General features: G+C 46.3%; 1 long non-coding RNA gene across 1 annotated transcript; it reads left to right on the forward strand.

Moving 5' to 3' along the window:
- Positions 1–9,421: 9,421 nt before the first annotated feature.
- On the forward strand, positions 9,422–67,333 carry LOC139003414 (uncharacterized). The gene is made up of 6 exons (XR_011470239.1): positions 9,422–9,480; positions 11,659–11,779; positions 35,632–35,773; positions 60,160–60,286; positions 66,635–66,786; positions 67,258–67,333. It is a non-coding gene; the product is annotated as an uncharacterized lncRNA (long non-coding RNA).
- Positions 67,334–144,179: the final 76,846 nt, after the last annotated feature.

Here is a 144,179-nt window from a genome sequence, read left to right on the forward strand (position 1 = left end):
TCTCAGATGCTGGATGGGGCTTGACCCAAGTGAAGTATGGGATTTCTGCTGACTGAGACCCTTTATGCTAAGGCTTTTCTATGCCTATAGATTGAATACTTGGATTTCTGTAGCTCATAAAAATGGTCTAATAACCCTAGCCTGTTTGGCTCGGTGGATAGAGCATCAGCCTGCGGACTGAAGGGTCTCAGGTTTGATTCTGGTCAAGGGCATGTACCTCAGTTACGGGCTCAATCCCTGGCCCTGGTCGGGGTGTGTGTGGGAGGCAACCAATCGATGTCTTTCTTACATTAATGTTTCTCTCTGTGTGTCTCTCCCTCTCCTTTCCACTCTCTCTAAAAATCAATGGAAAAATAGCCCTGGGTGAGGATTTAAAAAAACAAAAAAAGGTCTAATAATTATATCTATGTAATTCCAAGCCCTTTGAACAGAAGTTCACTCTGGGACCTTAGATAAGTCAGTTCATCTCTCTGGGCCTCAGTTTCATTAGTTATAAATTGAGGCTTTCAAACAGGATCTGGGATGGCAAATACATGTGGGCGTGTCCCTAGTTTGCACATCCAGGACAGACTTCCCTACTAAATGCCTTCGGCTGAATTCAAACAAGGCCTCACACAGACTCCTCATAATGCTCCACACGCTCACTGTCAGGTAAAACCCTTGTTTTCCCTGATTTCCGATACTACTTTTGGGTCTAACATTTTGTTTTAAGAAAGGTAGACAAATATTTAGGGCATGTAGTTTGTAGGTGAACAAAGAAAAGTCAAATCATCATGGCATGCTGAAGTAAGAATGATTTACTCTTTTGTGCATTCAGCAAAGAACGGTAGATAATTATCTATTTGTTTGCTTGAAATTGTGTTGTGCAACGGTGGGACATTCAGATACTGCTGGCCTCCCCAATGTGTGTCCAGTGTTTCTTGAGAGTATCACGTTTTTGAAATCCAGATGTTGCTTGCCACTTAAAGGAAGTCATGGTGATTCTATTTGTAAATAGAGAACTCATCTGTATTTCAGGTAAGGACCCTGGGATATTTCTGTCATGTTTTGAGGTCTGTTGTTTCATAAGTGGAGCATATTGAATCTTAGCTGAATTGAGTGGGTTCCCCACTGAGAACAGGAAATCTGTTGGTTTTCATCTTTTTTGTTTTTTAAAAAATGACCTTTAAAAAGGCTTATACTCCCAAAAGGTCAGCCTTTGGTAATGATGTGGGAGGCATGGCAAACTGGCCTTTGTGTCTGAGGGTTCAAAATTGCCCTTCTCCATGGAGGTTGAGTGGCTTCTGATCCTTCGCAGGAATCCAAGCCCAGAGCATTCTCCCAGCCGTGGCACCTTGCCTGGCCAGGAAGAGTGGATTGGAACAGCCCTCACAGGAAACACCTGGCCTGACGGAGCTTGAAATTACACACTGAATTTTTCTTCAAGAATGACTTCCAGGTTTTAGGAAGAACCCCAAAGGTGAGGAAAATCTGCAAAAGGAAAAAAAGAAAAAAGAAAAACAAGGAGTTTTTTTTTTCCTTCACCCATTGGCACCATCTTGTTCTTCTGGTATCGACATCTTTCTCTTAGAACCTTGGCTTATTCCAACTCTCACAGGGCAACATGGTCCTGTCTACGGGGAACTTAAAATTCAATCCTATCAGAGGAAACTACCCTCAACATGGATCTATGAAGACCTCCTACATTCTAGGCATAGAGGGAGGCATAGAAGACTGAATCGTGCTTTCTGCTGTAAAGAAGATCAGCCTAAAAGGGCAGATGAGGGAATAAAAGGCTTAGAGTGAGATGGGAGCACAGACGGGGGTGGCAGCTTCAGCAATTAGGGAAAATTTCCTGGGGAGATGCTGCCCATCTGAATTTGATGGGCAAATAGGAATCAGCCGCTGTGGAATACGGACATTAAAATGATTGGTTTGCCTTTAGTTTTAAGAAGCTTGCAGTCTTCTTGCAGGACTAGACTTCATCATTCAGTTCAGATGGGCCAACAGACATTTATGGAGCTCCTGTTATGCACAATCTTTATGTGAAACTGTTAAATGATAACACTACATACTGTCTGATTAGGCACCTGTTCCAGGGGTAACATTCAGGACTAAATGGAGGAAACTGTGTGTGGTTGGACCTTTGCCATACTGAATGTGTAGGCCACCCGTCTGCTCTGAAGATCTAGCCAGAGCCATATGGTCTATTGAGGGGCCAGTCCATGATGGAATTCAAGTCCAGCTGAGGTCGCTGCTTTTAGCACAGCAGGGGGGCTGACTCCCCATCCCGCAGCAAGTTCATCTCTTCTGCCTGTACACATTTCTGTTGTTTCAGGAGTCACAGTGTCTGAACAGTATGTGTTCAGCGTCTGCTTCTCCAGGAGCAGTACGTGCCTCGTTCCTCCTGCACCTAGTGGGAGACCAGGGCAAGTGTATCGAGTAGGGAAGAATGCAGGAAGTGGAAAGGGTTTTACAAACACATGGCAATCCTGTTTTTATACATTGCAAAGCCAAGACTTCCTCCTTGATGAAAACAACAACAATAATCATAAAATCCTATAGCATCGACAACAAAGAACGACAAAGGTAGATCACTCCTAATATTGAATAAGATGAAGTTGAGCTCCTTGAAGAGACTGAGCACCTCTTTGGAAAAGTACATCAGATTGGTTCCTGGATCCCTGCAGTAAGCATCTGGCTTTTGGACCAAACTTGTTGCTAGATATCAACTGGGCCATGAGTATGGAAATAAGGGACACAATGGTAGAAACTCCTGAAGTTCTTAACAGATTTAACAGACACACTTTGTTGTTGTTGTTGTTAATCCTCACCCGAGGACATTTTTCCATTGAGTTTTTAGAGAGAGTGGAGGGGTAGGGGAGAGACACATTGACCTGAGAGAGACACATTGATTGGTTGCCTCCACATGTACCCTGATCAGGGCCGGGGATTGAGCCTGCAACTGAAGTACATGCCCTTGACTGGAATAGAACATGCGACCCTTCAATCTGCTGAGCAATCCAGGGCTACAACATTTACTATGAGCTACAGGATGCTACAGATGAGAGGGTTAAAAGCAGCCTCTGTTTGGGTCTACAAAGAGCTCCCAGGACCTACTCTGTGTCAGACACTCTATGGGATGCATTCTTACATCTGTTTGCTCTTTTAACAATGTTAACAACTTATGTAAGAGAAGCTGGTGATGGAAGGTGAGCTGCTGTGGTATAAGTTAAGGGCAATGGCCTTTACTTTTGGCATTTACTTTCCCCCACCACATGTGCTGGGGCCAAGGAAGTTTCTGGTTGCACCAACAATAGTTGAGTGACTGTAGGTTGAGCTCATAGAATTCCCATTTCAGAGATGAAGATACTGAGCCTGGTGTTATTGGAAGACATGCAGAGCCACGCTGCTTCAAACACTAAACAACACTGGTCTGAGGTCAGTCATTGTTTAGTCCTTGGTCTTTCATCATGACTCTTCTGTCTGGGGAAAGCCAGGCCCTCTGTCTTCACGGCCCCACCTGTTCAGGGTGCAGTGGTGACCACACTAAGAGCTTGGCCCTCTGGGTATCTGCAAACAGCTATATGGCTCATGGAAAGTCACTCAACATTCTGGACATTCTGGCTAGGAGTCACTTCTTTATAAAAGAGGAATGGTAATACCCAGATTTAAGTCTTGATTTGGTCACCTGCTGGCTTTGTTTCCTTGGACTTAGGTTTCCTTGTATGTGAAATGTAGCGAAATCACATTGGATGGGTGAAATGGGCAAAGGTATATGAAAGTGTCTTGTTCAAATCCTGCCACATGGTTGACACTCATTAATGTGCATTTCTCCCCAGTTTTAGGAAACCAGGCTTTCAGAGAATTTACTAGCACTTTCAGGAACTATTTAGACTAAGTGTGTCTCTTTTTTCACTTCCCTCCCATTCTGCCCTTTCTCTCCTGCTCCACTCCACTCGGGATGCCTTTGTTTCTTATCTTCATTGTGGGCCTAAGCATTGATCAGGCAGGGAGAGAGCAAACCATAAAAAAGTCCTTCAGGCATGTTGGGCCCTGGGGAGGAAGGGGGTGGGCAGGCCTTATTCTGTTTGTACAGGTGCATTATAATGCTGCCTGTGGTGTGAACATTTTCCACTTCATTACTCCTGGCTCTGGCCCAGGCCCCTTCTGCTCCCCTGGCCCCTGGCTTGGTTTAATTTCAGTGGTTTCTGGCCTTTGGACGGCAGCAGTAACCGAAAGGAAAACAAATGAGGTCGCCATAAACATTTCTGCACGTTGCCCAATGAGGGCAGATGGGTACACTCATGGAGCAGGAGGCGGGCCAGCTTGGCTGGGTTCACTGGGACCCCCATCAAATCACCTTAGTCCCCAAGGGCTTCTATCTGCTGAGCCCAGTTCTTCTAACTGGAATTGGCTTTGATTTAATGTGGGCCTTAACAGACACCCACAGGTCCTAGGACACTGTGTGTGCAGTCTATAAGAGATGGATAAACTGAATAAATAATAGCTAACAATTTATTGAGCACTTACTATGTGTTAGATGATGTTCTAAGCACGTTAGCTGGATTTTGAGTGAGGCATATCCTTTTATTATTCTCATTTTTGTAGATAAGGAAGCTCATCCATAAATTTCCAAACTATGAGGCAAATTGTATGGTAGTAGCAGAGCCAGATTTTGTGCCTGGCAATCTGACTTCACAATTTATGTGTTTAAGTACTATGCTATTGTGCCTCCTGATATAGCAATTCTATGTGCTTATATTTTGATGATGAATTGTAGAATAATATAACTTGGACTCATTGACTCACAGGGTTGAATTGGACCATAGGTGACAAAGCCTGATGACCATTAGATGCCGGGATTTCCCACAGGCATTATCTAGTCTCTGTTTATGTACCTCCACTGATGGGAAACTCACTACTGAGTGAGGAATCCCATCCCATTACATGACTATTTAACTCAATAGTAGTGCTAATGACTCTGTGTGTGCAAAATAAAGCTTTTTTCCTACTCCTGTAGGTTACTCAATAAATCCTTTCCTTTGCCTTTCACAGATTAAAAAGAAAGCACTTGTTTACTCACCATGCTGTCAGGAAGGTATATTTATAAAATAATATCAAGTTCATGCCTCATTTGAAAGGTGAGAGTTTTATTAGAGCAGGAATATGCAGTTCTCACCTTCTTTCTTTTTACTCCTTCTTCTCGTTACTTTCCTAAGTGATTGGTGAATACACACATGCCAGTCATTTGTTAGCCATGGGGCTGCAGAAAGGAACAGAGCACAGTCCTTGCCCATGGGGAGTTCACTTCTACCATGGGAGCCTGCCTGGTAAATAACCTGCAGTTAGAGACGTGTACACACGTTAGGGAAAGCAGCAGGAGGAGTGGCTAACGCATTGTGCTACCAAGGCAGGCTCTCCAAGAATCATTGGGCAATATTTTTACCACCTCCTGGTAAACTTACTCTATGTAATTGAAAGAAATGTTCACATTTGAAAAGCATTTTAAAATGATCCCCAAATGTATAATGTTATTAATTGGGGGTCATGTTATAGTGGAAGACACATCAGGGATTGAAATCAATCCCATCGCTCTCTTATCCAAGAGCACGACTCCTAGAAAAGCTCCTCTCTCTCCTCCCCATCAATCCATCCCTCTCCAGTAGCCCATCCCATCAGTACACAATCATGCTGTGAAGTCAATCATATTTTAAAAGAAACTCCAAAAAGAAAGAAAGGAAGGAAGGAAGGAAGGAAGGAAGGAAGGAAGGAAGGAAGGAAGGAAGGAACGAACCATCCATTGATCCCCCATTTCCCCTCATTTCTCTGTTACTCTTTCCAGACAAACTCTCCAAAGACTTGAACCTACTTGCAGTCTCCACTTTCTCTCCCCCATTCTCTCTTTAACTCACTTATTCAGGCTTTTGCCCTTACCACTTCACTGTAATCGAGATTGTGAAGGTGGCGAATGACCCCTCTTGGCCAAATCAGAAGGTCAACTCTCAGTCCTCGCCTTAATCTATCACTAATCTGACCCTAAGGGTCACTCCTTTCTTGAAGCTCTTCCTTCACTAACCTGCCAGGGCAGGTGTGCACCCTGACAGGCCCCTCCTGCAGAGCTGATGGCTGGTCCTCTTTATTAGTTCTATTAGAATGTTCAAAGGTTGGCCCTCTCCTCTATCCCCACTCATTCCCTCGGGGGTGTTAATCCATGCCAGTGGCTTTATATAATGTGCTCCAAAGAATGGTAAATGTATATGTCTACCTTGCCTCTCTTCACCTTCTCTGGCTCCTCCTTTTGGAGCTCCAATGTGTACCTCAAATGTACCATATTTAAAACAAAACTCTTTATTATTATCCCCCAGTGTGCTCCTCCCCCAGGTTTCCCATCTCTGGACATGGCAACTTTATGCTTCTAGTTACTCAGTTTAGAGGCCAAGGAGTCATCATTGACTCTTTTTTTTTTTTTCATCATTGACTCTTCTTCAACCATCAGCCATCCTGTTACCTCTTTCTGAGAAATGGATCCAAAATCCACCCCTCATCACCAGCTCCCTGTTACCACTCTCTCTGAGCAACCATTTGTTTCCTGCCTGGACCATTGCAATCGCTGCTGTCCCTGTCCATCCTTGTCATTTTTCAGACTGTGGCCTATGTGGGTACCAAAGGGAATTTTTAGCATGCCAGGTCACATCATGTCATTCCTTTGTCCAAAGCCCTCCAATGGCTTCATTCTCAGTCAGGTTGAAACCCAAAGGTCATTCCACCTCCTAAGAGGCCCTCACACCTTCTTTGGCCTCATCTCCTGCCAGTCTCCCCACCCCTCTCTGCCTAGCTGCACTGGTCTTCTGGCTGTTCCACAAACATGCCAACATGTTCCTACCTTGGGGCCTTGAGCCTCACTCTTCTTCCTGCCAAGAGACTCTCTCACGATGGTATCCACAGAGCCAGCTCCTCAGTTCTTTTGGTCTCCTTGGAAAGAACTCACCAGAAGGCTCTATAGAAAATAGTAGCCTGTACCACTGCTTTCTTTACTCTGCTTATTTTTTCTCCATATTGCTTATTTCTACCTGATAAAATATGTATTTATGTGATTATTAATAGTCATCTTCTCTCCTCTAGAACTTAAGCTCTTTAACAGAAATTTGTTTTGTTCACTGCTTTAACCTCAGTGTCTAGATTCTAGAACAATGTTGGCACCTGGTAGCTGCTCAAGAGATATTTATTAAAATAATAATTTGGGAAATATTTGTTTGAATTCCTTCTCTGCCCCTAATTCCCTTTGTGGCCTGGCAAATCACTTTGCCTTTGTGCCTTAGTACCTTCACTCTAGAGTGAAAAACAATTCTTGCCCTTCCAAATCTAACAGATAGTTATGAAAGTCCAATGAGATATGGGTTGTGCCCTGACCGGTTTGGCTCAGTGGATAGAGCGTTGGCCTGGGGACTAAAGGGTCCCAGGTTCGATTCCGGTCCAGGGCATGTACCTTGGTTGCAGGCACGTGCAGGAGGCAGCTGATCAATGTTTCTCTCTCATTGATGTTTCTAACTCTCTATCCCTCTCCATTCCTCTCTGTAAAAAAATCAATAAAAATATTTTTAAAAAAAAGAGATATGGCTTGTGAAAGCGTGTTGTAATGAAGACAAATGTATAAAATCGATAGAAGTTTAGTTCATTCCCAGTTATGTTCAGACTGGTAAGTTTACCTTAGATGTGAGAAGAATGTTATGAAAGTAGCTGGGCTCTTGTTAATCTTTCAGGGCTATCTTTGGAGTAGCCCAGTATGAAGAAGGAAGGGAAATCAACTTTTATAGTATGTCTGGTCCCCACTGGGGGCTGGGCAGTGGGCGCCTGGTGTGATGCAGCACAGCTCTGCCTGGTAGGTTCTATGAGCTCCCCGAGAACAATAGCCATGTGTTTTTAGCTTTGCAGTAGCCCAGGGTAGATGTCAGTAAGAGTTGACTGAACTGGGAATTGGGCTTGACACCCCCCCCCCCCCCCCCCCCGGAAAGGGCTCCGTGACTGTAAATGACTTGCCCAAGGTCACACGAGTAAGTAGGCAGTGTCACTGTCCCAGGCCACTCCATCTGATGTAAGTCTCTTAAAAGCTGTCCTGGGCAATTTGGTACAGTCTCTGCCCAAACATCTTTCGTTACAGCAGGCATCAGACAGTGTGCAGCCAGCATAATAGCTTGTCTTTAGTGCCCTTTGAAAGGAGCTGGAAAGCTGCTCAGAGAGAGAGCAGAGGGGAAGTCCAGGGGAAAGCCTTCTCCCAATCAGGCCTGGCTTTGCAGCACCTCCCAAGTTTCGATGTGCAGTTTCAAGGTTTCACTATGGCCACTGCAGTTGCTATGGCGATAGAGCAACAAATATTTGGAGGCCAGTAACACCTCCCTCCCCACCCCCATGCCTAGTCAAGAATGTTTGGGACATGGCCCCTGCCCATCAGGCTGCTGTTTGCAGCTGAATGCAGCCTTTGTGACCAGCCTCCTGGCCTGCCACCAGACTCCAGAGAGACGACTCGCCCAGATCTTTCCAAATAGTGTTTGTGTGAGTTGTCCACAAGGAGGGGAAAGAAAGCTCTCCACAACTCTAAGAAAATCATCCAGCCTATGGCTGACCTCAAGACAAAAATAATACGAAGGCTCATTTTGCAAACTGGGGAGAGCCTGCAGGTTCAGTGAGGGAACAATGCAAGTGAGCAGTCACTGAGCATGGGTGTGTGCGGGGGAACTCTGCTCTTACAGAGTCCTCGCAAAGGCCTGGCCAGACGTCTGTGCCGTCACTCCCAGCCTGCACACGCGCAAGTTCATGCTCATGGGAGGGACACAGGTTGCTTCAGGTCATCAAGTTTGTGAGCAGAGATGCCGAGGCTGAAATGACCCATCGTTGTGATTATTACTGACCTCATGTAAAGTTTTCTTACTAGATTTCTGTTGCACAATGCCTGGCAGGTTTTTGGAGCCTCTCACCTTGTGCATTGCTGAATTGATCTTGAAAGAAAATGAATAAAGTGAGAGAGCAATTAGGCCTTCTTTGGGAGTTAACTTTATTTCTTTATGGGAACTTGATATGCTTGCCTATCACTGCAGGCCAGGCATTGGGGGATCTCTCCCGAATGTGCAGGCCCACGGCTTCCCATCTGGCTCCAGTTTTGTTTTGGGGGAAGGAGGTGGTGAAGGAAACTTGACTTAATGGCAGGTGTTACCTTCAGGGCTAGAAAGGTACCATTGTCTCCCCTGCAATAAACTGCCTGGTTTTCACCTGCTGGCAAATCGCAAACTCACTTACCATTAAAATACCGGGTCGTTACTTCATTAATTTAATAAGTCTTTATTAAATGCCTACTGAGGGTCAAGCACTGGGCTGGGTATTGGGGGTAGAGAACTGAATAATATTTGTTTAACAAGTATTTATTAAGTGTCTGCTCTGTGCTAGGTACTATGTCAGGCCCTGGGGATACCACTCATTCCCTCACCTTACGGGAATTGCTTGCAGGTAAGTCAAGTAGAAATGCTTGCCATGGGAAGGGTTATTTCTTCCCTTGTAAGTACAGGTGCCAGGGGAGCACCCAGCAAGGGCACTTACATGAGTCCCGACCCACACTGTCTACCTCAGTAGCCACCAGCCGCCTGTGGTTATTCAACATTTGAAACGTGCCTGGTTTGAATTGGGATGTGTTATGAATATGAAACACACACTGGATTTCAAAGTCTTAGTATGAAGAATAGAATGTCTCATTAGCCATGTCAGTTGAGTAGGTGTTGAATTGATAATATTTTGGATATAATGGGTAAATAAAGCATATTGTCAACATTATTTTCTTATGTTTTCCACAATGTCTGTTAAGCCACCCAGCAATCCTGTGAGGTGGATAAGATTGTTTTGTTTTGTTATTTCCATTTAACTGATAGAGAATGGGCTTCAGTGGTAAAATGACTTGCCCAAGGTCATATGACTTAGGGAGGGTTACTCATTTTCTCAAAATCACACAACTGGACCTTCCCTCAGAGAAAGCCCTTGGTTTAGAAATTGGGTCTTTGACGAGCAGTTAGTTGTTTTCCCTCAGTGTGTATTAATCTCCTCTATAGAGAACCTAAGAGTATGTGAGAAGCATGAGGTGTAATCAGGAGAGCCTTGAAGGCCACACTGACTTTATTCCCTATGTACTAGGGAGCTGTTAAAGATTTTTTTAACATAAGCATGCTATAGTCATAATGTGTGACTATAGCAGGTCACTCAAGTTCTTAGGTTAATAGAGTGTAGCTGGGAGCCCAGTCAAGACAAAAGATGGTAGGATGAATGTTAGGGTGTTAGCCCTGGGAGTGGGGAGGAAGGGATGCCTCTGAGTGACGGCCCACTGGGGACAGTTAGGTGTTGTCCTTCAGATGCTCTTGTGAAAGAGGGGAGTGGACCTAGCATGACGTCTCTGTACTTGCCCCATCTTCACCCTGCATGAGGGAGGGATTTCCCAGGCGATGTGCTGGCCTGAGGGAATCCCTGGCATATCTATTCAACAGGGCAGCTCTGCTTTCTCCTCAGGTCTCAGGTCCACCTCGGTCCATGACTCAGTGTGGGAGGCTGGTGGGTTGGCTTAATGACCTACGGAGAAAGATTAATCGTGTCCGCCCGAGCAGTGGCTCCCCACCCCAGCCAGAGTGGCCTGTGTGGTGGAATCTAGTGGAAAGGTCATCAGAGCAGGTCTGAAGGTGCCTGGCCCAGTCACTGGTTGCCAGGCAACTCTTTGAACTCTGTGCTCTGATTTCTCTCCATCTATAAAACGGGGAAACCTCTTGGGGTCTGCAGGGATAAGATTAGATCATTAATTCTTATAACAGTTCACTCATCCACTGTGGACCTGCTCTGTACTATGTGCTGGGGATAGGCCCTCCCTCAGTGGATTCAAGTATAATGAGGAACCAGGTAAATAAATAGAGAACAGAACTCAACTTTCCAATATAGTTTCACATTTACTAACTCACTGAGTCATCTCATGTGAGATAGAAACAAATTGCACCCCTTTGACAGATGCGGAAACTGAGGGCGGGCTAGGCAAAGTGATTTGACCTTCCTGGTGTTCCCACATTGCCTTGGACATAAGTCCATCAGAGTCCTTAGCACTTCTCTATTTGGGTTGGAGATTGAAATGTTTATCCCCCCAAAACTTTACACTCTCTATGGACTTCTCATTAACTTCTTGGCCACTATCATCTAGCCCAAGCTTGGCATATGATAGTAGAGGACTGGCAGGCAGAGGGAGTGGTGGGGAAATGCAGCTAAAAGTTATGGAGCATTGGCCAAATTCGGGCTTGGCTGGTCACTTTACATATGTCACTGTTTGATCTACTACAAAAACTCAGCTCTGTGGGTATTACTATCTGTTTTATAAGAAATGTGTCAGAGACTATGAGTTATGGTATTTGTGGAAGGTCACATTGAGAGTAATCTGAGAAGCTTCAAACTCAGAAATGGCCCAGGAGAAGGTGTGTGTGTGTGTGTGTGTGTGTGTGTGTGTGTGTGTAGGGGGGCGTGAAGTGGGTGTTGTGGCCAGCAGTCCAAACCCGGAGCCAGAGAGTTTTCTGTAGAGCATTTAGCTAGTTCCCTGGAAGCATCTTTAGCTTCCAGAGCTGAGCTTGCTCTCAGGCTTTTGTTATCATCTTCATTTTCCCTCTGTAGCACCCAGCTGCCCCTGCCCACTCCCGGTGAATACTTGCTGAAGAAATGCTGGAATGAGAGAACACAGGCTTGAAGAAGTCATCACAAAAGCTGAGCTCCCACCATGGACCAAGGCCCTGGGGTAAGTCATTTACTAATTTTTTTTTTTTTCACTCTGTCAACATCACGATGGGGTACCATTATCGCCTCAGTTTTACAGAGAGAAATTGAGGCTTAGAGATGTTGTCCTTGGCCTGAAGTCATAAAGTTGGTAAGTGGCTTTGAGTCCAAGCTTGTTGGGTTTCAGCCTCGATGACCAATCACTACTCTGAAGTATGAATGGACTGTGGCTCCCAAGCTCTTCTGAAAGTGGCAAGATGGCAGCAGCATTTGCTCCTCTAGAAGGAGTATCTTCCAGTCACTTACGGATCTGACTCTTGATGAAATAGCCCTCTGTCTGCTGGCTCCCCTGGGGTCAGAGAGCCTTTTCCAGTCCCCTCTGGATCCAACTATCTTTGAGATTTTGAAGGCCTTCATTTGAGGGTGTGGATTAATTAGCCCGAAATCTGAGGGCTTCTCCAAGTTACTTGCTAAAGGGATTCTTCAAGCATCTCAGCGTAATATAACCAGAGAGGTCTTAAGAAATCAGGCCAAGTAGAGGAAAGGATAATGAACAGGAAATCAGGACACGAGGGAGTCGTGAGTCAGCAATGTGGAGGTGGCTGCCAAAAGAGATAATGTGAACTTGGGATGTATCACTAGGAGCATAGTGTCAAAACGTAAGGTGACTTTGCACTTCCTCTGAAGTCAGACTAGAACTGGAATGTGGGGTTAAATTCTAGTTCCAAATTTTCAGATTGTCATAGTCAAACCAGAATTTGTCCTAAAGCTCAGAAACAGAACACAGAAGGGGGTGATGTTGTCCTCCTTGTCTAGGCTGATGGACCTGCATTGCTTTTTCCTGAGGAACAGAAGGGAGAAGAAGTGGGAGACTGGGATTTGGGTATCCCAGAGGTTTCCCTATGGATGAGGCAGTAGATTTCTTCTTTCTGACCCAAAGGAAAAAGTAAGTTTCAAGCAAGAAAGTAATAGAAAGCTAGATTTAGACTCAAATTGAATAATGTCTTCTATCATTTAAAAAGATAGCCAAAGAAGGAAATACTTTTGAAGAAAAATCAAGAAACTGGAGGAACCTCTTCTCCCTCCTCTGTGTGAGCCTAATTTCCCTGAGCCTCAGTTTCCTTGTCTGAAAGGGGCAGATGTGTGGACTCCAACAAGATGCAGACTATGGGAGCAGGGTTATGTGATGGTCACATGCAGGGCCCCAGGAAAGCACACAGCTGGGATGCAAACCTCAGCTTAGGGTGACCCTGCTGACTTATTGTAACTTCTCTTGTCTCAGTTTCCTCATCTACAAAATGGGGTTAATATGTGTAAAGCACTGAGAACTGTCCCTGTTGATAAAGTTTGCCATCATCATCACCATCTCTTTTCATGTATGAAAGTGACTATCACAGTAACTAGTACATTATCGGTGTTCAAAGAATGTGTCCCCTTTCTCTCCTTCCCCAGCCCCTCTTCCTCCAGGGTGTCTCTGGGAGACCAGCTTCTCGTAATCTCCTGACTTCTGGAGAATGTTTCCAAGTAGCACAACATGGATTTACAGAGATTCAAAGGCAGCTGCCTGCATCCCTCTATCTAAATACCCTTTTGGTGAAGAAAGAGGCTGAACAAGAGAAAGGCAAGCCCCTACTTTTAGGAGTTTCCCATTCTTTACTAAGTATTACTAAGTGTGTACTTCATTTACTAAGTGTTTTTACCTCCACTGACTCATTCTCTCACTGGTTCATGCTGTGGCAGGCAGAGAGAGCACCGATGTGGAAACTGAGGCGCAGAGTTTCATTGACTTACCCAGGGCCACTAACACCAAGTGGGTGAGCCAGGATTCGAATGCAAGGCTTTCTCACTCTACATTCAGCATTTGCCTCAGGTATTCCCAGCCACTTGCCTCTGGCTGCACACCTCCTTCCTCCCTGGGATTTTGCTCCAGGAAGCATGGGAGAGGCACTCGGCCAGGTTCCCAAGCTGAAGCCAAATCCTTGCAGCATTAGAGAGGACCAAGGAAGAGAGAGGAGCCTGGAGCCCTGAGTGTCTCCGCATGAGCCTGAGCCCTGAAAGCTGAAGACCTCACCTGGGCCAGCCCTGTTTTCAGGTGGCTCAGGAGGGCGAGATCCAGCACCAGGCACCCCTGTCAACAGCCCAGCGCCCCTACCAGCATCGGCCAACAGAAATTTCTTTGATAATCGTGTACCTGTGCTATCCAATACACTAGTCATTATAACACATGGCTGATGGGACTGAGCGATGGTGATCTCTGCTTCATAGCCCGGTCAGGGAGCTTGTGGAAGTTGCACAGTTGGCAAGTAAGGCTGTGGGGACTTGAGCCCATCTTGTCTGCCGCAAAGCCAAGCCCTTCACCAGCACACTGGCCTCTTGTCCCACTCCCCGAGGAAAGCCTGTGTACCCTTCTGAACCCAGACAGGTGATTGGGTCATGTCTGCCTGTGCTCGGGGCCTCACTTCCTGCCCCACTCCACCTGGGCCCAACTCTAGAAGCCACCTGTGTTATTCTACTGATAGCAGTGTTTGCCCTTCCAAAGCCAGAACCATAAAAGGCAGCTTTCAAAGTCACTGCCGCAGAAATGTCAACACGAAGGGGAGGCCAGCCGTGGTTTCTGAGGTGGAATGTCACCTCTGGGCTGCCTCAAAGGCTGCTGGGAGTCCAGGAGCCTGGGGTCTAGACTCGCTTCTACCACAAACATGCTGTGCTATGTTTGGCATATTTCTTACCTTCTCTGGGCCTTGTTTTTATCATCAATGTAAGGAGAGGGTTGGACTTAACTTGAAGGCCTTAAAAGGCTCTTCTATGCCTAAAATGTTCAGTGTCCTCTGCTGTGGGATCTGGGGAGCAACGCCCAGACTCCCCTATAATGACTGTGAAATGCTTTATGCAGCAATCTTCAAAACAACACCACCCCCAACCACGGACTTGGATTTTTTTCAAAACCTCCAACAATATCGCCATTGAAGCAGTAAAGCTATTCATTAATATCTCATAAAAAGCGATTTTGTGATTTTCTTAATGTATGAAAAACGTCCCCCACCCCCAGCACTGGGCCCAGAGCCCCAGAATGTAAAACCACAGGCAGACCACTAGGATTCTACAGAGCTCAGGTGTTTGGACAAATTGCCTGCACTTGAGAACACAGGGCAATTTTCTCAACTTTTAAAATGTTTTAGCCCCTCCTCCCCCCTTTTCTGGGGTTTCGCCCTTGCTTGTAACTTAAACCACAAATAACGCTTTAAGCCTCTGGCTGTGAGGAGTGGAGTAGTGGCTGCCAAGAACAGCATGGTTCACGTGGGCCCTTTTTCTGCCGCTCAGGAAAACTCTGCCGAGGACAGCAAAACCTGCATTTTTCTCTTTCTTCTCTCATCGATACAAAAGATCACTTTTTTTTATAGGCTGGGGCAGGGGCAGATTGGTATTGATTCCTGGTAGGCACATAGGAATCAGCCGTTTGAGGTGAATCAAAACCCAGCCATGGCAGCCCCAAAGCTTTCACAGATGCCAGATGAACCCCCTCACACTGGCTTCTGTTTAAGTCCTTTATCCAGAACTTGGTACATGTAGGTGTTCACTCCCTGTTTGTGGTTGAGCGAATGGCCTTGTACATTCTTTCTTACTCTCAGCTCTCAGATGAGCATTCATTTTGTAGCTGAGGGAACCGAGACTCTGACAGGCAAGCCCAACTCATTCGGGTCATTCATGGGCTGGTGTGTAAATCCGGGCTGGCACCAGATTGGACTCCTATACCCAAGCTCTTTCAGAGTCTGCGCTCAGCCACACAGGCCAAGGAAACATTGTGTTCTCAGCTCACGGATGAAGCCCAGGCTCGATAGACAAGGCCTGTAGAACTAGACTTCTCTTCTCTGAGAGCTTTCTCCCACAACTTCCAAAAGTATTTCTCTGGGGATGATGCTTCCAACAGAAATGCCAGGTCACACCTCTTTCCAGCTGCCTGCTGGACATCACTGCCTGGATTTGTGCTCAGTTCTATAGACAGTGCATGGGCCATAGTTGGTGCTTACTGTTGGCTCAGTAATTAAGTCAATGATGGCCCACAGATACTATCCAAATCGGAGCTCACCTTATCCATTATTGATTCTCCAGTGTCGAGATAGGGCTTGGAAAAACAATTGTTCAGTGAATGAGAGAATAACTGAAGGATTGCATTTTCCTTTCCTCCACCCCCACCTTACCCTCCATACAGTTTATCTTCTGAATTGTCTACTTCTGCTAAAGACACCACCATCTCTCTCCAATCTCTCAAGCCTATAGCTTGGGACTTCCCCTTGGACACCCCTTCACTTACATGACTCATCAAATTGGTGACCATATTCTTTCAGTTCTGCCTCTGGCCCATCTTCCTCGCCTGTCCCCTCCTTTCCAAATTGGAACTCAGGATCTTCTTGCCTTTATTATTTAAAGCTGTCACAGGATCAAAATCCTGAATTAAATTTGCTTAAGCAAAAAAGTGAGGTTTAAGTTAGAAGAATAGAGGGACAATCACAGAATTGAAGGTGAAACCAAGCCCCAGGAAGGGCCCAGTTGGCTGGAACAGGGGTCTTTCTCTTCCACCTCCCTTTTCTGAGTCAGGTGATGTACTGGCTTCATTCTCTCTCATCTGTTTCCTCCCTATCATAGGGGCATGGATGCCTCTAGACTTACAACTTTCGTTCCAGGTCAGTCACTTCGTAAAGGCAAGAACTTTATTCATTTCTTCTTTGTAGCTTTCCCCACAGTACCTAGTATAGAGTCTGGAACTACAGAGTGCTCAGTTGTAGAATCTCTAGAAGGGTCCTAGAGTTGGAGGAGGTGGGCATGGTCTTTTGAGGCAGATGAAATGATTAATCATGTAAGGCCAAACTACATGGGTTTGAATCTTGGACCTTTCACTTACCAGTATGCCCTAAGAAAGTTATTTCAAAGTGTCTCAATTTGCTCATCTATAAATTGGGAACAATAATTGAGCCTAGATCATTAGGTAGTTATGAAGAACTAGGGGTCCAGTACACGAATTCGTGCACCTTGAAAGGAATTGTGGGCTGTGGTGGGCACAGGGGTGGGTCTCAGCCCATCCTCTGTTCCCCTGCCCAGCCCCTCCCACCATGGCCCCCAGTCCCCTCTCTGCCCGCAGCCCAGATCCCGCCACTGCCACTCCCACACACTGATGGCGCCAGCCCCACTCACACCCACTGATGGTGCCGAATGATTGGGACTGGCGCTGGGTGCTGGCAGTGGGTGTGAGTGGTGGCTCCTACATCTGCAGCGGGTGCGAGCAGGGCTGTTGCTGGCAGTGGGTACAAGAGGTGGCTGCCGGCCCCGATCACCCCTCAGGAGCAGGGGGAGGCGGAGAAGCCATGAGGGGCGATTAGGGCTGGCAGCCACTGCTTGCACCCGCTGAAGGCACCGAGTGGTCAGGGCCAGTGCCAGGTGCTGGCAGCAGGTGCGAGCACCAGGCAGGACTGCAGCATGCAGGAGCAAAGAATTTTCAGTAACCACCAGAGGCTCGCCCTGATGACAAGCGACTGGTGCCCAACCTTGGTCAGCGCCCCCACTCACCTGCTCCACCATCCCACCATGGCTGACACCCCCTCGTGGTCAGTGCACATCATAGTGACCGGTTGTTCAGTTGTTTTGCCGTTTGGTCTATTTGCATATTAGGGTTTTGTATATATAGATGAGTTAACAAGTATAGGGTTCTTAGAAATAGAAAGGTGCCTGGCATAGAGTGAGCACTCATTGAAATTTGGCTGCCATAAAAATGATGAAGAAGTTGATGATGATGGAGTTCATTGTTAATGTTGGTGATGATGATCTGTCTTCTGGACTTAGTCTCTTTTTGAATGGTTTTACAGGCCTATGTGGAGAAGGCACAGGGTTTTGACTTAGGAGAACTGAGCTCAAGTTTTTCCTCTGCAATTTTCTAATCATAATTCTTCCTTCATTAAATAGTCTACCTGAGCAGACTGTCCCCCAGGGAGCCAAGGTGAGACATTAGCTTGGCAGCTGGGAAAGTTCTCTAGAGAACTGCTTGTCCGTCTGTGAGCCAACAACAGTCACTGGAAGTCAACAAGGGAAATGGAAAGGGAGAGACCCAGGCTCCGCAGGGCGCATGCCCTGGGACCTGCGCCAGTGTGAACACGGTTTTCCGGGTGAGGATTTCCCCTCCTGGAATGGGAATAGCAGCTGAGGGTGAGGAGAGATAGGGAACTGCCTGTGCTTTCTAAAGGGCTTCCTTCCACAGCGTCTTATTTATTTAAGCGTCATAACAACTCTTGGTTTGTGTGCATTTGCGAATGTACACACACACACACACACACACACACACACACGAACACACTTTCTCTGAGTCACAGTTGAAGAAAATAAAGCCACATAGACTAAAGGACTTGCCTAAATCCACCCATCTACTAAGAGACAGAAGGCGGGTGAGGAGGAGGCTTGGGATCAAGCACATCCCTGGGAACCCTTCAGGTTCCTCAGGTCAGGGGTGAGTTAGAAGGAGGGATCAGGGATAAAGGCGGTGCCATGGGACCAGAAGAGTGGTTTCCCATGAGGTGTCCCTGCCTCTGTTCTCTCCTTTCTCAGCCCAGCCTCCATGTCCTTGCTGCGGTCAGCCTCTTTGCCTTTAGCCTTCACTGGGTGGCACCACTACCCGTTCAGGCTGTGCCCCATTAAACATGCAGTTTCTGTTGTTTAATGAGCAGGGGATGGGGAGAAAAGGATCACCTCGTTCCATACTACCTTCTCCTGAAGTGTCCCCTTCTAATTAAGGTTCAGGTAACACATTACATGGCACTAAAAAGAGTGTGAACGCAGGACCTTGAGACAGTAGAGAAGGTGGTCAAAGCTTCCTCAACCAACCAGGAGTGCTGCCCTGACCCCCACCCACCAGGCTAATTGGCCCTGGCCATGCCTCTGAGTAGTTGAGTTGTTGGCCAGTGCCTGGCACATCAGAGGCCACCAGGACACCTTTGTGGACTAAGAAGCAGAGACACAGACCACAGGAAGTCAGTCTCTCTCCCCTCTGCTGGGACTTCCCCCTTAGGAATATAGTAGGCTCTCAGTTGGGTCAAAAGCACAGCTGTGGGGGAGAACAGGAGGAGGAGGAGGAGGGTGGATATGAGGAAGACGAGGCGGAGGAAGTGGAGGAGGGGAAAGAAAAGGGCTGGGGAGAGGAAGTGGGAAACAGGAGGCGGGGGACGGAGGCAGGGGGAGGATGCATTGGTGGGGATTTAGTGCCTCTGATCTCAATCCCTGAACCTCTTTCAGTCTCTGGAGAAGTCCAGCCTGACCACGGGACAGAGTAGGAAGGCACTTCCTCTGAGGATCTTGGAGCCCTTGCAGGCTTTCCACATCTGGGAAAGCTTGGGTGGGGGCTGGGCTGCCTGGGTCCAGTTTCCTACCCAGCCTGCTAGCTTGGGGCCAGACCCTGAGAAGACTAGATTACCCGGGTCAGGTCCAGTTGCTCTGGGTCTGGATGATGTTTCTCAAGAGCTAGTGGGATGGGGGTCCAGGTGTGCAGCCTGCCCGGGAAGCCACAGAGCTGTGACTCAGAGAAGGGGCCTCTGGGGTCTGCTACCAGGCTCCTGACCACAGCAGGACCGGCCTGCAGGGCTGGAGAGAAGGAATAAATACTTAATTTTAAAGAGTTCATAGCTGGAGGAGAGGTTTTGTGTAGACTTAACGGTGAAAGAGCCCTGAGCTATAAGAATAAGGAGAGCATTCCCGGTGGAGAACTTCCTTTGTGCCTATGGAAATGATTACCAATGGTCCTATGACTTGCATGCCCACTGTGTGCCAGGGCTTTCCCTTACTGTCCTATTTAATACCCGCTGTCACCCCCCATGAGTGAGGCCCAAGTATTCTCACCTAATGATCAAGGAGGCTCAGACAGGCATTGAATGCAGAGCCGGCACTGTTCAAACCCTCCTCACTCTCCAGCTGCAGAAAGGGAGGCTCAGGAAGATGAGCAACTTGTCACAGTACAGAGTGTGGCACCTGGTGAGAGCGGCAGGCAGAGCTGAGCCTCCCACCTGCCCCGTGCCTCTTCATCCGCCACTCCCATGCTCTCCGAGGCTCCCAGGCCTTTGCTCAGAAGGCACAGAGAGTGAGCTTCCATAACTGCTCCAGAGAGCTGCCTATTACAGGACTCCCAGCCCATCGCCCGCTGCCAGGGCCGTCTTCTCCACTCATGGCAACATCCTGCTCTTCTCCAGTGCCAGGGCACAGCTGGCCTCCCAGGAGGCTCTCAGGGCGAGAATGACAGTGCACCATGTGCTGATTGATAGAGATGACAGGAAAGGAGCAGCCAGGAGGGAGGAAGGAAGGGCTGGCGGGAGTCTGGGCGGTGGGAGGAGCTGGTGGCCAGTGTTTCCCTGTAGGGAGAGGGCAGGCGCAGGGGACCGGCTTCCTTGTAAACAGTGCGGCCAGCTCTAAAAATACCCGTCCTAGACTGGGGACACTGAGCTCCTCCGGTCTCCTCCAGAGCCTTCCCAGGGCCCTTAGCCCCTTTCCTGAAAGGTCAAGGGGTTGGGAAGAAAGTCTTGTGAAGAGTAGGATTTCCTTGGCAAGGAAAGTATAACAATATTGTGTGTGTTTGTGTGTGTGTGTGTGTGTGTGTGTGTGTGGTGTGTGCGCACGCAAAACAGAAGGAGGATACTCTGTGGGTTTTGTTTTCCTGAGCCCCTGTCCCTCATTAGTAATCAGAGGCCTGGGCCCAGCTCGGGGGCCAGTCCTGAAGCTTAATTCACAGCCTAGGGTCATGGACAGAGAAGGCCCTGGATAGGAGTCTCCAGCTATTCCCCTTTATGAGGTGAGTGACTTCTGACTCAACCTCAGTACCTCAGTTCCCACAATTATGAGAGGGAGTAATAGTAGTGTTTACTTCACTGGGGTGTGGAGAGGATTAAATGAGATGCTATATAAAGCTCTTATCACAGTGCCTGACACATGGCAAACACTCCAGAAACACTTATTATGATGATTTATATGGGAAGATATTCTATTTCCTGAATTTGAATTTAAGTCCTGGTTTAAAAGAAAATTTCATAGGTAGGTGAGAGTGGGGTGGATAAGAAGAAGCAGAAAGAGGCTGAATCATAGAAAACTCAAATCTGTTTTTTGACAGATGGGGAAACTGAGGCCCAGGGAGGAGAAAGGAGTTGCCTCAGGCTGGACATGTTTTAGCAGCTACCTGTGGGTCAGTACAAAATAGCAGTATGAAGAGACCATGAACACTCCGTCCCTCTAAGTTTGCTTCACTGAGGGTCAGGAGAATGAGGTCTTTCATTGATATAGCACTTTCAAGTTGGGAAAGCCCTTTGCAAGGGGGAACAGACCTCAGCAGATCCTGGTCAGAGGGTTGAGCTCCCTGAGGGGCCGCTTGATGGACATATGCAAGGACATAGCCAAACAGAACTCATCCTTGGGCATGGTGTCTGAGTTACGCATCCATTTACTGTGTCCTTGAATCCAAGGACCATGGGGAAGAGGCTCAGGCTGGAAAAGCTCAGCTTGGCCTGAAGAAGAGTCTTCAGACCCTCTGCTCTCTAGTCGGGTGGGCACTAGTCAAGTGAGCACTTGCAATGTGGCTAGCCTGGACTTCAGAGATTTAATTTTAAAAAATGTAAACTGTCTCAATCAGTTTCTATTGATTCCATGTTAACTGATATATTTAGATTCATTTAATATATATTATTTAATATATATTATTGCAATTAGTGTCACCTGTTCCTTTATACTTTTTTTCCTGTGGCTTCTAGAAAATTTAGAATCACACGTGGCTTGCAGTATCTTTTTGTTGGGCAGTGCTGTTCTGACCACAGCTTCTGTGCCACGATGGAGCAGGCTGTCCCACCCGTAAGCAGCCTCATATCACTGGGGATGTTACAAAAGCCTTGTTAATGGAAGTCTGTAGCTAGGTGGATACACTCTGTCAGCCCTCCAGTTCTGATTCAACCATGATTCCAGTCCATCCTCTGAGGAGCACTTGTTCCTTGGAATATGAATAAGTGTTATAGGAAAAAAAGACTGAAGATCAGTTTAATGTGGGGAATACTTGGTTTAAAAAAAGTTAAGTTCCTTTATTCCAAAACTTCCCAGGACCTTCTAGACACAAAGTCCCCTATGAGTTTTGGATGTCAAGGACACTGGACGAAGCAAGTATTCCCCGTGTTGATTGGTCACAGAGCCTTCTCTTTGCAGAGCATGACCAGGAAACGACTTATTATTAAGTGCATTCCTTGAGAAGTTCTGTTGTCAGCACTGAGTTCAAATTCTGGCTCAAATCCTAGGTGACCATGGACACATTGCTTCACCTTCACCAACTATAAAAACTGACCTCTCAGTAAAACTTTGTTACTTTTAAAATCGCAGAGAAAATGTAGTGGAGTGGCTGATGCATAGTAGGTCTTCAAGAAATGGTAGCTCTCATTACGAAAGCCCAGAGAGGGAAGCCGGCTTCACAAGCTCACAGGAGAATGAGTGATCGCTGGGCTCTGGGCCTTGGCTATTGGCTTCGCTTCTCTTTACTAAGCAACAGCACATTAGAAAAACAAACAAGCAAACAAAACAGAAACATTTCATAGGGTCAAATAGGAAGCTTCCTCAAATCTGTTGTGATTTTCTAGATCAAGTCGGTTTTAAACTGAAGACACTGTTTCCTCCTCTCCCTCCCTGCCTTGTCCCTCTGTGGGGCCTGGCAGGCTCTCCTCTTGGCCCCTGTCTGCTGGGTTCCTGTCCCCACTGTCCGTGGAGCCCCCAGCAGATGGTTCGCCCTTATCAGCAGGCTCCAGGCCAGAGGAGGAATCCTCCGGTCACATGTGGTCACATGCGGCTTTCTGGAGGGAGGGAGACCTTGTAAATAAACACAGCCCACACCGAGGAAGAGGGAGGGAGGAGGGAAGAGAATCCTTGACATTTGGTGACTGGGCCAGGATTAAAGGCCACGGGACATGGCAGAGCCCTCATTGGCCATTTCTGAGACGGATCGCCAATCCGCTCAGCTTCCCTGGATGACAGGGTGGCTGTAAATAGTCCTGCGGGCTGGGCATTCCCAGTGTGCTGTGGGCTGGATCCAGGCCTAATCCCCTGCCCAGGACTAACCTTTCACAGTTTACAGAGCACTTTACCTCCTGGCTCAGTGGAGTCTCACAGATCTCTCCCGAGAGAAGAGAGGTCTATCATCACCCCCAAATTTACAAAAGAAGAAACTGAGGCTCAGCTTGGAAGTGACTCACTCCCGACTACACAGCTGGCAGTAGTCAGTCTGGGCTGGACCTGTGTGTATCTTCTGCGGCCAGATCCAGAGGTCTGCCCCTCACCTCAGGATCCTCTACCAAGGGTCTCTGTGCCCAGTACCAAGCTCCATGCCCTGTGCGAGCCCTGCTCCTCCCCAGGGCGGCCCATATGCCAGGGAGGTGGATATGTTCACCATCTTGGTGGTGGTGATGGTCTCACAGGTCTGTGCCTATCGAACTGTGCACTTCAAATTGTATTTGAATTGTTTATTGTATGTTGACTAGGCATACTTCCATGAAGTTATTTAAAATGTAGAAGATAAGAGGCAGAAAAGGATGGAGGAGATTGGCAGGCATATCATTCAAGAGCTCCATGAGAAGTCTTAAAATGGGGACACAATATTCTACGGGCACATGGGGAAGAAGAAAGAGCTTCTTCCCCAAATTGGAGATCAGGAAAGACTTCTTGAAAGAGGTGTCTGATGGGACTCAAGGTATGGATAAGGAGGTATTTGATTAAGAAAGATTAAGGGGGAAGATACAGGTAGAATTTGTTTTGGGGAATAGAGAACAGTGTACTTCTTCCCCCTTCCCCCCATGCCTGCTGCCACACACACTTTCTTTCGATTCTTTGAGGCCTGAGGTTAAAACTAACAGCTGCAATTCTCTCTTTTCTTCAGAAACTCAGACACACACCCTACTTGGCAGGCAGCTGGTTTTGCTAATAAGGGTTCTGCCTCTCTCCCTCCCCCACTATGCAGCTCATCCCCAGGTCCCACTGAGCCTTGCCCTCTCCGATTTCCTCTCTGAACTCAACTGCCAAATGCTTGCGGGGTGAGCCACCGACAACTCTGCTCCCAGGGCCCAGGGCACCCTCATTTCATCTTCTTCCAAATCCCACAAAAATAAAAGGAGGTTTGGGGCAATTTGTGTGGGAGTGTGATAGGGTCCTAGGTTCAAATGAAAATACCTTATTTCTCTTCCATACCCTTTGGCTTAGTAATAGACATGCGACCCTTGGAGATTTTTGAATAATGAATTTATTAGAATATATTGTGACACTCATAGAAAATTCAAGAATTATTAGAATGCTGTGCACTGATTATTGGTTAATTTGCTCCAAAAGCAATTCTGATAACTGCTCTTATGGTTTGTAAAGCATTAAATTGGTTTGGATATCCCATTATTCATGCCTTTATATTGGGAACTATTCCAATAACAGAGGAAACCCACGTATGAAATTGTGGGTTAGCTCCTGCTTTTCAATTTCCTTGGCATGTTTGTTGATTTTAAACTGCCCCTTTTCACAAGTTTTCTTATTAATTAAATAAACCAGTCAGCCACATTCCCTGCATCCAATTCAGCACTCCAATGTAAGCTTAGTTCTGGAGTCAGCTTTCCAACCTCGGCTTACAGGACATTAGTCACTGGGAGCAAAATGTGCCATTTGAACAGCTGTTTTGGGCACTCAGAGTCCAGGGCCTACAGGTTTGGAGAAGGTGGGGGAGGGAACCAATTTTATTTACAAAATACCTATACCAGCTGCCCAGGCCTTTACAAAGAATATTTCTTAATTCTCTGAATAGCCCATTCATTCTTTTTTGGTTTAAGGTAGGTCTTCTCTAGGCACAGCAAGTTTAAGAACTTGTCAATGAATCATACAGTACATGTGTGGTGGAGCCAGGACATGAACCAAATAGTCTTATTCTAGAGCTCCTACACTTGAACACTGTCCTATATGGACCTCATCTATGGACCTCACCCTTCCAAACCCAAAACATAGGGACCATTATTATCAGACCTGTTTTCCAGGTGAGAAGCCAGAAGATTAAAAAAAAAAAAGTAATTTACCCAACTTAAACTAAGCATAGACTCCGGATTTGAACTCCGTGATCCTTGGTTAATCATTTCACCCATCTATGGGTCACCCATCCATTCATTAATTCAAGAAAGAGTGGCAAGTGCTTTTTCTGTCCTGGGGACTGTCTTCTCCCTAGAGACGAAAATATGTATAAAGTATGGCCTCTGCTCTCCAAGAACTCATAATCCAGTGAGCAAGAAAAACATCTTAAACAGTGGGAAACATGATTGCAGTATGAGAGATGCTGTAAGAGGTGTAGAAAAACAGCTAGAGGGATATAAAGCAAAAGCATCAAATTGCTTGGAGAAACAAAAGTAAGGAAGGCTCTGGAGAGGAGGGGACATTGCATTCATAACCCTATGGTCCCCAGGTGGAGAAAGGGAAGGGGGCACCCCAGGCACAGAGAGCATCAAAGGCAAAAACTATAATAATAAAAGTGTAATATGCTAATTAGACCAGACGCCCTTCTGGGATGACCTTCCTGACTAAGCCAGGGCTGCGAAGGAAGCCTAGGTCCTGGGTGCCTGTGCCGGCAGCCCGGGGAAGGAAGACCTACTCTTGCATGAATTTCGTGCACCGGGCCTCTAGTGGTATAATAACAGTCACAGTGATATTGAGTGCCTGCCTCCTGCTTTAGGTACCATCTCTTACAAGGCTGGGAAGTGGGTACTAATATTCAGTCCACTTTACTGAAGAGGAAACATAGGCACATGGAGGTCTTGCCTGTGGGCCTGTGATCACATAGTAACTTGCTCGAGATCCCACAGCTAATAAGGAACGGAGCTGGAATTTAACCCCAGGCATCCTGGCTTCAGAGCCCACACTGTTAGCCACTGTGCTCAGAGAGTTTGGGGGTGCTTGCCAGTGGTTCTTCAAGGGGGTGGCAGGTGATGGGACTGGCCACATAGCAGGAATGAGGCTCAAAGGTTCTTGCTTTTTTCACAAGGCCTTAGATCTTAGATGTTCTTGAGATAAGGACCCTGGACCTCTTGGGAGCTATTAAATAATAACATTGTGGTGTGTGTAGGTCTGTGTGTGTTGAGGAGTGATGCCCACCTCTCTCTATAATGAGGCCAATATGGAAGAAGGTTCATGAACTGCTTGCTTTTGACTGGAGCTATACCTGCTCCTATAGGACTGTTGCGTGTCTTAGGCTCAGTGGGATTCTCTTGGCTTCAGTGTCAGTGTTTGAATCCTTGTCTTGTTCTGCGTTCCCTTGCTGGACTGGAGAGCCCATGAGGACAAAGCTTGTCCACCTTCTCCGTCCCCAGTACCCAGCACAGTCCCCACCCCCAGTACCCAGCACAGTGCCTGGCACATACTAGTTACTCAAATAAATATCGGTTGAATGAATTACTATTTATTGAATTGAACTCCTGAGTCTTTGGATAATAGTTTATGTATAGACCAGTGATGGCGAACCTATGACACGCGTGTCAGAGGTAACACGCGAACTCATTTTTTTGGTTGATTTTTCTTTGTTAAATGGCATTTAAATATATAAAATAAATATCGAAAATATAAGTCTTTGTTTTACTATGGTTGCAAATATCAAAAAATTTCTATATGTGACACGGCACCAGAGTTAAGTTAGGGTTTTTCAAAATGCTGACATGCCGAGCTCAAAAGGTTCGCCATCACTGGTATAGGGTGATTACATTAATTATGAGTTAAATCTAGTTTGGTCAATAAAACATTTCACACTGTGCAATCAGTGAAGTAGGAGGGTCTTTTGAAGGTAGAAACTGTAGGGATTAGTGGTAGTTTACAAAACGAAGCTGAACTTTCCGAAGAACTGGCTTTCAGGGGTTTTGCTCCAGTGGGTCTGAGGTGGTGCTTGAGCTTCCTTGGTGATGCTGAAGTGCCTGGGTCTTTCATCTGGGGGTGGCAAGGATGAGTCCCTTCATCTTCTTTCTTGTCTTTCCCTTGTTCAGCTTGTGCTTGGACACTTGGAGTGGTGGGTGCTTACCACCTCCCAAGGCAGGCTGCCCAACCCATTGAACCACAGCAGCAGCAACGTAATGATGAGGACACCAATACAGTGAGCATATACTGAGCACTCCTTTACACGTTATGGAGTCCAAAGGCTAGGCATTATGTATCCCCGTTTTACAGTGAAAAACGAAACAACACCGAAAACTCAGAGGTTTGGTGGTTTACCCAGTGTCTCAGAGGTGGTGAGGGGCAGGGGCTGGACTCAAGCCACCCGGCTAGTCTACCCACCTGCCCTCCCCCCAACCCCAATCTGGAGCTGGTCCCTGGCAGCCAGAGCAGGAGCTGGGGAGGAGGGGGCGACTCCCTGGAAGGAGGAAGGAGGAAGGAGGAGGGGGAGGAGAGGAGCCGGCCAGCCAAGTGGCAGGTTCTGCCCAGACTCCGTTCGCTCCGCCCAGCCCTTCAGGGCCTCCCCATAGAAGGTAAACCCGGGCAGGATCCCACGAGGGCTGGCTGGCGGGCTGGCTGGCGGGGCCTGGAGTCCCGCCGGTTTCAGTTTCTGAAAGGGGGAGGGGGGGGCGGGGCGCACTGAGCAAACAAGGGCGGGGAGGAGGTTCTGGAAGCCTTCCCAACAGATAGCAGATTAACTCCCTGCTGCCTGGGAGCCACCCACGTGGGAATGGGCGGGTTACAGGCGCTGGGCCTCCCTGGCAGTCCCGCAGTCTCCTCAGTGGGCGGGCACTCCTGCTCCCAGGCCATCTGAAGCCCAAGAAGGCACCCACGGGCCGGCCTGGACGCCGAGGCTCGGGGGCCTCAAGTCCAGTTCAAGTTGGGCTATCTCTAGGGGGTGTAGGCTGGGCGAAAGGCTGAGGGGGTGCCCCAGCCCCCGCCTCCAAATATGGGCCTCTCTTCCTGCTCCGGCATACCGCTCCCTCCCTTACTGGGACATTCCTGTTCCAACGTGTTAGCAGACCTCTTTAAATGTTTGTTTTCTTTCTGAGAAAGAGACTGAAGGACATTGCCAAGACCAACATGAACTCCAAACACAGGGCATTCTCTGTCTGTCGGACACTTGTCTGGACAGACAGACCTGGGACTGAATACTAGTTCTGCCACTTCCCAGCAGGTGACCTTTGTGTAAATTTCCTAATCTAGCTGAGCCTCATTATCCTCATCTATAAAATGGACATAATGTAGATTAGGTAAATGTAGATTATACATACTAAGCATTTAGTGCCTTCAGTCAATGGCAATTAACATTATCAATTATATTGTTATTTTGAGTGACTAATAATGACACAAGATTATTACTAATGCTGCTGTCGAGCATAAGTGTAAAAAATAGGCTCAATTAAAATTTTTTACTGAGGGAAATAGTTTTATGAGAGGTTAATAAGGAAGGTGAAATAACACTGGGTCAGGAAGTGTATACACATGATCTCATTTAAGATTCAAGCAGCTCCATCAGGCAGGAGTTATTATACCCATTCTGCAGATGAGGAAGTTGAGGTTCCTGGAGGTTAAGTAACTTGCCCAGGTCACACACTGAGCTAGTACCTGGTGTCCCGGTCTCCCTCCTTCATGGTGTCCCTTAAGCCCCAGTCACTTCACCCCTGCCTGCCTCAGCACAGGTACCTCCACCTGCTGGGAACTCCTTTCCTTCCCCAGTTCTCATCATCTTGGAGGAAAACAAGTCAACTCTGGAAACTGGATAAAAGTCACCTCCTCCAGGCAGCTTTCCTGATTCTCTCTCCTTCCCCTTATACAACTAAACCCTCCCTCTTTTATTCTCCTGGTACCTTGAGCAGGTGACCTGTGTGGGTGTGTCTCTCCTCCAGGGAGTGCTCTTCTGAGGCAGGCACTAGACCTGTTTTCATTTGGGAGGTCAGGGTGGTGTTCTGGTGGAGAATACAGGCTTAGAAGCCCACCTGCCCAGGCACATCCAGGCTCTGCTACTTACTGCTGTGAGGCTTGAATCAGCGACTTGACCTTTCTCTGCCTCGCTTCCCTTATCCATGAAATGGAGATAAACAACAAGATCAGCCTCGCGGGGCTGCTATAAGGACTGAGTGAATTATTGTACAAAATACTATGAATCTCTAAGTGATAGATATCCAGTGAATGAAGGCAAGGGCTAGGAAGTTCCTGAATTTTGCTAATTCACAGAAAGTGAAACATAAAAAGAATGTTACAGGGTTAAGAACATGAGGTAGATATCAGGATCTGTCTCTTTCTTCATGTGTGGATCTGATCCTGTCTCTTCCTCACTCTGAATTTATTTCTCCTTCTGCATAATGAGAAGTTTGGCTCTCACAGCCAGATGATCTTTGAAGGGTAATATCCAGTAATATTAATGGTTATTTCTTTGCCTGTAGGACTTTCACTTGTGTAATGTTCCAAGTTAGAAGTTAAACTCAGAAATTAATGTCTGGTTTGCCACTGGAAGCACAAAGCTGTACCACTGGTAGATCACTATACTAACCATGATTGTTGCCAGCTTTTACTGAGCACGGGCTAGTGCCAGGCATTGAGCCAAGTACCATCATTACCCTGTTTATTTTTCCCAAGAAACCTACAAAGAAGTTAGTACTGAGATTCGCATTCTACGGATGAGAAAACAGATGCTCGGGGGTTGTTAGTAGTTGAACAGGGAGTAGGATCTTTACTTGTCTGGCTTTATTCCCTACTGCCCGTGAGAATCCCCTTTGGAGCAGGCCTGTTCAAATACCTCTGGGGACAAGGAGCCTGTTATCTTTCAGACCAGTTCATTATGAAGCACTCTGAATAGCTCATGACTTTGGACTTGGACTCTAGGCAGATGTGATTTGGGTAGAGGGTTGAGGGAAGGGAAATTATAAATTCCCCCAAGATGTCTCTGCTGGTGTGTTCAGTGGTTAGAGTGTCAGCCCTTGCACCGAAGGGTCTTGGGTTCAACTCCCAGTCAAAGGAAGGTATCAGGTTGATGAATCCCTACCCCAGTCCTGGTGTATACAGGGGACAACCAATCAATGTGCCTCTCTCACATTGATGTTTCTCTGTCTCCCCCCGACCCCCTTCCTCTCTCTCACTTCCATTCTCTATAACAATCAATGGAAAAAATATCCTCAGGTGAAAATTAACAAAAACATGAAATACAAATAAATAAATTCCTCCGAGGGAAGTCTTCAGGAGCATTGTGCAACAGGTTGGTCAGAAGGCAGAACCTCTGTCCTCACCTACCTGGGCCTGGCCCAGTCCTGCTGGAGATAGAGCTGGGGCGTTAGAGCAGGGGGTGCTAAGATCTTCCCAGACAGTCTAGGTGGGGTTTAGCTGAATTCAAAGCATCAGAAATTTGTGTCTATAATCACCAGTCAGTTGAGACACATTCCCTGGATGGTGGTGTTTGGGGTGCAGTGGGTCAGGGAACACATTAACAAACAGTTTGGAGCAAATCAGGACGCAAATTGAAAGGGGAAATTGGCTCCAGGATGACTGGAGCTTGGCTTTGTTGGGTTTGCTCTCTTTCCAAAAATAAAAGTCTTGCTTGAATAGCTCCAGAGACTCATCATTCTCAACAGGATAAAGTTCAAACTCCTTGGGGTGGCATTCAAGGGCCTTCACTATCTAGCCCCAACTCACCCTCTTACCTTCTTCTCTAACCACATGCCCAGCCCAGCCCCAGCAGAGAACTCCACGCAGCTCCTTGCATACTCCGAGCTTGTTCTTGCCTCCATGTCTCTGCCTGTGCTGTTTCTTCTGCCCAGAGCACAACCGCAGGCACCGCGTCTCAGTGACAGCAATCCTGTTTTCAAACCTGTTGGATTTCCTCTTCCACTTCTGAGACTCTTCCGAATAGTCCCGGCAAAGAGTGAATCTTTGCTGCCTCTGGATTTGCAACTAATCACACAATAAACCAAGGAACATCATATGGAAATATTGAGAGTTAGGGCATTGAGCGGGTCCACAAAGCATTGTGGGGAAAAACACACACACACACAAAACTCCTAGGGCTGACTATCGATGTGGTTCTGAAAATGTGGCGTAACTACGAAACTAATTTAAGAATGATACAGAATGTGCTCCTTAGTTCAGACAGTTTGTTTGCTGTGCTGATGTTATGCTTGAGTCCAACTACAGGACTGTTAGGGAAACCTCTACAACTTGTTCAAGAAGTTAGCCAGGGTGCGGAAGCCTTCCCTGGGGCATTTTAACATGCCGTTCCATCACAGGTTTCAAGTTTTGGTTTTCACCCAATGTCTTAACATAATTATCAGTACTTCCCCTTTTATTATCAAGAATCCCAGTGTGGAAGATAAATTATATGTCACTCTAGCACTGAACAACCAAACAAGAGCTTGTCTAGGTGGTGACTTTTCTAAGGCTTTGCCATCTATTGGATGCCAGTCCACTTTTCCTGATCCAGCCTCTGTCCTCTCCTCTGTGACAGAAGAAATAGCTCCGCCTATACACTCTCATGGCAATGGGTACTTCTCTTCGGTTGCTTTTTTCCTTCTAGGCATTGGGCTTCCTCACTGAGGACCACACTGCATTCAGGGTTCCTCCTTGCACAAGCCCTGGTCATAGTAGGTGCTTAGCAAGAGGTGGTGGAGTGAATTATTTTGGAAAAACATGTTCCCCAAGGGGTTTTTGTTTTGCTTTATTTTATTTGCAGTCATCAAAAAATAAATAAATAAAGGCTTCATAACTTTATTTAACTTAAGTCTTTATACCTGAACACTGAAATGTAGATATGATATGTAAGTCTTAGAAAGGGAAATGAAGTAATGTTTAGAAAAATGACAAGAAGTGCCCAAACACGATTTTTGATTGTTGTGAAATGTTAAGGCTGTATCAAGCCTCTTTGACTATCCCTTAAATTTGAATAGAGACTTCCTTTGCACTAAATAGAATCAGAACTTTTCTTTCTACTCTTCTGTATTCTTCCTTAAAAATTATGTATTACTTTTTTTGAACAAGTATCTTTTTTTTCTTTAGTAAGTATGACATATTAACTAGAAAAGTTTTTATTAGAAAAGATACAAATGCTGAAACAAAAAAAAAATCATTTCTTAAAGCCTTGAGAGATCATTTAAATAAACCCTTTTATTTTTGGGGGGTGGGGGGCGGCACATGAAATCTAGGAAACTAACAGAGGCCCAAAGAATTTAAATGATCGAACAGAAGTCTCATAGCTAGTAAGAGGCCAAGTTCATTTGGACCTCGTTCTCTGAATCCATGTCTCTTGATCCTTGCACATCAACCCTCTAAATTTTTGGGCTGACAAAGAGCTCTGGAGCAGGCACACTCCTATCTTATCAGACCTGGTGTTCGAATATGAACTCCATGCCTCAACTAGGCTTATGTGGATGAAGTTAATCTATACAGCCCCAAATTCAAAGGAGTCAAGGACAAAAATTGTACATAAATTAGGGTTTGCAGCAATGGGCTTTGGAGTTAGGCAAACTGGGGTTCAGATCCTGATTTCCCACTTACTTGCTGAGTGACATTGGTCAGGTTACTTAACCTCTCTGAGGCTTAGTTTGCTTATCTTTAAAATGGGAATAACAGTATTTTTCTTGTAGGGTTTGATGAGGTTTAAAAGAAATAGCATTTCCTAATACTCACCAGTTTCTGGAATCAGTAAACATTCAATAAATGATAGGCATTATTATAATTATATTAATATTTAACATTATATATTATAAAATGTCCTTAAATTATGTATTATCATTATTATTTTTATTACTCTACTACCGAGATTTGCACTGAAGGAGAGCTTATCAATTTCAAATAAAAACTATGCAGGCAGATCTTTCTGCCCTAATACTTGGATGCTAGTCCCACAAGCAGCTTGACCTAAGAAATCTGCCTCTGCGGAGGTGGTGGTTGAAATCAGAATTGTGTGTAGAAGGGCCTGTGTGACTGGGTCCCCTGGTATCAGACATTTTCCTATGTCCCTAAATTTTTTGATATTGTTTATTTTTGTTGTTTGTTTGTTTGTTTTGCTTGGGCTTTGCAAAACTTCTTGCTGGGTAGTTTTAGTCCTCCTTCCTACTAGTTTGCAAGAGTCCATTATAATGATTATAAAGCTGGGGGTCATATATAAAAGTACTGATAGGTCAGAAAAAGGCAAAAAGAAGGAAGCTAGGTCCTCATGTTCATTCACTTGAAATATCTGTTACTAGTTCTTTTATAGTTTTTCATGGTTATTTTCTTTTCTCTTTTTTTAATCCCCCCTCCCCACTTCCACAGACATCTATTTACCAATGAACATAGAAGCAACCTTGATACCAAAGAAATCCATTCATTCAAGTATTCACCAACTCATTTGATATATATTATTTTATTAAATACCTTCATTCTGAGCATAGACATTCAGATTTCATAAGCTGTTTATGGAATATGAACAGACCTCAGTTCAAACCTCAGCTTCTCTAGATCCTATAGATTTTATCTTGGGCAGATTAGCAACCTACCCCTCTGAACCAGCTCCTTCTCTCAAGCTCCCTGTCTCAGCCCTGACATCATCACCATCTTCCTGTTCCAGTTCAGAATGTGGGAATTATTTTATTCTCATTAACCATCATCTCTATCATCTCCAACAGTTATTTATTGAGAACCTTCTCTGTCTCATGCTGTCTGCTGGGCACAAGGAGACCTGCCCCCAAGGAGTATACCTGATGGTCAGGTACGCCCATAAACACACAGTGAATGTGTGTAATGATAATAAAAGCCCACGCCTATTGTACACTTAATTATTGCTAGGCACTATTCCAAGAGCTTTATATGCATTCAATTTTTTAAATTATGTCAATAACCCTAAGAGATAGGTACTATTATATTTTTTAGTTGATAGGTGAGGAAACTGAAGCAACAGCGATTAAACACCATGTCCAAGGTCACACAGCTCGTTAGCAGTGGAGACAGAATGCAACAGCTTTGAAAGTCGCCTTCAAAACCATTGCTATTAACCTTCCATGAACTCTTCTCTGCCTGCGGGCATGATGGCAAGGCTTCAGGGTGCCAGAGGAGGAGCTTCTAACCAGACTGACCCTAAAATGTGGGTAGGGGGTAGCCAGAGCAATCCTCCCATCCCCCTTCTACCCCCAGAGTAGGCTCTCACGTGGACCAATCCTTTATTGGTCCCACTCCCTGCTAGTCCATTCTTCCCACTGTGCCACAGTGATCTTTCTAATCAAGCCTGATCACATTACTGCTTTTGTACTTGTGTTCATAAACTACAGGAGAAAGTCTGCACTCCTAGCTCTCAGATTTGCTCCCGGCCCTTTCATGAACATCTTTTTGGTCCTCTGAGGGCAACATGCTCACTTCTGCCTCGGTCAGTGTCAAATCTGACTCCTTCAGCTCCTCTGGACCCTTCTACACTCAGCTCCTTTCTGGTATGCCTTTCTGGATCCGACAGACAGAGTGAGGTCACACCCCAAATACTCTTAGCTTTTCCCACTGAATTGGAGAAGTTGACTTTTGAATCTGTCTCCTTCATTACACAGTGAGCCCCTTGAGTATTTCCCAGCTCCTAACAGGGCCTGACACTTAGTGAACACTTAGAATGAATGAATGAATGAATGAATGAATGAGTAACTAAATGAATGAGTATTGAGAAGGACAAATTTTATGTTTTTTGTTTGTTTGTTTGTTTTTTTATCTGTTGCAGCTCAAAGTACAGTGCTGAGGACGTGGACATATTGATTCTCCTCTCACACGTCAATGGGGTGCAGTCAGAACTATGAAAGGGTAAATGCCACCCATGTAGTCAGAAACAGATCATGAGAAAAGCCCTGGACAAGTGGTTAGGAGATCTGGGATTGTTGTCTAGGCCCTATCACCAGTTAGCTGTGTGACCTTCGATAAGACATTCATGTCTCTGAGCCGCCACTTCCTCAGCTATAATACTGCTGTGAAAAGTTCAAGTGAGCATGGGTGCTGAAGAACTTTGTCACGTGCTGGACAGGCTAGTGGCATCAGTGGCATGATTTCTCCAGCTGCTCTGCAAGTATTAGTCCAAGTTGGGTTACTCAGCGCTACTGCAGGCCATGGGCAAGCCTTTCCACCCTTTCTCCTCTTCTTGGCCTCAGTCCAGAAGATTTCCATCTGTACCTTGTCTGCAAACCAGACTCTGAACCTAGAGTTTGGAAAAACAGGCAAATTATATTCGTCCAGGTGTATCCTGTCTATATACTGAGCTGTAAGGCCAAGTTTGTTCTCAGAATAAAGTGAGTGAGCGTGTGTGTGTGTGTGTGTGTGTGTGTGTGTGTGTGCTTGCATTAGGACAGAGTTCAGGATAGTAAAGGTAACTGTAGAGTAGTGGTAAGAGCTCTGAACTTGGCATAAGAGTATTTTGGACTTAATTCTACCACTGCCACGTGTTCTGGGTGACAGGTTATCGTAACTTCTTGAGGGGCTCCCTCCATCATCTCTAATATGAACGATGTATTTGCCACAGATTCATTGTAAAGATTAAATGAAATACAAAATGTAAGGCAGCTGGCATAGTATCTGGTGTGTAGTATATACTGCATAGATGTTTGCTTGTTGATTTTTATTGACTGAAACTGGTTTCTTGAGAAAAGGAAGAAAAAGATGACAAGCATACTAATGATGTCATTGCTTAGAGAAATGAACTAATTGATACTTTCCAAAAAGTAGGGCAAACTAAAGGTGTAATACAGAGATATAATCGAAATGGTAACAACTAGGGCAGAAATACAAACCACCCCAAATAGCAGGAAAACTAGACACAAAAATAACAAACCTGTTTATACAGTGAGTAATATAAATACATTAAAATAAGTAAATGAATGGAGAGTAAAAGGTAACTAGCTTAACTTCTGATTCCAGCCAAGACGGATAAGAGGCCTGGATTTACTCTCCCACCTGAAACAACCGAAAAGACCCGACAGTATATCAAACAGTGGTTCTCAGAGCACCAGCTATCTGGAAATGAAGGACAGCAACCCCTGAAAGACAGGAAGCCAGTGAGGTGAGTCCTGCAAGTGACCTGGTTTACTCTCTTGAAAGGGTTTCCAGGCTGTGGCCTGAGGAAGGAATCCAGACAGATCCTGGAAGATCCCTGGAGTGAAGAGAAGAAGCTGAGAGTCCAGAGAGACCACGGCAGAAAGATTCCCAGGGCAGAGTGCGGGAGAGCAGGAGGGCACAGAGCATTCTTGGGTGTGTGCATATGTCCAGACTGATCCAAGTTCGCATTTTAAAGATTTACTTTAGCATGTATAAATCATACCTAACCGGTTTGGTCAGTGGATAGAGCATTGGTCTGCTGACTGAAAGGTCCCAGGTTCGATTCTGGTCAAGGACATATACCTCAGTTGCAGTCTCGATCCCAGGCCTGGTTGGGGCACATGTGGGAGGCAACCAATCTATGTGTCTCTCTCATATTCATGTTTCTGTCTCTCCCTCTTCATTCCTATCATAAAATATTAAATTCAAGTTAAAGAAAATACTAAACCAAACAGAGAAGGGTATTTAAAATGATCAAGTATGCCATTCATAGTGAGGCTATAAGAATTTTGAAAATCCATGCACCAAATTACACAGCAGCAATATTTAAAAATGCAGAAATTAGATATGATATAAGAAGACATTAACTAAAATAAAATAATGGGATTAAAATTAAATTAATCAAGTGGATGAATAATAAATAAATGTAACATATATCTGAACAAGTATAAAAATGTAATTGGTATATTTCAAATTCTATGTTTTTTCAAATGCCCATTTTATACTCATAAAAATGTATCAAAAAGTCCAAAGCTCAAAACTTCCAAAATGTGGAAATATTTATGGTAATATCTTCTTCTTACAAAGCCATAAAACTAGAAATTTATAATAATATTAAAAATAACTTAGAGATTTATGTACTTCAGTTAATAACTTTTAATTTAGACAGAATTTTTAAAATAGCATCAGTAAAAATATTATGTATTAAAGCCGTGAGATCTTGAAAAGGCAGCTTCAGAGAAAAATCTATACTTGATACTTACATCAAGTAAAAAGTCCAGGAGCCAATGGAGCAAACATATGTCTAAAATTTGAAAACGAGTAGCCAACTACATTGTTGGAAAGCAGAAAGAATAAATTAATAAAGAAAAAGTGAAAAAAATAACTTAGAATATAGGAAAATCAGGACAAATAAATAAAAATTGTTAAAAGACTTGTTCTTATTAATACAATAGGTCAACCACTGGATCACCAGATCATTGTAAAAGGGGGAGGATGTCTAGAAAAGGCAATTCCTAAAAGTTAGAAACAAGAGGGTAGAATCAAGAAGCATTAAAATAAAATAAATAAATAAAGCACTTCTTTGCAAAGAAATTCTCTAAAAATCTGGATGAAATAAATAACTTGTGGGAAAATGCAGCTTACCAAAGAAGAGCCTAAAAGATATAGGAAGCTAAAGAGATTGATTTGTATAGGAGAAATAGAAAAAGTAGTCAATGATGTACTCCCTTCCCCCATTTTTCTTAGGCTTCCTTGCACTAGGAAATTCTACAAACCCTTTAAATACTACTTAACCTGTCAGGTCTAGAATAAATTTTTAAAAAACCATCAAGTTTTTTTCTTTTTTAAGAAGTGAGAATTCACTGATATAAAATCTAACAAAGATTGCACAAAAGATGGTTAGTACTGATTCAAAAATCCTAAATAAAATATTAACAAACAGAATGGAGAAACACATTAGCAGAATAACACATCATGATCAAGTTTGGGTTTAATCCAATTCAAGGATGATTCAATATAATTTACTGTATTAGTATATATAAGAAGAAAACCCACATAATCATCACCATAGATACTGAAGAAGCATTTTACAAATTTCAACAGTTACTTTTTATTTTTAGAAAGCCAATGAAATAAGGATATTTGAATATTCCACATGTGTTAAATGCCTGTCTCAATCCAAAAGCTAACAGTATGGTAAATGAAGAAATTCTAGTCCTGTGTTGACCAATATGATAATCACTATCCACAAAGTAGCTATTTACATTTACATTAATTAAAACTAATAAAATTCCTCAGTCTTCATAGCCACATTGCAACAGTCCAAGAGCCTCATGTGGCTAGACTTTGTATTAGAGGTAGTCTCACTAAAAAATGCTCACTCTCAACAGCTACACTAAACTAGATGTGTTAGTGCAAAAAGAGTAATAAATAATGTGAGCTATAAATATTAGAAAGGAGAAAATAAAACAATTGCAGTTGGCAGATAATATGGTCGTATACCTGGTAAAACGAACAGAATCAGCTAAAAGCCACCATAAATAAATAGATTATTCGTAAGGAAGTGGCATATAAAAATAATATATAGAAATCAATAGTTGTTACATATATCACAAATAGCTAGAATAGCCAGGATAACAGGGAAAAAAATCCATTCACAACATTAATCAAATTATTAAATACCTAAGTGTAGACCCTATAAAAAACAATCAGCTAAATATGAAGAAAACTAACTAACTAAATAAATAAATATGAAGTGAACTTAAAAACACTCCTGAATATCACAAAGCAAACTTAAATAAGAAAGTATATTGCATTTTTATATAAGAAGCTGCAATCTTATAAATATATCAATTTTTATAAGCTCAATAAAAAGGCAAGACAAGTATTGGAGGGTGGCAACCTCTACCAGATAGTAACATATAACAAAGCATCAAAGATGTAAACAACTTGATATCAGTGCTTGAGTTGGTATAGTCTAATAGAACAGAAGGAGCCCAACAATTGGCTCATACTCTATGATGATTAAATTTATGATGAAAGTGACATCTCATATCTCTGGGGAAAAGATTAATCATTAAATGGTGTTGGGGGAAAATGAGTAGTGTTCTAATTATTATTACTGCATAACAAACCCCCCCAAATTAATGGCTTCAAACTACATTTATAGTGCTCACAAATTCCGAGTGTCGGGATTTCTGGAAAGCCTCGGCTGGGCAGGTCTCATTTGTGGGGGGGGGGCGGGCGGGATCCCCATAAAATTGCAATCAGATGTTAGCGGAGGCAGTAGTTATGTGAAGGCCTGATTGGGACTGGAGAATCATTTCACGGTGGCTCTATGACATCACTGGGCTGTTGGTAATGAACCTGTTTGCTGAGGTCTTTTAGTTCCTTCCACATAAAGGATCATGGGGGCTCATTTTCCTTAGAGTGAGCAATCCGGGAGGCCAAGGTGGAAGAGGCAATACCCTTAGTGATCAGCCTCAGAAGGCAAAGGCTGCCACTACCACAATATTCTCTTGGTCAAGGCAGTTACACAGGTCTACCAGTTTCACCTCTCTCTGAAGGAGTGTCCATGTCACATTGTCAGAAGAAAATGTGGGATGGGATATATATTGGTATGACAATCTTTGGAAAACACAAAATACCATAGGTAGACATCTGGTTATGCAAATTTTAAATATTAAAATAAGTATCAAATGTATTCTAATATACAAAATGAATTCATAACTATAGGAAGAAAATACGGGAAAGAAAATCCCTTTGCAATCTGAGAATTAATGTAAATTTAATTGACATTCATTACAGCTAATAAAATTAAAATTTTAATTCCTCAGTCTCAATGCCACATCTGAAGGGGCCGATAGCCACTGTGGCTGAGATTCAGAAGGTGAGGAATGAGTGGAAGGGGGCTGAGTGGGCCGAGCAGGGGGAAGAGCATGTGCAAAGCTGCCAGGAATGGAAAGAATGCCAAAATGGCTGGAGCTCTGAGGTCAAGGGGAAGAGCGTGCAAAGTGGGGTGAGGAGGTAGAGCAAGCAGGATCACCAGGGCTCTGAGGAATTTGGAAGGATGCGATCAGATTTAGGTATTAGCAGGATGGCTTTGACAGCTGAACAGGGAAATGAATGGGAGGAAGTGAAGGAGGCAGGAGACCAGGCCAAAGGTGTAGAGTAGAAAGATGGTGCCAGGCCTGTAGCCCTCTGCAGCAACCCTCTCCCCAATGTCTGTGGGTCAAATCACCCTTTTCGAACTAGGTTCAGCTCCAGAGGGCGCTTCCAGAAAGCCTACAGCGAACTCAAGATTCTTAAACTGAGCCTGAGCACAAGGTCGGGAGGGAGTTTAAGGCCAAACGGAGGGGATGATCCAAAGCCCCCTGGCTATTTAGCTTGGAGACTCAGAAACCAGAACTCATCCTAGCTGCCCTCACTCTGAATGAGGGAGCTGCTAGCTCAGAGACCACACCATCGCTGGGGAAGCCCATGGAGTGGAGGCTGCAGGGGTCCGGGCTTTCCCAAGGAGTTAACAAGACTTATTTCTTTGGAAGAAGTGCAGACTCTTTCTCCACTTCTTTTTATAAAGGCATCAATCATTTGAGTCACTTGAGAATAAAGCTGTTTTCAGCGAGAAGATTTCTGTGGGCTCCTGAGTAGGAGTTGCGGCGGCTGCTGTGGGAACGGCAGAACATATGGTGGTCTGTTGTGAATGCGATCTGTTTTTTGTGTTGTTGTTAAACTGCCTCTCGTTAGCATTGGGCCTGTTATGTAAGAGCACGAGGGTCCATATGGTTTGTTGCATAAGAAGCCAAAGAGGAACATGGTTTTCTGTTGCCCTGCAGCTAGTCCAGTTGTGAGTTTGGAAAAACATGTGACCACAGTGTGACACTTGGGCAATGTAGTCAAGTCGTCCTGGATTTGAATATCAGTTCTACCACGGTTAGCTGTGTGACCTTGAGCAAGTGACCTAACCTCTCTGAATTGTAAACTCAGAGACTTGATTTTCTTTCGTATGAGATGGAGGAAACAGTACCAATTTCAACGAACTACAAATTATTGACTATCCAGAATGCTCAGTTCTGCATGCTTTGTATATGTTATTCTGTTTAAACCTCATAGAACCCCCTGGAAGGAGCTGTATGATCATGTTTCAGGTGAGAAAACTGAGGAGCAAAGTGATGGAATGGCTTCCTTCTAAGTGAATAAAAAATCTGATGAACAGAATAAACTGGTGAATATAATAGAATCAGGGGCATAGAAAGGGAGTGGACTGACAATTCTCGGGGAGAAAGGGGTGTGGGGTGTGTGGGAAGAGACTGGACAAAAATCATACACCTATGGATGAGGACAGTGGTGGGGTGGGTAAGGGCAGAGGGTGGGGTGGGAACCGGATGGAGGGGAGCTATGGGGAGAAAAAAGAGGCACAACTGTAATAATCTGAACAATAAAGATTTAATTTTAAAAAAAGAAGCAGCCGTGGATCACATTGATGTTCTGCATAGAGGAGCCCTGGCGTTGACGCTGATTATAGAGCCGGCAAAGTACTAGGCATGGAGAGGGCGCCTGATCCACAGGAACCTAGGCCGTAAGCTCCCCGAGGCAAGCCATTTGGGGGATTTTGTTCACTGCTGAGGTTTTAGCACTGAAAACAGCGCCTGGTGCAGAGTAGGCATCCGATGATAAATTCTGACTAAGTGAATGGATTTCATATTTATGGCATAGTTGTCAGCTCTGGAGGCAGACATGGGTGGGTTTGACTCTCAGCTCTGCCATTCATTAGCTGTGACCACAGGCAAGCCATCTAGCCAGTTCATATTTTGGCACAATATTCTAGTCTGTGTATAGGGGTTAATGTTAATTCCTCAGTAACTGCCCCTTTATCTGTCTTCCAGGCACATAAACAAACCTTCTGTCCCAGGCTTATTCATCTGTCCTCTGCCCTATTTAAATCAGAGCAAAAGCCAGGACATAACGCTACAACAACAAACTCACCTGTGCTATCTGGAGTTCAGGCAAGACATGCAAACATATGCCAAGATTAATGTGTTATCTCTATCAGAGGGCTTTGCACTGCAGCAGGTGTGTTCTTGAAGTGTGGTAATTGAACCCATGCGTAATTGCCTAGTGGTGGAATTACAGCCAAATTAGAGGACATTCATTCCAAGAAGGGTTCTCAGGGAAAGGGAGGTCATGATCAATGAGTGATATCTGTATAGGGATGGGAGGGACTGTGGCAACTTGAATGCCATTCTGGACTAAATCACCCCATATTTTATAATTGGGGAGACTGCAGTCCTGGAAGGAAAGTGACTTGCTTAAAATTAAATAACTAATAGTTATCAGGAGAAGCATTTGATCCCTAGTGGGTTTGATTCAGAGACCAGTGCTCTTGCCCTAATCTAACCCACAGGTTCAAGACAGACGTCTCCAAAAGAAAAGGAAAGGGAAACAGAGCCAACATTTATGGAGCAAGTACCCTGGGCTAGACACTCAGGGAAACTCTTTGTAAACATTTTCTTTTCTCCTCATTATCGCCCTATGAAGTGAGCAACCGTGCCCTCCAATTTCACAGACGAGGACAGAGTCTCAGGGCCATGATGTAACTTACCTCATATCCCAGAGCTGGAGAGAAGCCTGACCTCTACCCCACACCCACCAATGATTTGAACCTACACTCTAGGGTTAGATAGTCGTCCACCCCACAGATTCAAGAGTTAAGCATCTCTGCTGTCCCACCTGCAGAACTAGCTGTGAAGCTTTGGGCAGGAGACTTAGCCTCGCTGGGCCTTCAATTTTTCACCCCTAAGTAAAAACAATCATACATTCCAAAAAAAATGTTGTGGGGATTAAATAAGCTCAAGCATGTAAAAATGATGACTACAGAGCCTGGCCCACAGTAAGTGCTGATTCGAGTTAGTTACAGACACACCAATCCCGCACACGCAGTCTCCCTCTTGCCCCCTGAGAAGGCAGAGGGGCTGGGATGGCCACGCAGAGCTTTGGGGGTGGGGGTGGGGGTCATAGCCAGCCCTGGCCTCCCAGCGCCTTCTGTCTTTGCACCGTGGTTGGCACCTGGCCCAGGACTGAGGAGTCCCCATTCGTCTCCTGTCAACTCAGCAGAACAAACTGTTTCAAGGGAAGGTGGTTCCCCTTGAGAAAATGTTCCCGCACACCCTGGAGCTCTTGCCCTGCACGTTGCAACCATCTGCCCGACAGGGCCTGGGCCCCACCCAGCACAACCAGCACCCTGCTGAGTCACCGAAGGTAGTATGTGGTCTGAACAGCTGGTGCTTTACAGCACAGCGCCCTTTGCCCGGGTGGTGGCTTTTAACTAACTTCATCTCTTGGTGCCTCGGTTTCACATTCCTTAATAGCACGGGCTGGTGATGTCTGGTCAGTATTTGAAGGGAGGTTGGGAGAGACCTCTGGAGACACTGCTGCCCTCCCTCACTTCCTACGCCTTCCTCAGCACTTGGCTCTCTGTGTGCTTCACCCCATCCCCCTCAGTCCTTGATAAGATCCCTACCGTAAGTCTAAGTGACAAGACCCGGCAACAGCAAGAGCACCCTTTCCTTGCTCGCTTCTTGCCACTGTGTCCTCTTCATTTTCCTCCTCTCATTCCTTCTCACTCTCTTTTGGCGGGTCCTTCCCCTGTGCCAGTCCTAAAATGCTGCAATTTCTTCAAGATTTAGATCCAACTTCCTTCCTCCTCACTCCACACACCCTCAAGTGCTCTGACCCCTGGCCTCAGGTACAATCCCCATGTTCTGGTCAAAGGCTCGGGCTCTGTCCTGGAACTGCCCCTGGCACACAGACCGCCTCTCCAGCTTCCCCCAGCTTCTCCTCCTGCTGGCTGCCAGCTCCAGCAGACTCACAGGCCCCGCACTGCACTTGCATGCTCCTCATCCTCACCCCACCCCGTGATCCGGTCTCAGAATCGCACCGCCATTCATTCAGTACATGTGCAGTGAACACCTTCAGGCACCAGGTCCTGTTCTAGGTGTGAAGGGGACAGCAGGGAACAGAACCAAGTTCCTGCTGTCACGGCATTTACATCCCCTTTGCCAAGACGTCACATGACCTGGGACTCCTCGCAGCTCTCTTCCTCGCCCTGCATGTGCAGTGGGACACCAAGTTCTGTCAGTTCTGCTTGGTGATATCACTTGATTTGGTCCCCCCGTTCTGTTGCCATAGTTCAGGCAACTGCTTCTGACTTGGTCTGCCTGCCCCCAGTCTTGCCCCTCTGATCCTCTCCACGCTGTGGCCGAAGCCCTGTTTTAGAAGCACAATGCTGGTTATGCTGCTCCTTTGCTCAACGCCTCCAGGCTCCCTTCTGTGACCTCAAGGACAAGGTACACTTGGCTGGTTAAATGTGAGTCAGTCCCCAGGGGTCACTGGAGAAAGAAAACCAACAGGAGACGAGGGATCTTTCTGTCTGTCTGTCTCTCTATCATCTATCTGTCTATCGGGAGATTTATTTATAGGAATTGGCTCCTGTGATTGTGGGGTCTGGCTAAGCAAGTCCCAAAAGTGTAGGCAGCCCGGTGTGCCGGACGGTCTTAGGCAGGAGTGACACTGGGTCCCAGGCAGGATTCCTTCTTCCTTAGGGAAATCTCCACTTTGCTCTTAGGGCCTATCAAGGGCTTGGATGAGGCCCATGCAGATAACTGAAGATAATCCCTACTTAAAGTCAACTGATTGTGGACGTTAACCACATCTGCAGAATACCTTCACAGCAACGCCGAGATTAGTGTCTGAATAGCTGGGAACTATGGTCTAGCCAAGTTGATACATAAAACCACCCATCACAACGTGATACTTTTGGACCTGGTCCATGCTCATCTCCCTCACCTCTTTTCTTCCCTCTCTTCCCCCCTCGCAGTCTCGGCTCCGTCACCCCTCGCTCTGTGCCAGCTGGCCTCCTGCCACCTGTCCTCGCATGAGCCTGGAATCTTCCCCACCCCTTTCCTAGAGAACTCCTGTTGTCTCTACAACCACTCAGGTGCTGCCTACTCAGGAAGCCTTCCCTGCCTCCACCCCTGCCCAAGCCTGGCCCTGGGCACTAGGATCACCGCCTCTGAGTCTCAAACCCCCACTGTTCCCACGAGATAGAAACTGCCTGGTGGCTGCATGGTCGGCCCCACTAGCATGGGAACAGGTTTTGGACAAGAACTGAGTAACTGTCATTTTCTATCAAATCACCCCCAGTTCCCATATGGCACAAATCCCAAACAGGGATTATTTATTTACTTGTGTATAAGCCCTCTCCCGCCTTAGTATATAAGCTCCATAGAAGTGGGAAATCATGCCTGTTCCCAGGACCTAACTGTGCCCAGCACATAGTAGACGTTCAATAAACATGTACTGAGGGAATGAATTCATATTTGTTTGAATGAGTTGAACAATAAATACTTCAGTGCTAGGCACTATTTTGGAGGCTGGAAATAAAATTATCGATGAGAATGGAGCTTAACATTTTAAAGAGGGGAGACAAACAGCACTAAGTAAACATAAAGAATCAGGACAGGGAAAACAAAAATGTGATATGACCGAGTGAGTACATGAAGGGATGAGTAAATGAATGAATGGCTGGAATGTATGTAAATATATCTCGCACTTACTGAAGGGGAAGTACCACAGTGGGAGAGGGGTGGGACGTGGTGGCTTTGGAGTAGGAATTAGAAAGGTCTGACTCTGTTCTTTGCTGGTGGTGTGTGTCTGGGTAAATGATCTAGTGCCTTAGAACCTAGGGTCCCACATTTGTGATAATGGGGGTATAGCCACTGCTTTGTTTCTCTTACGGGCTATCATCCATGAGAAGTCAAACAGTAAAGAATTTAGTAACTGTGAAATTCACAAACCATAAGGGTCATTGTTGTTGATATTACAGTTGTTGCAACCAGAGCACTTGAGTGCTGCAAGTTCATTGCATTGTTCAGTTGGAGAGAGGCAGAAAGGCATTTTGGCAGGAGACAGACCTGGGTATATTTCAGTTCTATTTCAGCCACTTAATGGTGAGCCATGTGACCTTGAATATGAATTATTTCACCTTTCTGGGCCTCAGTTTCCTGGTCTGTGAAAATGGGGAGAACATTTATACCCTTTATAGACTGTTGCCAGGTTTAAACACGACAGTCCATGCCAAGTGCCTGGCACAGGGTTAAGCCCCTACAAAGGGCTCAGCTAATATTAGCTATTAACAGTCATTCTGTCAATCACTGGTGGCTGCTCATAAATGGAGCCATTCATGGTGCAGTTTCTCAAGTCTCCCTTTTCTTCCAGGAAACTTCCCGCGTCTTTATGTACCAACACCTGTGATTATGCAAAGCTTCGTTTAAAACCACAGTCTGTGTTCACATCCAGAACATAAACAAACCGAGGACTTGCTGTTCCATGCCCTCCCTCCCAACTTTCCAAAAGAATATTTTCTCAACATAAAGAGAGATGCACTCTTCGTTTCTGTGGAAAACAAGTGCTCCTGGTTATATGATCACATACCCCTGAAATGGTTACGTTTCTTCATGTGCTGCATTTTAGAAGGCCCATAAAAGAGTTCTTGTCAAGAGAAAACACAGCTGGTGCCCAATTAGAGAGGTGATCAAGACTAATTGACCGCAAGAGCTCGTAATGAAGCCAGACCCCACGCTGCCGAGAGAGAGACTGAGAGAGAGACTGCGGCTGGGGATGGAGGTGGCACCACTCGATCACGCAAAGGCCATGACTGAGAGGGGTGGATGGTTTATTCTGGGAGGCAGAGTTGGTCATGTGGTGACCCCTGAATTGAAGGTTTAAAGGCTGGCTCTGCAAGGCTGACACCTGGCTCTGGCTCACTCCCTTCCGTGGGGACCCTCAGCTCTCAAACCTCTATTCAGGCATCAGCTCCTATCTTGTCTGTCATCACTGGCCCTGGGAGATTTCCAGAGGGGATGGTGACCATCATCTTCAGGAAGACCTCCAGGATGTGTCTGTATTTCTGTCCTCACAGCCCTCTTCAGACAGCGGATGTCTTCCTTACCCCTTCCCTCCCAAACATCACACTGTCACCCCTCCTGGCCCATGGCTGCTGCTTCTGTGTCTTCTTCCCACTCTGCCCTCTACAACCCCAAGACACTGTGTTGCACCCAAGACGCTCCACTTAAAACCTGGCTGCTCTGTGTGCCTCTGTCTCAGACCATAAGTGGAACCTGTATTCCTCACTCTCTCTGTGGAGATGGGTTTTGCTTTGCCATAGCCCCCATGCCTCAGGGCCAAAAGGCAGGATCAAGTTTCTTCTTTTGCCTCCCAGTGCTACTCGAGCCATAATCCTCTGCTCTCTGTGAGACACACACACACACACACACACACACACACACACACCCGCTGTTAGGCATTTGGAAAGCAATGCTTACCTACTACCTGCACAGTGGCTGTGTGTTTCACAAGAAAGTGTGGTCTTGGGACCCTCAGCCAGAGGATCACCTGGGAACTTGTTAGAAATGCAAATCGCAGCTCCCACCCCAGACTTCTAGGGGAGGAGCCAACACTGTGCTTTCACAAGCCCAGGCGACTCTGCTGCTCACCATGCGGGAACCACCGGTGCAGCATCGCAGAGTGTGGGCTTGAATACCAGCCCACCTGAGTTCACATCCCACTTTGACGCACACTCGTGTGCTACCTCAGCTGAGTGACGTAACTCCTGCTGTGCTAGATGCTCTTCTTCCTCACCTGTAAATGGGAACTACAGTGATGCCTTTCTGTGGGGTATCATGAGAGAACTGACGTGTTTGTACATCTAACGTGCTTGGAACAGTGTCTAGAATATCATAAGCTCTCGTGAACTGTGAACTGCTACTGTTGTTATCATTGAAAAGCAATTTTAATAGCCCCTGGCCATTGGATGTTTGTACCCCGATCCGCCTGGTTGTGGTCATCTGTGACTTTTAAGTGACTCTTCTACATCTGGTCTTTCTCCAGCTTCCTGTGGCGTAGAGGGCAGTGGGCTTCTATAGACACCTTTCTCCGAGGTCTTCCATTTTATATTTGCATGTTTGACTATTAAAAAAGCACACTTTATTTCCAAAGCTTATCTCCTGGCAAAACATATAGCCCAGGAAGTTACAAAATACTTAACTGGAGGCTGGTTATATCCTTCCATGAACCCCCATGTCCCAGAGGAATGAAAACATGGCTCCATCTGTCAGACCTTTGACCTCCCCAGTTCCAGGGACCTTCACCTTGACTGCATGCCAGTCACTCCACTCAGAGCCACACCTGGCTCTTATCTCGGCTGGCTACTGCTCCACCCATGAAATCTCAAACCGCAGGGTCTCACTCTCCAGCCCTCCCTCTTATCTCTCCAGAGCTTTCACCAAGCTGACCTTGGACCTCCTCCTAAGTTCCAGGCTCTGGACCCCTCCCTCCTTTCTTCCCAGCCTCTCAGACCTCCTTGGATTCTCACTCTTGCCCTGTCTCTTCTGCCACATGGATGGAGGGACAAATAGCAAGAGCAAGAAAGAAACATTTGTGTCTGTAAGCCACTTAGACATTTTAAAAAAATTTTCTGCAGCATGACCTGGCTCTTCCTACTGAGGTACCTGCCCCCTCGGTGGGCGAGAAGATGAAAGGTCATGTGATTAGAGCGGAGGCCCAGTGTCGGGCTCATAATAATCGCTCCAGAAATACTAGCTATTACTCTCACCACCAAAATTCACAGGGCCCGTGGCACTGCCTTGTAATGTATGTAATGTATCTACACATCCCCAGTTGGATCATTCTCCTTCTGTACAATAGCGATTCCAAACTTTATCCATCATCTTCCCACCAAACCCTCAGCCTTCGTAAAAAAGATAGAAGTGATCAGGTGGGAACTTTCTCAGTAAGTTTTCTCCAAACCTGCAAGTTTCAGTTTCCCTCCCGTCTTAGAGGAGGTTGGGTTCTATCACCTGACCACAAGTATTGGAGGGCAGAAGTATCAGTGACTTCTAAGACTGGGAAAAGTGGAGCATTCATTCATTCCTCCATCCATTTGTCCATTATAAATACCAAGTAGGAGGGTGTCTGGGGCTTGGAGAAATGCGATTTGAAGATGAGGAAAAATTGAGACCTAAAGGTATAGCCAGGCTAGACCTATGTTTTTGTTTCTCCCAGATCGGCACTCTCTGTGCTCTCTTGCCTACCTACCCAGGTACATCCGGTGGCCAAAGGGGGGAAGTGGGAGGGCTGGCCTGGCACTCACAAACCAGGCCTATCTGCCCCTACCCTGGGCATATGGAGGAAGAAAAGAGAAGGTCGGTGAGGCATCTGTAAGGAAAGCCTGAGGAAGGGACTGCCCTTGTCGAAGCTCCATCCATTCTCCCAGGCTACATGAGTGGCTGACACACAAAGAAAGAACTGCACGCTTCTCCCACCTCCAGGCAGGATTCCCTGGGACCCCAGACAGACAGACAGACAAGCAGGCAGGCAGGCAGACAGACAGACAGACGGTGCTGTTTCTCCTCCTGATACAGCATCCTCGGCAGCTGAGGCTGACTCAGCCTCTGCACCCTCCCAGTGGGTGGGGTAGACAGTACGCCTAGTCCTCTGGGTGGATGTGGTAGGTGGCACCCGGAGTAAAGTTGCAGACATCTGCAGACACAGAGAACTTTGATTCCCCCGCAACTTAGGGACATTTGCAGCGCTCCCTCCTTTACCTGTCACTCAGCCGCACCAGCTGGTTCCAAACTCAAACAGCCATCGGCCCTCTCCCTGGGTGACTGGGATGGGAAGTCCTTGGTGGCGCAGCACGTCGCGGCTGAAAGGGCCTTAGGGACTAGCTGTCACTCCCCTGTCCACCCATTCCAGGAAGACCCAGGTCCTGGTAGCGGGGTCCAAAGAGCTGAAAGAGCTGGCAACTCAGATCCAGGGCAACTGCTTGTTAAGGACACAGGTCATGGCCGCCAGGCTTAGGTGAAAGAAGGTGTTTAGCCTGTAATATTAAAGTGTTTGCCTTTATACCCATGCAGTGGTAAAGTATGATTATACACACATGTAGCTGCATACTCACGTTCACCTTTCCATGAAGCCACTGCAACCCTCCCTGCCCGCATCTCCTCTGGGCCTGTTTCCTCATCCTTACAGTGCAGGTCACAGTACCACCCACACCCCTCCCCTCCGCCGGGCCTCTGTGCCCCCTGAACTCTCTTGGGGATCTGACCACTTCCACATTTACCAAGAGGGGAGGCTCCTGTGTGCAACCCACGTGGCATCCGCATCCGCTGGTGTTGCATTGAGGCGTTTCGCTGTTCTCCACTGTGAGCTGATGGTCTCTGCTCACACACCCCTACATGCCCTTACCAGCTGGGCTGTACCAACCCTTCTGACTCCCTGGCTTTTTAATCTTGCCCCTGCCCTCTAATCGCTGAAAACCCCAGGCCCTGGCCCTGCTCCCTCAGACCCTGGACATCCATTCTCTCACCTCTGGCCCCCCAGACACCCCAAGAAGCCAATGCCCTCCTTCCCAGCCCAGAGAAGCTTCCGGTTTCCCAGGAGACATGCATTGAACGGAAACATCTTTTCCCTTGTGTCCCTATGAATTATTTGTCAGCCTTTCTACATTCCCCGTGACCCCATATTCATTCTCCTTGGCCTCTGTAAGGTCTCATGAGCCCCATGCCTCACCTGCAGTGCCAGTGTTAGCTCAGGTCCTTTTCATCCTTTTCCAGACCTCAACATCCCCTCACCAGCCTGTCTCTCTCTCCAATCTACCTGACACCCTGCGACCATCTTGTCTTTTTAAAAATACAGACCTGATCCTGTCTTTGCTCTGTAAGATCTTCCTGTGTCTCCCCATTTCCCTCAGGCCCCTTAGCCTGGCACACAAGACCCTGCCTCCCGCTCGATTGGAACCAGCCCACACGATCATCACTAATTACTTATTTGAAATCCCCAGAGTGAGTCACGCTTTCTCATGCCCCCATGACTGTGCACATGATGCTCTCCAGTCTGGAATGCCCTTCCCAGTTCTCTTAGAAAACACCTCCTGACAAGTTGAGGCTTGTGTAGCCTCACCTCCTCCAGGAAGCCTTCTGTGCTGGCTCTTCCAAAGGCTGAGTTAAGGCTTTCTCTTAAGCACCTCACCCCCATCTCCTAGAGCTCCTCTGCCCAGCACCTACTTGTGCCTATGCCACTGGGGCCACTGGGCTCAGATTCAGATCCCTTTGAAACAGGGACCACATCTGACTCATCTCTGTCACCAGCCTCTGACATCGGACCTCTTTGGGATCCAGAAGGCACACAGTAGGTATTTTTAATAGAACCTGTAGACGAATGATGATTGGGCCAGGATGCACTGAACTGTTCGCTTGTCTGGCATCGGTGGCCTGATTGAAACAGGCTGGGCACAGGTACATCCTGAAGCAGGCAGAGAGCAAGTGTCCGGGTTAGACTAGGATGCTGTCAGCTCTGGAAGCATGAAAGGTGGACTGATGGATTGATAACCTGTGAACTTGGAGCTTCTGAGAGGAGACTTACATTCCCACGAAGAGAAGGCAGACGAGTGTACTTAGAAACTGAAGCATACTGAGTTAAACACCGAGATCTTCATTTCAGCAAAAGGAATAAGTTGTACAGGGGCAGACATTTAATCACAATGTGATACGGTTCAGCCGTGATCGACAGGGTCACAATACCATAAACACTAACTCTGATCCCAGCTTCTGTCGTAACTGGACTGGGAGGTGGGGACAAGGTGAAGCGACAAGGGAAGGGAGCTGGACCCTTCTCTTAGCCCCAGCATGCCAACAGGGCATGTCTCAAACTGGAGCTGGAGAAGGAGATGTGGGGACATGTTATTTAGGTTTTGGAGTTAAATATTCGACAAAGTCATGGTCAGTGGCTGCCTGTGGGCAGTGAGTTGGGGGAGAGGGGAATGGGACTGGGGAATGGGCCTTCTAGGCCTGTCTGACGTTTTGAACTATGTACATGATATTGGTGAAACACATATAATTTTTAAAATATTGCCTGTGGGGTGAAGGCAAGGATCTGTCATGAGGCAGGCGTCCCTGTCCAATCCGTCTGACTAATGTCCCGGAGACAGCACCTTGGGCAGTTCCTCTGGGCCCTCCCGCCCCTGGAACCAGACTGGGTGGGGCCGCCTCCCTGTCCCCTTCTGACCTGACCCCACCCTCCCACACGTACCCTTTGCTCCCACAGATTGGTCTCCTCCCGTTCATCCTGCAGACACGGCACCTCCACCTCTTGCATTTTGCTCAGGCTGTGCCCTCTGCGGCCACGTTAACACCTCTCCTTTCCCCTGCCTTCTCAGTTCTTCCCTCCAACACCAAGGCCATTCCTGGCAACTGTGCTTGCTCTTCCCATGCCCGCTCGACAGACCTCTGAGGGAGCTTTTGTGTGCGGTGCCTGCTTTCCTGTGCGCCTTTCCGTCATCCCTGCTCTCTAGATTTGAGTAAGAAGGTTCCAGGCCCATCTCCATTATCCATAGTCAGAGGACTCCTCCGAGTCTGTTTCTTCATCGGGAAAATCGAGATCTTCAGGCCTGCTTGCCAGGATGTTCGTGAAAGACTCAAACTGCCCTCCGACTTCTAGTCCCTTCTTCCCCAGGCACGTCTGGCCTAACGTGGCAGCAGCTGCGGCAGAGCCAGCATTATCAATGCTTATAGTGTGCTGGCGCTGCCCTAAGTTGTGTAGCAATGCATTTAATACCTACCATGGGAACATTATGCCCATTTCACAGATGAGGAAACAGAGGCTCATCCAGGGTAACTTATCCAGGGTGTCTTATCCAGGGTGTCTTTTCCAGGTTAACTTATCCAGGGTGTCTTATCCAGGGTAATTGCAGGTGAATCCACATGTCATCCCCCACCTTAGACCAGAAGCAGCTCAAAGGCAGAGAGAATTATACTCGTGTTCACAGAAGCATTATTTGCAATAGACAGGCGGCGAGGGCCACGGCAGATGAATAAATAGATAAACATGAGGTGGTACACAGGCACTGGAATATTACCCAGTCTTAAAAGCAAGAGATTCTGAGCTATGCCACAACACAGGTGGATCTTGAAGACATTATCTTAAGTGACATAAGCCAATCACAAAAGGACAAATATTGTCTGACAGCACTGATATGAGGTACTTCAAGTAGTCAAGTTCATAGAGACAGAAAGTATTATGGTGGTCACCAGTAGCCAGTGGGGGCGGGCGGGGGGGGGGGGGTGGAGATGGAGTTTAATAGGTACAAAGTTTCAGTTTAGAAAAATGAAGAGGTTCTGGAGATGGCTTGTGGTGATGGTAACACATCAAAGTGAATGTACTAATGCCACCAAACTGTACACTTAATAATGGTTAAAATGTTAAATTTTATGTCATACTAGAGACCTGGTACACAAAATTCATGCACAGGTAGGGTCCCTAGGCCTGGTCAGACGATCAGGGCCAATCTGTGGGTCAACCAGAGGGGCAATTGGGGGGTCCCCACTGGCACCCACCTTGGCCGGCCTGGAGCCTGCAGGCTGGGGGCAGCTCCTGTGTTGAGCGTCTGTCCCCTGGTGGTCAGTGTGTGTCATAGTGACTGGTCGGTCTGTCTTTAGGTCAATTTGCATATTAGGCTTTTACTATATAGGATATTTTACCACAACAATTTTTATAAATGTAGTTAGAGGCAGAGATTAGAATAGAGGTTTCTAGGGTCTGGGGCGGGGGGGAGAGAAGGGAATTATTTTTTAAGGGGTGCAGAGTTTTTTTTGAGATGGTAAAGTTCTGGGAATAGATAGTGGTGATGGTCATATAACATTGAGAGTGTATTTAATGCCCCTGCATTGGAAACTTATGAGTGGTTAAAATAATAAACCTTACGTTATGAATATTTTGCCACACACAGGAAAGCAGGAAGCCCTGGGGCCTCTTTGATTTCTCTGGACCCAGAGTCTCAAGCAGGGCCTGGCACACGCTAGGTGCTCAAGAGCGTGTGTCGATTTGCATAAGCGTCTGTGGGAAGAGACCATGAGCCTTCAGCTGGGAGAGAATGCACAGAATCGGAATCTGCCTGGAGTCAGTTCCAGCTTCCTTCCAGCTTCCCTCGGGACAAAAGCTCCACCGTGTGCGGAACCCCCAAGGGACAGAAACTGCAACAGCATAGATAGGAGCCGCGATTCATTGCTGGCATTTTACAAACACATAATGAGAGCTAACGATCAGAGTGCTTGATCTATGCCAGGGACCGTTTTAAGAATTTTCATGCCTTACAAAAATACCTCTGAGATTCTTAGGAGTGTAATTCCCATTTTGTGGCTGAGAAAACTGAGACACAGAGAAGTTAAACAACTTGCCAGAGGTCACACAGCCAAATCTCTAGGAAACTCAGATTTTTCCCTCGGGCAGTCTGGTTTGCTCAATGGTTTGTGCTCCTGCATTGTGTTGTCCCTGAGCCCTGACCAGGAGGGCATGGAGAGTACCTTCAAGGGGAGTCGGGAGTGGGGCTTTGGAGGCAGGAGTGGGGCTCCACATTGGGCACCAGCCCCGGCCCGGGCATCACGCAGTCTGGGTTCGAGGCCTGGCTCAGCATTTGTTGATTGTGTGGTCCCAGACAAGCTACTCAGCCTCTCTAATCCTCTGGTTTCTCGTCTGTAACGTGGCTATAGCAACAGTATCCACCTCACAGGGTTTGTGGGGATTAAATAAATTAGGAAACCTACACTTCTTAGTGAGCATGGTGCCAGGGTTAGGCAGCGCCCACGAGGTGGGAGTTGGGATTGTGCTCACTGACTTCCTGGAAAGATCTTTGGCAATTTCGCTTCCTCTCTGAGCCTTGCTGAACTTAGTTATGAAACAGAATTACTGAAATTGCCCAGCCGGAGTGGCTCCGTTGGTTGAACTTCATCCTGTGCACGGAAAGGTTTCCGGTATGATTCAAGGTCAGGGCACATACCTGGGTTGCTGGTTCCATCCCCAGTCAGGGCACGTACAGAAGGCAACAGATTGATGCCTCTCTCTCTCTCTCTCCCCCTCTCCTCCCTCTCTCGTCTCTCAGCATGTCCTCCAGTGAGGCTTAAAAAAAATGCACACACACTCAAAACCAACCTGACAGGTTTGTTGTAAGGATTAAACACACACCATGTTTTATATTTAGATCTATTTATACCTCTAACTCATTCTCCAAAAGTATTTAAGGCAGCTAACAATAATGGAAGATTATTTTTAACTTGAAAATGAAGAATTTGGAGCAAAGAGAAAGGGATGGCAAGGAGAGAAAGAAAGAGGAAACGGGATAATTGTTTAAAGAGCCTGACTACCCTGGTGTGTGTTGGGCACTCGATACATATTTCGCAATGTTTTCTGGTGGTAATATATCTGGTCCCAGTGAGCCTGGCTACCTTGGAGGTGTGAGGGCCTCCAGAGGCACCCACTACACCTTCCTGGGGAAGGGGAGCAGAGAGGAGACCTGAAGCTGCAATCCCCTCTCACTGCAGAGCAGCCCTCACTGGAGGAGGAGGAGGAGGAGGAGGAGGAGGAGGAGGAGGAGGAGGAGGAGGAGGAGGAGAGAATTTAAAGCAAAGCAAAGCACTGATCATTCTAATTCCCCTTCATTTTACAGAGACAGATACTGAGGCCCAGAGAGCAGGGTAGCTAAATGCAATTGGCTATTTATATCTTTTGTAGAACTTCATATAAGTAAATCCCCAATCACACAATAAATATTTTCTTAATGGATTTCCATTCAGCAAACATTTCCTGACACTCGACTATGTTGGTGCCGTCATCCTAGGAACTAAGTATGAACAAGACCTATTTCTGCTCCCAAGGAGCTCGCCTTCTAGAAGTGGGGTCAGAGGCATGTAGACCCAGAGTGACAGGGCAGTCAGCCCAATGTGAGGGTCCAGGGCAGCTTCCCGGAGGAGGCGTGCCAGGGAAGAGTGGGGTTTGTCAGGCAGCCAGTGTGAGGCGAGGCTCCCCTGTCTCCCTGATCTCAGCACTCCCTGCCTTCCCTGTCGCTACTTGTTTAGCCATCATCACTGCCAGGCTCTCACTCTCTGTGGGCAGGAACCCGGAGCATCTGCCCTGCTCTATCCAGTGCCCCAGCACAGGGGGAGGGGAGGGAGGGGGTCCCACCAGAAGGAAGGGCACATGCAAAAAGCCAGAGGTGGGAAGCAATACCTTCTCAGGACTTTGGGTTGTTCAGGATGGTTCTACCCGCAGCAGGTGACCTGAGTTCCATCAGCTATTGGCTGGGTTTCGTTTTGTAGGTGCAACCGTGTGTCCTGATTCAGAGACTAGGGAACTCTTCGGTGGTTGGTGGTGTTGTGGCAGCAGATATCATGTTGGATTAGGAATGAATCAGGGCCTTTCGGGTCTATCCATTCACCCAGCAGATTGTCAGCGGTGAGCCACGAGTGAAAGACATGGTTCCCCTTCTCCAGCAACCCGGCCATCCGGGTGTTGTTGCGAGTTAACTGCCTTAAGTGGATTGCAGGGTGTGTTACAGGTGCCTCTTCTGGCTCTTACTAGAGGACATTACCCATCGTGACTGGGGGCTCACACTGTGTGATGAGTTTGACATGCTATATTTCATAGATTCTAAAATGTGGCAGGTTCTGAGACATACTCTACTTTCAGACATGCGGAGATCAGTATCCTAGGTCTAGGAGCCATGTTACAGTTGTTCTGAATTTTCTAATACATTCAGGTGATATCCACATTTACATCTGAGAAGCTGAAGCTCAGAGGGGTCACTCTGTCCTCGATCTCACGGCTCATGCTTGGCAGAGCCATGTGGATCCCAAGGCCCCTTCTCTCCCCGAGTATTCAGGAGGCCCTTCCCATCCTCTTAAAAGTCTTTCTAAGATTTCAGGCAATGGAGCTACCATCCGCAAAATCCCGCCCCTTCCTCCCGCTGGTGTTTTGCAGTGTTACTCTGCTTCTTCCTCATTGCATTCTCGGAGTGAGCAGACCAGTTTGCCCCCATAATTTCACAAGTTTCCACATTAGCCAAGTGCTCCCCTATGACCCACCTCCTCAAGTCTGTCACTTGAGTGGAACTCTCCCATTTTCCACACAGATTGGGGGAAAACCCTCAACAGGTGGTGTGTGCTTGGTGCCTCCGTCTCGTTCCCCCTTTCCCCTTTATGTCTGTGTTGTTGCTGCATTAACAAAAGATGACTGTGCTCACACCCCCAGCAGAGCTCTGCTGTCCCCCAGGCAGCTCGAATGCTGTGGCAGGACCAGGTGTGTCACCCTGGTCAGTGGGAGAAGCCCTGGCTTGGAATCCATGGGGGACCTGTCCCCTGTTTGTGCCTGGGCGTAGAGCAGTGGTTCTCAACCTTGGCTGCACATTAGAATCACCTGGGAATCTTTTTAAAATCCTGATTTCTGGGCCTCGTCCCCTGGAAATTCTGTTTCTTTGTTACTAATGTTGTGGCCCCACCCCATAACAAAGAAACAGAATTTCTGGGGGACGAGGCCCAGAAATCAGGATTTAAAAAAGATTCCCAGGTGATTCTAATGTGCAGCCAAGGTTGAGAACCACTGGCTTAGGGGGAAGATGTGCACGTGCAGACCAGGTAGAACCTAGCGAGATAATAGATTTAGGAGACGGGTGGTGCCGGGCTTGTTCACAGATACAGTAAATGTTCACAGCTGCCCTGGGAGGTGGGGGTAAGAGCTGAGGGAGATAGGCACTGTGGCAGTAACCGGAATCTCACAGACGGACATTCGATGTCACAGTTTGCAGGGTAATATTAGTTCAGCTATACCACCCTTGAGTTAAAACAGAAACAAAATAAAGCAAAATGCATCTGTGAACTAGTATAGAAAACAAGGGCTCTGGGAGTCAGAAAATCAGGCTTGTTTACCAGCAAAGGGGCTGTGGACAAATCAGCTAACCTTTCTGACACTGTTCACTGATCTGCGTACTGGGGATCTTAATTCCTTCCCGAGAGCGCTGTTGTCAGTATTGAGTGAAATACTGGACATAAGGTAGCATTTTCATGTCCAAGCAATGTCTGGAGAAGAAGGAAGAAGTACAGCTAGTAAGCTCTGAGCTCTCACTGCTTGCCCGGAGGGGTTGAGGCTTTATGTGCCGTAGATCATCCAACGCTCACAGCAGCCTGCCAGGCAGGGCACAGTTCCTCCCCTTGGAGGTTCACAGAGGTCACAGGACCTGTCCAAGGTCACTAACTCATGGCAGGTCTAGAATCCAGACTCCGTTAGCTCCCGCTTTAGAAGTGAAGCTCTTACCTGTTATGTTATTGGGTCATTCGAAAACCTAACTGCTGCAGTTCTTTAAAAAAACCCTTTGGGATATGATCCCTGTCCCCTGACATCACACTGTAGCCACAGGCCTGGGAATGAGGAATGTGCCGCCCTGGCTCTGCTGCTGATGGCTGTGACCTGGGCAAGCCTTCTGGCTCTGGACTGAGGCGCCCTGACTCCACGTCCTGTGAGGATTGTGCTGCTGTTGATGGAACACCCACTGTGATGTCCCAGCAGAAGCCGGGATGAGTTGGGAGCAGAGAGGAATGTGGTGTCTCCCTATTCCAAGCTGTTGGACTCTGGCCCCACTGGCAGGGGTTCCTGGGCAGGTTCACCCCACGTCCTCCCCTGCGGCTCTGGGTGCCAGCACACACTCCTTACAGATGGGCATGAGTGCCCCTTGGGCAACATGCTGGGCGGGACGGGATGACCACAGATGGGGGATGTCAGCCTCCCTTTTCACCCCCACTGCCTGCTACCATGGGGGCAACTGCAGAATTCAACCAACACTGCAAAGCAATGACACAGGCTGGCCGTGCAGATCGGTTACTCGGGCCTCTGTGGAGAGATCTGCTCTTCCTGCCGGGAACAGCAGAAGCAACCAGAGGACCAGGAATGCAGCGAGGTCAGAAGAAGGGAAACCTCAAACCAGAGACCTTCCTGGCAGGGCAGGTAGAGGTTAAGAGGGGGAGCACAGAGTCACACACTCTTAGGTTCCAGTCCTCGCTCTGTTGCCCATTAGCTGTGTGAACTTGGATAAGTCCTTTGACTAATGAGCGCCAGTTTCCTGATTTTAAAAATCTGGGGTGATAATAATACCACCTGCCTCATAAGTCTGTACGAGGCGTAAACACCTGTGAAGACAAAGCTCTGCCCCAGGTAAATGTGCAGTGAGCACGTGTTCTCGTTCAAACCTGAGCCAACCCCTCTGAGGGTTCGGTCTCTTCTTCCTTCGTCTCATCCGGTTCCCAAACTCTCCTAGCAGCTGCTAGCTGCCAGGTATACGGAGATGTAGGAGACATGATGCTGGCCTCCAGGAACTCACAGTCTGAAATTCCTAAAATCCTCATTGACCTCACACTCATATACTAATCACAATAATGATAACAATGAACACTGTGTGCCACTTATCAAACAACTATCATATGCAGGCCCAGTGCCGAAGCTCTATATACATTATTTCTAAGGTTCATAAGCAATCCTTTGGGATATGCATCACTGTTCTCATTGACGAGGGAGACCGAGGCTGGGGAGGGAGGGTGACTGAATCACCTGCCAGTAGTTGTGCAGCCCTGGGTAGTGGAGCTGAGATCCCAGTCCAGGTCCAGACTCTAATGGAACCCTCTCCTTCCCTGGCTGCCTCCACTGTGCTTCCCCAGCCCCCCTCCAGGGCACACGGCTTTGCAGGAGGGCTGGCACATCCATAGACCTCATTTAATCTACACAGCCAGCCCCAGCAAGGATGTAGAACCATTCTGATGAGACCCAGTTTCCAAGGGAGGGAACCAAGAGCAGGTGAAAGTAATCTGCGAAATGTTTACATTGAATGTAAGCTCAGTGAGTTGTAAAGACATTGAGTGTCTTAAGATCAAATAAAAGGCAACTTGGAGGCTGCCGCTTGGTGAGATGCCTTCTGCAGAGGCGAAAAATATGTGCAAACAAAACCAACAGCTTTCTTTATGTTCCCCAAAGTTGCTAAAAATGCCTGTGGGTTTGCACACAAGCAGACGCTGTCTCCCAGTGCTGCGTGGCTTCTGTCGTTGGCTCTGGCAAGAGGAGACCTGGCAGGTATTTCTCACATCTTTGCTAGACACACACACCAGACGAGAGGAGTTCCAAGGTACTCCTGGGGTGTGCATTTCTGCCAAGTTTCCTTTTATTTGTTGTTAACTTAGAAAAAAAGGACACCTCATGGATGAGCCCCTGATCCCCTGAGGTGACGGGTGTGGTGGAAAGTGCATTCCCTGTACTTGGAGTCACAGTCCCATATTCTCTCTGGGTTCTTTCCCCTGCAGCCCTGTGGCCATGGCCAGGTTGCCTAGCCTCCCTGAGCTAACCTCAGTTGGCCCTCCTTGTAAGACAGGTGATTCCTTCTGCAGGAATTAAAGCTCCAAGGAGGCAGGGACCTTTGTCCTGTTTGTTCCTGCGTTCTGGTGCCTCGCACAGTGCCTCCACAAATCACTCTCGAAAATGGGATTAAAACACTCTTCTATAGCAATTCCAATCCTCTTTAACCCTTGTTATGCATTGATTATATTCCCCCTTCCACCTCCACCACCAAGATATGGTGAAGCCCTCACCTCCAGCACCTCAGAATGTGACCTGATTTGGAAATAGGGTCATTGCAGATGTGTTAGTTAAGACAAGATGGTACTGGAGTAGGGTATGTCCCTAATCCAATATACTGGTGTTTTTATAAAGGGAACTCCATGTAAGACAGAAGAGACAGTGAGAACACCATGTGAAGATGGAGGCAGAGATCAGAGTGAAGCATCTACAAGTCAAGGAATGAAGCCAAGGACTAATGCCACCACCAGAAGCTAGGGAGGTAAGGACTCTGTCCCGCAGGTTTCAGAGGAAAAATGACCCTGCAGACACCTGGAGTTTGGACTTCTAGCAACCAGAACTGTGAGACAATAAATGTCTTCTGATTTAAACCACCCAGTTTGTGGTACTTTGTTACAGCAGCCCCAGGGGAGGAATACAGCTCTAAAAAAGATTTCCTTCCCCTTTTGATAATTAAAAAAAAACCCACAACAACACCTGAAACATAATTTACATGCAGAAAACTGTATCAACCATAAAGGTACAGATCAATAGATTTTTCCAAGTAACCACCAACCTCCCAGATCAAGAATATCACCAGCAACCCAGGAGTTTCCTTCATGCCCCATCCCAGTCATTAAGTTTCCTTCATATCCCCACCAATGTAACCACCATTCCAACTTCCTTCACCAAAGGTTAGTTTTGTCTCTCTTGAACTTTAAGTGTATAGGAAAATATACTACTTATTTTTTTAAGTGTGTCTGGCTTCTTTTATATATTATGTTTGTGAGATTCATCCTTGCTGTGTGTAACAGTGGTTTCTTCTGAAGACAATGTGAAAAAATAGCATTAAACTTTTGTTTGTTTTAGTTGGTTCAAATTTCAAAAGGTACAAATGGTATACTGTGAAAGTCTCCAAAATCTCCCCATCCCTGTTTTCCAGTTCCATAGTTCCACTTTCTAGAGGCAACCAATGTTTCCTGTGTATCCCTCCAGAGCAGCAGTTTGACGGGTGCCACAAGAATTTTTAAATACCTGACTATTTAGCCCTAACCGGTTTGGCTCAGGGGATAGAGCGTCAACCTGCAGACTCAAAGGTCCCAGGTTCGATTCTGGTCAAGGGCATGTACCTTGGTTGCGGGCATATACCCAGTAGGGAGTGTGCGGGAGGCAGCTGATCGAAGTTTCTCTCTCATCGACGTTTCTAACTCTCTATCCCTCTCCCTTCCTCTCTGTAAAAAATCAATAAAATATATTTTTTACAAAAGAATCATAAATACCTGACTATTTAGTCAGGGGTACTGACATCTTTTCCCTTAAATTGTCAAATATAAAAATGACAACAGCCAACAGAACAGTAGCTGTCCAGTGTGAATGAATCAAAATTATACCTATTTTTTTGTCAGATCACCAAAAAATATACTATATCAGTATGCTGCTGGATTTTATTAACTAGTTTGTGTGTGCCATGAGATGGAAAAGGGATTGCTGTTCTAGAGGGATATTTTGCCGACGTATGCAAAGATATATACATTTATACGTAAACCTTTCTCCTTTTTTAATACAAAACTTAACATATTATACTATTATGCACCTTGCTTTTCACTTAACAATCTATGTTGGTTATCATCCCATAACAACATATAAAAGCTTTCTCATCCTTATTTTATAGCTATATTAGTATTCCATCTATGAGAACATAGGATCATCTTTATTGATAGCCATCTGGATTGCTGTCATTCTTGTGTTATTATAAACAAGGTTGCAATGTGGAACCCTGTAGTTTTGCACATGTAATTTTGTGCATCCATATATTGTCCCCAAAACAGAAATGCTGCATCAAAGTATATAAGCTTTAGTAATTTTGATATTGACAAATTATTCTCCATTTAGACTGTACCAATTTAAACTACTACCAGCAATGTACAAGTGTATGTCCTTATCCGTAGTTTTTCTAATAGGTTGTGTTATCAAACTTAAAAAAAACAATCTGGAGAGAGACCCAGAACATCCAAAAGAAGGCCCAGCAGCTTGCATTGCTTCACAGCTGGGCCTCATCTGGGCACCTCCAAAACCGAAACAAAGAAGAGGAATCTGCAGATCTCTCCATAGCTCCTGCTAGGTAGCCTCAGGAAGAGGCTAAATTAGCACCTCCTTAGAGATCCAAGAGCCAGTGTACCCAATGGTCAGAGTGGGACCATCCAGATTACAACTCCTCAGATTCATAAGGGACACACTCAGGGGCCAGACTCAGTGAGCACCAAAGCCCCATTGAAGCAAGTCTTGCCCCATAAGGGTGTCTCCAGCACAGAAGTTCTCCCAATGTAGACACAGCTGATTCTCACAGCCAATTGGCCTGGAGGTCAATTCCTCCCAGTGATACCTACAACAATCAAGGCTTAACTACAACAAGACTGTGCACAAAACACACAAAGGGATGCACCAAGCGTGTCCACCTCTGGTAATTGGGGAGGCTGAGCCACTGGGCCCTATAGAACACCTAGCACAGAAAACCACTCTATCAACACAGGGAAGCAGCCAAAATGCGGAGACAAAGAAACAGGTCACAAATGACAGAAATGGAGGAAAGCAAACTGGATATAGAGTTCAAAATGAGGGTTATACGGTTTTTCAAGAGTTTTCTAGAAAATGCCAATAAATTTCGTGAGACCCTTAAGAAATCTAGTGAGACCCTTGAGGATATGAAAAAGGACCAACTAGAAATTGAGCATACACTGTCTGAAATAAAGAATATTATACAGAGATCCAACAGCAGACTAGAGGATCACAAGAATCAAGTCAAAGATTTGAAATACGAAGAAGCAAAAAACACCCAACCGGAAAAGCAAAAAGAAAAAAGAATCCAAAAATATGAAGATAGTGTAAGGAGCCTCTGGGACAACTTCAAGCGTACCAACATCCGAATTATAGGGGTGCCAGAAGAAGAGAGAGAGCAAGATATTGAAAACCTATTTGAAGAAATAATGACAGAAAACTTCCCCTACCTGGTGAAAGAAATAGACTTACAAGTCCAGAAAGTGCAGAGAACCCCAAACAAAAGGAATCCAAAGAGCACCACACCAAGACACATCATAATTAAAATGCCAAGGGCAAAAGGCAAAGAGAGAATCTTAAAAGCAGCAAGAGAAAAACAGTTAGTTACCTACAAGGGAGTACCCATAAGATTGTCAGCTGATTTCTCAACAGAAACTATGCAGGCCAGAAGGGAGTGGCAAGAAATATTCAAAGTGTTGAATAGCAAGTACCTACAACCTAGATTACTTTACCCAGCAAAGCTATCATTCAGAATTGAAGGTCAGATAAAGAGCTTCACAGGTAAGAAAAAGCTAAAGGAGTTCATCACCACCAAACCAGTATTATATGAAATGCTGAAAGGTATCCTTTAAGAAGAGGAAGAAGAAGAAAAAGGTAAAGATAAAAATTATGAACAAATACATATCTATCAACAAGTGAATCTAAAAATCAAGTGAATAAATCTGATGAACAGAATAAACTGGTGAATATAATAGAATCAGGGGCATAGAAAGGGAGTGGACTGACAATTCTCGGGGGGAAAGGGGTGTGGGGGGTGCAGGAAGAGACTGAAAAAAAAATCATACACCTATGGATGAGGACAGTTGAGGGGTGGGTAAGGGCAGAGGGTGGGGTGGGAACCGGGTGGAGGGGAGCTATGGGGGGTTGGGGGGGCGGAGAGGAACAACTGTAATAATCTGAACAATAAAGATTTTTTTTAAAAAAGAATCTTCCTGGCCTTGCCAGCATGGCTTAGTGGTTGAGTGTCGACCTATGAACCAGGAGGTCATGGTTCGATTCCCAGGTAGGACACATGCTGGGGTTGTGGATTCGATCCCCAGTGCTCTCACTCTCTCTCCCTTTCTCTCTGAAATCAATAAAAAAATTTTTTTTAAAAAATCTACCTGTTTGGTAGGTAAAAATAGCATGTCATTATAGTTTTAATTTGCATTACATTTTTAATAAATAAAGCTATAGTTCATGTTTTTGAGCAGCTACTGATATTTCCTTTTTCTGTAAATTCTGTTAATAACCTATTTTTTTTTGTTATTGCACTGTTGGTCTTTTTTCTTAGGGTCTTGTAGAAGTTCTTTACATATTAGGGAAATCAGCCCCTCCTCTTATATGAGTTGCAAAGTATTTTTCTTAGTTTGCCACTTGGCTTGTCTTTGCCTTTATTTATGGTTTTTATATAATTGAATTCATTTTATAATTTTCCTCTTATAACTTCTGGATTTTGTGTCATACTTTAAAAGGCCTTCTCATTTGTGGATATAAACAATTTCCCCCTGGATTCCATAGGTACTTGTTTTTTTTAAAATGTTGTCTTTGATTCATTTAGAATTTATCTTGAATTATCAATAAATTTTATTATTGCCAGACAGCTATTAATGATCCCTGCAACATTTATTGAACAATCCAGCTTTATTGCACTGATCTCAGATGACTTTTTAAATATAAAGTAAAATTTCAAATGTAATTGAGATTATTCCTGGACTCTACACTGTACCATAGACCTATCTAATTAATGCCCTAATTAAAATACATAAATGTATTTGTTATATATTTTAAGTCTAAGGAACAATTTTCCCTCATTTCTTTCTTTCTTTTTTCTTTTTTTGATTTAATGAACCAAACAGATCACCAAGGTTTGGACTATGTGGGGTTTTCAGCCATGGTCCAGTGAGTCACTCTCTCCCAAGGGAAACAGGTGAATATAGAGAGATTTACACCAGACAATGGCAACAGCTGAACATTTTAATTCTCTAGGGTGCTATATCTCAGAAGAGCATAGGACAGGAATTCTTGTTCCAACCAGAGTCTGGGTCTCACTTTGAGGGAAAGTACCCAATAGCTATGAGAAGAAAGAAAGTACACAGGTGACACAGTAACTTAGCTATGTGACTCTGAGCAAGTCATGTCCCCCTTCTGAACCCCACCTCCTCCTCTAGCCACCAAGAATTTGGGCCCAACACTTCGTAAGACTTTGTTGAATCTTTGGAGATAGACTCACTTTCCAGCCATGAGCTTTGTCTAGAGTGGAGCTATAATTTTTCCCCTTTAAAGGGTCTCTTGAAATACAACATCATCATTTAAAAGTGAGATCTTGCAGTTGATGGATATGTTCCAGTATTAGATGAGAAGGGGAATAAAAGCATATCCATTTAAAATCTGACAGAGGACCAGGGAGAATAAAACCCTCTAGGTTTAATGACAGGACTAAGTTGGGTTCAGTTTCAAGTTGCCATTGAGTTTCTGAGTTCTCTAGAAGGAAGATAAAACAATCTCAAAAAGAATGATGTATATAACGGATTAATTTCCAGAGCACTCACAGATGCCATTTATGTTGCAAGTCTTCCTTCCTGAATTGTTTTCAATTTTCAATTGAGGGGTTATTTTAAAGCAAATAGATGAACCTGGTGAAAGGGAGAAAGAGTGAGGAGGGAGTGTGGGAAAGAGAGGCTTTGTAATGAATTCCATGTGAGGACAGCCTGGGAGCCCGTTCTCCAACCTCCTCTCCTTCCATCCTTTCTTTCACCTTATGGTTGGAACACATCATAATTCCCCAACTTGTACACTATTTTAAGCCTCTGGGGTCTTACTTGGACTGCTCTGTGTCCAAGTAGAGAAGTAGAGTTCTTTATCCCTCCTTTTGGTACGGCCTGAAAACCGTCTGCCTTATCCCCTAAAAAAAAAGAGAGAGAGAGAGAGAGAAGAGCATAGATTGGTTTGGCTCAGTGGATAGAGCATCGGCCTGCGGACTGAAGGGTCCCAGGTTTGGTTCCAGGAGAGAGAGGGAGAGGGGGAGAGAGAGAGAGAGAGAGAGAGGAGGGGGAGGGGGGGTGAAATTGCTTTACAAACTGCAAATTGTTAGACAAACATGAGGATTTATTATTATACAGAACATGGTCTGGGTTCTATCAGACATCTATGAGGTTTACAGAGATTGTTTAGTGAGCTTTCTCTTGGGTCACAGTCATTTGTATGAAAAATAACACAATCATTAATAAGCAATAGTACAAGAATAAACTTTCGTATACTCACAACTGTAAACCTACTTTTGCCCACCCTGTACAGGCAGGTGAACAGAGGGTGTTGTGGGAGCAGGCAGCCAGAGGATGACCCTCTTTGGAAAAGGCAGGGTCAGAGAACTTTCTAGGAAAGGTGTCCTGGGACTGCCCCAATTTCAAATCTCTTGTTGGAATTTCCCTACCAACGCCTCCTTCCCCACGATCGAATTCAGCTGAAGACCTCACTGAAGAAGGGGAAGCCATCCAGAAAGTTCTGCGCTTTCACTGCCGCCCACCCTGCTGGGCCCTGGGGAGGGTGGGCCCCGCTCTGCCCCAGGAAGGAGTTGAGGGGAGACTCTGGGAGATGTTCCCAGGCCTGCAGCCAGAGACTGGGCAGCTGTTTGGATGAGCCTGGCCATCTCTCCCAAAGCCGGAGCCACATACGTGAGCTGACAGAGGGCAGGCCCTGAGAAGTGCATTGCTGATGGTTCCTGGAAGGACAAGGTCGAGGCAGCCCAGCCAGCCCCCGCCTAGGACCGAGCTCTTCACGCCTCCACTTGCTCCATTTTCCCTCGTTCCTCCTACAGGTCCTCAGAGAGCGGGCAGCAAGGCTCTCGCTGGGTGTGGGGGATGCCCAGGTGGAGAAGAGGCGGCTCCTTCCTGCAAGGTACGGAGGGGCGGAGCCAATGGGAGGCCCAGTCACTGATTCAGTGCTGACTGCACCTGACCATGGCTGACAGTAAGCAGAAGTGTCCGAGCCCTGCTGGCGGGAGGTCACAATCCAGTGAGGGCTGAGGGAGGCAAATGAGGAATGCACTCCAGGGGTGTCAGGATGGGGGTCGAGCTAGGGAGAAACCCAGAACAGAGCAGGGGAGAGGGGGCTGTGGGTGGAGGTATATAAGTGAAGTGGGTGGGCAGGTCAGGCCTCGGGTGGTCGGAAAGGTGGCCTGGAGCAAGATGTGAAGGAGGAGACTGTGAGCCCTTTGCAGTTTCCACTGGGGGTGCTCACCAGGCCCATGGGAGTCTCAAGCTGCAAGGAGTAGTGTTGGGGCGCCAAAGGGGGGGGGGGGGCAGTAGGAACACGGAAGTCTGCAGGGTGCCAGGAAGGGGAGAGGCCCTGCAGGTGATGGCGGCTTTATTCTGATTGTGATGGGAGCCTTAGGAGGGTTTTGAGCAGAGAAATGACAGGATCTGCCTCATGTTTTAACAGGATGCTTCTGGGGACTGTGGTGAAAACCAAAATGAGGGAAGAGGAAGGAAGCAGGGAGCCCCCTGATGAAGACTGGATGTCAATCCAGGTGAGAGGCCGTGGTGCTCAGACTTGGGAGCTGCGGGTGGTGAGATGTGGTTAGACTCAAAATGTCTTTTTTGAGAAGAACCAACCATATTTGCTGACAGATTGGAAAGACAGTGCGATAAAGAGAGAGGAGTCAAGAATGACTCCAAGGGTTTGGGACCTGGGCAGATGGAAGGGTTGAGCTGTGGTCCACTGAGATGGGAGACAGTAGGAGAAGCAGTTTGCAGTGCTGGGTGAGGTAAGGAGTCAGGAAGTCGGTCTTTGTAAACATGTTCAATGTGAGACACCTAAAGTCACCATGTGGAGGTGCTGAGCCATGGGGGGAGGGGGGAAGGCGGGGCTGGAGAGGCATTTGGGAGCCAATGGAGTGCAGGTGGTATTTGCAGCCAGGAGGCAACAGGGGCTCACCTAGGAGAGAGGGCAGTCACTGAGGAGAGGAGGACCAAAAACTGGGCTCGGGGCCCCAGTATAAAGTGTTTGGCCCCGGCTGGTGTGGCTCAGTGTTGAGCATTGACCTAAGACCCAGAAGGTCACGGTTCAATTCCCCGTTAGGGCATATGCCTGGGTTGCAGGCTCGATCCCCAGTGTGGGGCATGCACGAGGCAGCTGATCAATGATTCTCCCTCATTATTGGTGTTTCTCTCTCTCTCTCCCTCTCTCTCTCTCTCTCTCCCCCCTTCTCCCTTCCTCCCTGAAATCAATAAAAATATATTAAAAATAATTAAGTGTTTTGGAAGGTGGGGAAGAACCAGCAAAGGAGACTGGGGAGAAACCCCTGAGATAGGAGGGGTAGCAAAGGCTGTTGTCCTAAAAGCCATGTACAGAAAGAGCTTTGTGGGGGAAGAGTGAAGGGTTATGTCAAATGCCACTGCCTGGCTAAGGAGGATGTAGATGGTGAGGGGTCACTGTTGACTTTAATAAGAACACTGATGGGGGAGGGGAGGCGTGAGCCTGACCAGAGTGACTCGGAGGCAAGAGAGAGGAGAGGAGTTTGAGGTGGGGTGTGCATTCAACTCTTTTGAGGAGTTTTGCCGTCAAGGGTTGCAAAGAAGCAGAGTGGTAGCTGGATGAGGATGTGGGCTCAAGAGAAGGGTGTGTGCGTGTGTGTGTCCATGTGTGTTTGAGACATAATAACGTTTGTATGCTGATGGGAATTATCAAGTCTGGAGGCAAAAATGGATGATGTAGGCCCAAAGGAGAGAATTGCTGGAGACAGGCCTTGAGTAGATGTGTGGGGTGGGCTCCAGTGACCAGTGGAGGAATGGATGTTTGCTGGGAACACAGACATGCACCCACAATAACAAAAGAGAGGTCATGGTAGAGGGACAAAGAGCAGGGGGGTGCAGTCTTAGTGTCAATAGAGAAATAGAAACCCCCACACTCATAGCGTGTACTGGTGCCGGGCACTGCCTGAGCCATTTACATATATTAACTTCAATTCTCAGAACAGCCTATGAGAGAAATACTGTCATGGTGCCCATTTTACATAAAGAGGACTGAGGCAGAGCGACATTAAGCATTTTGCTTAACGTCACACAAGGAGCAAGGAGCAGAGCCTGGCAATGACGGCTCTTTGCTTCTCAGTATGAATGGAGGGATGGCAGCTGCGAGGGTGGGTGGAAGAGAGGCTGCAGCATTTTGATGAGCCCAAAGCTGGTGTGTCCTAATTGGTTTCTCCTTCCGAGACACCTGTCCATTTGCAAAGCACTTTTCCGTCATTACCTCCTGAGTCTGGAGCCAAGGGGGGCAGAGGGTGGGGCTGGTTCCAGTCCTCAGCGTGGCCTTGAAGGATAGATTCCTCCCACTGCCACGCAGCTCTGCCAGGAAATTATCAGGACGTTCCCCCTCCTTTCTCTATAGACACCCACGAGGTTCTGAGCACCCGGAGTGCCCCAGTCCTCAGTCTTCCAATGCTCTAGGAAAGAAGAAAGAAATCGAGGGGGCTGGAGACCTGGCTCTGTTGCCGGCTGGCTGAGAGACTGTGGCCAAGTTACCTACATGCTCTGGGCCTCAGCTGTCAAAGGGAGGAGAGGCCAGGATGAGATCTTACTTTGTGGGCTTGTTCCATCAGCACATGTGCTGAATTCAGCTGCGTGCCAGGCAAGCATAGGGCACTAGGGACGTGACAGCAGGCACAGGGACGCATCCTGACTTTTGGAGATCACAGTGAGTGGTGGGAGCAGGGGGAGAAGCTGACGGTCATACAGCTGTAAATCCTGACACGGGCTTTGGAGGAACAATCTAGGGCACTATGAGAGCACCTTTTCTGAGCACTTGACCCCAAAACAGAAACTGTCTTTGTTCATTCATTTATTCATTTATTCATTCCTTCAACACCTGTGAATGAACACCTGTCTTTTGGAGCAGTAGCTTGCACTTTGCATTCCCCAAGGAAAGTATAAATTAAGGCTGATGGAAAGCTATAATATGAAATGGGACTGGGAACCAGTTTGTTTCAACCAAACTCAAGCGATATTGGACCTGTGCTACTGTGTGCCAGGTATTGGGGAAACTAGTGTTGTAAGAGCAAAAAAGGGGTGGTCTCTGGCCTCAGTGAATTATCTGGGGTCCCATGGGTCTAAGTATCGGGCAGCGGCGGGGTGGGGAGTAAGGTGGACTGGAGTGAGACCCTGGGTTTGGATTTGATCTTCACCACACAAGAGTGTGAGACCTAAGGAAATTCGGAGCATTCTGTAGCCTCAGTGTTCTCATCTGTATGTAAATGTACGAACATTTCCGGGCATCATTATGTATGTGGTAAGCACTGTGCATGCATTGTTTCATTGGTTCCTGTCTGTCTCCATGCAGCTGATGGGAATTGGAGCTCAGAAAGGAAAAGCGCTGCTAGCATCACAGCATACAGGGCTCTCCTTTATTCCCATAAAGCTCAGCACGGGCGCAACAGGAACCTCGAACCCATGTGGCAGAGTGGTCTCTCCCTCCTGCCTCACCTCTCCATGCCCTTTCTGTAAGGTCCCGTTCAAAACCGCCCCCTCCCTTTCCTCTCTTCCACAAATACCCGCTGAGCGACTTCTGCCTCCCTCCTTGCCAAAACCTTTAACAGCCTCCCAGCCCCTATTACCAGAAAGGACCGCACAGCCATTAGGCTGGCGTTTGCCACATGCTGTGTACTGTGCAAAGCATTTTATGTGTTTTACTTCATTTGATCCTCTCAGGGGGCAGCTACTATTATTGTCTCATTGCACAGATGAGGAAACTGAGGCTTAGAAAGGTTAGGTAATCACCCAAAGTCACAGAGCCAGAAAATGGCCAAATATGGACCCAAACTCACGTCTTTCTGAGCCTGAAGTGAGCCTCCTGCTCTCAGCCCAGGTGACCTTCCCCAGGATGGCTCTGTCTCCCTTTGAGTCTCCTGTCTCATGCCAAGGGATTCACCATGCACTTTATTTCTCTGAGCCTTTGTACATGCTACTTCTTCAGCCTGGAACACACTCCCTTCCTTTTGTGCCATCAAAAGCCTGCCCCTGCATGGACCTCAGCTCTGCTGCCCTTGCTCGGAGAGCCCCTCCTAAGGCTCTGGCTGCTCTTGCCTCAGATGATTGGAGAAACACCCCCTCACACACCGCCTTGCTCCTGCAGCACTGGGTGTGGTTCTCCTTGTGTGGGCCGCAGCGTGCTCCAGGTTCTGGGTGGCCGAGCCTGTGCCAGCACCCAGCTGCCTTTGCCACACATTTACCGGGCACTCGTTACGTGCCAGGCCCTGGGCTGGGCTCTAGGGACACGGGGGTAGGCCAGACAGGTGTGCTTCAGCCTTTGCAGGGCTTGCAGCCAGGTGAGGGAGACAGGACCATGTGGAGGGCTGAGGCCTGTGGTGGGCATGGTGAGGATCTGTGAGCGCACCTACCCAGGACTTGGGACATGCAGCAGGGCCTTGTGAAGCAAGAAATAGTAAACCAAAGTGGATTTAGTTAAATCACGAGGGGATTAAGAGGGAAGGCAATGTCCCAGGAAAGGGAACAGCCTGAGCAAAGGGGTGAGAGCTGGCTGTGCCCAGGCTGCCGCAGAGATCGGCATGGCCAGAAAATAGTGTGCAGGGCAGTGTCGCAAGACCACTCTGGAAAAGCAGACTTTGACCCTGAAACCTGAAGGGCTGAATGAATCCTACCTCTCTCTCCATTCGTCTGTGGGCCCCAGGTGGCTTTGGGAACAGTCAGGGCTTGACTTGAGCGATCTCTGCAAGCTGCTTACCTGATCTGGACCTTACCCTCATCTTTGAAATGGGAATAATACTAGCTACCACCTCCTTGGGGTGGGGAGAGGATGTAATAAAATGAGCACAGTCTCTAGCACATAGGAAGAACTCCACTGCACAGATATGATAGTGGAAACAGTGGCATGTTGTGACATATTATATAACACATTGTTGTCTCACTAGTATTCTTATCATTCTCTCTGCCATTGGAACTGAGTCATCTCTGCCTCTCTCCTGGGTGGCATGGAGGCTCCTGTTGCCTGCCCAGGTCTTGGACCGGGGGAAGGAGCAGGGAGATGGGCCGGGATCATAGAACAACCCCTCTGCCCTCCACAGCTGGGCATGGGCCACGTTATGAGACACCTGTGGCCGTGTGGCCTATTCTAGCAGATACGCGGACACAGACCTGGATGCCATGTGAACACTGCGGCCTGGCTGGGCAAACTGCCTGCCAGCCAGGCCCCCTTCCTCAGTGGCATTCCCTTTCTTGGGAAAGAGTTGGCCCTCTCAGGGCCGCTTGTCCATTTCTCCCTATGGGGTGCCAGGACGCCCAATGTGTTGGTAATCCTGTTTTGTGGTCCTTCCCATGCAATCAGTTTTCTGCCCTCCCACCTGCTCAGAGCCCCAGAGGACTACCTCTGAGAACTACGCCATGCACAGTCCCCTAGCTTTAAACTAGGCTGGATGGGCCAGAGGGAAGCTGTGGCAGGAAAGAGGAGTCAGGCATCCATCTTTCTCTCTGCTCCTTCCTTTCTTCCACTTCTAGCATTGGCTTTACCAGGACGGCCACAGGGCTATCCCTCCCCGAGGTGGCTGCTCCTCCTTGGCTCCAGCTCTCAGGCCTCCAGAGGGGTATGCACTCCCGGCTGTCCTGGCCCAGGGCTGCCTCAACCTCTCACTGGTTTCCTTAACCCTGCTCTCACCTCTAAGCAGAATCCTGCCATTCTGTTATTTGCAGCTTTGCCTTGTGCTTGCTGTTTCTTTCCTGCCATGATTTGAATCAACACTCCCACGGAGGCTTTCCAGAGTCCCCCAAACAGACCCTGTCCTGGCCAGGAGCAGGCATAATCCTGCTCGCGCCTCTCCTTGCCCTCTCATGTCCTTGGGATCTTCCACATGGGCACCTGTCCTGGAGGGATCGGAGCTGCTGGCTTCCAGAAGCCCAGCCTGGCAGAGGAAGGACCGGGGGTATTACACAATGAGAAGTCATGGTGGATTTGGGGGCGGGGGCATGCCACAATCTGACTTATAATTGCAGAAAGCTCCTTTAAGCTCATGAGAGGTTCTAGGGCAGTGGTTCTCAACCTTGGCTGCACATTAGAATCACCTGGGAATCTTTTTAAAATCCTGATTTCTAGGCCCAGAAATTTCAGGAGGATGAGGCCCAGAAATCAGGATTTTAAAAAGATTCCCAGGTGATTCTAATGTGCAGCCAAGGTTGAGAACCACTGTTCTAGGGGATCGAGTACAGACCCAGGGAAGATGTTTGGGCTGGTGCAGTAGTTCCCATGTGACATTATGGCACGACCACCATTAGAGTCCTCTGCCCCCTCCACCATGAAGACAGCTGATCACCCGACAATGAGTGAAAGCCTTCTTCCTGTTGCGTGCGCACAGCTCTGTTACAGCAGCTATCCCTCTGGGCCTCTGTGACGGTCTCCTCTCCAGTGGTTCCTTGGCCTCAGTGCCCACTCATTCCTGAGGTCCTGAGCCTGGCACAGGTCCTGGCACATCTCTGAGCTGGTTGGTACCCTCTGGTTCAAATGCAAGTGCCCTTGAAGGTCTAGGAACGTTATCAACTTTAGGTAGAGCCTAATAACATTAGTGGAGGTCTAATATCGGACCAGCCTGCACCGTCTTGTCCAGCGAGGAAAGAAAGTAAACATTTGTCAAACATCTGCTCTGGGCCGGGCGACTGTCCACGCCACGCCTCGTTCCGCCCACACAGCAGCCAGGGAGTAGGCAGCACTGTCCCATTTTATAAGTGGAAACTGCGGCGCAGAAAAGTGGCCTCACTCAGATCAGGTCACTCAGCTACGAGTGACAGAGCCTGGACGCCAACCCAGGTCTCTGTCCACTGAAAAGGCAAATGGAGGAACATGCTGTCGGCAGAGCCAGGCCCCGCCTGCTGAGGAATCTGGGCCTAGAAAGGTGCATTTTAATAGTAACAAAGCAGTAAAAATTCAGCAATAATGACATTTAGCTTTACACTCTGTGGACATCAACTACTGCCCGCTGCCCCAGCGAGAAGGCGTGCTCTTGGTCCTCAGGTCCCTCACTGTTAGCTGCAGGGTTTCACACAACCACTTCGGAGATCCTGCTCAGTTCCAAGACCCTTCCTCCAAGAAGCCCTCCTGGACCTCACAAGTCTTGGGTAGGCGCCTCTCGTATGTGCCTACGTAGTCCCTTGTAATTGCTCCCCCACTCACACAAATATACACACATGTACACGTATGTATATAAAGCCTGGATAATGTTGGAGGCACCGCCAGGAGAGCCTTGGCGCTGTCTCTGCTATGGAGAAGGCTGCAGTTGGCATGAGAGGACAGGCTTGTTTGTATGGTCTCGAGTGGGAGGGGCCAGTGGGTGAGAGCTCCAGAGAGACCCCTTTTGAGTGAGGCCTAAGAACTTTCTAGTCATGAGATTTCTCCGGGCGGCAGCAGGCCACCCTAAGAACCTTAAAGCATGCATGGGCTGACTCAGGAGGGGGCTGCACTTTAGAGGGAGGGGAGGGGTGGGACTGGTGTAGCCTGACAGGCTCTTTCTGAGATTGCAGGCCCATCGCATTCACGAACTCACTTAATCTTGACATTAGCCTTGCAAGGCAAGTGTGCTGCAGCCCATGGATGGGGAAATGGGGTTCAGAGAACTTAGGTAACTTGCCCAGAAGAAACTGTCAGAGCCAGGATTTGAATATAAGCGGTGTCTGACCTAAGAAGCCAGCTGCCACGGTCTGGCCCCAGGATTTAGGTTTATACAAGCTTCACCCATGTCTACAGCACCACGCCCTTCATTCTGTTTTGTCTTTGAGTGCACCAGTTTCCCCCAGTGTCTTGCATCTGTGATTCTGAAAGTGAGCTGGCAGTTCAGGCCCTCAGATCAAGTCGGCTTTGGGGGCGTGGAGGCCTGGTCTGGGTCACAGGCAGTCCCCAGGCCGGTAGGTCTGAGAGTCCTTGCTTCCTTATAGAAGGAATCGCTATTTGCCAGCTTGTAGGGGACCTGGACGCATTATGGGTCCACATGGCCTGGGGAGGGAAGTGGTGACAGATCATGGCAGCTACAGCTGAGAGATGGTTCGAGAAAGGTCTGCGCCTTCAGTTTCAGGTCTGATGGAAAAAGAAAAGAAAAAAAAAAGCTGAACCCAGACCCAGCCGGCTGCCTGCCAGGAGTCTGAGAAACGTGGTCCAGGCCAAAGCCAGTGTCGGCCAAGAGGGAAATTACAGGCCTTACATAGGAGACACGTCTGCAGAATCCTCCCAGGGTTGTTTTTGGCCTGTGTTTGTTTGCATACATGTGTGTTTATGTGGATGTGTTTTTCAAAGCATCCGTCTCTTTTCTCTTGATGTATTTAGTCCTGAGACCCATTTACAAAAACAATGTAGAAACTCTTCTTTGATATAATTTATCCTTGGATGATCTTTGGGGCAATTTTGCTTAGTGTAGGGCAATTTCCTGACAGCCTGTTTCTATGCTGGGTGCTGGGGATCCAGGGGTACAGAGGACCTGCCCTGTCCTGGGGGCTCTGTGTCCCCCACAAGAAAAAGGCACATGCACAACTAAGGACCCTGGAGTTCCCTAAGGCCAAGGTCATTTCAGGTGGGGGTAGCTGGGACCAAAGGAAAGGAAGTTTTAATTCTCAGAGGAGAGGGGGTGAGGAAGGGTCCTCAGACGCAGAAGGGCCGTTCCAGGCAGAGGGAAGAGAGCCGGGGGAACTCATCTGAAGGTCAGAGATGTGTGACTTGTCCAAGGTCAGATATCTAGAAAGCAGCAGCCTGAGGGCTGAACCCAGATCGCTCTGATTCCTCTCTTACCCCATCAGAGTAACCTGGACATGAAAGCTCGGTGACTCGGCTGGAGGACAGTGTCCAGCATCTTTAAATGCTCCCCCTCCCTTAACCAGTTAGCTGCCACACGTCCAAAATGGAAATCATCCCCACACGCCACGATATTTTGAATTTAATTTAAAAAATCAATTTGCAATAAATAATATAAAAATAAATATATTACTCACAATTCAGGTGTTCTTAAATATTTTCAGCTGAAAAGTCTCACGAAAAATGATTTTAAAGTTGGTCAGGGCTGCCACTAAGGGAAAACATTCTTTTTTTTAAAATTTTTTGATTAAGTTATTACATATGTGTCCTTATCCCCAGTTACCCCCCATTCCCCCCACTCATGCCCTCACCCCCCTGTTGTCTGTGTCCATTGGTTAGGCCTATATGCTTGCATATAAGTCCTTTGGTTGATCTCTCCCCCTTACCCCCACCCTCCCCTACCTTCCCTCTGAGGTTTGACGGTCTGATTGATGCTTCTCTGTCACTGGATCTGTTTTTGTTCATCAGTTTATGTTGTTCATTATATTCCATAAATGAGTGAGATCATGTGGTATTTATCTTTCTCACATTCTTTTTATAGACACGCGTGGCGCATGGGGAAGGTCTGCCGCTTGCGTCTACAGACGCTTATGGCGTACAGTGGGTTAAGAACTACCTGAGTCTCACCTGCCCTAGAAAGGCTCCTTTCATACCACTGCTCAGTTCCAGGAAAAGATGTGTGTCGATATTGCTAGGTATCATTTCACAGAGAGCTATGCTTTTCTCTTCAACAATAGAAACACCTGCATTTATTTATTATAAAATAAGGATTTATGATTTCTGTGTCATGACTGTGCTTGGCAAAGGAGGGATAGAAGGAACAATGGAACTGTCTTTGAAGGCAGAGATGATTTTAAATTCCTTTTTACCTTCCATCACACACAGTAGGTACTCAAGAAATACTTGCAGAGCTGGGCTGGCTTGGCTGCCCTCTTCTGTGGAGGTGCGTTAGTCAGATGTTGCCACAATAATGCTGCATAACCAACCGCCCATACTCAGTTGCTTACAACCGCAAGCATTTGTTTTTCTCATTCATGAGTTGGAGGGCTGGCTGTGGGGCTCAGGTTAAGGCTGCAGCTTTGGTGGGGCTTTGGGTCAGGTTTGTGTTTGTTCCTTATGCCTCATGGTGGGGGCCAGGCTGAAAAGTAGCCTCTGGTGGCTTTTCTCACGGGAAATGAGCAAGAGCACAGACAAGAACATGATGAAACAGATGACGCCTCTTGAGGTCCTAGCCCAGAACTTCCTTGTTGCATTTCCACCTGCATTCCTTTGGGTGGAAATGGCCAAACCCAATGTCACTGGGCAGGGAACTATATTTTCCCACTCTCGTGGGGGGCCCTACACAGTCAAATAGCAAAAGGTATAATTCTAACTTAGAAGAGCATGAAGAATGGAGAAAGGTATGGGGCTTTGGAGCTAGACTTGATTTCAAATTGATCTTTCACCTGCGACCTTAACCCTTCTGAATATCTTCCCTCCTCCTTTACTGGGTCCTTATAATGTGCCAGTAACCAAGCTTCGTGTTTTATGAACATTGCTGTATGTGAGATAGGTAAGGCAGGCGTTCGGCTCCCAGGTAATGGATGAGGAAAATGAGGTTGAGGGAGATGGGTGACTTGGCTGAAGTCACATGGCTGCATTCATTTTCACAGCAGGTCCACCTGTGCTACCTCTCTGTGATTGAAAGGAGGTGTGTGTGCTGTCTACCACATAGGCGATGCTGGTTTCAAGTGAATTTCTGTCTCTTTCCCCCTTAAAGAGTCCTGGAACCTTTCAGGTCACTGGACTTTTACTTTCTGATGAACTTCACTCAATGGTTGACCAACCAATGTGACTGCCACCACCTAGGCTACAAAGTTCATTGTTGCTTAGAACAAAAAAAAAAAGCAAGGGCTATTATTAGCAGTGATCAGAGGGTGGTCACACTTCCCAGTCACAAGTCTTCAGGAGGAAGGAGCTCGGATGGTGTTGGTGGTGCAACGTGTTTGGTGCTAAGGCCTATTTCGTAATCGCTGTGCCTGTCAGGTGATGCAGAGGCCCTTGCTCCCAGATATCTTTCCACAGTGGGACCAGCTGCTCTGACGTTGCCGGGGAGGGACAGCTGGCGGCCTCTCTTGTGCAAGACTTGTTCATGCGGCATGGAAGATACTAGCAGCAGCAGGCCTGATCTGAATCAAGGCTGGGCCTCTGCCTGGCTGGGTGGCCTGGCCCCCAGGGGTGCTGTTCCCTCTGCTGGCAGCACCCCTCCTTCTCAGGGCCAGCTCTCCAGGGGGTTTTCCCTGACCTTTCCAGCCCTGCACTCCCCTTTCTCTAAACCAGCTACTTTCTCTAAACCACATTCATTGGCCCTGTTCATCCTCCCAATCTCATCTTCTACTATGTACGACCACGGCCCCCTCTGTTCTACCACAGTGGCCTTCTTTCTGCCCCTTGAACATATAAGCTTGTGCCTACCCCAGGACCTTTGCATTTCCTTTTATCTATAGCATATCTTCTTAGATAGCCCATTGTTTGCCTTTTTCTCATCATTCAGGTCTCATTCTAATGTGTTCTCTTCAGACAGCCTTTCCCCAACCATCCTAGGGAAAGTCATCCTCTCTTCTCCTCACCCCAACCAACAGTCTCATTCCCATTATTTTATTTTTGTCATAACACTTAGTTTATCCAAAATTATGTTGGACATTTGTTCAGATATTTTGTCTCCCCTCCTCTCCCTCTATCAGAGTGAAAGCTCTTCCAGAGCAGGATCCTTGTCTGGCTAGCTTCTGTGTCCCCAGACTAAAACGGTACCTGCACATTGCAAGGCTCAACAATATTTGTTGAAGGTATGAATGTGGGATCATGGCATCGAAAGTAATGGTACAGAGTCGACGAAGCATGACTTTGCCATCTGACAGACTGGCTTTGAGATCCGATTTCAATTGCATGACCTTTGGCAATTCTCACTTAACCACCGCGAGGCTCAGTGTCTGCATCTGTAAAAGTGGGAATAACAGCAAAACTCACAGAGGTGGTAAGGCTCACATAAAACCATGTAGGAGACAGAGTTGGGCATAATTCAGATCCTTGGTAAATGTTAGGAAGCCCCTCAGGCCGTCCCTAGCCCTCAGACTCTGAGCCTTAACCACGACTGAATATCTTGTAATTTCTCTGAGTATGTCAGCCTGGTCTCACCTCTGGGTCGTTGTTCATGGTGTACCTTTGTCTGCACTGCCCTTCCTTCACTGTTGACTGCCTACAAAGTATCTACTCATCTTTCAAAACTCTCAATAAACCTTCCCTACCCCCTCCATCCTCTGCACCCTAGAGAACCCCACCCAAACATCTCAGCTTAGTCCCTTTGACACACTGAGGCATTGTTTGACACGTAGATGGGGGCTCCTCACCTTCTGGCAGGTGGGAAGCAAATGCAAGTCCTGACACACGTTCACTGGGTGTGGAATAATCTCAGTAAAGGAATGAATTAGAGTCAGCCATGGAATACACTGGGATTTGACCTGCCTGGGAATCCGAGCTCATGGATGAGTCCTTTCTAGTCCTGGATGAATTAGTCTACAGTGATTGGATTTGCAAACCAATTTCTGACTACGGTCTGGTTCTTAATAGACCTGCTCCTTAAATGATATGGGGCCAGGCAGTGAGCGGTTTCCTAACTGCCAGTGCTTGCCTCTTGCTCAGCCCATTGAAAGGCGGCATCGGAGAAGCATTCGTTTCTTCTCTGACTTGCCCGGGTCTCAACTGAAACTGTTAACAATGGTAGGCATGACTTTCTGCACTCCTGTTTGCTTTCCTCAGCTGAGCCAGGTATCAGAAGAAAAGAAGTGAATGAGAGAGGGGTGGAGGGGACCCTCTACCTCCTGTTTGAACCTGCAGAAGCTCTGTGTCGACCTGCGGAAGCCATTTGATTCCTGGACTCAGCGAGTCTGATTTCTGCCTTTTATGAAAGCAAGGCCCCTCGTCCATGTGGGCCATGACACTGTTATGTCCACATTATCCTTCTGTGGCATGTCCTTGCTGATGGCCAACCTCTCTAGGCCCCCACCCAGTGGGCATAGATCCTGACTTGTGCTGCTCCCTTTCTAGTCCTGGATGAATTAGTCTACAGTGATTGGATTTGCAAACCAATTTCTGACTACGGTCTGGTTCTTAATAGACCTGCTCCTTAAATGATATGGGGCCAGGCATGGGCCTGAAGCATTTCTTGGGTAGTTTGAGGTAGGCTGAGTGGAGAGAGGCAGTGGGTTGATCCCAATAGTTATCAAGGGCCTGCTGTGTGAGACACGGTATACATGACCTTGAATTCTCCCAATGACCTTTGTGATACTATGCATTTCACAGATGAGGAAGCTGAGGCCCAGAGGAGTTAAGTGTTCCCACTGGCCCTCAGCTAGTCAGCAGCAGAGCCTGATGATTGATCTTCCAGCCCAGATTCAAGTTTAGGCTGAGGATCCCTAGCCTAGGTGCTAAGAGCCTTGGCTGAAAGGCCACATCTCCTATCTCCTAGCCAGTGGGAGAACTTGGATTCAAACCTGGTCAGCCCACTCCCTTGCTCAGATATCTGCTTCCCTACACTGGCTCCAGTCTACCTCTCTGTAGTAATCGGGGAAGCGACTGGCTGAGCTCACACTGCAAATTCATTCGAGGCTGTGCTCCACCGCAGTGTCTCTCCCCGAGACCGCACCTCCTGCCTTCCTCTGCACACCATGGGTAAGGGCTTCCGGAGAACCGTCTGGAGGCTGCCTGCTGATCCCTGGGAGGCCAGGCTTCTCCTGGCACTGAATGAGTCACTGGGGAGGCCTCTGGCTCCTCCTTAGAAGCACTGTTCCTGTGTTTAGTCTGGTCTGCCTCCAGGGGCGAGATGATGAAACAGAGGGTTGCCTTGGACTGCTGCTGTCACTCGCATGCCAATCTGTTGTTGTTTTTGTTTGTTTGTTTTGGTCAGAGGGTCTTCACAACTGGGCTGAAACCCATGAGACAGATATTGGGGAGATTCTCTACAACTCAAGCTGTAGAAAAGGAATAGTTAAAGGGATGGAATGGCTTTCCCAGTCTCTCAAATCTCAATCTTGGAAAAGTTCTTAGAAAGCCTAAACAATTGCAGCTCAATAGCTGGAGTCAGGTCTGGGGTTCAACCCTGCTCTGCCCCTTCCCACTACAGCACAGTGCACCTGTGGTGTAACAACAAGGGCCCCAACTTAGGATTGTTGTGATTTTCAAATGAGAGATTATGTGTGATATGCCAGGTCTGGAGAGGATAAGCCACACAGGAAGAGCAGTGTGTATGTATGTCCCACTATCACCTCCTTCTTTTATAGAGAAGTGAGAGCCAGAGACAGGAGTTGTGATGTACACAGATACCTGAGAGTTAAAGGCTGAGCTGAGAGTGGAACCCTTGTCTCCAGCCCCCCAGGCCAGTGTTCTTCATTTCACATGACAATGACAAAGGTGAACTATGTTAGCCACATCCCTAAATCCATGGCCTTGGTTGGATAAAAAAGATAATTCTCAGACAGCATATGGGGAGCGCACTAAAATGAAATTGTTTTTTGAGCATTCGAGCACCTAAGAAGCCCTCTGAAGCAGCATTCCTGCATGGGCAGGGCGATTAACACGTGGCCAGACTTGATCCTTCTCAGTCAAGGGAAGGTAAACTCAGCAAAGTGTCTGCACACCCACCTCCACTCCCAAGACCAAAGGATCAGCCAGGTGTGGTCCAATAGGAAGTCAAGATCAGAATACTGTATGGTACATGCTGTGCAGTCCTGGGCCAGCTGAGACACCCTTTATCTACGAGATAAGGGCTGTGAAGGCACCTGATAAACCGTGGCTTAACTTAAGTAATGTTGTTCTCATTATAAAGGAGTATTCCAGAAATGACCGTATCTCTCAAGACACAGGACCTTTTCCCTGGTCGCTGAGACCAGGTTAAAGGAAGAGTCCCTGACAAACACATCGATACGTTTATAACACATCACACTATAAGGATGCAATTTGTGACGCATATCACTACATTGATCATCTCAGGGAATTGATATTTATAATTAAGAGTCAAAGGTAGGGCCACAGAACCCATCAGTGCCTCTGAACCATCAATGAAAGCTCAAACATGGCCCTGTCGGCTCACTGACCATCCGGTCTTTGCTCAAATAATAGGTTCTCATCGCAGCCTTCCCTGGCCACCCGAACTGAAATCACAAACCCACTACCACACTCTCTATCTCCATGCCCTAATTTACTGTTCACCTCTGTACTTAATATTGAACAACACACTATGCATCTTACTTTGTTGGTGCCTATGTTCCTCACTATTTGTGTAACAATACGTATATGCTCTAAATGCTTTATAAATATCAGCTCATTCAGTCCTTATAACAAGTGTAAAGAGAGATACTATTATTTACCCCTCTATGCCAATGAGGAAACTAGGGATAGAGAGCTTAGGTAACGTGTCAGACGGCTGGGAAGTGGGAGGGTTCAGATGTGATCCCAGGAGTCTGGCTCCTGAGTCCTTGTTCACACCCACCACAGATGTGAATTCCACAAGGCAGGCCTTTGCCTGTTTGAGTCCCTGTGCCTGGAATGATGCCTGGCACACCATATTACCCAGTCATTTGTTGGATGAATGAGTGGTTAAATGGAGCTTATACCATTCCATTGCACAGGCAGGCACTCTCCGTGAACCAACTCTCTGAACTATAGAAAGGCAGTAGGGCAGGTGGAACGAGCATGGGATTCTGTGTCAGAAAAGGGTGAGGATCAAATCCTAACTCAGTCACTCACATGTAATGTTACCTGAGCTGTCTGACTAACAAAGTCACCTAACCTCTCTGACCCTCAGTTGCTTTATCTTTAAAATGAAGAAAAGAGTGGATTCCGTGTAGGGTTAAGCATGTTGGTGGAAGTTAGTTGTAGACAAAGGGGCAGGCATCGAGCAGGTGCTCAGCAAATATGAGTTCCTTCCTGCATCGGGAAGGGATGGAGGAAAGTGAAGTGAAACTCCATCTTTCTTTTGCTGAGCAAGCTCTTATTTTTTCAGAATGAATATATTATTAGGCTCAGGGTTTGGGGAAAGCAAAGAGGACCAGAAGATGGAAAATTTTCAGTTTTCCCTTCTACTGCAATTAGGACTGGAACGGCTTCAGTCGATCAACAATATATTTCTTTTGATTCTCAGATAAAGCCATATTGACGTCACTATTTTTTTCTTCTGTTGCCTTATGCAATGTGGTTGCCTATAACATAAAACACTGCTCTTCAGAAGTGGTTCCTACCATCTTACTGAGCAGGCAGGAGGGTTTCAGTCTATATCCCACCGGAGACAAGTCTGCTTTAAATTAGAGGAAACAAAGTTGTACATCTGACATTCAAGTTTCCCATTCTTCCTAATTTGTAGTCTGAGCTTTTCAAACTCTAAATATTTGTCTTACTTTTAAGACTGTTTTCTGCAAGTCTTAGTCAGACTCTGCTGTGAGACCAACCAAGAGCCCTGGGCTCAGGCCGAATTGGGTTGTGGTACTTGGAAGTTGCTTCTGCTTTTATTGGATTTGGTGAGGGCATTGACATCAGGTGGCACTGGAAACTCCTTCTCCAGGGGGAGGTCCCCAGTGCATGACATCCCAGCATGCTCTGTCCTCTTTCCCGGACTCTCTACTGCTTCCAACATGTGCAATTCACAGCAGCCACATTGAATTAATTATAAATAATGGAACTGGTTTCGCACATGCTGTTCCCTCTTCTTGGAACACCCTTCCCTCACCTCCCTGAGCTCAGAGATCTCCTACCTGTTCCTTAAGACTCAGTGTGGTTGCTCCTCTGGGATGATTCCTCTGAGGGGCCTGTGGTTGACAGTTCTCTGTTCTTTTCTAGTAATGAGCCCTTTTCTTATCATCTTTAAGTGTTCTTGTTTTTTTTTTATTTTTATCTGTGAGCTCCTTCAGAGTAGAGGCAATGCTATTATTGATTTGAACATCTTTCGGCCCTGGAATAGGGCCTGGTCTCTAGCAAGTGCTCAGTGCGTGATGAATGTAAAGAGAAGGACTAAAGTCTGCACTTTATGCTGAAATGAGCAGGGAGCTGGGTCCTTAATTGAGAGAGCAGTCAGATCAGGCATGTGTAGACTGTGCCTGAGGAGACCCCTTGAGCCTGTCTGGTTCAGCCCTCATTCTGCACATGAAAAAAATGGGAGCTCCCCGAGGCTGCAGGAATCCCTGGCGGAGCCGAGGTCTCCAGACCCTTAGTCTAGTGCTCAGGATGCTCCTCAGCCTCATGAGAATAAGCTGCCACAAAGATACAGCTGGTGGGGTGAGGAATGCCATTCAGGAACGAGACACTGGGAGTAAGCAGAAATCACCGGAGTGTGGCCTGCACCTTGGCACAGGCTGCCTGGTGGTTGGAGGATGCTAATAGGAAGAAAGTTGCCGGAAAGGGGGGTGAGGAGGAGCTCTGGGATGGAGACTCGGGTCTTCAGGCCAGATGCATTGGCCTGAGTCAGCACAGGAACCAGGAGAAAGTGCCACAGGGCCACCCCTGAATCAAAGGCTGCTGGCTCCTCGCAGCTGGGCCTCTGGCCAGAAATTTGGAAAAGGAGACACTGCAAAAAAATCTCTAGTAGGAGGAAGTGGTTTGCGTTTCCTGTTTGAAGGATTATGCTCCACTTCAATGGAATTCAGTGGAGTGTGGTAGAAGGGGAAGTACCCTGAGCCTTCTGCATGGACTTTGCTATCTGGTTCTTGCAGAGGCCGATCCAGAAGTGGGCTTCCTGGGAGCCAGATGGAGGTTTTTACCAAAGAACCTCAACCCAGGCAGCAATGAATGGAACAGAACATGTTTCCACCTCCCGAGCACTTGCCTTGGATAGTCCTCCTGACATTTCTCCCAAACCCCGCTGGGAACTCAGAGGGGGTTGATTGACTGCAGACACAGCCAGTCCGGGCTCGCGCTCAGATCCACGAGCCCAGACTGCTGTGTCAGAGTGTGCTCCCAGAGCGCGGGCCCCGCACACCTCGGCCTCAGTCAAGTGAGCTTTTCTAGTCTAAGAGCTGACATTCTCTGGCCCGGCCCTTTCCCCGCTTTGCAAAGCTCAGCTAACCCTTCAGTAGCCCCAGGAGATTAGACTCTGAGTACCAGAGGAGGGGCCTGGTTTAAGTCATCTCTGTCTTCCAGCAGCCACCCAAGGGCCACCAAGGAGATGCTCAGGAATGCTGGCTGCCCCGTGGCGGGGTCTTTCCAGGTGTTAGCTCACTTCCTTCTCCCACCAAGCCCGTGAGGTAGTTTAATCACCCCCATGTCTGAGATGGGAAGGCTGAGGCTCATGAAGGGAAGTCACTTTCTCAGGATGCTTTTCGATTGTCTTTTAAAAATAAAGCTATTTCCTGAGCATGGTAGAGCTAAGATCTTTTAGGATGCTTCTGGGCCCAAAGCAGATTGATTTATATTTCTAAATCAAATCCGGCTTGCCACCTCCCCGCAAGTGCCAGGAAGTTCCGTCTCTGCTGTACTGGGTACGGGCTGCTCCAGGCGCTGGGGGTCTGTGAGAAATGGAGTTTAGAGAAGATGTGCTTCTGGTCTTAGCACAAGGTGCCCCCGACTGCAAAGTGACATGAGCAAACCTCAGCTTAGAGCCCCTGTGTCCACAGGTCAGATATGTTTACAAAATTTGCAAAACCCTGACGGTTTAATTTCAGTTGGTGAGGTTAAGAGATTGCTGCCTCTCCCAGCTACCAATCTCCTCTATCACACTTCCCTTCCCATTGGGTATGTTAGAGTGGCTGTGGGCATTTTATGCAGTATTTGTAATGTTTTCTTAAAGAAAGCTCCCCAGATTGTATCTGCTTCAAACCCTGCAAACCCTAGACCTGCTCCTGGTACGTTCTGTTCAAGGGGGCAGCTCCCTGGCACACCAGCCATGGGCAGCTGTCCTTGTGGCTCCTGGAGCCACAACTCTGCGTGTTAAGTCCTTGGCTTTTCCTTCCACTCTTCAGAGGTTCCGCTTCTCCTGGGCAGGGCTGCTGGATGGGGAGGGACGCAGGAGCCCATTTTAAAAAAGAGCAGCTACCACAGTTTATTTTGCTGTTTTGGAGAACCCTTCCAAGACCAGGTCATTCCCCATTATCAGTATGAGTACCAGCGTGCCCCCCTCCTTTGCTGGGATAATTGATCTCTATTTAACTAGAGAAGTAGGGGAAAGGATGGGTGAGGGTTGCTCAGACCTTCTGAAAGACAAGCGTGGCCTCCCCTTCTCTTGGGTGGCCAAGCAAGCTAGAAACTAGACTGCATGTGTATATTTTGCTTACATCAGAATGCATGGATTGAAGGGGAGAGGGCTTCCTGGAAGAAGTGGCATTTGAGCTAGACCATAAGGAACAGATGACTTTCTGCTGGGTAATGGGGTGGGGAAGCCGTGATTGAAAAGAGTCCAGAAGTACAGATGCTTTTGTAAACACAGTGTCATAGTCCAAGGACAGAGGGAAGTCCGGCGGGGAAATAGCAGCAGTGTTGGATGGGGTTGTTTTTATTCTCTTAGATGAAGTTCAAAGCAAAGGTCTCTGATATCCCCTGAAGAGAGAACAGCCAGGTTGTTTTCCTGCCCAGGACAGAGTAAACAGGATTAATGGAGCCTGTACTGGCCTCAGCTGGACATGAACCACTGGCTGGCTGGCTCTGGGAGGGAGGACAGTGGGGAAATGACTGGGATTAGGGGCCGCCCCGACCTCTGGACTTGACTCCCTAAGAAAACGCCTCTGTTGCAACCCACTGTCTCAGGAACTTGGAATGTATATCTCAGGTCAGGAAATAGGCATAGCCTTTGACCCAACAATCACACTTTTAGAAATACAATAAGATATAGTTGCTGATGTATGTAAAGGTATTTGTGCAAGAATCTATATCATGAAAGGTCTGTGGTCGTGACGCCGTAATGGAGGAATGACCAAACAACCGGTCACCAGGAGGTGCTGGAGCACCTCTCGGGCCCTCCCCCTATTACCCTCCAGGGCGCCAGCAGTGCCCACTGAGCATGTGAGGTATCGTGGGGCGGGGCACCAGCACTGTGCGCAGTGTCGCAGGGTGGCAGACATAGCCCTGATGGCAGGCTAGGCCTAGGTGACCCTACCCAGGCACGATTTAATCGTGCGCTGGGCCTCTAGTGTTCAACATAACATTGTTTATAATAGAGAAAAATTGGAAGCAATTTAAATATCTAACAATGGGGGTAGGTTGGAAAACTTATAGTGCATCTATATGATGAGGAACATTAGCATTAATAATCATGTCATAAAGGAATAGTTGTTGATGTGGAATATTCAGGTTATTTTGCCCAACAAAAAAAGCTTATAAAGCAGTATGCACTATCCGCTATCAATTATGTAATATGTTATGCGGACACTTATTAAGTACTATGGGCCTGGCATGGCTCTAAGCATTTCAAATATATTAATGCACTTAATCATGCCTCTGAGGGCTTTTTTTTTAAATCTTTGTTTTACACACAAGGAGACTGAGACACAGAGCACTGAAGTGATTTGATCAAGGCCACATAGCAGTAAGTGGTGGAACCTGACCGTGAATCAGGCAGTCTGACCCCGGAGCCCATATGTAAACTACTAACATGGTGAGCTCTCCCTTCATGTGTATGTGTGCACACTCGAGCATTTGTATAGTTTTCTCTCTCTTCCTCAGAGGATGTACACCCAAACATTAGCCATACTTTAAGGAATCCCCTCCTAGGATAAGATACGCAGATATTTCCATAACGTGGGTGAAGAGCAAATACCACAGCCAGTGTAGTTGCTCGCACATACCTGAACCTTGACCGTGGAGACCACCCAGGTCCTGTGCTAGGTTCTGAGGATTCAACAGTGAACAAGGCAAGGCCCACAGGCACATTCTCCACAAAACTTACATCCTAATAGGGGAGGCTAGGAAGTTCCCAGTAAATAGCCAAGTAAAATATCAGCTGGAGCTCATTGCTGCTGAGAATTGCAATTAGAATGATAGACTTAAGAGACTGAATGGTCAGAGCTGGTATTTCAGCTGAGTCAGAGAGACCCAGTAATATGTTAACATTTGGGGAATCTGGGTGAAGTGTCCATTAATTTTTTTAATTTTTAAAGTAAAAGGTTGGAAATATATTAAAACAAATATATTACAAATTTAAAAATGATTGCTCTACGTCTAAGGAAGTAGTCAACAGGGCTGGCTGATGAGTGACATGTGGTGGGTGAGGAACTCAAAGGGGAGGTAGATTCTGGTGCCTTTGACTGCAATGGGTTAGGCTGAGGTTTGGGGAGCAAATATCAGCATTCTTTTTGACCCCGTTAAATTGAGATGCCTGAAAGTCACAATTTATAAACTACCATACACTCGTCTTCTCATTGGGGGCTTTCCCTGTACACCTGTGAGTTAGTTGGGGTTTGGATGCTATTTCTTTTGTATTAATGGAGAAACTGAGGCCACGAGCAGGAAAATGAGTGCACAGGTCTCATGGTGAGCAAGTAACAGACTTAGAGGCCAAAGTCAGATCTTCTGAATTCACTAAACACAACACTCCTGAAGCATCTATTTTCTGCTGCTTCTAAGATGCTTAGCCATGGAACAGGCTGGCAAAAAAAAATTGGTCCTTGGAGGATGCACACAAGCTCAACCTTAACAGGTTGTCTGAGGGTGATGGAGACGACACTTTCTTAGAAACAAACGGCCATGAATCCCCAGTCCCCGATGAACCAATTTAATCCCCCAGAGGCACAGTGTCATGGATTGCAACTTGACTTTTCTTGATGCCAAGTTATTCTTCCCTTTTTGTTACTCTAAAATTGTTACTAAAGATGTAGATAAAACCACCTGTCCTCATACAAAGATAGTTATGTGAATTAGCATCCAAAGGAGATAGTGCCAATGAAAGGGCTCTGTGGTCTTCAAGACTTTGCTGGGCAGAACCCCCAATTGGGTCTTGGGGCCACGTTCATTGTCTCCAAGCACATGGCAAGTGCTTCAAAGTGCCTTTCTAGGTCACGCCTTGTGACTGGCTGGACTTCTGCCAATTTGGAGACCAATTGAAAACTGCAAGACCTTAGAAACAAAACAATAGAACAACAACAAAAACCACGGGAGTTTAGAGAAAAAGAGTTGACTTTATCATCAAAGTAACACCAAGGCTCTGTTCTCATTTAGTTAGTCTCATTTCACTGAGGCAGCTCTGTTAGCCCAGTTTTACAGAGGAGGAAAGTAAAGCTTAAAGCATTGGACAACATAGTCCCACACTGGCCGTGAACCCAGACTGTCTAACGCCAAAGCCCGTGCCCTTTCCACTGTACCACATGGCCAGATGGACCCTCCCAAAGATGAAAGCTGGCCTAGTCACAAGGGTACAACAATGAGTTGCCTTGGAATCCATGCTGTTTTCAGGTCCTCACCACCCTAGATCAATGATCTTCATTATTTCATTGGGATGGTATGTGTGCTTGATTTATGTTGGCACAGAGCGAGCTGTAAGTTGTGCCCATGGACCCATTGAAGCCTTTTCTCACATTGAAGATGTTTATAGAAACAGGAAACATGGCCTCTGCATGAATATACTGGTCCTCTCCATGTCAACATCATCATAAATAGATGTATCCAGGATCTCCGCCTGGACTGTTTTCCATAGATACTCAGCAAGCCCATGAGGTTGGTCATTATTACCAAGGAGCGGGGAGAGGCCCTCCCTCCTGTCTAGAACTTATCCTGACAAGAGGCCCTCCTGCCTGGGGATCACTAAAGATGCCCCACCCCATCCATCTCTGTTGCTAGGAGCTGGGTCTTGTCCTTTTGGACATCCACCCCTTTTTCCAGCTTTGATCTTCAGGCTTCTGACCTGGGAATGCAGAGTCATAGAGCTGTTCTCTGCTCCTGGAAAAGTGGGTCCACCTGTGGACTCAGTGCACCTCCATACTCCCTGCTCCTTCTAGGCCAGTGGTTCTCAACCTTCCTAATTCCGTGACCCTTTAATACAGTTCCTCATGTTGTGGTGACCCCCAATTTCATTGTTACAAATTGAACATAGTTAAAGCGTAGTGATTAATCACAAAAACAATATGTAATTATATATGTGTTTTCCGATGGTCTTAGGTGACCCCTGTGAAAGGGTTGCGACCCACAGGTTGAGAACCGCTGCTCTAGGCCCTTTATCACAGGGGGCTTTCATAAGGACCACGTGAGGGTGCTGTTCTTAGTATCCCCATTTGGTAGGTGTGGAGAATGAGGCACAAGGTGTGAAGGGCCCATGACTTGGCTTTGAATTCCTCATAAAATTTAGTGCTAAACTTTGTCCTTCTCAAGGAACTTTATAATGGCTGTAGATTATCATCACCATAGTCATTAGTATCTGTGAGAGGCCTGCTAGAAAATAGACAGTGCACTTATAAAGGGTTCAAATTAAATTGCATTTATGAAGATCTGATTGCAGAGATCTGGGCAGGGTTAGGAACTAGCACATGTACTCACAACAGTGGGGAGACTTTAGCACCTGTTATGGGCTAAATCATGAACCCCAAATTCATATGTGGCCTGTGATGCTCTGGGTAGGATTCCTGGAGAAGGTGAATGTGAACCTTGACCTTGAAGGATTGGTTGGATTGAAATAATCAGAGATGCTTGCGGTGGACGTGGTGTGAGCCAAGGTGCAAAGGTAGAAGTAATCAGGGAGTGCAATGAGAATACTTAAGCAACTTTACATAGCATGTCAGCTCTGGGGCTTGGAACAGAGAAGGCACCCAATAGGGTTGGTTCATCAATTGAACAGAGAGAAAACAGAGGCTTGGAAGGTTTGAGTGACTTGCCCAAGGTCACATGGGGAGCAGGTGCTGGTGCTGGAGCTTGAACCCAACCCTCTAGAACCCCTGTACCATCTGTCTACAGGTACCCAAAAGCATAGACCAGTGGTTCTCAACCTTCTGGCCCTTTAAATACAGTTACCCATGTTGTGACCCAACCATAAAATTATTTTCGTTGCTACTTCATAACTGTAATGTTGCTACTGTTATGAATCGTAATGTAAATATCTGATATGCAGGATGGTCTTAGGTGACCCCTGTGGAAGGGTCGTTCGACTGCCAAAGTGGTCGTGACCCACAGGTTGAGAACCTCTGGCATAGACCTTCATCCATGCTTGATAAATAAATGGGTGAAAGACAAAAATGGAAGGAGGGATGGGAACCAAGATGGCGGCGTAGGGAGCGGACCTGTGTGTGCTGCTCTCTCACAGCATCATTGAAACTATCAACTATGAAGTAAACAACCGCCACTCAGAACCATGGGGAAGTTGGCCCAGTGGGAAATCTACAACTGGAGGAAAAGAAAGAAGCGCAGTGAGACTGAATGGGAGCTACGGAGGCACCAAAACCAGAGGTACGCAGTCACACGCCACGCGGGCTGCAAATGGATTCTCGGTTTTTTACGAACCCTCGAATCCTCTGGGCTTGCTCGGGGCGGGTCTCTGAGGCCCCAGATCCCACAGGGAGAGGCGGCCACGGCCTTGCAGTGGTCGGAGAGCGAGGGAAGCTCTGACACGCAGCTGCTTGCTGGCACCGAGGGACAAGAAGTCCTGGTGTCCCGGGGAGGCGAGGGGCGCGGAGACGCCGCCATCGCTATTTCCTCCACGCTGGCGACTACCTGTGACCCCGCCCTACCCTCAGGGCTGTGCCAGAGGCACAAGAGGGAATGACTGTGCTTTTACAAACTCTCAAATCCACTGAGCTGGTTCAGGCGGGATCATGAAGCACCAGACCCTACGGGGAGAGGCAGCACGGCCTTGCAGCCATCAGAAAGCGAGGGAGACTCTGTTGCACAGCTGCTCGCCGGCACTGGGGGACACAAAGCCCTGGCAGAGAGTCAAGGGGCCGCGGAGACTCAGCCAGTGCTATTTGCTCCGCCATGGCGACTCCCTGAGTCTCAGCCCTAATCAATTTACATCCCCATCCAAGCTGTGCCAGGTGCACAAAAAGACCCACCTGCGCTTTTGCAGCCTAGCCCAACAAATTGCAGACTTCAACTGCTCGCAGCCATGAGAGACACACTCAAGAAGCAGACCCAGGAGAACCAGGATGGCGGCATAAGGAAGAGACCTGTGCGTGCTACCTCACACAACAACATGGAAACTACCAAATATCAGACAAACACCTATCATACAGAACCATGGGAAAGTTGGCCCAGTGGAAGCTCTACAACTGGAAGGAGAGAAAGAACATTGAGACTGAGTAGGATGTGACACCAAGTACAGAGCCCAACCCAACAAACTGCAGATTTCAACTCCTCGCATAGAAAGAAGCGCATTGAGACTGAGTAGGATGTGCAGAGGCACCAAGTACAGAGCCCATCCCAGCAGGCTGCAGATTTCAGCTCCTTGCATCTGGGAGGGACGCAATCGGGGGGCAGAGTCGGGTCCGGGGCCGGCCAGGGCTGGGCCTGACTCGGCCGGCACTGTGGAACTGCTGTACCAGCAAGCGCACAAACATGCCCACTGATCCCAGTCTCTTGTGGGGCGCTGGGGGACAGCAGACAGGCAGTCTGTGCACTTGGTGGAGGGCAGGAGTGCTGGATGTTCAACCACCAGGAACGCCTGGAGATTTTGTCTAGTGGGGAGCCGCTGGCAGGGGACAGAGGGCCAAACTTCCTGTTTCCCCGGTAAGGCTGGGATGGCCCCGGTGAGGTCGGGATGGCCCCGGTGAGGTTGAAACGGCCCCTGTGTGGTAGGGATGACCCCGGTGAGGTTGAAACAGCCCCCGTGAGGTAGGGACGACCCCGGTGAGGTTGAAACGGCCCCCGTGAGGTAGGGACGACCCTGGTCAGGTCAAAACGGCCCCGGTGTGGTAGGGACGACCCCGGTGAGGTTGAAACAGCCCCCGTGAGGTAGGGACGACCCCAGTCAGGTCAAAACGGCCCCGGTGTGGTAGGGACGACCCCGGTGAGGTTGAAACGGCCCCCGTGAGGTAGGGACGACCCTGGCCAGGTCGAAACGGCCCCGGTGTGGTAGGGACGACCCCGGTGAGGTTGAAACAGCCCCCGTGAGGTAGGGACGACCCTGGTCAGGTCGAAACGGCCCCGGTGTGGTAGGGACAACCCCGGTAGGTTGAAACAGCCCCGGTGTGGTAGGGACGACCCCGGTGAGGTTGAAACAGCCCCCGTGAGGTAGGGACGACCCCAGTCAGGTCGAAACGGCCCCAGTGTGGTAGGGACGACCCCGGGAGGTTGAAACAGCCCCCGTGAGGTAGGGACGACCCCAGTCAGGTCGAAACGGCCCCGGTGTGGTAGGGACGACCCCGGTCAGGTTGAAACAGCCCCGGTGTGGTAGGGACAACCCCGGTGAGATTGAAACGGCCCCCGTGAGGTAGGGACGACCCCGGTGAGGTTGAAACGGCCCCCGTGAGGTAGGGACGACCCCAGTCAGGTCGAAACGGCTCCCGTGTGGTAGGGACCACCCCGGTCAGGTTGAAACAGCCCCGGTGTGGTAGGGACAACCCCGGTGAGGTTGAAACGGCCCCCGTGAGGTAGGGACGACCCCGGTGAGGTTGAAACGGCCCCCGTGAGGTAGGGACGACCCTGGTCAGGTCGAAACGGCCCCGGTGTGGTAGGGACAACCCCGGTCAGGTTGAAACGGCCCCGGTGTAGTAGGGACGACCCCGGTGAGGTTGAAACGGCCCCCGTGAGGTAGGGACAACCCCGGTGAGGTTGAAACGGCCCCCGTGAGGTAGGGACGGCCCTGGTGAGGTTGAGACTACTCCAGTGAGGTTGGGACAAATAAAGGGGACCAGTATGGACTGATGAACAAGGGTAGATACAGAAGCAGAGCAACATTGAACAGAATGTTAAACTACAGTGGGAAGCCTGGGGAGGGTTGGGGGGGGGATTAAGAGACCAACTGAAGGACTTATATGCATGCATATAAGATTAACCAATGGACACAAGACACGGGGCGGGGGGTGCGGGGGGTAGGGGCCGGGGGAATGTCAAGGGGGGGAAAAAAGGAGACATATGTAATACTCTTTGTAATACTTTAAGAAATAAAAATTATTAAAAAAAAAATGGAAGGAGGGACAGAAAAACGACTATTTTTTAATTTGGCTTTTAAATGAAATTTAAATGGGACTTGACAAAAGGGAGTTGAGTGTTTGCATCGCATTTAAGGATGAGGCACTTTGTTTATGCAATCTCACTATAATTGAAATGGGACAATACCCCACCAGAGCAGATACCATCATCTGAATTTTACAGATAAGAAAATTAGGGCCCAGAGAAGTCAAAACATTTCTCTAAGGTCACACAGGTTTAAACTTTAAAGTTATATCAAGACTAGACTTAAGCCCAGGTCGATGTGACTCCACTTCCCCAGAATTTCCCACACATTAGTGGGAAGTAGAGTCTCCTAAGCAGGATTTTTTACAAGAGCCATACCCATTCGGGTTCATCTGTTCTGAGTGATATTTTTGTTTTAAAAAAATCTGTCTCCTTACTTCATAATCACAGATTATAGGTACCCTAAGGGGAACGCAGTATCTTATTTGTCATAATATCCTGAGAAGTTATCACAATGCCTGTCCCATAGTGGTTACTGGGAATAGTTACTGAACGTCTTAGATCAGTTCTCTGGCTTTCTGTGGCCAATCACTCAAGCTTGTCCACTTCTCAGTCTTTTGATCTCTTTCTCTCTTCTTTGTCCTGGTGTTTCTACTTCGCTTAATGTGGGCACGTCTCATGATCTTCTGTGAGATCCCCACAGTCAACCTTGGAGCCTAAGGGGACTATCTCTCAGGGTGGACTTTCATAAAGGTCATGGGAGGGGACTGTTTTTAGTACTCCTTCCGACAGCACTATCCTGGCCGTGTGTCAGGACGACTGCTGTGACAAATCCTGTGTCCGAGGCGACTGCTCCCACATCAATAAACTCTGTTATCCACTGTCTGTTGCTCCTGGATGCAGTCCCACACCCACGTTTCTGGCACCTGCCAGAGTAGGTTGTCTGGACCCAGAAGCTCCTTCAGGGTTCATCCCCTCTCCTGGAGGCCCAGCACATCCCTGGTGGCTGTGCTATTGTTTCTGGTGTGGTTTGATCCCAGCTTCTTGTCTGGTGGCCTGGAGAGGAAGTCCTGAAGCAGACATATGCTAGCTTGCCAGGCGAAGCCTTCTGAGCCATCTTTAAGCAAGGAGTTCATGCATCACTGGGAGGATGAGGCCAGTTCTGCAGCCCAGAACGCCCAGGCACAGCTGGAGTGTCCAGGTTCTCAAGGGCATCCACCCAGATGTCCCCACCCCTCATCTCCTCACCCAGGGCCCTGACCTGAGTCACACCGGGGTGGAAAATTAGACTCTCACTGACACTCTGCTCCCCTTCTGATGGAGTCCTGGGCCCAGCCCTCAGCTCTGCGCTCCAGCTGCCAGGGTTGAGCCTCCTGACATGCTGCTAGGGAGGCCTGCTAACTTTCACACTTTGTCTTAAATTAGGGATTAATCACTTCCAGCCTTTCACTGACCTGCTTTGGGACATTGATAGCACTCAGTAGAGCCATCTCATTCCATAGTCTTAGTAACTACTGCTTTCCCCCAAATCTCTCAAATATCTGATATATTGCACCTGCCAGTGCTTTTCCTTTGACTCTAATCCCACCCCTGCTCGCCAAGAGCAGAAGTCTTCCCAGTTTCAGGACTTCAGTGAGCCAGGTGCTGTCAGGACTGCCCCTGCCCCAGCAATGGGATCCTCATTGCTGGCTGACGGATAGCCCAGCGCCAAAATCCCTATGTGAAACCACTCCTCCCAATGGCTTTAGGTGGGGTACCCTGAGAAACAGGCCCTGAGGCAGATGCCTGCATGCAGAAACTTCCATGAGTGCTTTTGGAGACATCACCCACAAAGGCCTTGACCTTCATGGATTGAATGGGAAGAGCAGCTGAGCTGGGATGCAGTTGCCAGGGGTTCTGCAGCTGGCATTGCCCTCTTAAGTTGTCACAAATGGAGGCAGGGGAGCCACACTGTTGTACCTTCCTCATTAATCCACCGATGGGCATGGGCTACCCTGGAATGCAGGCCTCGCTTCATTTGAGGCAGTACCCTTCAAATAATGGTCATTCTCGGGGAGGAGTCAGCTGTGACCTGTCAGAAACCAGTACTCCTGACAATTGGGAACAGGGTCTTCAGGGGCATTTGGGCAATACACCACAGCAGCCACCACACTGAATGAATGAGTGAATGAATGAATGAGTGGTTCTAACTACCTTGAAAATCCTCAGGGGGGAAAAAAGGCTCTTCAGGTCTGTGGTCCTTTCAGCCCCAGCAGTCCTGGCTGCTAGTATTATGCTGTATATTTGGTACTCTTGTTAGAAAGAACCTTTGAGAATGCCCTTCTAATCCAATCTACTTATTTTCCACATGAGAAAACTAAGGCCCAAAGTGTTGAATTAACTCGCCTAAAGTCCCACAGTGAATTTGCCATTGAGCCAAGATATCAGATGTACTGTTTCAGCTTCAGAGAGAGAGGCTTAAACACACAAAGATCTCCTCAGTCAGTCATCAAAGATGTCTGTGAGTCCAGCGTTGACTCTGGCTCCATAGCTATCAGGGACCCCCATTCGAACACATGGCTCCCATCCTCAAGGTCCCAACTTGGTTTCTGGAATCTCTCACATCTGGTTCTAGCTTAGCAGCCAGAGAAATCAGGGGAAACAAAGGGCACTATCTCTCTGCAGGAGACTTCCCTGAAGTCCCACCTGCCCCTCCAGACTTTAGACCATTGGGTAGACCTTCATTCCATGACTTCTGCTGTAAGGGAGGCTGGGAAATGTCTTTATTCCTGATGGTCATTCACCCAGCAGAGAGTAGAAGTTCTATATGTAAACACAAAGGAGAAAATGGATATTTGGTAGTTAACGTACGACCTGTACCTCATTGGTTATGGGACTGTAAAAAGCATACATTTGGGGATTACCTGGATTGATCCCCTCCTAGATATAGGACTAATGGAAAGTTATTTAGCCTCTAGACCAGCAGTTCTCAACCTGTGGGTCGTGACCCCTTTGGGGGTCGAATGACCCTTTCACAGGGGTCGCCTAAGACCATCGAAAAACACATATATAATTACATATTGTTTTTGTGATTAATCACTATGCTTTAATTATGTTCAATTTGTAACAATGAAATTGGGGGGTCACCACAACATGAGGAACTATATTAAAGGGTGGTGGCATTAGGAAGGTTGAGAACCACTGCTCCAGACCGTTATTTAACCTCTAGTTTCTCCATATGTAAAACAGACATCAATCCCTAACCCCACAGATTTACTACAAACTAACCTTTGGAAAGCACCTAGCACAATGTCCAGTACATGTATTGGCAGAATGTCCATCCTTCCTTCTCCCAAGTGATTGATTACCTTGATAACAACTCAATGGCATTATAGCCAATTGCCTTGTTAAACAACAACAAAAACCCAAAGAAGAGTTCCCGTCTTGTTCTTGCGGCATTTGGTTGAGACATGTGTCCAGCCTCCTACCAATTTGTTGAATGTAGTTTGTGGGAGAGGAAAGCATGTCTGTCTGCTGGGGGCAGACAGACAGAAAATCAAAATAGCCCCAGAGCACTTTTGAAATGAAAACCTTTCTTCTCCATTTCCTCTTACTCAGGAGACCCGGTCCAGGCTCTAATTGTTGCCACACACACACCCTGGGCATCTGCTCCCGTGTAACAGCCACTGCCTGCTCTGCAGGGGCCTCTCTGCCCCTTTGGTGGCTCAGCTCCTCAGGCAGCTTCTTGAGCCACGTCCTGTGGGAGGAGCTGGGATCTAGAAGTGTATAAGGTAAGGCTTTTAAAGAACCACTGTTTGGTGGAGAGGCCAATATGTAAATCGATTATTTTCAGTTATTTTATTTAGTAAGGTCTCAGTAAAAGGAATTGCGTTCAGAGGAGCCCCTAACCCAGCTTGGGGTTGACACTCACTGAGGACTTCTTGGAGGTGGTGATGTTTGAGCTGCACCTTAAAGGATGAATAGGGCCCTCGCCAGTGTGGCCCAGTTGGTGGGTGTCTTCCATGCCCTGATAGGTTGCTGGTTTGATTCCCAGTCAAGGCACATGCCCAGGTTGCAGGCTCGATCCCCAGTGAGGGGGTGTGCAGGAAGCAACCAATCAATGTTCCACTCTCACATGGATGTTTCTCTCTCTCTCCATCTCCCTTCCCCTCTCTCTACAAATCAATAATTTAAAAAAATCCTTAAAGAATGAATAGGCATCTCCTCCGGTGAAGAGGCGGGCAAGAAAGGGGGAGGATCCCTAATAAAGGAAATAGCAGTGAAGTTTCAGTGGAAAGTATAACCTTGAGTGGACTGATAATTGCAAATAGTTTGGTGTTGGATGGGAAAGCAAGAGACAGAGAAGCCTTACTTTCAGGAGGGCCATTGGGTTTAAACATTTGACGTTTCAATAATTTGCCTCAATCCACCTCTCTATGAATTCGTTTTTCTGAAAAGCAGTGAACTCTCCATCAGTGCCAGCACTCAAACCGTGGTGGGCAGTGGGGGATGGAGAGTATTAAATCTGGCGTAATTATCCTGTAATTGATAATTGCTAGAGTCACTTCCAGTTTTGAGATACTGTGATTCAGGATGCATGCAGAGCATGTTTTACATCGATGTGTTTGCCTGAAAACATCTGGCTTTAAGTTTCTTTGTCTTTTCTTGGCAGTCCCTGGTTCTCTTTCAATAGAAAACACACGAGATTAAAAATGAGTAATTTGGAATACCTACAGCTATTTTCACATGCTATCTCCTTTAAGCCTCACAAGTAATAGTGAGTAAAAAAATGATTAGTCCATTTTTTAAAAAAACAAATGAAGAAACAGACCCTAAGAGGTTAAGTGGCATGCCTAAGGCTGGGCAGCTAGTGAGAGCTACAGTGGGGAGTTGGATCCACGACTGCCTTACTCTGAAGCCTGTGGGAAATCTTCTGCCATCCTCAATGTCTTCACCTGGTTGGAGAGAACTTTGCTTTATTCCCTTCCTTTCTTCCTCTCCTCAGTTTTCAATCCCTGCTCTTTGGGGAACATTCCCTCTATTCTGACCTTAAAGTCCGGATAGTAGCTGATTATTCTAAATGAGACGTGTGAATTGGCTGAGGTCAGGTTCTCCTTAGGAAAATGGGCCTTTGTTTGATGGTTCATTCTTCTATTACTAAGTTTTTGCCACAGGTGGTTTGTAATATCCCAGCATTGGAGAAGGTTAGATCTAGTCCTCTGTCTGCTAGAAACCAACGCCCATTGCTTTACAAGTGAAATCATTGAGGCTCCGAGCGGGGCAGTGGGTTGCACATGGCCACTCAGAAAGCCAGAAGAATTTAGTGCAGCTTCATGAGAGTGTTGTGTCTGGATTCACCATCTCTGTTTTCCTAATGGATTTTTGGCTTCAGGAAGAGATGCAGTAAGCCATGTATGAGCCTAGACATGCAGACTTGTGGCAGGAGTTCCTGTGCTAGTTCAGACACTGATGTAAAAACTGCAAAGTGTGGGAGAGGATTGTCAGTACTCTGCTGACTTGGGATCATTATTGGAGAGTGGACTGTTCTCAGTGGGAAGCCCTGGCCTGAAGAAATGTGTAGGACCAAGTAGGCACTGCACAGAATAGCATGTCTCCAGGAGAAAGGGAGCCTATAGACCAGTGATGGTGAACCTTTTGAGCTCAGCGTGTCAGCATTTTGAAAAACCCTAACTTAGCTGAAACCGGTTTGGCTCAGTGGATAGAGCTTCGGCTTGCGGACTGAAGGGTCCCAGGTTCGATTCCAGTCAAGGGCATGTACCTGGTTTGTGGGCACATTCCCAATGGGAGATGTGCAGGAGGCAGCTGATCGATGTTTCTCTCTCATCGATGTTTCTAACTCTCTATCTCTCTCCCTTCCTCTCTGTAAAAAATCAATAAAATATATTTAAAAAAAAAAAAAAAAAGAAAAACCCTAACTTAACTCTGGTGCTGTGTCACATATAGAATTTTTTTGATATTTGCAACCATAGTAATAAATACATAAATATTTTATATATTTAAATGCCATTTAACAAAGAAAAATCAACCAAAAAAATGAGTTCGCGTGTCACCTCTGACACGCGTGTCAAGTTCGCCATCACTGCTATAGACCATCGAATATATTCTTCTTCTTTTACAGATGAGGAAACTGAGGCTCACAGAGGGGAAGTGACTTGCCCAAGGTCATAAAGCCAGTGAATAGCAGATCCAGGAATCACACATAGTCCTTGTGAACCAGGAAGGGCTGCGGGTCAATAATTTAGAGCATCAGACACTTGGGTTCAGCCTCTGATTCTGCCACTTCCTAGCTGTGTGTCTTTAGCAAGTCACTTAGCACCTCTGAACATCAACCTCCTCATCTGTAAATGAGGTCACTGGTGTTGTAAGAAGGAAATGAGACTATACCATAGGTGGAAGTGTCTGGTCCATAGTAGCTCATTTCCAGGCTAGAGTCTCCCCTATCCCACCTCAAAGCCGTAATATTACGTTGAGGCAGGGGAGAGAGGGAGTTGTCATAATTATGTTAAATGTTAAGGTATCAGAAGTCAGTGTGAAGATGCCTGGTGGGGGAAGGGTGGGGGAAGGAGCAGTGTGGTATGTTTGGAGCACAGATGTGAGCAGAATAATACATGAGGCAGGAGGAGCCAGCAATGGCCGGGGCCTGGTGGGTTTGTTGTTATTGTGTGTTTGGCACCCAGAATAGTTTACACTTAATCTGATAGGTGAAGGGAAACCACTCCAAGTGTCTAACCCAGGATAATAGCATGGTCTAACTCATGTACTTTTTTTAAAGTCCACATTGTGTCTAGGTGAGAGTGGAAATGGGGAATCCATTGAGAATAGATGCAGTTGTCCAGGAGATGGGAATGGAGGAGAGCCTGACCCAGGGACCGCAAACATGGATAGATGGCAGAGACAGGAGAGAAAAAGCAACAGGGCTCAGAAATTATTTGAATATAGAGAGTAAGGGAGAAGGAGGCACCGGCAATGATCTTTCTCTCATCAAAACATGAAAATGGCCAAACCGGTTTGGCTCAGTGGATAGAGCGTCGGCCTGCGGACTCAAGGGTCCCAGGTTCGATTCCGGTCAAGGGCATGTACCTTGGTTGCAGGCACATCCCCAGTAGGGGCGTGCAGGAGGCAGCTGATCGATCTCTCTCATCGATGTTTCTAACTCTCTGTCCCTCTTCCTTCTTCTCTGTAAAAAATCAATAAAATATATTTAAAAAAAAAACACATGAAAATGTCTCTCCACCAAAAGTCACTACAAACAAAGTGAGAAAGACAAGAGACACAATGGGAGAAAACATTTGCTACATCCATTAAACACAGTCAGCTACATATAAGAATTAAGTAAGAATATCAACAAGAAAAACACTTTAAAAACCCAAAAGAAAAATAGGGAACCAATCTGAACAAAGAAATCACAGGAGAGGAAATATGAAAGGACCAAAACTTTGAAAAGCAGATCAATCTCACTAGTAACCAGAAGTAAATTAAAACACTGAGGTATCATTCCATACATATTAGACTAGCAAAAACTTAAATATCCAGCAATACCAAAAGTTCACGAGTCTAGGAAACAATGAGAACACTTACATATTGCTAGTACAAATCTAAATGGTTAGCATCACTTGGGCATGCGTTTTGGTGCTATCTAATAAATTTGATGATGGATATACCTTACACCTTAGCAACTTTACGTGTAAGTATATTTTCTGGAGAAGCTCTGCACATATTCATAGAGAATATAAGGAAAGAACCGTAACACTTATCAATAGAGAAAGAATAAAGAGATTGTAGTATATTCACCCAATGGAATATGATACAGCAGTTAAAAATAAATAAAGTAGACATTTCTGGTTTTAGCTAAGTGGAATGAGCATACTCCAAGCTGTCTCTCTCACTAATTACAGCTAAAAACCCAAACCCTGGAGAGTATACATAAAACAACTATTTGAGACTTCTGAAAAGTAAATCATAGGTTAGGTTGGGAGGGAAATAAAAGCTCAAAGAGCAACTGTATTAGGATTCTCCAGAGAAACAGAACCAATAGGATGCACCTAAATAAATAAAGAGATTTATTGTAAGGAATTGGCTCATGTAATTATAGAGGCTGACAAGTCCCAAGATGTGTAGTCAGCAGCTAGAGAATCAGGAGAGCTGATGGCACAGCTCCAGCCCAAAGTTGGCAAGTTCCAGGCCTAGCAAGAGCCAATGCTTCAGTCTGAGTTCAGAGACAGGAAAAAACTATTTTTCTAGGAGGAATTTCCTTTCACAGGAGTGTCAGCCTCTTGTTCTATTCATACCTTCACCTGATTGGATGAGGCCCACCCACACTAGAGAGAACAATTTGCTTTACTCAGTCTACAGATTCAGATGCTAATCTCATCTAGAAACACCCTCACAGACGCACACAGAATAACGTTTGACCAAATGTCTGGGCACCCTGTGGCTCAGTTAAGTTGACACGTAAAATTAATCATACAGAGGTTAAGTTTCTTGCAAGTTTTTCCCCTTCTGTATATTCTAGCTTAGACCCTAGAGCCTGGAACTGTCCTAAGCATGGACAACAAAAACTCCCAAGTAAACGTTCTCTTTCTGATTAGAGGAGGAGGGAGAATGGGCCCTGCAGGACAATAAGTGGCAGGGGAGGGAAGGGAGGAATCTCATTTTATTTTACTCTTATTACTTGCTTAGGTGGTCCCAAGGCAAGTCCTTGTCATGAAGCACACTCCTGCGGTGGCAGCTCCTCAGAAAAGATTCTTCTTTCTGATTTGAAGAACTGGGAAAAGGGCTCCTTGTGGTCTAAAGACTGTGGGGGCTGGGTATTTCTCTTATTTGTTTGTTTCCCACTGCTTCATTCTGGAAGTGGACCCCGTTGTGAAAAATGTGTGACAGCATGAAGAAGCTAAAGCCATGGCTTTCTATCCGGCACACCAGGGGAATGGGAGCCTGGGTAGAGGAAATCATGGAGGAGAAGGAGCTCAATAAAGGTGTCCCCTAAATTTGTCTATGTCATTCTGAGGTCATTCTTGGGCTCTACATGTGAGAAATTGACCCAAAGCTGCATAACAAAACTTCATGTCTAAACTACAGTGTAGATCACTTCTCAGGGACCAGACGGGCCCCTGGGTGGTGTGCATTTGGGGCAGACCTTAAAAGCACAGCAAAGGCCTTGAAGACTAAACTGGCAGTGGAACCATAGCCCATAGAAGCTATGTTGGAACTTGTGGTCTAAACCTATGTATAAAGATTGCTTGCTTTAAATTTTTTTTAAAAAAATCAAGATTCTTTAGAGATTCTTAACAGGACCCAGAGTCTCATAACATAATATTCAAAGTGTCCAACATACAATTTAAAATTAATCTATTTACGAAGAACAAAGAACCAGGAACTCAATAACTCTAAAAAGAAAAGACAATTAAAAGATAGCAACACCAAGCTGACCCAGATGTTGAGCTACTCAGATAAAACCTTAAAAGCAGTTATTATACCATGTTTTATGGAGTAAGTGTTGTGGCAGAATGGACGGGAGAACGATCAGCCAGCACTCTGAGGGAGGAAAGTTTAACCTTTATTTCGCAGATCTGCTAGTCCAGGGGAATTCCCGATCCAAATCCTGAACTGAACTTGTGGGGAGGCTCTGGCCTATATATCTCCTCCTGTGGCGGGCCCCTGAGGGTCCCCGAAGGCTCTAGCTCTGCCCAAGTCAGTCTTGGGGGGGTGGGGCTTGGGGGCATGCTCTGCAGCTCCTCCCAAGTCAGCTGTGGCGGGCCCTGGGGTTAGGCTCTGCAGCTCCTCCCAAGTCCGTCAGAGTGGGGAAATAAGACTACAGTTTTAACCAGATACTGAACTAGGTTGCAAGACCCGCCCTGCCCCCCCTCCCCGCACCCCCCCCCCCCCCCCCCCAGTTTTCTTTTTCATAAGAACAATCATTATTTGAACAAATGGAAATGGAGTTTTCAGTAAAAAAAAAAAATAGAAGCTATTAAAAAAAGAAATGGAATTTCATAGCTGAAAAAGACAAAATTTAAAAATTCACTGGAGAGGATTAGTAACGTAATGGAGACAGAGTCAGTGAACTTGAAGCTAGATCAAGGATTGCATTGGCCATCTTTTCCTGCAAAGGGAAAGATAGGAACTATGTTAGGCTTTCTGTTTGTTCAGTCTCTGTTGCACCTCCTGGGCTCTACAGTTGCAGCACGAAAACAGCCACAGACACTATGGAAGTTACTTAGCATGGCTGCCTTCCGATCGTTGTTATTTACCAAAAGGCAACTGGACTTGTCCTGTGGACTATAGTTTTCTGACTACTGAGCTAGTTTTCTCAGTAGAGAATACAAGTTTTCTAATTTGAAAGCACAGAGAACGGGATGGGGGATTGATGCCATCTCTGCGTTCGAGGAATTTCTGGGCTTGTATGTGGAGACTCAGACTCAGGTGAGGCTGGGAACAGGGAGACAGTGGATTATTATGTTCTAAGCCTTTTCTTTTTTCTTCCTGAATATTTATATATCCTTAACACACACTTTTATTTTGTGTATTTAGCAACTGCTTTCACTACTCATGGCTCATTTCTTCCCTTTATTTATGGTGGCTTGTGTATGAAGGTCTTTAATTTCCTCTGGAAAATGGGACCTGAATTAGTGGTGAAAGTGAGGAGGAGAAAAGTTTAAGAGAGGTCATAAAGGCAGCAGAAATGGTGGCGCATGGTAATACTCCCTACCCCCTCATCGCTTGCTGAGTAGGCTGGGCAACCCGGCGGCACCTAATTCCCTCTGTTCTGTGCATGTCTAAGCTCCCCCCAAGGCCAGCCCATGCTTGGCCTGGCATCCCCCATGGTACCCAGCTGAGGGCTAGAGCACTTGATGTTCAGAAGCTGAGGACTGGTCCCAGATGGAGCCATGGTCTTCCCTTACTGGGGCAGGGAAATGAGGAAAGTTCCACCATGTAGTGAGGTTTTCAAAAAGCCAAGTTTATTCAGTTGAATAAACTTTATCATGTGTGTGTGTTTTTCCAAAGGTTATGTGGTTAAATTTTTTTCCTATACAAGAATAGTGACAGTAGATGGTAAATTAATTGCTTTCCTTTTTTTGTCTGCCAAATAAAAAGCTGGCCCTAGTCCAGGGGTGGGCAAACTTTTTGACTCGAGGGCCACAATGGGTTCTTAAACTGGACCGGGGGGGGGGGGGGGGGGGGGGGGCGCGGGAACAAAAGCATGGATGGAGTGTTTGTGTGAACTAATATAAATTCAAAGTAAACATCATTACATAAAAGAGTACGGTCTTTTTTTTTTTTTTTAGTTTTATTCATTTCAAACGGGCCGGATCCGGCCCACGGGCCGTAGTTTGCCCACGGCTGCCCTAGTCAGTCAGTGCCTCAAAGTTATTTGTATGTCTTTCTGCTCAGTTAAATAAAAATATCTGAGAAAAACTGTCACAGAGAAAGAGCATAGGCTTTTGAGTCTCAAAGACGTGTGTGTTCAGTTGTCACATATATTAGTTCTATAACCATGAGGCGAGTCACTGAACTTTAGTGAACCTTGGTTGTGTCACTGCGATGAGGCAATGATATTCATCTGACGGAGATTGTGAGGATTCAACGAGATAATGTCTGTAAGGGCATGGCTCACTTCAGGTTTGTTTTGCTGCCCTCTCCCTCACTGTAGTTCAGGCAGTGGGCTCTGTACGTGCTGACAGTCACGCAGCTCAGACCTGGGTCACGGTAGGTGCTCAAAACTTATCTGTTAAAAATCACAATGAGATACCACCTCGCATTCATGAGGATAGCTACCTTTTTTAAAAAAATCCAAAACAGAAAACAAGTGTTGGTGAGGATGTGGAGAATTTGGAAGCTTTGTGCATTGCTAAACGGTGTAGACACTATGGAAGACATCAAGAAATTAAATATAAAATTACCATGTGATCCAGCAATTCCCCTTCTGGGTATGAACCTCCCCAAAAATAACAGGGGGGACTTGAACAGATATTTGTATACCCACATTTATAGCAGCATCATTCACAACAGTTAAAAGTTGAAAGTAACTTGAGTGTCCATCAAAAGATGAATGGATAAACAAAATGTGGTTGTATATGTGCATGAAATATTAGTTAGCCTTAAGAAGGAAGGAAATTATGACACTTGCTACAACATAGATGAATCTCGAGGACATTATATTGCTAAGCAAAAGAAGTGAGTCACAAAAGGACAATTGTTGTGTAATCCACTGATATGAGGTTTCTAGTGTAGTCAGGTTTATAGAAACAGAAGAGTAGAATGGTGGTTGCCAGGGGCTGGGGGCGGGGCAGGGATGGGGAGTTTGTGATTAATGGGTAGAGTTTCAGTTTTATAAGATGAAAAGGGTTATGTAGATGGATAGTGATAATGGTTGCACAGCAAGGTAAATAAATGTACTTGATGCCACTGAACTGTACCCATAAAATGGCTAAGGTGGTAAATTTTGCATGATTTGAACCATAATTTAAAATAAAAATTTTGAAGTTTAAAACTGTCTGTGAAATGAAGGAACTAATACATGAATAAGGAGAAAGATAGGGTCACGAGGATATCTGAAGCAAGAGCCTTTTTAGTAGGGAAATAACAGTGTGTTTTGAGTGGTGAAAGAGCTACGAGCCCTGCTGTCTGCAGTGGGCGAGTGATGGGGAGAATGGAGGTGGTGAGGGCTGGGGGCAGCCAGGAAGCCAGTCACACGGGCAAGTGTAGGACCTTGCATTTTGTTTTATCTAAATCGGATGGGAAGCCATGGAGGGCACATGAATGAGTCAATGGAAGATGGCAGGAGGGGTCCTGGAAGCCTAGAGAGAGTCAGAGTGGCTGCGGGCCTAGGGCGAGCTTCTGTGTCCTCCACAGTACACACCTGCTCCCAGGACTGAGTGACCTGAGGAACACGCAAGCATTCTGGGAACTCACAACTTCTCTGCTCAGACTCCTCCACCCTTGAATGTCCTGAAGATGGTGATTTTGCCTGGAGGCGGTGGGAGGGGAGTGTGTGTCTTCCCCAGAGACCAGGGCTCTGACAAAATGCAGAGCGAGGCTCTTGGTTTCTAACTTGGGAGCAGGAAGTGTGAAGGGTGGAGAAGCTATTTCTTTTATCACACAATTAAATTAGAAGTGGCTGGTTGCTCAGGGCAGGGACCCACCCAAACTGGGCAGACAGGGGAGTTGTCTTGCTGGGTGGCCCAGCTTTGCTCTGGAGGGTTTGAATTTTCTGGATCTGACTTCTTCAGCTGTTCATATCCTTGAGAAAAGGCCTATGGTGTGCAGCACATGAAAGCCCAAACCAGATTCCAAACACTTCAAGTGTATTCACGTGTTCATTCATTGACTCATTGATCTTTTATTGAGTACCTACTATGTGCCAAGCACTATTCTAGGCATTGGAATACAAAGACCCTATCATTGAGTTGCTTAAAGAATCAGTGTGGGGATCAGAAAAATAAATTTTGAGTTATAGTATGTATGTTAAATATTACGATATACCAGTAATTAAATATAAAATAGCTAATATGTATTAAGTGCTTACTATAAGTGTTTTGCATACATTGACTCATTTATTCCTTAGGAAAACCCTATGAAGTGGGTACAGTCATCACCCATTTTACAGATGTTGATGTTGAGGTGCAGAGAGGTTAGGTGGCAAGGGCACAATGCAACAAGAAAATGTTTCAGCCAGGAGCAGCAAGCTGGCAGTCTGCTCTGACCTCACTCATATTTGGCTGCCTCTCTGTGAGAACTTAGGGGAGGATGGGTACATTGCCTAGAGGAGGCGATACATGACGGGGTGTTGGAGGATGACAAGCGTTGGCCAAGCAGACAAGACAGGGATGGAATGGGTGAAGACTTTCACCCATCAGATTTTCCACTATCAGATATTTCAAATAAAACTGTGAGCACATAGCAGAGAAGCACATAAGGATTTAGGCACCCCAGAAAGTGCAAGTAGCAGAGAGGCAGGAGATGAGCCGGAAGACAGGGCCTGGGACATGGGAGCGGGGGCGGGGGAGAGGAGGGAAGTGAGGGCTTATTTCTCTAAACCCTGGAACCATCATAGGGCTTTTAGGCCTGAAGTGATGTGACTATAATCACCACTCTAGGGTTTTTGCAGGAGATCTGTTATGGTTTGGGTTGACTAATACTAGCCAATATGCAAATGACAAGGAATCCCTCTCTGACCAGCCTGGTGACTCACCACTCACACCCTCTTCCCATTGAGATTTACTCTTTGGTCTGCACAATGCCCTGGGAGGCTGACTCCTAGTACCCTCAGGGGGCTCTCTGGCCCCTACCTCCCAGCTGGATGTGTCCAGTGACAGGCATCAGCAAGGGACTGAGGTGGGAGGCGGAGAGGATGGGACAGTTTCTCAGCTCCCACCCTGCTTCTGGGCCTGTTCTGTCACTGGCCATGTTCCTCTAAAACTAGAGCTCCAGCCAGTGGCCCCTCTCCACGGCTCCCCCTCCTACTGGGCTCCAGCAGTACCTGGCTGTCCCCTTGCCCCTTCAAGTCTAGGGGTGGTTATGTCTCCCTACCATTGCAGGTCTCTGGGTCCCTAAATATTCCTTATTAGCTCCCTTAGTGCCACCCTCCTCCCCCCTTATTAATTATCCCTTCATTAAATCCTCTTCGGAATCCCAGCAGAGGGAAACTTCTTTTTCTTACTGATAATGAATCATGCTGAGAACTTGATAACAATGATCATTTACTGAGTACCTACTGTGTGCTTGAGACTTCAATGTATTTTTTATTTAATTTTTACCACAGCTCATGAGTTATGCATAATTTATGTCCATTTTCTAGATGAGGAAACTGAGGCAGGCACAGAGATGTCAAGTACCTTGCCCAATACCATGTAAGCCTCTTGTTAGACAGCTAATCAGGAACAGAGTCAAAACTCAACCCCAGGTCTCTGGACTTAGGAAAACCCTATGAATTCACCCTCTTTTCATTGCACCTTGTCACCGAGTAAATCCTTAGAGCTGTTTAATATGTCAGACTCTGGAAACTCAGAAAGGGTTGTACTAAGAGTCTCTGGGGAAGTGGGGAAGGGGTATTCCATGGAGGGAGGGGTGTCTGCTGAGAAGTGGGGAGTCTTTAGAAGTTTCAGCCCAGAACCATTCCTGCGTTGATGGGAAACTCAATGGAATCTCTCTGGCTCCACCACGTGTAGTTCCTCTGCAGAGGAGACCTCGCCTGTGGTGAGTTCAGAAGGGGAAACTCATCCCTCTAAGACCCACAGCCTAAGGGTTTATTTATAAAGAAGGATTTTATTATTTTTTAAAATCACTTGCACCGACACTGAGGCAAAAGCGCGCACCCGTGGTCAGCGGTCAAGGGAAACCACCCTGTTTTCTTGGCAGTACTGTGGCTGAAACAACCCTTCCCAAAAACAATACATGGGGAAGGAAAGGAGAAACCAATGGGAGGTTTTAAACTGCTGTGGTTGGCTTTTTGAATTTTTTTCTTTTTCTTGTTGGTGTCTTTGGGGCTGAAGAAGGCAGTGAGGCGGATTCTACAACTGGCCAAAAATGTCGTGCCCCTGGAACCAAGTGTTCCTGGAGCTGCCCTCACAGGACTCATACCTTCTCCCACCCTTGTGCCCCTCGTCCAGGCCCGCTGCACAAGATAGTGACACTAACACAGCAATGGTAATGCCCCCACCTTAAATTTCAGTAGCTCTCTCTGTTTCACAAAACTGTTGCCTATTTTAACAAAAATGGCCGCCTTTATGCTGAGTGCCTGGCTCCTTATCCTTATGATTTTACTAGAGGCCCGGTGCACGAAATTCATGTGGGGGGGCGGGGGGTATCCCTCAGCCCAGCCTGTACCCACTCCAATCTGGGACCCCTTGGGGGATGTCCAGCAGTCAGACATCCCTCTCACAATCCAGGACTGCTGGCTCCCAACCACTCACCTGCCTGCCTGCCTGATTGCCCCAACTGCTTCTGCCTGCCAGCCTGATCACCCCCTAACCACTCCCCTGCCAGCCTGATTGCCCCAAATGCCCTCCCCTGCTGGCCCGGTCACCCTCAACTGCCCTCCCCTGTTGGCCTGGTCACCCCTAACTACCCTCCCCTGCTGGCCTGATCACCCACAACTGCTCTCCCCTGCCAGCCATCTTGTGGCTGTGGGTGCCACCATCTTTGAGGGCCTGGCAGTCAATTAGCGTATTCCCTCCTTATTAGCTGTGGGTGATGTCATCTGTGAGGGTGGGGCAGACAGTTAGCATAGTCCCTTCTTATTGGCTGTGGGTGCCACCATCTTTGCAATGACGTGAGGGTCAATTAGCATATTCCCTCTTTATTAGATAGGATTTCATACTAGAGACCCAGCGCATGAAATTTTTGCATGGGTGCAGTCCCTAGGCCTGGCCTGTGATCAGGGCCATTTTCCCTGGCTGCCCGCAGCTGCCCCCCGCCCCCCACCACCCACCCCATTCCCTGCTGGCCATCGGGCAGGCTATGGGAGCCTGTTGGCCAGGGAAAGGGACCAAGAGGTGGTCAGTGCACCTCATAGTGACTGGTCGAGTGGTCGTTCTGGTCATTGCGCCATTAGGGTCAATTTGCATATTACTCTTTTATTATATAGGATTAACAGCAACCCTTCAGAGACATTCTCATTATCCACATTTGACAAATGAAGAAGATTCAACACCATGCCCCAAATCACATGGCTGGTAAGGAACCAAGCTGAGATTTAAACTCAGGCTCATTGCAAAGCTAGTGGTCTTGTGCTTTAGAATTTTCCATTATCCTGAACATTAGCATTGTCTTCCCATTTTTCAAAGAGGAACCCAAAGTAGAATGAGGTAGAGGAGATGCTCCAGGCCTCTGGGTCAGGTGGGGGTGAACTTGGACTCAAGGCAGCACTCAGGATGTACCGGGCAGAGCTTCATACACAGGCACGTGGCAGAGGCTCATGGATGGTACCAGCTGGTCAGGTGCCCAGATCACCACCTTCTGGGCCACAGCAGCCAACATAAAACTTATATCTCAGACCCAGACAAGCTCCTCCATCTACTCAAATTGACCCACAGTCTTGCCTGTGATACCATCAGTTCTTATGTATAGTTTTAAAGCAGAGGCCTCAGATATTCTCCATTCCCAACAGACAAGGGGTAGGTGGTGCTGGAATCTGATATGAAAGAGTCCAGTCTCTAAGACAGATCTGAATTTACCTTATATTCAACCCCAAGAGGAATCCGAGCTTGAGAAAAAGCTCTTGCCTGCAACACCTCTCCATAGATTCTTGTTGTCCTCTGTGGTTTGTGCCTCCAAGTCTTGATTTACTGTCACTCATTTGCTGTGTGTTCTCAGGTAAGTTACTGAACCTCTCAGAGTCTTGCTTTCCTCAGAAGACTGATTTATTGTTCATAGTCATTCTTTCTGAAATTCTGACTGACAGTGAGGAGGCCCAGAAGGTGTTCTGGGCATGCAGAAACTCCAGATGGAGCTGGTGCTGAAGAACAGTGGATGCTCAACATACCACACCCTCCCATCAAGGGTCACCATTTGTTTTCATTTGGGGCAGTTTTAAGCCATTGCAAAGATAGTGCATGTGTTTAGAGTTGTAAAATCCTCCTCTTCTTTCACAGAACTTCAGAGTAGATGGGTCCATACCAGTCATCTTGTCTGATGAGCCCCTCCAGGTCCAGGTTCAGGTCCAGGAGGGGAAGTCCTGGGTTGAGACCTCACAAGGCCTTGAACCCACACTGCTCTTCCCTGTAGGTCCCACTGCCATTGTAAAGAATTCTCTTATCTGCATACAAGAATGGCAACCATTAACCCATAGCACTTTTCTGAGGATAATAAGAATTGAGGAACATGAGGATGTTTTGTCTACCGAAGCATCATGCATCCAAGAGTTATCATTAATCTCAGACAAAGTCATTTCCAGATGCTGGAGAAGCAGTGGGTGATGGGGCCGTTGGGGAGGTCTTGTTTGAAAACTCAACTGAGCTTTGATTTGTTTTGAGTCAGTGTCCTAGCATTACTTAGAAATTGTAATTCACACCAAAGGTAGAAAGATCTGATTCTCTTTCTCAAAGTGTTCATGAATGGTGGGGGATATTATTTTATGAAGATCCTTAAATTCACAGAGCCCTACAAGGCTGGATATGAATGCCTTAAAGCCAGTGATGAGCTCCTGTCCTAGGAAAGGACAAGGCAAGGTGGTTTTTGCCAGGTGGGAATGAAAATGTAGCCCCTTCACCATGCTGATGGCTATTTTTTAACATGTAGCTTAAAGGATGGGCTTCAGGTTTTTTTAAACCTTGAGCCCTTCAGAAAATATATCTATGAGACAGATACAAGATGTGGGCCACCGGTGTGGAACTTCTGCTAGTTCAGGTTAATGTTCTGTGGTTCCCATTCTTCCCCCTAAGTCCACTGGTCACCATGACCATGTGGCCATTACTTGCCCTTGAGGCCAGATTGCAGGCCAAGGGTGTCAGAGTGTGGAATCTGCACAGTCTCCAGGAACATTCCACAAGTGGATCTCAGCTCTGCCATCTACCAGCTGAGCAAGAGACATACTCTCTCTTAGCAAGCCTCAGTTTTCTCATTTGTAAACATCTAATAGGAGTAAATGAGATGGCAGATATGGAAGGCTTAATCTATAGAAGATGCTCAAATATGGTAGCTCCCTCCTCTTCTTAGCTAATGTTCAAAACTCATTGTAGACTATAGCTATTCCAGAAAGGCTCTTATGACCTCTCCTGCTTATAGGACCTCTTTCTCTTCCAAATTCTGGTTGCTTTTTATGATTGGCATTTAATGGACAATTCTTGGCATTACCAGGTAACTTTTCATATACATGATGCTTTGCTTCAATTTGGTCATCAATGCCCCCAAACCACTTCTTTTCTCCTTTGCATGAATTTAATTCCTTGCACTTTACCTTTGATTAGGCACTGCCTTGTGTCACACTTTCTCTTAATACTAGTAACTAGTAATGGTGAGATCACCATGGACTGGGCACTCTAATGGGGCAGTTGGCACACAAAGTTAGAAAACTGGAAAGAACTAGGTTAATGTTTAATGTTCACAGTCACCAAGCAGACCAGGCAAGAGAGTTTGGATGATCAAACTCAACCCCACGTCCACTCCTGGAAAAATAATGCAAAGTGCAATTTTCAGGGATAGGAGTCAGTAAGGTGGGCTGAAAGATATTCCCAAAGATATCAGCTCCTCATCCACAGAAGGTGTGAATATTACTGGACATGAGGAAAGATGTAATTAAGGTACGGATCTTGAGTTGGGGAGATTATCTTGGATAATCCAGATGGGCCCTAAATGGAATCACTAGCGTCATTATGAGAACGAGCAGAGGGAGATTTGATAGAGGCTGAGAAGAAGAAAAAGAAGGCCATGTGTGGAAGGAAACAGAGAAGGAGAGCTGACTACAACAGAAGAGGAGAAGGCCATGTGTTGGAAGAAAAGGGAAGAAGAATCAGAGAGAGAAGATGCTATTTTGCTGGCTCTGAAGATTAGGAAGCAGTCACAAGCCAGGAGTGCAGGAATGCAGCTGTGGACATTGGACAAGGCAAGAGAATGGATTCTCTCCTAGAGCCTCCGGAGGGAGCATGAGCTGCCAACACCGATTTCAGCCCAGTGGTACTGATTCCCAATTCTGGCCTGGAGAACTGTCAGAGAATCAATGTGTGTGTTGTTGTAAGCCACCAAATTTGTAGTAATTTGTTACAGCAGCAATAGGGAGCTAATGTAGTGAGTGGAAGAAAGAAGTAGCAGAAATAAAGTAAAAAAGGATGAGGTATAGTGGGGTGCTTGAAACAGCCCTTCAGAGAATGTCAAACGACTTGAGTGCTTGTCCAGTTATTTTCATCATCTGTCTATTTCATCTTGGGCACGTCACTTAGCCTCTTTGAGCTGGATTTCCTCATCCGGAAAATAGGGTAATAACCTACCTGTCATATGCAAATGCTAATAAAAGATGGCTGCTATTATCTTAATATTGAAGAATGACAAAATACCGCGGCTGGGTGGTGGGGTTGGGTTCCAACTCCGCTTCCATGGAACACAAGAGCTGGACTGATGCAAACTGCCGATGAAGTTGAAGTTTTACTCATGTCCCAGGGAGCTAAAGGCATATTTCCATTAATTTTGTGTTTGTTCCCATACTTCCATTTAGGCCTTTGGTCCTTGCCTATACCAAATGCCAGTTAACATGGCATCGAACTTGGTGCAAATTATACCTTTAGTCATTTTAAGTTTTAAAAGAATATTCTGCCTATAGGTGATATTCTGCAGAGACCACCAAGATCCTGAGATTCTATCACAGAGCCAGGCTCTGAGCTGACACCCTAAGATCCTTGTGCCACTTACTGGTGAGGGTCCCCTAGGGACGCTCCTCACCTTCTCTCTGATTTAGTTACTTCCTCTGTCAGGTACGGACAACACCTCCCTCAAAGGCCATGTTTGTAGAGCAGTTGGAATCATATATGCAAAATGCCTGGCCAGGGTGTAGTAAGGGCTCAATAATTGGTTGCTTCTTGGCAGTATTATGATTTTTTATTATTGTTACCTAGCTCTTAATTAAACTAATTAACTTTAGTAAATTTCACCTGTTTTCTTTTATCCAGCCAGCTACATCTCCTATGAGCAGGAACCTTGTGTTATCAGAACAGGAGAGCATAGAAGTTAAGAGAAATGAAGTTAGAGACAGACCTCAGTTCACATCCTATTCACACCAGTGGCTGTGTGATTTGGGGCCAATCGTGAACTTTCTGACCCTCCGTTTTCTCACCTATAATATGAAGCAATAGTGGTATTTTTCTCATAGAATCCTGATGAGGGTAACACAGGGCAGTGCATTTAAAGGGCTTAGCAGAGCTGGCAAAAAGCAGGCACTTAATATTCAACGAACTCAATCCCCTTGATGTAATTTCCATTTTAAAATAGAGGGGGAAAATGTCCGAGGTTTCTGAGACAACAAGTGTTATCAGGCTGTTAACCGCATGTGAGAACTGCAGGCCAGAGTACCTGGCATTTGTGTCAGTTGTAAAGGTCTAGGGTGCTCAGTTAGGTCCTCTTTCTCCCAGAAACCTGAGGTGTTAGCCTGGAGAAAAATTCCCTTAGCCAGGAGGCTATTCAGTTGTGACATTTCTCAGGCAAATTTACCCCAAGCCGGGGCGGGAAGTGCTCGGGAGCCCCCCTTCCCAGGAGCCGGCCACTGTGGGAATTTCCTGCTGGCCTCCCTGGGCCGGCCCTGGCCCTGCCTGGCTGAGCCTTGTGGTTTCCGTTGAGGCTGAAACTGCTGTGGAAAGTTCAGCTTGCGAAGAAGAGGGAACTAGAGTGTTTTGATTCGTTTTTCCCTTTCTTTTTAAACATCAAACACCCTAAGACTTTATTTCAAAAACCTTAACCCAGACCACATGCTTTTGGGATGGGGGACCGCCCATGGGGCACACAGGGCATGTTGACTCTGAAGATAGTGCCACTGGCAGGAGCCAGGTCTGCTCAGAAATCTAGCCGCACAGGTCACACGCCACCGGGGACGGCTGGAATGCGGCTTTGTTTGGGCCTCTGGATTTATAGTCCAGCCCTCCGTCCCCACCCCCTGGAACTTGATTTATTAATGTGCAGACCCAGTGGCTTTCCTCCAACTTTATTTCTTTCTTCAGAAGTAAACAAGGATTTTACAGCTCCATAACCTCCCCAAAGTTTGTTTGTTCTGCCCTCCGTACAGTGTGGGCCATGTTTGTTCCCTGGGAAAGTCTCTTCCCTAATTATTTTCACATTTCGACAGCTTTTGTTTCTTCTTCTTTCTCGGAGGTTTATAAATATGCTGATGGTCGATTGGCTGCAGGCTGAATTGTGCCCATAAACATTTTCTCCTAGGCACATGGAAGCCCCAGTGACTGGGGCCGGGTTGCCTCTGCTTATTGTGTAACATGTCGCAAGGAATGTTGAAACTCCTGAGGTGCTCCTTTGGATGGCTGAGGGAGAACTGTGGGACTTGATAAAACAAGGAAATGCTGCTAATCTTGCACAGGGAGCCTTTGGCAACAAGGAGTCTTGTGTGTGCAAGACTCCGCGGAGAAAGGGCTGCCCTGATGGCTGAATTTTTATGTTAAGCTGAGATCTTTCTGCCTCCAAGCACAGAGAAAAATGTGGTGCATTGTAAGGAAATAAGGATTTAGAAAACCAAAGGCTAATATATCACAGCAAAAGCTTAGATTATGGGATAGGTAACAGCTTGTTCTAACCAAAAGGCATGAGTCTAACCTTGATGTTTGCATATTCAGTTTGAAGAATGAAGGATATTTACCTAACAATAGCAGTTATTGGTTTGGGGTGAAATTGAGTTTTACTGTCTCAGGCTCCAAAATCTCAGAACCGCCTGTTCAGTCATCTGTTGCATATGACAGGAACCTCAAACCCAACTGTCTAAAATGGAATTTGTGATCTTTTCCTCAGTTGCACTCTCATACCATCATCCACTAAGGCCCCTTGCAGGAAGCCTGGAGCCATCCAAAGTTCTCCCTCTCTTCTCGGATCAGGCCTTGAGTCCTGTCCACTCTACTTGCCCCATGTCTCCTGAATTGGTCCACTTCTGTTCTTTCCCACAATGACTTGCCCCATTCAGACTTTTATAGCCTCACACTGAGACCACTGCTGGAGTCTCCTTGTTGGTCTTGGTTTGGTCTCAATGTCTGTTCCCTCAGCATCATATATTGAAGTCCTCACACCCCATGTGATGATATCAGGAAGTGGGCCTTTGGGAGTTGGCTAGGTCAGGAAGAACCCTCATGAACGGGATTAGTGCTTTTACAGAAAGGGCTCCAAAGATCTCTGTAGCACCTTCCACCACATGAGGACACAGCGAGAAGTCCACAGGATCCCACCCAGAGGGCTTTCACCAGAGCCCAATCATGTTGCCACCTTGATCTTGGATTTCCAACCTCTAGAAACATGAGAAGTAAATTTTGTTGTTCATACGCTACCCAGTCTGTGGTGTTTTGTTACAGCAGCCCAAACAGACTAAAGCAGTCTGCCCGAAAACCTCACTCCCCCACCTCCGTCAGAGGATCACCTCCTGAGTTTAAGAGTATTTAAACCATAAGATCATTCATGACGTCCCTGCTTAGATATCACTTAGGTCCCTCTTGCCCAAAGGTCCAAACAGGCCCTGGAGCATGGCATTCAGTGCCTTCCCTGAGCCAGCCTCAGCCTTCTCTCAGGCTTGTTCTGCGGCTCAATGCCCACATACACCCACCCATCCCAGGGCTGACTGGTTCCCCCCAATACACACCATGCTCTTCCATGCTTCGTGCTGCTCCTTGACTTGGAGTGCCCTTCTGTCACTTCTCTAGCTGGCAAAAATCTGCTTAAACTTGAAGGCCCAAATAAAAAATGAGCTCCTTTATGAACCTTCCCAAATTCCCCTATGCAGTATCTGCTGCTCTCTCTCTGTTTCCAAAGCAGCTTGTACACATCTTTAGACTGCTTTTTTGCCTTGGCCTATTCTTACCCAACCTTCCCACTCCCCACCTCCTGACTCTACCAGGACTAGGAGTCCTGGAGTGTAGGATCTGAATTCTTCTTACCTTGATATCCCTTCAATTTAGCAGAGTCTACCAGGGGTGGGCAAACTTTTTGACTCGAGGGCCACAATGGGTTCTTAAACTGGACCGGAGGGCCGGAACAAAAGCATGGATGGAGTGTTTGTGTGAACTAATATAAATTCAAAGTAAACATCATTACATAAAAGGGTACGGTCTTTTTTTTTTTTTTTTAGTTCTATTCATTTCAAATGGGCCGGATCCGGCCCGCGGGCCATAGTTTGCCCACGGCTGGTCTAGCCTATGGGAAGGACTAGAGGTAGGTGTGGGGGAGAAGTTATAGACTGAATTGTGTTCTCCTCACCCAACTTTATATGCTGAAGCCCTAACTCCCAATGTGATTGTATTGGAGATGGGGCCATTGGATGCTTATTAAGTTTAAATGAGGTCATGAAGATGGGATTGTCATGAAAGGATTAGTGTGCTTATAAGAAGACACAAGAAAGCTTGCTTGCTCTCTTTTTTCTCCAACATGTGAAGACATAGGGAAAAGGCAGCCGTCTACCAGCCTGGAAGAGAGACCTCACTGGGGAACCAAATCAGCCAGCACCTTGATCTTAGACTTCTAGCCATCAGAACTGGGAGAAATAAGTTCCTTTGTTTAAACTACCCAGTCTATGGCATTCTGTTATGGCAGCCCAAGCTGACTAAGATAGGGGATGTTACTGAGTCCATTTCTAGGTAGAACCCCCTACCCAGGGATGTACCTGTGGTGATGAGGGTGGAAACATGGCTTTCAGCATGGTGTGGATGACAATTAACAAAGCCCTGATCCATGTCTAGGGGAGACTGAAACTCTGAATGGCACAGGGCAGAGGCTGCTGCATCCCCTTCAGAGTCCTCCTTTCTGAATGAAGGGAAAGTAATCTTGGATCTCATCTAACTGCAGGTTCCATGCACTGTCTGTAACATCCTGCTGCCATGACTTCTACCATCTTGGACCCTCCCGCCCAGGTTCCAAACCTGAATTTGCCACATCCTTTACAAAACAAGGAATTGAACTGGGGGCCCCCTGGCTCAGGGTCCTTTCTCCCTCAACTCTGGTGCTTTGCTGACCCAGCTGCTGTTGCACATGAGAAAGTCGCAGCATGCTTCAAGGACTATCTCACTTTTACCTGTTAGCATGGTTTATGCAGGAATAGGGCAGCAAAGAGGCTATGAGGTTGAGAGCAGTGTCCCTTCTGCTAAGACTTGGATGAGACAGGAAATACTCTAGATCTGAGAGGCCTAATGATAAAGCTTTATTTATTCATTCAACTTACTTTTCAGAAAATCTACTATGTTCCAGGGATTGGAGCTTGGTGATGAAGATACAAAGATGAATTTAAACAGCATCCTTGTTTTAGCAGAACTCTTGACTCTGGGCCCTGCCTGGTCCTGCTCCAGCCTGAGGATCAGGAAAAATCCTGTGCTCCATGTCCAAGCACACATACAGGATGGGTAGGGCTGGGCTGGGGATAGGGAAAAGAAAGAGCTAAAAGTCAAAACCAAGAAGATATAAGTCTTGCCATTATCCAGGGTCTTTACTCTCTTTGGGTCTTAGTTCCCTTGTTTATAAAATAGTGATCTGCATCCTTCTTATTCACAATACAGGGTTATGAGCACCTGCTATGTGGAGCCCTAGGTGAAGGCTAGGGATACAGACATACACTCAGTACAATGTCTATCATACTGTAGGTGCTCAATAAATATTGGTTGAATAAGTGAGAATAAATAAATGGTTCCTGCTCTCAGCCTTATAGGCAAAGGGAATTTATAGAGCACCTGCTATACTTGACAAGGTAGCATGAGCTGAGGCTGCATGTGGGGCAGATGGTTTGCTTTTCATCTCCACGGAGAGAGAGTGGTTTCTCTTCAGGAATGCTGGTGAGAGCTCCATGGAGGAGGAGAGTTCAGAGAAGTGCTTAGAAAATATTGAGCCCTACACTCTTTTTTTTTCAAATTAAAGTATAATTGACATAAAACATTATTTTAGTTTTATGTTGAACATGTATATGTTAGATATATAGATATTTACAAGTGTTATATCTTCTTGTTGATTGACCTCATTATTCTGTAATGCCCATCTTTGTCTTTTATTATAATCTTTCTTTTAAAGTCTATTTTATCTGATATAGGTATTTGTTACCCCAGCTTTCTTTTGGTTTCCATTTGCATGAAACATCTTTTTCCATTTTTTCACTTTCAGTCTGTGAATTCTTACATGTGAGATAAGTCACTTTTAGGTAGCATGTTTATCCATTCAGCTACTCTATGTGTTTTGATTAGAGAATTTAGTCCATTTACATTTAAAGTAATTATTAATAGATATGTATTTATTGCGTGTTTGTTAATTGTTTTCTGGTACTTTTGTAGTTTCTCTTTTCCTTCTTTCTTCTCGCTTTTCTCCCTTGTGGTTTGGTGACTTTCTGTAATGTTGCTTAGATTCTCATTATCTTTTGGTTATGCTAGGTTTTGCTTTGTGGTTACCATGAGGCACACATATAGCAGCCTAAATATATATCAGTCTAAATTAACTTTACACATTACATTTGAAAGCATTCTAAAATCTGCATATTTACTTCCGCTGTCATATTTTATGTTTTTGATGTCACATTTTACATCTTTTTATTTTGTGTATCCTTTAACTAATTACTATAGTTATAGTTATTTTTACTATTTTTGTCTTCTAACCTTTACAATAGCTTTATAGATGATTAATCCATTTCATTTACTCTATCTTTACCTTTACTAGTGAGCTTTTGCTTTCTTATCTTTTCTAGTTACTAATTAGTGCCTTTTCTTTTAAGCTTAAATAAACATTTAACATTTCTTGTAAGGCAGGTTTAGTGGTGATGAACTCCTTTAGCTTTTGCTTTTCTGGAAAATTATCTTGCCTTCAATTCTGAGTGACAAGCATGCAGATAGAGTTTTCTTGGTTGAAAGTTTTTTTCCTTTCAGCACTTTGAATACATTATGCCATTCCCTTTTGGCCTACAAAGTTTCTGCTGAGAAATCTGCTGATAGTTTTATGGGGATTCCCTTGTATGCAATAAATTGTTTTTTCTCTTGCTGCTTTTAAGATTCTGTTTTTAACTTTTGACATTTTAACTATAACGTGTTTCAATGTGTGTCTCAGGGTTCATTTTGTTTGGAACTTTACGGGTGCCTGTTTCCTTTCCTAGATTAGGGATGTTTTTTGCCATTATGTCTTCAAATAAGTTTTCTGTCCTTTCTCTTTTTCTTCTCCTTCTAGAATCCCTAAAATGCAAATGTTATTCTGCTTAATGTTGCCCCATCAATCCATTAAGCTATCTTCGCTTTTAATGCTCTATGTAGGTGAATCCCACTGCCTCGTTTTCCAGATCACCAATTATTTCTTCTGCTTCACCTATTCTGTTGTTGAACTCCCTCTAATGTATTTTTTTTTAGTTCAGTTATTGTATTTTTTAGTTCTATGACTTCTGTTTGGTACTTTCTTACATTTTTATTTCTTTGTTAAAGTTCTCACTATGTTTGTGTATATTCTCCCTAGGTCAGTGAGCATCTTTATGACCACTGCTTTGAACATTTTATCAGGTAAGTTACTTATCTCCATTCATTAAGGTATTTTTCTAGGGTTTAAATTATTCTTTCAGCCCTAACCAGTTTGGCTCAGTGGATAGAGCATCGGCCTGCAGACTGAAGGGTCCCAGGTTCAATTCCAGTCAAGAGAACGTACCGTGGTTGTGGGCACATCCCCAGTAGGGGGTGAGAAGGAGGCAGCTGGTCGATATTTCTGTCTCATCGATGTTTCTAACTCTCTATCTCTCTCCCTTCCTCTCTGTAAAAAATCAACAAAATATATTTTAAAAATAAATTATTCTTTCATTTGTAATATATTCCATCTTTCCTCATTTTGCTTGACTCTCTGTGAATGCTTCTATGTATTAAGCAAAACAGCCATCTCTCCAAGTCTTGAAGGAGTAGCCCTGTATGGGATACGAACCTTATCATTTAACCTTGCCCTGGTTCTTGGTTGTCTCTCAAACTGTCTCTTCAATTATTTTAGGTCTGTATGGCCTAAAACCACAATCCCCCAGCCACGAGAGCCTGGTGCTCAAGGGGTGTCCCCTGTATGGGACATGTGTGCCTTCTGGCTTTGGTGGGACTACAGGAGCAGTGCTGCTTTCCCATGGCCTTCTCTGGCAGGGCTGCTTTTGGGAGTGGCATGGGCAAGGCTGCTCATGGGAGCTGTACTATACACTCTTGAACCCTTCCTCCATGCTCCTTGGAGAATAATAAAGCTTCCAAGGAGGGTTTCCTCTCATCTTGACCTCCTTCTTTCTGAGCATGACAGGGAGACACACAGGAATTGTACATCCTGAAGGCAAAACCCTTTCCTGGGCAGATGTAGAGGAAGTCTTTATAGTAGGGAATCTTTTTGGTCCTGTCTTTGCCTCTAAGTTTCTAGTTTTTCACTAGCTTGTTCTCCCAGTGGGTCTTGGTATGCCTCTGACTGTCTTTTCCATGCTTTCATGATCTTTTTTCTCTCTGCCCAATCTCTATTCTGACTGAAGTTTCTCTCTCTCTCTCTCTCTCTCTCTCTCTTCAAATGAAATAACTTTGGAATCGACTGAATTTGCTTAAACCTGGAAGTTCTGTGATCCCTCTGAGGGCAGGCATCCATGTCTGTTTGTTCACTGCAGTATAACTGACAGCGTAGTGACTACATACAGTAGGGTCTTCCAATCATGTTGATTAAACACATGGAGAAGGCACAATTACTTGGGAAAGCTGAGGAGGGTCCAGACAGGGCCTGCAAACTCCATCCCTTGAGATTTTTATATTGTCCAGCCCAGTTTCCTATGTGAGAAATCTGACAGATTCCGAGAAGAGTCTCTTAGGAGTAAAGAGACTATGTCTAGAAGCACATCCCAGAGTTTTATCTCTTACAGTCATGAGGATTTGGGGAGCAGAAAGTCCAATGGAGGCTATAGGAGTATGTAATGCAGAGTCCCTGTCCTGGAAGGGCAGACAGTCCCCTCACAAAATCTTAATTGCAGTAGGGGTTCCCATCCCGGTCCTGTCAGGATGGCTGTATGAACCTGCCTGACTTGCTTGCTCCTTTGGCCCTGTCCCCTCTCTAAAATGAAGGGTTTGAACCAGATGATCCCTAAGGGCTCTGTCAGGCTCTGCTGTTCTTGGATTTATAACATTAGGTAAGGGATGGCCTGGCAATTGGGGCAGGATTCCATGTCAGAGGCTGTTACATGTGCAGGGAAAATGGGAAACAGTTATTTAATTGATATGCTCACATCTGGCAGCACTGAATGTGCCACTGAGCTGTGTGCTGATTCATGCAGGCCCTTCTAGAAGGGCTGTCCAGGCCAGGCATGATGCCACCTTCACTAGGGATGTGGTAATTGGCACATGCCAACACAGATCACAGAAAACCAGGTCTCTGAAGCACAAATGTCCATATGGGGAATAAACTGAATATTTTACAACTTGAATTGTTAGGAAAATAGTACTTGGTTGCCTAGTTCATCTTTATATTTACTCCCTTGGGTGGTCCAACATATATATGCATACATATGACCACAGCTAATGAGATCAGGGAGTACATGACCCCTGAACCATACACAAACACATTCACCCATGTGGATATCCAGCATGCACATATGTGTCACACATACAGACACATGCTTTATTCATCTATAGAGATTTTATATGTCTTACATACATACAAATCTACCTGCATATTCAGATATGCTATTTTTGCTCTGAGACTAGCATTTGGGGATACACAGTGTGGTCGGCAGGATAGTGGCCCACCCCAGAGGTATCCATGGCCTAACCCCTAGCACCTGTGACTATGTTATGTTACACAGCAAAGGGAATTAAGGTTGCAGGTGGAATTCAAGTTGCTAAGTAGCTGATATTAAGATAGGAATAGTAGCCTGGACTATCCAGGTGGGCCCAATAGGGCCCAAAGGTCCTTAAAACATGAAAGAGGAGATAAAAGTGTCAGTGTCAGAGTGATGCAATATGAGAAAGATCCCACCAGCCATTAGGACTTCAAAGATGAAGGAAGGGACTATCAAACACAGAATGCAGGCAGTCTCTATTTGGAAAAGGCAAGAAAATGGTTTTTTGCCCGAGAGCCTCCAGAAAGAAATGAAGCTTTCTCATACCTCGATATTAGACCAGTGAGACCCGTGTCAGATTTCCAATCTTTAGAACCTATCAAATGATTAATTTGGGTTGCATTAAGCCACTGAGCATGTGGTAATTTGTTACAGCAGCAATAGGAAACTAATACTTGCAGAGACAGATATACTGGTAGTCCCACCATCATGGAGGCTATGGTATAGGAGAGGAGACTGACACAGAAATGGGTGCTAGCATACAGAGTAAAAACACTATCATAGAAATAGCCCAGGCTGCCAAGAAAACACCCAGGAGAAACCCCAACCCAGACTTAGGCATAAAGGGAAGGTTTCTTCATGGAATCTCCATGAAGTCAGGGACCAAAGATGACCAATGTCAGCAACATCCACCAATGTGCCTGCATGTACTGGGGGCCAACATGAGAAGGAAGGAGAGAGGAAAGAAAGGTCAGAGGGCCTGATAAATAGGATATAAGATGGGTGAACAGGAAGCAGGGGAAAGTGTTCCAGACAGAAGGGACAGCATGGGCAAGGACCTGAGGACTATTTAGAGACCTAATAAAGTTAGTTTGGCTGGGACATAGTGCCCGTGGGGAATGGGGAAAGATGAGTTGGGCAAGGTACAGAGCATAGAGGGCCTTATCAGCTATAATTAGACATTTGGCTTGTAAGCTGCATGCAGTTTGTTCTCTCTCTCTCTCTCTCTCTCTCTCTCTCTCTCTCTCTCCACTCAGTGCTTTAATATCTTTTAAATAGAGTGTGTTTGTTCAGTCTCAGTTATGCCAAATAACGCTTATGCTTATGGAAATATCTCACCCTTGTCTCTCAGGTTATATTTCAGTGACTCCATACATTTTAGCAATACTTTATGATCTAACTCATCAATTTTCATTTTTTGTAAGATGGGATGATCCAGTTGACAATACTGGATATGTAATCATGGCCACCTGGGTTCAAGTCCACACTCCTCCATTTATCAACTAGCATTTAATCTCTGTAATCCTAGTTTCCCAATCTGTAAAAGAGGACCAGGGTCATGCTTATCTCATGGGCTTGCTATTCCACTAAAGTGCTTTGAAAGGACCAGGTATATACCAAGTGGTCGATGGTGGCTATCTACCAAAGTTATTACGCTGTGTGGCTATTCTCAACCAGCCATCACCATTATAACTGTCTGAATCCCTCCAGATCACTCTCTTCCCTCAACACTCTGCATCCCAAGAGGCGGGTCTGCATGGACCCGTCAATGAGCTAGCTCCCTTGCCCTCTAGTTTCTAATTGAGTCTAGCCTATGGGAGGTCTGGAGAGTGAAAAGAGTGAAAGATTGGGATAAGAGCTCCCTCTTTTCATGGCTTCTGGGGCTTGGCTGATTTCCTCTCACAAAGCCAGCCTCTTCTCAGGAGGCCCTCTCCCTACAGCTATCCTCTTTTGGTCCAGGAATACTTCCTCTTCTTGCCCCTTTAAGACTGGTCATGGTAATAGCTCCTTGCTGTCACAGCCCCATGGGCTCCTTTGTACTATTTCCTGTTGGTTTCCTTTGCACCCGAATGGTGGTCCTTTCATTTAATGTCCCCCCAACAACTCTATTTGAGCATGTCTTTTGTTCTTGTTGGAAGCCTGATTGAGGCAACCTTTTACCAGGCATTGGGGCTGCTGGATTAACAGGCCAACAAGGCTCCATCCTGATAAGAAAGCACCTGTCTCTCTGGTCAGCGATGGAACATTTACCAAGGTGATCACGCTGTCACAAGACCACTTCATTTTCATTCTGCAAGAAGCTTTGAGATCGTCAAGGAAATGTGCAAACTTAATGGACATGGTGACCATACTCCCTACTAGAAAATGAAACCAAAACCAAGTGACCCAGGCAGAAACTGGATTGCTGTGGGTTTCCTGCAGCCAGGGGGTCAGGAGTCAGGGTTAAGTGGCTTGAAGCTGTGAAGGGAAGTAGGCCAGTGGGTCCAGGGACCACTGTAGTCACCCTGCTATCCTGAGTCAGCCTCCTCCTATTTCCTCCTGCCACGCTCTAGGGCCGTGTGGACTCTATTCACGTACTTCTCCAGCTGCCACACTGAGCGGGTCCTCTCCTGCTGCTGACCACACCACTGAAACAGAATTTCCAAGTGGCCCTTCTGCCCCCACAGCTCGGGTGTTACACTGCAGACCTAGAAGCCCAATGACGTTCATATTTACCCGCAATCAGGTGCAAAGGCCCCGACACTTTCCCAGCCCTCTTCCTTCTCCTCCTCACCCCCAGCCCATCACTTGGTTCTATTCTTGTTCAAATCAGGTCTCCCTTTTCTAGATTGTGAGCTTGTTGTGGTCAGGGAATGAGTCTCTATACCCTGAATACCCAGCTCACAGCCTGCCTTTTACAAAGTCCTGAGTCTAGCATAGCCATCAGGAACATAGGCTTTGGTGGCAAAGAGATGAATCTTGGTTCCCCTCGTCCGTGGTTGGCAAACTGCGGCTCATGAGCCACATGCGGCTCTTTGGCCCCTTGAGTGTGGCTCTTCCTATGACTTAGGAGTACCCTAATTAAGTTAATAACAATGTACCTACCTATATAGTTTAAGTTTAAAAAATTTGGCTCTCAAAAGAAATTTTAATCGTTGTCCTGTTGATATTTGACTCTGTTGACTAATGAGTTTGCCAATCACTGCCCTAGTCCTTTATCAGTCAGTCTTGTCTTGACAGCACTGACTTCAGTTCAGATACTTCATCTTTCTGATTGTTGTTTCCTCATGTGCAAAGTGGAGATAAAATTACCCTTCTCATAGAGTTGTTGGAGGGATTAAGTGAGATAGTATATATAAAGTTCTTGGTATAATATACACAGAAACTATTATTACTATTATTATGCTGGTGGGTAAAACTTTCTGAAATCAGACACCTATATGCCTGGTTGTCTATAATTTCAAAATAGACAAGGAAATGGGAGAAACATCAGAAGATCTGATCAAAACAGAAGAAGCATCACATTTCCATCAATGCATCCACCTGAGGGCTGGGTTTTGAGGGTTTTGGGTTTCAGATCTGCTGATTACAAATGGCCAACAGGAAGCATGCCACCCCACATCCATGAGCCTCAGTTTCTTGGTCTCCAAAATTGGTATATTGTCTCATTTGGGTGATAATTGAGCACATACTGTATGCCAAACACTATTCCAGGCTGTAAATAGAACCACAAACAAGACATGCTACACCCTTCCCTCATGAGGCTTACAATTTAGTTGGGAAAGGGGTAGGGGAAGACAGATAATATTAAGTAAATAAATAAAAAAGCTAATTTCAGTAGGTGTCAGAGGAATGAAAGAGGACACTGGAATATAGAATAACTTTGTGGAGGGATCAGGTTGGGCTCCCTGGCTAAGATGATCGGGGTGAAACTCTCAGAGGAGGTGACTTTAAAACTTAAGAAGGAAGAGAAAGAGCAAACCAAGGGAGGATCTGGGATGAAGGTGTTCCAGGCAGGTGGATAGCAAATGCAAAAGTCAGAGGTTGAACAAGCTTGTATATTTAAGGCATTAAAAGTAGGCCAGTGTGGCTGGAGCACAGTGAAGGAGAGGAGAGACAAGGTCAGAAGGTGATGAGGATTAAATGAGATGGTCTAACTGAACTTCCCAGAACAATATCAGACACAGGGGTGTGTTTAAAGGGTGCTATCTTTCCCAATGGTACCTACTGTTGTTGGTTGAGGGACCTACTGTGTACCAGTGTAAAATGCAAAAATCAGTAAATCACATTGATATGTCTAAGGAGCTCATGGTCTAATATAGAAGAAAAGATATCCACCTTAAAAATAAATGAATCAAAACCAAGCAAATGATAACTAAAAGCAAGTGATAATACCTGCATGATTACATACTATAGAATGGATATAGATATGGATGTGGATGTTGGTCCTGGAGATAGATGTTGGATATTGGATGTGGGTGTAGATGTTAGATGATGGATGATGAATGTTGTTGTGGATGTGGATGTGAATATAGATATTGGTTATAGACATGCTAATAGATGTGAATGTAGATATTGGTTATAGACATGCTAATAGATGTGAATGTAGATATAGTTATTGGTTGTGGATGTAGATATTAAGTGTGGATGTGGATATAGATGTCGGATGTTGGAAATGGATGTGGATTTAAATATAGATACAGATACTAATGACAGAGTGAATGAATAAGTGATTGAATGAGTAAATACAAATAAAGGAGGCAGAAAGCCCGGGTAGATGGCCGAGAAGAGGGCTTCCTGAAAAAGGCAGAGAGGCAGGCAGGGGTGGTGAGGCTGGAAGACACTCACCACCGGAAGACATCAACGGGGCTAGCACATAATTCCTGGAGGGAAGTCATGGCTGGAAATAGGTGGAAGGTGGATTGTGGAAGATTTTGGATTTGCCCTGCTCTTTAGGCTTGTACATTGACCGACATCTCCACAGCACATGAATGACCAAAGCATGTCTACAGCAGACCTGAGCTTATATGAGCATATTTCACATCACCAACGACCTCATGGGAGAGCAGAGGTGCAAAGAATGGCTTCCACCTGCCCTTTCTCCAAGACCATTTTGAGTTTGAGTATTATATCTTAAATGTAACAGCCAGGGAAAACATAAAAAGGCTCATTTTAGGCTCTGATGGGTGAAAGAGGATGGAGGCATCAGGGGTGATGTTAAAAATGCCATTTATTTATTTATTTATTTATTTATTTATTTATAATGACTATTTTAAAATGTTAAAATCTAAATATGAAACAAAAAATCAGGCAAGCCTTAGCTGGTTTTGCTCAGTGGATAGGGTGTCGGTCTGCGGACTGAAGGGTCCCGAGTTTGATTCTGGTCAAGGGCACATGCCCAGGTTGCAGGCTCGATCCCCAGTGGGGGGCGTGCGGGAGGCAGCCCATCAGTAGTTCTCTCTCATCATTGATGTTTCTGTCTCTCTCTCTCTCCCTCTCCCTTCCTCTCCAAAATCAATCAATATCATAAAAGGCCCCTGGTCAAGCCTTAACGACCAACTACTGTGCTCATCAGGAGGTGCATCAATGGGTCCTGGGGTGGCCGCAGTGGGTGAGACTTCTGGAGCGTTGTGGGGTGCCGGCAGCATCTGAGGAGTGTGCAAGGCTTTGAGGCGGTGGACATGGCCCTGATGGCAGTTTAGGCCTAGGGGACCCTATACCCGCACGATTAAATCGTGCCTCTAGTAAAAATATATTTTAAATAATCAGGCAGGTTCAAAAAATAAAATTTTTATAGATGTCAAAACTGGGGTAGCATAGGAACACAAATCTAAAGACTGTGGGCCCATCATGATTTCTATCAGTGAACTACCCATTTGATTCTGGGGAGCTTCATGGTCAAAACCAATCACAGAGTTAGACCACAGAACTCCTCACATAGATGATCATCTTATGGGCCTATGCTTAGCAAAGGGAGCTCTAGAAAAAGCTAATACTGGTACATACCATTGAATTTAGTTGGAATGATTTAGACCTGCATGCTTTTCAAAGCCAATTGTCTACTATAACTGCAGAAAAGATTTTAATAATATGCTATGGAACCAGTAGTTGTCAGCACTATAACTTGCCAATGTGTCTTCCAGTTGCAAATTATGTCACTAAGATTACTGTTAAAAAAAGGGGGGGGGGGCTCTCATAAGGATTATGGGCCATGAGACAATTACATCTTTGCAGTTGTCAGCCCAAAATGAGTTTTAGAAGTGTTAATGTTAGCTGTCCTTGCTACCAACAATTAGAAGACCGTTGCCCATTGAAATAATACTTCAGCCCAAGAGAAAATCCTCCTCCCCCATCTCTATGGGGATGTGGCACAGGGCACACATGTGAGTGAGCATCCAGCCGTGGTAGGGAGGATCCAGTGCTGGTCTTGGTAGCTGGGGGGGGGGAGGGGGCGGGGAGCGGGGACGTCCATGTGAAGGGGGCCTCACAGATACTGAGAGATGCCACGAGAAGTTTGCAACTCTTCACAGGAGAACTGAGTTTAGATGGTAAAACCTTGTTTTGTTTTTGTAGAGAATGTGATGATCTGGAAGAATTTTAAAATTCGAGAGTGCGTCCATTTTGCTGTCCCTGCTGTGGTCGAATAGATTTGTGTTTGAGGCACGTGGAAGCTAAGTGCTTGGCCCTGGTATAGGTTTTGTGTCAGCCCTTGTCCTGCAGTTTGACAGAAGGCAGTCCCTCCCACCCGCCCCCAAATCACTGCAGAGGCAGCTCCCTTCTAGTATTTGGCACTTGGGCCAGGATTTCAACCTGCGCTAGACAGTATTTTCTGCACATCCACCCAAAGGACCTCCCAAACCAAATGTTCTATTTTCCCTGAGGGCACCTAGATGCAAACCATCCCCATGTTGGAACCCAGGGACTGTGGAGTTAAAAAAAAAAAAAAAGACTCTTTCCTCTCATATGTTTTTTAGGTTTAAAAAAGCAGGTGCAAATCACAACTGAATTTGAAACCCCTAAAAAAGCCAAAGCAAATCAACTTAACAACGAAAATAGCTTACTATAGCAAAATGTGGAGAAAAACTTCAGCTGTGGCACCTCCAAGCAATTATCGACTCCCTGGCTGATTTCAAAGTCCCCTCAGGACCTCATGTGGATTGAATCCCCATGATCTCGCCTCATGTGAGGGCTGAGTGGGCTGTTCCTGAGCCAAACGTCTGTGCTTGTGGGTAAATATATTGATATCCTAGCAACTTGCAAAAGCCACAGTACCTTAGGGCTTGTTTTTGCCTTTTGTTAACAGGAGAGTAGGTTTGAGATGAGGATCTGGGGATATTCTGAGCCAAGCGAAGAGGTTCTTGGTAAACACACGAACTCATTTCCTTCTGGTCATCCTTGGCTGCCCCTTGCAAATTTGAGGTATATTCCCATTCAATTTGCCAGTGTCCTCCTGAAATCTGTCCTATGCTTGCTTTTCTAAAAAAAATGTAGAAACCAGTATCATTCGTTCACCAAACTCTCACTAGTCCAGGGTGCCTAGATCTAGGCGCTGTGCAGGGTGATGAAAATGGGGGTATTTAGAACATGATCTCCACCCTCTAGGAGCACACTGTGTAGTCAGAAAGATAGTGCAACACCCAAACTGGACTTGCTGCTTCCCACCTTGGTGTCCTTGTACTTGCCCTTTCCCCTGGCTGGATGGAATGGCCTTACTTCCCTTTCTGCTCTAGTGGAGGCTTCCCCCACCCCCACCCCCACCCCCACCCTCATCCCCACCCACAGTTGAGTGGTCCACGCCTCTGGGGTGTTCTGTACTTTGGTCTCACATCTGTTTCATATTTCTCACCTAGCATTGGGTTATCTGAGAGCCTCTTTATCACTTCTTCCAGACATATTCCTTCAGCCTGGCCCATTTCCTAGCATGTGGTAAACACATAATTATTATTGGTAGAATGGATGAATACATGAATTCATGGCAAAGGTATAGCACTCTGAAGTGTAACTGCTTCAATGTCAATGCTGGTTCCCTTGCTTATGAGTTCGGCAAACCCCGCTAAGATTTTTAGCCCCCTAAGACTCACTTTTTCTATCTGTAAAATGGAAAGAAAACCTATTTCCCAAGGCTGTTGTGGGGATGAGCAAATTCTTGTTATATGCTTAGCAAAATGACTACCACCTGATAAGTAATCTATGGCTAGTAGCCATTAGGATAGTTATCATTGACATTCATGTACTGATTGCCCACTATGTGCTAGGCCAGCGGTTCTCAACCTGTGGGTCGTGACCCCTTTGGGGGTTGAATGACCCTTTCACAGGGGTCGCCTAAGACCATCGGAAAACACATATATAATTACACATTGCTTTTGTGATTAATCACTATGCTTTAATTATGTTCAATTTGTAACAATGAAATTAGGGGTCACCACAACATGAGGAACTGTATTAAAGGGTCGTGGCATTAGGAAGGTTGAGAACCACTGTGCTAGGCACTGGGTACAGAAAATGAATAGGGAGAGGTACCTGCCTTCAATAAACTATTGACCTGTTTTGGGAGACAGATCTGTTAACAGACTGTAAAAGGCTGTTTTATTAGTGAGTGGGATTAGGAACACAGAGGTGCGGCACCTCACTCAGACTAGGGTGGAGGGGTGGATTAATGAGGAGGAGGAATCCTGGGGATCATGAAATCCAAATGGCAAAACAAATTCAGAATCTTTAAAACCATCTCCAAACTGTACCCTAAATATTTCCAACATACTTCAGCATTTCCCTTCCCTTTCATTTCTCTGACCATATTGTTGATTATTATAATTCTCTGCATTGCTTTACAATTTACAAAGGGCTTTCACACACCCTGTAGTTGTTTCAGTTGACTGTCCCAAGTTCCCTGCAGGTAATATAACCTCCAGCCCACATATGAGGAAACTGAGGCCCCAGAAACCACACAGCTTTAAGTGATCAGCTAGACCAGCCTGCAGGTCTGATGTAATTCAGTCTGATGTCTTCCTACTCCCACAGTCTGGTAGCCCAGGAACAAATCAGGAGCCCGGACCCCTTCACCCTTGCCTCACTATTTCCCCACTTGAAGTTCCCTCCCCATTCTCTTTGTTTGTCTGAATCTTTCTCTTCTGGAAGTCCCTGCTCTAAGCCTAACATCCCTGGGAAGTCTTGCCCTGTTCACACAGCATGCAGGGGTCTCTGGAACTCCAAGAAGACTCACTGTCTAAGCTGTAGGACACTGGCATCCTCTGGTGTCATGTTTATGGTTCATTTTCACGTGCCCTTGTTTGCCTCCCCACCTGACTGTGAGCTCTTGGAGGGAGAGACTGTACCTTGTTAAACTCTCTACTTGGCATATAGTAGATGCTCAGTAAAGCCTGTTGATTAAGTGAATGGCATCCAGGTTGTTAGCCAGGCTTTCTTTTAGGCTAATGGGAACATATTTGCAGGAGAAGCAGATGAGCTTATATAAGGCCCTGATGCACAGATGAAAGTGAGATAAATGAGCGCCTAGTCTGATCAAGGGATAAGAAAGTACATAGATAATAACAACACAGGCTGGAAAGTTCCAAATAAAGTGAGGTACAGGTACAATGTGAGATACCAGGTGGTATAGGGAGGAGACAGTAGAGGGAGGGGGTGGAAGCAACAATCTGAAGGTCTTAGAGCATGGGTAGGTATTGACCAGGACAACATGGGAGGTATAGTGGTATGTAGAAAGGTCTAGAGAGGAACTCAAAATCCAAACCAAAAACAACCCAGAGTCATGAAAGGACATGGAATGAATATAAAAATACCACAGGGTATTATTTAAATGTCCAAACAGATTTTTCTTTCTGGATAGATGAATGATGCATGGATGGGTAATTGGATGGGTACATATAGATGGATGGATGATATGAACACCCCTCAGGAAGAATAAAGGGGAAGCATTGGTTAAAGATAAGCTCTTGACTCTAAATATTAGAATTGTTGGTGTTAACAAGTTAGTGTTAACAAGAGCAACATAAGTTTATTATTAAATGGTCAGGAAATGAAGATGAGCAATTTTAAAAATTACTCAATTCCTCGATTCAGATACAACCACTGTTAACATGTTGGTAAATTTTCCAGTCTTCCTTCTGTATTTCTACCTGTCTCATCTGTCTGTCCATCTAGCCATATACCTACCTTCTATGTATCTACCTATGATCTTTATATCCAACCACACATCTGTCTATCTGTATTTTTCTAAAACAAAAATAGGCTCATATGGTACTTTATTTATTTATTTATTTTTAAATTTCTTCATTGATTAAGTTATTACATATGTGTCCTTATCCCCACATTACCCTCCATGCCCCCCACTCATGCCCTCACCCCCCTGTTGTCTGTACTTTAAATTCTGTAACCTAATTTTTCTAACCAATTTATTATGAGAATCCAGTTATGTCTACCTATTTTAATCAGATTTTAATAGTACTATGTCAGTACTACAGTTGGTATTACGCGCCCTCCCCTCCTTCTCCACTGCGGGCCCCCCCCCTCTCCCCCCCCCCCGCCGCCCCATTATCAAAAGTGAACACTGGTATTCTCCTTTTGGTCCAAAGTTACAGCAAAGAGGCTACCTTTCTCTAAAGCTTATGAGGCTCTGGGCTGCTCAAGTAAAACTTGAACTTGATACAGGGCCCTACTTAATCCTCTGACATGAATCAGCTGCTTCCTGACGTGACATCCCCTCCTCTCCCCTGTACCCCTCCCCGCAGCAGCCAGGCACAGCAGAGGGGCCTTCTGCAGCGCAGGTACATTAGTGCAGCCTGGCGATCGCAGGCTGTCTCCAGCTGATATGCTTTGATAGCACTAGCTCTTCTGGCATCTTCGGGGTGCTGGTGATTCAGAGCTGTCAACTGACGCAGCTGCAAGGAAACACTGATGATGGATTTATGGTGTAAGGCAACGACTTCGTGACCCACAGATGGAAAAGCAGATGCCTTTGAGATGCCTCTCGTCAATGTGGCAAGAGGGAGGAGAGAGGAATCTACCTTTAGTAAAATAGAACCCATCCTGCCACTTCCTTGAAACTTCAAGTATTCAATGGGTCCCAATATTACTTACAGGAAAAATACCAAACTTTTGTCTGGGAAAGAGGCAGCTGATATGGAGGAAAGAGGACTGACTTGAAAGCTAGAAGCATGCATTCTAGCTGCGGTTTGCTACCCACTCACTGTGTGACCTGGGCAAATCGCTCTTCTTGGGTTTATTTTTCTCCACTCCTAAATTGATCATACAGAGATGATGTGAGTGTTTGAATAAATGAGTCAGTGAAAAGTCACGCACCATCCGAAAATCACTTTGTGAGGGACTCCCATCTGCTGAGGGTACAGTGTTGAGCAAGACAGACCAGTCCCAGACTCTGAAACTCACACTCTGATGGGAGTGCATGTGGGAGTCAGAACATAGAATAATCAGACAGACTGGCAAATAGTGACAAGTGCTCTGTTGACTGCAAAGCAGCAGGGGTGATAGAGACCAACTCAGGGCCTGCGCTGGGCTGGGTGCTTAGAACATGGTGACCCAGCAGCTAAAGTTGGCAGGTGGAGCTGGGGAGAAACAATCCAGGCTGAGGGAACCACCAGGACCAGGTGCTACAGGCAGAGTGAACTTGGTGTTCAATTAACTAAACACATATTTACTGACAGTCCCTCTGCTAGATTCTGGGGATGCAAGGACCATCAGGAAAACTCCAGGCTCCACCCTCACTAGACTTGGAGTTAAGTGGATTGATGAATACCATGACGATGAGCAGGAACTTGGGGTGCTTCTGGGAAAATGTGACAAGGACCTCTAACCTAGCCCACAATGATTAGGAAGGCTTCCCTGAAGAGTTGCTATTGAAGCTGAGATCAGATCAAGCAAAATCAAAACAAAACAAGCCATCACGGGACTTGAATTCTAACCTAGTGATGGGTCCAGCTACCCACACCTACTCGTTTACTGGCCAGACCTGGGATTCTGCTGGATCCTAAGTGGTGGTGCAGAAATTCTTTACTCATTTGGAGGAACCCCAGGACGTTGCAGGAAAAATACATGAGATTTGTCAAAGTGTTCAACAAAACATTCATGCTGTCAAATTGTCACGGATGGCAGTAGTTCTCAATCGTTGGCTCACATCAGAATCCCCTGGTGGCCTTGTTGAAGCACAGAGTTCTCGGCCTCACCCCCGGGGTTTCCGATCCAGGATGCTTGTGTGGGGTCTGGGAATTTGCATTTCTCACAAGGTCTCAGGTGATGGAGATGCTGCTGGTCTGGGGACCACACCTTTGTACGTAACAAAAAAGAAGCTGTTCAATCATTGTTAAATGAGTAAGAGAGAGGCAGGTGGGAAGGAGTGTGAACAGTGGCACAAGTGTCACTCATCAGTGGCAGGCAGAAACTGGGAGAGGCTTAGGACCGCTCACCCCTACCTCCCTTCCCAGGCATGAGGAGAAGACAGTGAAAACAACAGAACTGAGGAGCAAGAATGCCCTTGACTTCATCTCATAGCGACAAGACTGTCTCCCCTTATTACTGACTCACATTTCCGAGACAGAATCTGATTGTCCAGTGAAATCACTTTGGCCCCGATGGGACAGCTGCTCACACTAGACCACCTCCAGCTGCCAGCCAGCCTGCTCTTGGCTGCCTGTGGGCGGGGGTCCAGTTGGGGCAGGATCACCTGCAGGAAACATGGTGCCTTTGTGGGGACTCTCTCTGAAGGGACTCTGAGTGTGGCAGGTGTTCGCTACAGGATTCAGGGCCGAGATGAGGGAGGCGAGGAAGGTGTCTGAGGTACAAAACTTAAGAAGGATGTATCATAGGATCTCACTAACCAATGCCACCCCAATACATTTTAATTACAAAATAATGAAAAAATTAAATTTTAAAAATAAAAAAAAATTAAGAAGGGATCCCTCTCAAGGGTGTGGAAATACCTCACTTGCCTCCCCCTAATCCCAGTCCTGATGGGGCTGATTTTCTGCATGACTTCGAGGAAGTCACTGTTTCTCTGACCTTCAGTTTCATCATCTATAAAATCAAGGGGTCAAACCGTTTGGCCCATTAGGTTCTTTCTGGCTTTGAAACTCCTTTCTACCCTCCCAGCTTCTGGGACAGCTCACCCTCCTCCGTCTTACCCACTGGGCTTTCTCCCTTTGTCTGAGAGGGGGCTGATTATCTCTTGATTAGCTTCCGCAGCCAAGCCTGGCTGCACTTCTGAGAGCCCAGCTCACAAGCTACTTAGCAAAGGCAGTCATGAAAGAACAACATAACATCTGTTCTGGGAGGACGTGCCTCACATTCCTCCCCTCAAAGCAAAATTGATTGGCCTTGACCTGGGGCTGCACCAGGGAGAAGTAACCCTCAGGGGGGCCGGGGTACCATTCGGTGCCCAGATGAGGTCAGTTACCACATGGCTCTTGGTAGCCCTAAGGAATGAGAGGTATTTGCCTCCCCTATTAATCACTCAGAAGAGTTTTGAATATCTTGGGTCAAATTGACAATTTGCATCTTGGCAGACAAAGGGGCCTACGGTTTGCCTCCCACTTAGTAAAAGTCCACGTCGTTTTGTTCCTCTGAGATAGAGTCAAAGAACCACAGAAATGGGAAGGGGGGGATAATGGAGAGGGGGGTGAGGAGGCAAGAGGGTATTGTTCCTCTAGAGTCCAATCTCAGATCTGGTACTTGAACCCAAGTTAAGAGGGTTCCATCAGTCATCCTCACCAAAGGCAGCTCATTTCACTGTTGGATGGCAAAGATAATTAGAAATATCTTTTATAACACTGAGCCAAAGTATATATCTTTGACACATCCATATATTAGTCAGTGTAGAAGAACAAGTCAATTTCTCATCCAAATAGTTGCCCCTAAAACATTTGAAGACATCACATCTTACTCAGGTTTCCTATTTCCCATAGGGGGAACATCTATTTCTTTTAACCCATCTTTATATGACAAGCTTCCCAGGCACCCTATCCCCTCTGGCTCATCCTGCTCCTCCCCTCTCCCCCCCGCCCCCCGCCCCGCACCCCCTCTGCTTTCTGGAATCACAGTGAATTGGTGACCTTCACATGGTTGTGCAAGTGTGCAGTGCAGATCAATCACTTCCACTCACAGATGTCACTGGGTGATGACAGAGCAAGGACAGACCCCAGTTCTGCTGATTCCCAGGTACCTGGAGTAGAAGGAGAACTACAAATAAACCAGTGAGAGAAGAGACTAGCCTTTAAAACACACACATATTTTGCATGGAATTCACCGTGTGTGTGTGTCATGGACCATGCATCTGTGCAAAGCCAGCACGCCCATAGGTGCAGAAACACTGACCCAAACCAATCACAATTACCTGGTTGATGTCTAAACGCAGGTAACATAGTGTAAGGAAAAGGCCTGGATGAGGACCTGGGCCTCTTGATTTACACCCATGTTGCCTGCACTGCTTCTTTTTTTTTTTATTAGCAACAACCATGTACCTAGCTGCTCAGTTTCCTTTTATTCTACACTTCCAGAAAACTCTACCTACATGTGAGCTCAGCTGCCCCAGCTTCTCTTAGCCTAATATTCTAGAATAATTATTTCTTTATTTCATATGATACCATGTTTTTCATTCTACTTTCAATGATTTTATGATTTTTCTCTTTAAGGAATATATCCGTCCCATGAATATTGCCACAGGAATGGGAAAGGACTCTCTTCTTGATTTACCCCAGTGGTTTCAGCTGCCACCTATACAGTGACATCTCCCGAACTTTCACCCCAAACTATATCTGCAACCTTTACCCTATATTGTGTGCTACACCTTTGCAATGGGACCTCTCCCTTTAGGAGTCCCACAGGTAATTGAAATTTATCATCTCTACTCCCCACCCAATCCTTGAATAATCTACCATGATTAATGGTCCTGTGGTCACTGCCAATCACAGCACTGTGCTGCTAAGAGAGAAAATTTATATTTCTTGAGTATCCACAACTATGCAATGCAAATGTTATCCCTGGTTTATAGATAAAGAGAATGAGGTATACTCTGTCATGCCCCAAACCTGATCCTTTAACAAATACAATGGGCTCCACTTTCAAAAGTGCATCTTACACATTTGCAGCATACCTATTTCCTTGGTTCCAGCCACCATCATCTCCTACTGTGGTTACTGCAACAGCCCCCAAACAGGTCAGTCTGCTTTTATACTTGCTCCTCTAAAATCCAGCTGTGCAAAGTCCCCAGAAAATAGGACAATTATGTTAAAGAAATTGAATCAATAATTAATAACCTTCCAAAACAGAAAGTTCCAGGCCCAGATGGGTTCACAGGTGAATTCCACCAAACCTGTTAAAGAAATGATACCAATTCTCTACAGTCTCTTTCAGAAGACAGAAGCAAAGGGAATACTTACTAACTTATTTCCATGAGGCCAGCATTACCCCAAAACAGACAAAAGCATTACAAGAAAACTACAGGCCAAGATCTCTCCTGAACATAGATGTAAAACTCCTCAACAAAATACCCTATCTATAAAAGAAATAATTGACAAGTTTGATTCATTAAAATTAACTTCTGCTCTGTGCAAGACAATATCAAGAGAATTAGAAGATAAGCCACAGGCTGGGAGAAAATATTTGCAAAAGGTACATCTGATAAAGGGCTGTTATCTAAAGTATACAAAAACTCTTAAAACAACCTGACTAAACAATGTGCCAAGATCTTAACAGACATCTCACCAAGGAAAGTATACAGATGGCAAATAAGCCTATGAAAAGATGTTCCATGTCATCAGGGAAATGCAATTTAAAACCACAGTGCTATATCAGTGCACACCTATCAGAATGGCCAAAATCCTGAACACTAACACCACCAAATGTTGACAAGGATGTGGAATAATAGGAACTCTCATTCATTGCTGGTGAGAACGCTACTTTGGAAGATAGTTTTACAGTTTCTAACAAAACCAAACATACTCTTGCCCGGCCAGTGTGGCTCAGTGGTTGAGTGTCAATCTATGAACCTGGAGGTCACGATTAGATTCCCGGTCAGGGTCCATGCCTGGGTTGTGAGCTCAATTCCTGGTAGAGGGTGTGCAGGAGGCAGCCAATCAATGATTCTCTCTCATCATTGATGTTTCTCCCTTCCTCTCTGAAATCAATTAAAATATATATTTAAAAAAAACTAAACATACTCTTACCATTTGATCCAGCAATCTCACTCCTTGGTATTTACCCAAATGAGATGACAACTATTTTCAAACAAAAACCTGAACATGGATGTTTATAGTAGTTTTATTCATAGTTGCCAAAACTTGGATGCAACTAAGATGTCCTCAATAGGTGACTGGATAAACTGTGGTACATCCAGATAATGGACTGGTACTCAGCTCTGAAAAAAAAAAAAAAGAGCTATCAAGTCATGAAAAGACATGAGGAGCCTTAAATTCATACTAAGTGAAAGAAGCCAATATGAAAAGCCTACTTACTATATGATTCCAACTACATGACATCTGGAAAAGGCAAAACTATGAAGATAGTAAAAAACCAACAGTGGTTGCCAGGGGTTGGGAAATGAATAGGTGGAGCACATAGAACTTTTAAGGCAGTAAAAATACCGTATAAAATATTATAATGATGGATCATTGTACATTTGTCCAAACTCATAGAATGCTGCCCAAAAGACATCAAGGATAAATAATGGACCTTGAGTAATTGTGGCGTGTCAATGTGGGTTTACAATTATAAAAAATGTACCACTCTGGTGGGAGATGTTGATAATGAGTGAGACTATGCATGTGTGGGGACAGGGGTGTAGGAATCATCTCTGTATCTCCCCCCCAATTCTGCTGTGAACTTTAAACTACTCTAAGAAAATAAAATCTTATTAAAAAAATTCTACCTCTCATAAGAGATCATTATGAAATAAAGTGAGATAAATCCTATGGGATATTTAGCATCATTCTTGGCACAAAATAAATTATCAGTGACTCTTGACAGTAGGATGATAAAGATAATGATTATGAGGATATTCTGGCTCCAGGTGACAAGGCCAGTGACATACCTGGCTAATAAAGTTAGTTTAGCAGCTTCTCTTAAGAAAGTATTCAGGCCTAGCCGGCGTGGCTCAGTGGTTGAGCACCAACCTATGAACCAGGAGGTCACAGTTTGATTCCCAGTCAGGGCACATGCCCGGGTTGTGGGCTCGATCCCCAGTGTGGGGCGTTCAGGAGACAGCTGATCAATGATTTTCTCTCATCATTAATATTTCTATCTCTCTCTCCCTCTCCCTTCCTCTCTGAAATCAATATATATTAAAAGAAAGTATTTAGAATAAAGGCCAGGATCTGCCCTTCACAGTCCCACAGTGAGAAGTGCTGTACCTTAGGAAGGTCAAGAAGGAACAGCCTAGAAAGCTATACACCCCAAGAAGGGTTTGCTTTTGTTCTGTCCTAAATCCTTTTTAAGTGAATTCTCCTCCTTGAGGAAGTACTATGGTGTTTGCCTGGCACTTAGTCAGGATACCTATACAGCTGTATATTTAAGAACCTTAATACAATACACTTTTTAAAATTCCCCTTGCTTTGGGGTGTTGATCTGCATTTTGTGCATGTCTCAGCTATGCTCTGGGCGGCTGCTCTAATATTTCTGCTGAGGCAGGCAGGGTACACCCACCCAAATGCATTTAGTCTGAATGAGATTTGGTTTGGGGCATCTTGGAGATCAAGGAAGACAAAGCAGATTGGAAGCATGTGAGAGGCCAGTTTCCCAATGAGCTGAAGCATGCTCTGTTGATAGAAACCACTCCACACAGGGCATGGTGTGACACGATGGGGGAGGAGAGGGGAAAGCACTGGGTCAGGTTGTGGCGTGGAGATGGGAATTTGGTCAAGCCAAAGGGTCTTTCTGAGACCCAGCCTGAGCAAGCAAGCCTCAGCACAGATGTCTGTGATGTGGAGAAAGCCCACATATTTATATTTCAAAACCAATTTCCTAGAGGGGAGGGATTTGGAGGAATTCTCAACATGTGTTAAGGTCAGACAATACTTGGGGATTGGTTGCCTTTCCCAGGACTCCATAACATTTAGTGTTAGAAAAATCCCAAAAAATGACCCACTTTGGCTCCTGATTGTGAAATGGCAAGGGGGAAGCGAAAGGGTTACATTTACTGAGAAGCTACCACGTGCTTTTCCTAATGTTTCTCTATCACAGCAGTCACGAAGGTGCTGAGAGGAGTAGTAGTTAGTATTTGAAGACCCCAATGTCCTAGAAGGGCTGTGGGTATCCACTGGGGAGTAGAGACGGAAGGAGGTACCTTCTAAGTTGTAAGCAAGGCATTGGAAAGCAAGCTAGGGGACATGGGCAGCCAGGGAGCAAGGCCCATTCCAGATTCTGGGGAGTTCTACTCCAGTTCAGAGGGCTGTTCCAGGTTCCTTCACAGGCGACTTTGGAGGCCCCTCAAAGACTTCACAACCGAGATGAAGGAGGAGAGGTCATCCCTATTCCCTTGAAAATGAGTCCGTCGAGTCCATCATGTCAGCCTTCTGGGCCAGTGAGCAAAAGAATAGTAATACCCATTCAGTCTTCTCAATGGAAACAGCCATCACTTGTCTATTTTGTTGTACTGGAAGTAGGTACAGGATAAACAATGAAAACTTTCTTGCTATAAGCATGTCCCAAATGTTGCATGGGACATACTTACACACACACAAAATGATTTATTGTGTATCTAAGATTCAAGTTTAACCAGGTGTTCTCTATTTCTATTTGCTAAATCTGGCATATCCTTTCACAAGTCACTAGGTAACTTCTTATAAGTGTGTCCCCTTGTAGGTGACGGGAGATAGCGTGACACAGCACAACTTGCAAAAATGAGGATGATGATAGAACATGTCCCTGAGGGGTAGTGAGCCTCCCATCATGAAGAGTTCACTCGCCAGTTCCTATACCTTCCCTGTACTCTTAAAGCCTCACTATTCAGTTCTTGGTGACCAGGAGCATGAATCCTGAGGCAATTGCTTGGGTTTGAACCCTGGTTCCACAGCTTGTTAACTGTATGACCTTATATTAAGTAATACAACTCCTCTGTGTGTTTCTCATTTTCTCATCTATGAAATGGGGACAATAATAGTAATTGCTCTATAAAGTTGTTTTAAGGCTTGAAAGTACTTAGATCAATGCTTGGCCCAAGGGAAGAAACAAATGTTATTTATTATCATTATTCTTTTCATGATGATTCCCCAATAACCACATATAAAAGGAGTGGGGCTGGTGAGAATCATGTTGTCACCTCAAAGCTGGAGCAGAATTTGGGGTCTTGGAAGCCTTTGCAGAACCACTATAGGTCAGAGAAGAAAAAGACTTCAGAAACACTTAGTGCAATCCTCTGGTTTTACCAATGAAGAAAAAACTCAAGGTAGAAAGGCCAGATGGCTGGTTCCAAGCCTCATAGTGGTTGGGGGTAAGATTTTGGGGTGAAAAGGCAGATATAGAAAAAAAGAACACAGAGGAATTGAGCTAATAGTCAGGAGCCTTTTGCAAGAATTACAGAATTACAGGATTTGGGGGCCAGCAGGAATGACCATGGCAAATTTTGCACCAGGGTCAGCCTAAGGCAAGTTACTGACATGAGTCCAGTGTTCTTGGGGTTCTCTTCTCAGTTTTGTAGCCCTGACATTTGCTACATGTCTTTGGGCAAGTCCTCACATTCTCTGGCCTTCACTTTCCCATCTGCACGATGAAGATAATCATCTTAGCTCTGTCTGCTTCCTGGGGTTATTGCAAAACCTTTGGAAAAAATGATACCTCGCTCTGTCTCAAAAACTCACTAGCCCACTTTGCCCTTATGGCCTTTCCCCAGCTCATGAGAGTGCTGCCTTCTTTCACGTCCTTGGCTTCCAGCCCTGAAATGCCTGGGTATCTGGGCCTCAACTGACTGGTGACCAGCAGATGCCAGTAGGTGGGGTATGGGTGGAGATGGTTCCTCCTTGCTTAGCTGGCTTATATTACCCATCAGCCTTAGATTGAAGCCATGCAAAGACAGCCTCTGAGCTCAGCTCTCGACCATTGCTTTTTCAACTGAGCAGAGTAGCCTTGCTAAAAAGCACATCTGATCTTGACATTTACCAATCCAACACTTGTGCATTGGTGTGACACTGGCTGCTAACCCACTGCCATTTATTACCTCTCACCCAGACTATTGAACCCTAGTGACCCTTGCTCAAATCCATTCCTTTCAAAGCCATAAAGACATTCTTCTAAAATAAAACCTAAGTAAGACAACTCTCCTTCAAACCCATCATCCATTGAAGCTGTGCCCTCTGCCTTAAATAGCTTCTTCCTTTCCTTCCACTGCACTCCCTCCCTCATCTGATTGACTGCTACATAACTATTATAACTCAACTCAAGAGTTCCTTCTTCCTCCAAGCGTCCTCTGAGGCTCTTCTCCATCCCCACATTACAGAGATGTCCCTCCCTTGGCTGACACCATGGAGATGCAACCATCTCTCTAGAATTGTACTGGTCACATTGCGCTCCTGTGAAATGAAAGTTCTTTGAGGATAATACTGTATTACTCATCCTTTACCTCCTCTCTTTTTCTAAAGACAGTGGACTTCAGGGGGCGGTAGCATCTACATCATCTGGAACCTTGCTAGAAATACAAATTCTTGGGCTCCACCCCAGTCCTATTGTATCAGAAACTCAGGGAGTGGGGCCAGCATGCTGAGCTGTAACATGCCTTCCAGGTGATTCCAATGCCCACTCAAGTCTGTGGAGCACTGAGCTAGAAAGACTCCCCCGTCTCTTGCCTGGTCTACTGAGACAGCTCCTCTGTGAGCTTCCTCGCCCATCACCTTCCAATCTATTCTCCACACTCAGCCAGAATTTCCTTTTTATAATGTAAGGGCCCTACTCAAAAGTCTTCAGTAGCCTCCTTTTGCCCTTGGAATTAAATCCAGGCTCCTCACCATGGCCTACAGAGGCCTGCATGATCTGGCCTTGCTTTTTCCTCCAGCCTCATCCCTCATCTCCCTTCATGAATTCTCCATGCTGGCCTGCTTTAACTCTCAGACCAACAACTCCTTCCTGGGATTGTGTGCTGGGGGCGGGGAGGGCCGGGAGGGACATGAGTGAGTCATCTTCTCTGTCCTTGAGGGGAATCAGTCAAGTAGTAGAGAGAGATATGAACACAAATAAACACTCAGATTACTGGAAGCAAAGCAATAGAGCTATGCACCTGGTACAGAAGCAGCAAAGACAAATTCTGTTTCGGGACTTCCATTCGGTGGCGATTTCCAACTGTTTCTAAAGCTCAAAGGTGTAGGTT

This window comes from Myotis yumanensis, unplaced genomic scaffold, assembly GCF_028538775.1.
Source record: "Myotis yumanensis isolate MYYU_CA2020_CCGP unplaced genomic scaffold, mMyoYum1.0.hap1 SCAF_2, whole genome shotgun sequence".
Taxonomy (NCBI): Eukaryota; Metazoa; Chordata; class Mammalia; order Chiroptera; family Vespertilionidae; genus Myotis; species Myotis yumanensis.